The sequence below is a fragment of the Bombus vosnesenskii genome, unplaced genomic scaffold (genome assembly GCF_011952255.1).
Source record: "Bombus vosnesenskii isolate JDL3184/JDL3185 unplaced genomic scaffold, Bvos_JDL3184-5_v1.1 scf7180000013352, whole genome shotgun sequence".
In the NCBI taxonomy this organism is placed as follows: domain Eukaryota; kingdom Metazoa; phylum Arthropoda; class Insecta; order Hymenoptera; family Apidae; genus Bombus; species Bombus vosnesenskii.
Window position 1 is genome coordinate 4,436,815 of NW_022882988.1, and position 136,596 is coordinate 4,573,410.

General features: G+C 38.8%; 5 protein-coding genes and 1 non-coding gene across 14 annotated transcripts; 2 read left to right on the forward strand and 4 right to left on the reverse strand.

Annotated features, from left to right (window-relative positions):
• Window positions 1–7,678: 7,678 nt before the first annotated feature.
• LOC117236781 lies at window positions 7,679–14,044 on the forward strand. 8 transcript variants are annotated; one of them, XM_033500032.1, is made up of 18 exons: window positions 7,680–7,992; window positions 8,110–8,286; window positions 8,780–8,897; window positions 8,972–9,111; window positions 9,220–9,318; window positions 9,409–9,522; window positions 9,706–10,080; window positions 10,157–10,486; window positions 10,552–10,791; window positions 10,871–11,003; window positions 11,068–11,208; window positions 11,285–11,717; window positions 12,546–12,662; window positions 12,740–12,997; window positions 13,087–13,261; window positions 13,339–13,524; window positions 13,597–13,716; window positions 13,801–13,956. In XM_033500032.1, the coding sequence occupies exons 2-18, from the start codon at window positions 8,137–8,139 to the stop codon at window positions 13,954–13,956; spliced, it is 3,285 nt and encodes a 1,094-aa protein (XP_033355923.1). In that variant the 5' UTR covers window positions 7,680–7,992; window positions 8,110–8,136. The 8 variants fall into 8 exon arrangements, with proteins under 8 accessions (XP_033355925.1, XP_033355923.1, XP_033355924.1 ...); XM_033500033.1 differs by having other exon boundaries at window positions 8,134–8,286; XM_033500031.1 differs by having other exon boundaries at window positions 7,680–7,928; window positions 7,993–8,286.
• Window positions 14,045–14,238: 194 nt separating this feature from the next.
• Window positions 14,239–15,948, reverse strand: LOC117236783. 2 transcript variants are annotated; one of them, XM_033500038.1, is made up of 2 exons: window positions 15,326–15,948; window positions 14,239–14,704 (listed from the first exon to the last, which is right to left on the reverse strand). In XM_033500038.1, exons 1-2 carry the CDS (start codon window positions 15,726–15,728, stop codon window positions 14,373–14,375), a joined length of 735 nt encoding a protein of 244 aa, XP_033355929.1. In that variant the 5' UTR covers window positions 15,729–15,948; the 3' UTR covers window positions 14,239–14,372. The 2 variants fall into 2 exon arrangements, 1 of the variants encoding a protein (XP_033355929.1); XR_004493906.1 differs by having other exon boundaries at window positions 14,564–14,704; window positions 14,791–15,697.
• A 16,744-nt stretch (window positions 15,949–32,692) lies between these two features.
• LOC117236870 (GS homeobox 1-like) lies at window positions 32,693–34,175 on the forward strand. Its single transcript, XM_033500236.1, has 2 exons — window positions 32,693–33,143; window positions 33,266–34,175. Exons 1-2 carry the CDS (start codon window positions 32,879–32,881, stop codon window positions 34,030–34,032), a joined length of 1,032 nt encoding a protein of 343 aa, XP_033356127.1. The 5' UTR covers window positions 32,693–32,878; the 3' UTR covers window positions 34,033–34,175.
• A 7,557-nt stretch (window positions 34,176–41,732) lies between these two features.
• On the reverse strand, window positions 41,733–41,804 carry Trnap-ugg. Its single transcript has one exon. It is a non-coding gene; the product is annotated as a tRNA-Pro (tRNA).
• A 36,706-nt stretch (window positions 41,805–78,510) lies between these two features.
• LOC117236784 lies at window positions 78,511–114,033 on the reverse strand. Its single transcript, XM_033500039.1, has 8 exons — window positions 113,714–114,033; window positions 102,394–102,642; window positions 101,043–101,763; window positions 97,416–97,567; window positions 95,348–95,585; window positions 90,044–90,265; window positions 88,616–88,811; window positions 78,511–86,159 (listed from the first exon to the last, which is right to left on the reverse strand). The coding sequence occupies exons 2-8, from the start codon at window positions 102,619–102,621 to the stop codon at window positions 86,150–86,152; spliced, it is 1,767 nt and encodes a 588-aa protein (XP_033355930.1). The 5' UTR covers window positions 102,622–102,642; window positions 113,714–114,033; the 3' UTR covers window positions 78,511–86,149.
• A 15,653-nt stretch (window positions 114,034–129,686) lies between these two features.
• Window positions 129,687–135,884, reverse strand: LOC117236819 (RNA polymerase-associated protein CTR9 homolog). The gene is given in 15 exon segments (XM_033500120.1): window positions 129,687–130,256; window positions 130,350–130,467; window positions 130,470–131,020; window positions 131,506–131,683; window positions 131,770–132,107; window positions 132,180–132,490; window positions 132,577–132,693; window positions 132,769–132,963; window positions 133,041–133,566; window positions 133,639–133,949; window positions 134,039–134,158; window positions 134,233–134,805; window positions 134,883–135,122; window positions 135,215–135,313; window positions 135,776–135,884. Coding segments are annotated over 15 exon segments (3,816 nt in total). The 5' UTR covers window positions 135,818–135,884; the 3' UTR covers window positions 129,687–130,159.
• Window positions 135,885–136,596: the final 712 nt, after the last annotated feature.

The window sequence follows — 136,596 nt, forward strand, 5'->3', positions numbered from 1 at the left end:
GCAGGAAAAGGAATCAACGCGTCGAACGACACACGGTCACTTTATATTTTCGTTCTTTCGTTTTTTCTTTGTTTCTTCTTTTTCTTTTTCTGTAACGAGGAAACGATTGATCTACACTGAAGCGTCCCTTTGCGTGTCGGCGAAAAGAACACCTTGTCAATAACGCGATGTAACGAGCACTGTGTGAAAAATACGTTTGCACTCCGTAAAGTCTCTGCCACGCGAGGTCTCGATATTCTTCCCTGAATGACGATCAATCATATCCACGTGCAAACATCGGCATCAAGTGGATTAGGACGTGTGAAAATTTTTGGCCACGTTAATCAACCATCATACGAAACTACTGATTATCCATGTTTCGGAATTGTTCTCTATGCTCTTTGATACCAAACATTTACGTCAAAAACTGGAGGTAAATAGCGACCAATCAATGAAGCGAAATACCGTAGTTTCGACCGAACGTGAAAGTTACAGCAAAACACTTAATCAAGGTTCCTCGTATTATTATAAGCACAAATCGGCAACGTGTAATAATGACACAGAATAACACAAGAAGCGCAACTACTCGAGCAATTTACGAGGTCTATGTAATCAAGATCAACGCAATCATGCTGCAACGTATCATTTGGTGATATCGGGTGTAAAATGAAATCCACGAACAATCGATAGATATGGTCTGATGATATGGCGAAACCAGGCAAGAAAATCGAAATTTTTCGAAGGACGACCAAACACTGGTGGAAAATATTTTCTTGACGTGGTCGGTTCTCATAAAATTCTCGTTTCAGATAGAAATCTCACCGCCAAGAGGCACCATGGTATTTAGAAAATTTTACGCTGATAAGTTTCACGCAACCTGTCGACTTCGTACACTTTCGCTGCCTGCGGTCTAATATTTTACATGTAAAAATCGTTCGATATTTTATCACGTCGATCTTATGATTTTTTACAGTTGAAATCTCCTCAAGTTGATAACGAGCTCTTGAAAATGAATATAGTCCGATAACTCATTCCGACAACTTGCTCACTATCACGTTTAAGATCTGCGAAATTTTCTCTGCGTACGATAAAGCACTGAACGTAGTATTCTGCACTAGCACAGATGTGTTACAGTATTCGAAAAAGATAAAACTACGTTTTGAAGTGTAATTCCACGACTCGATTAACCGGTGAACACCGCGCGCCAGATAACGGTAATTAATTCGTGATTAGTTTAATAAGCATGTTTTGGACAGGCAATGGCAAGGAACAGTCGAATGGTGTAACGCGCGCCCGACGACACCGTTCATTAACTCTTCCATCTCTCCCGTTATCCCTAAAAACAACACGCGTACACGTGTACTACTTCTTCGTCTCCCTTCTTGGACGCGGGTTTTCATGTCGACGGAAGGACGTATACTATTACCTGACAGACGCGTCGGCTCTCGTCTCTCCCTGATATAAACCGCCTACGATCTTCTGCGCGTGCCACTTGCTCGCTTAGACTTAGTCACCATTCGATCGACAAATTAGGCCATAAAATCGTTCCATAAAATCATCGCCTATTCCAAGAGAGTTTTATCGTTTATCGTTAATTGAAATTATCTAATTATCGAAAGTTTATCGAATTGATTAATGATAACAAACGATTAAATCCAATGGATAGAATCAACGACATATATATATTGTATTATTACGATGTTAGAAAGTAGCCTGATAGTACAAACAGGTTAAGGGAGTGGTTTCCATTACGTGGAGGATCGTGCGGAAGTGAATTAAGCGATCTACGTCAGACTACTATTCCTCGCACGCCTCTTTGTGTTTGAACTACTAGAAGTTGATCATTACCAGTAATTAGATAGAATGGCTGAAATTGATCTCATAATGTCGTAGAGATAGAGTTTAGTAGTATAGGAAAGTTAGAAGCAGTTTTTATATTAAAGCTTCCATAAGAAGAGGACTTAACCGTCGTGTCTGACTACCGTTGCTTATTCTACTTAAGGCGATCAAACTGAGTGGCACTTATATCAAACTATCCATCAATTTATACGTTGCGGATTGCTGAAATTACGTTCTATGAAATGCTGTAATACGGAGGGAATACTATGCCTTCGTACGTGATAGAAAACAGCAAATACAAAAAATGAAGTTACAATGCCGAAATAAACAGGTTGGTAAATAAGAGGCAATAGGGAACGAGATGTATCAAAAGTAATGAGATACGTATACACGTTGTTATTGCGTTATTACCATATGCTACTTATCGTGGCACGTTCGCGTTATTATTGATAAAATGCAAAATCCACGCGTACATTTGGTAAATACATCGACGTTCCACGAAGATTTTCATGGAATAAAACCAAGGTCTTTTAATAAAACCAAAACAAATTGTAGAATAAATTGTATAATAAACGATACGATACCGATATTAAAAAAGGAGAGGAAGAATATACTAATAAGGAATGCGATGGCATTTATAATAGAAACAAATCGATATCTCGATTGAAATAAATTGATCGAAGAGTCGCCGAATAATTGAATTTTATCGATTTCACACAATTACATAGGCATATACTAGTGACCAGGCTCGAGTCATGGGTCACGAGACGTAAAAACATAGTCGATCCCTATCTAAGTCCCGTTATTACCAAGGACCGCCCTTTAGCGGAAGTGGGTTGCCAGGATTTGCAAAGGACGTTACACTTTCGAACAATTCACCGAAATGTTAATCCCCAAGAGTGCTTTTATACGCATCGATTTTCACTCGACTGTACACGTTTTCCACGGATAAGTGTTTCTCATCTTTCGTCCAGCGTATTGCCGTATTATCGTTGGCTTTCTATCTACGCCAATGATGATGCAGCCAGGCATATTGAATTTCGCGGGAAATTCCATTTATAATCGTAAACGTTCTGTCTTCTCGTATATCGAACAAATACATCAAAGAAACCCATATCGATCTGAACGGTTATGAAAGGAGGAAAAAAACATGACAAATGACGAAACAATTTTTCTATTCGATGAAATCTATTTGAAATCAGATACAAACAAGATAAGATGGTGAGTTATAATGAAAAATATCGCATGATCCGTGTAATTGGCTTATGGGTGCAACCGTGTTTTTCGAGACGGAAATAAAAGCGGATAAGTCGGGGGAATGCCATAACAAGGAGGAGCGGCCCTTCCCTTCTCCCACTGATCATCTACTGTATGTGTATACCGAGAGATATATTGGCTCGTCTATTTACGAAGTCAGCTTTTATGTTTGCGATCGGTGACGGCGTTGATTCCGTCGATAGGACACACGTGACGCCACACCCTCAAAATGAGTTCCTATGTCCTTCCTCTATTACGGAATTGGGAAATGAATTAAGAAAGAAAGCAGACAAGCCGCACACAACGTAACCGACAATAGGAACGATATTTCTGATGAATTTATACGAAAGGATCGTGCACAGGTCACTTGCTTCGCGTGCAAATGGAACGATGGAAGCGGAACCCTACTCGTTTTTAATATTTTACGCCGCAATCGAAGGAAGAATCTCATCGAGCGCCGCGACCAGATATCGTGCAACACAAGATCTAATGATATCACAAATAACGGAACTACAGTATAATGATGCTAGCACGGTCAGTCATTTGTCAGAAATCCATCGTTTATATCTTCGACTGTTGTTTCCACCGATGTTGTCTAATGAAAAATCATTATCAGCAGGAAGTTTATGCCTTCGCGTTACGTAAATTGTACATATATCTGTATAAGATGTACTAGAGAAAATTTTCTCAATGCTATATTTACAACAGAAATATGAAAACTAACAGCTTAATTGCAACATCAAAGATATGTATGTATAATATATGTATATGATTATCAAGACACGATATTGCAGCATTTTCACTGCCAGCGTTATGACCAACGAATATAATGTTAGGAACATTCCAACGCTGGTGAACTGCATTTTAATCACGCATGTAGGCAACTATCCAAATCACGTTTGTAATTGGCACTGACTGAACCTTTTAGTTGTCAGCGTGATCAAGTATCTACAAACTGCTTTGAAACAGGTTGTCTTTGGAAACATCTGTTCCGCACACGTGATAGAAACGACGCTTGTTCGATTACGAATACCGAGCTACCTGTTGATATAAATATAAATTCTAAATTTCATGTCGAAAATGAAACCGATATTACCGAATCGACTATGAAGATTAATTTCATATTCGTTAATGATTGTGTTCTCCTGGGTACATTTGTAACGAATATTCGATAATAGCCAAGAATTTCATTATTCCAATTCGAAAGTCGTGAACTTCTTTTTGAACTAGTTGAAATAATGCGATCAATTGGCTAGACCAGATTTAAATACCATCCAACAGGAAATGACTACTCTATCGGGGGTGGAGATTTTTTGCCAAGAGGAATTTTGTCAGACTGACATGTGTTCGTGAAAAGCTATTCTTCTCAGAAATAACTTTGTGAAATCGGGACGAAAACGTAATGAAAATCTGGCTGACGTTCAGCAACATATGCGGTTCACGTGAGAGGAGATTTGTTCCGCGTTTTTCAGCTCAGTTAAACAAAGTGCACGCGTTTCGTTGGTCGATCGTCAAAATCGAACAGTTGCAACAATAATCGGTCTCGAACGATTTTAAAATACATTTTACTTGTAGAAATAAATGAAACTAACTATTAAATACCAAAAGTTGATTTGTTTGAGCGAGGTTCAACACCTAAAAACAGCTACGAAAATCAATTAGAAATGTATTTTAATAATCGAATGAATTCGAGTTCCATATAAAAATCAATGTAGGATTAGAGGATTTAAGTGAAATACATTTCGCAATTTCTTACAATTACGAGGCTTTGCCCTAATCTTTGCCATGCTACAAGAATTCTCTTCTCAATCATGCCGCATCCTTGACAATGAAATTACTAGAATGGTCAAAATAATCATTTTGTAACTTTTTATACAAATTTAAAGTATTAATAAATATTATTTTGTTCCTTGTACTATGTTCTTTTATATATCTTCCAGTCTTCCAGGACTTTCACAGTTCTCTTATCAGAAGGCGGAATGAATTTCCCACTTTATGACCATAACCCTTAGGAATCATATGAATACTCGATAGCCGGATGATTTCCAAACGTAAGCCATCATCCGTCACTTCATCTCAAAAATATCCTTCTCAGTCAAGAGCAAAATAGCGTGGAGCAAATTGCCTTCGTGGTTTATTGCTAATATAAAATTCTAAAAATCGCTCTGCACTGGCTATTAATACTCTAACAAGGACAAATACTGATGATGTGGAATCTTTCAGTATTACGTATCACTGGTAATTTGACCGCTTATATCACTTATCTTACATACACCCACGCGGATTCAGAGGGATCCTCTATCAATGTCTCTTTGGGGACTCAAAAGTGCCAGCGCTACTGCTAGGCCATCAACAAATGATATCATCGAGCCTTCCGTTTAGTATTAACACGCTAACCGTGTTATCGATCATTCGGGGTGAAATTATTACAAGGCCACCAGTCGATATTGTTGAATGAAAGAAACGAAACGTATCGACTTTTCATACATTAGAACATATGTACCGGCTATCGCGCGACAATTCGCATATCGTTGTGCATTGTTTGACGAGTGCCTCACAAGTGCACACTACTGCACACGTGTGAAATGCAAACAAGAGCGAATGCATAAAGACGTTGCACAGTTGAGTTAGGTCACCCAGATCGATGCATTATGCAACAAGTAGTCAAACTGAAGTGCAACGTTCAACCTACTCGCGCGAAAATTCCATAAATGTAGTTTACATATACCTATAACAATCTAAACTTAATATCGTCGATCGCGTCGATGATGTAAAAGCATAAAGCATCGGTAAAATAGCTCTTGTTATTCTTTCGGGCGAACAACAGTTTCGTCCTTGTGTAATCGTTGAATCTAATCAGAAACGATGGGTGTACGCGACATGAACAAATTCTAATTTGGATTAAATGCAATTACGCCTCCAGCTTGAGTCATTCGAGTTGCGTTTCATCCACAGCTGATTCTTCGCAAGTTTCCTATTCCGTAATACGATAGATATGTAATATTTGATATTACATGTTGTGTTAATAATAATATAAAATGTTGTATGCCTATTGTTTGTATGAAGAGAGTGATAGCTTGAAATCTTGATAGCTTGAAAGGATGTTTCTATGAGATTATTCAATGAAAAGTATAACTTTATTTGATTATATATGACTAATATCACATTGTTATTGTATTTAAGAAATCCAATGAATTCTTAATTAGACGAGGCAAGTAATTTATTAGCATTTTCTGTAATACATATTTGCACTACCTAGTCAATGCTTAATAATGAAAAATCAAATTTTAAACGAGACATTTAACATGAATTAAAATGTACATTAAAATGCAATATAGCTAAAATAAAGTGATAATTTATATTCTAATATTACATGTATCAATAATTCTCACAACATTTGTACATAAATATCGGGTATTATACGTTTGTATTGTACTCGCAGTAGATATGTTCTATATGAATATTAAGCGTTGATCGTACACAATATAACCTCTAATATTCTTTATACAACGTATTTGTGTCAATAAGAGAATGAAATGTCTAAGTGAATACTCACAGGTACTAAGCCGTGTGTCCGTATCTATAGTGCCGTACGCATGTTGCCAGCTTCTCAGCATTTCACACCGTTAAAAGATAAATCCAAGCAAACTCCAAGAAAATTACACAGCATACGCTAACACACGAAAAGTAACCACTAATGCACACCCGTTTCACACCCGGGTAAGGTGGTACAAAACAAAACGTAGAGTCCTACACTTAGCCTGAACGAAAACATACGATATCTGAAAATAATCAACCGATCGTCAGCGCCGATATAACGGATTCTGTGTTCTGGTTACTTTCAATCTTTGACTTTCTCTTTCTTTTTGAAACGTTTCAAGGATCTGCACGAATCAGTAGCTCGCACACGATATTTCAAAGAAATGCAAGCCGCGGGTGCGACACTATCGAGATCTACGTCGTCTGTCATAGGCGCTACCTAGATTCTAAAGACTAGATGTAAAACACGTAGAAGTAACGTACATGTGACGGAATCGGTTATTTATTATTAACCCCCAGGCCATACATGCGAAACAGCGTCCCTCTGTAAGTGTCATGGCGCCAAACGCTCTGGGTAATTCTCTTGTTATCGTCAGATGTCACTATATGTCAATGCGAGCGCTATTTATGGAGACTCGTGTAACTAATATGCACCACGCTTTATTTGCGTATCGGTATTACAGAATTTGGTGGAAATATTTTTTAAATTTGAACGATAGATGGTATCAACGTATAAAATATAAAATATTAATACTCTGTAATTTGATAAATTTAATTGTTAAAGAAAGACAAAATATGATATAATTTAACTTTACTGTAACAACAAATATTACTAATAAATAATGTTTTATGTGAAAAAGAAACTATTTGCTTTTTGTTTTTACTACATATTAATTGTATGTATTGGTACCCGTTCTAAAATATAGTATAACAATTAAGAGGGACTTATAAGACAGTTTATATTTACCGTACTCTAATCAGACTAACATAAACAATTATTTTTAAATAAACAGTTTTTAAAATAATAAGATTGAAAGCCCGAGTTTGTAAATGCTGTTCTTGTTTAACCAAACATGTCAAAGAAGCATTTAAAAATGGCCGCAGCCACGAAGTATTAACCAAGAGTGATTTTGAAATTGCAATCGATATATTCTTATAATCATCGTAGTAAATACGTCAATGGCCTACCCTATTTATAGTACCTAATTCTTTTTATTAGTCTGCCAAGTATTTTGACGCAAAAGCTTCGCGAATATCGATTCATACTTTTACACTTCCGCCTTGTTCATGAAATTTATCAAGACGATTTCTGAGTTAGTCGTGTATTACTTATTTGAAATGCATCTTTTCGCACAATCGGCTCTATAATACTTGCAGGTAAATGACACCTTTCTATTCACATAAAATCACGTTCTTTTAAAATCGCATCGCGATAAAAGTTGTGCAACAAGGTTAACTGTGAGAAAACAACAAACAGAAAGGTACTTTTTCAAGATTGTAAGAATATTTTGTGCAAAGAACATGTCGCCCGGTGTTAACGATGGTCCACGCAACACAGGCACACTTCCGAAAAGCAATAGGAGAAATGATAGAAATAGAGAACGGTCAGCTGCTAATCAATTTGCATTCCGTTCTGCTTATCATGGACATACACAGCACTCTAATAATTTGGTAAACTAATAAAAAAATATGAATGATACCTTTTATTTTTAATACTTTATTTTGTATAATACGTTTTTTTTCAAGTCAAAATACTTTCTAGAAAGTAAAGGAATTGAATTTTAATAAATTTTAGTAAATTTGAATAAGTTTAAATAATTCTGCTGTAATTTAATTTACATATTTTCATTTAAAGAATTCCAGAGAATATCATATTGTTAAATAATATCTAATACTATAAATAGGTAAAAATAAGGTATTAAATTTTGTGTAACTTGAACTTTCCAAATGAAAACTTTATACAGCATTCTGTATATAGTAGTTTAAAAGATAATCTATTAATAGATAGCTGAATAGTGGGGAAGTTCTCTCTAAGAATATATATCCAGATACAATCCTACTTTGAGGCAGTAGAGTTTCAGTATTTCAGTCATCATTTCTAGAAAACTTAAACAATTATTTGTGTATTTAATTGATTCTTTATTTTATAAATTATATGTGGTAGCATCAACTGGATTGGAAACCAGTCGGTGAACAAGAGCATTCAAGAATAACAAAGAACAGTAACACAAGATCAGTTTCTTCGGTACAGTCTACATCCTATCAAGACATACCCGAATTTGGTATATATTAATAGGTCTTGTTTTTATATCTTTTTAGTGTATTTATTAATAATTCAAAAATGTTATTATCTTAGTATCATTTGGTAGTCGACGACCATACAATTACAGTGCAGAAGAATTCCCCCCTTTGCAAAAGATGGTTCCTCCAACTGATTCTCAAACTCAATCTCCTCCAAGGCTTCAGGGAACAAAACCTTCTAATGTCGATAAAATGGTAATATACATTTTTTACAATACTAGAGTCTCCTATATTTCTTTCACCTAAAATACAACTCTTTTTTTAATAGTCTTCTACTGATAATTTCTATTTAATATATTGCAGCCTGATAGAAGCCAAGTAGAATCACGTTTAAATCAAATTAGAGATTATATCAGAGTTACATCAACTCTGATGGATTCGCTTAATCAGTCCAGTGATCCAGTAAGTATATATAAGATATTAGTCATAATGTGACGCTACCTTATCTGTTATATTGTTAAGTACTTTCCTCTACATATAATTATACTATAGCGTGCACAAGCTCAAAATGAGAAGTTAAGTAGAATGGTGGAAGATCTTCATGACAGTGAAAGAAAGCTAACTAAACTCTTGGAACAATATCAAACTCATGGGGTATTTTGTGAGGTTACTGAACTTATAGAATTGTTATTTACTAACTGATTAAAGGGTGTACATAACTTTTTGTGCATGCTTTTTTAATTTAAAATCTATAAATTATATTCCATATGTGTTGGTTTATATATAGCTAGTTTTTGTTTTAGTCTATGATAGTCGAATTATAATAGTTTTCAACTATTTCTTTCCTAGAATGGTGAAAATAGTAGAGAGGATGGAGAAGAAAATGGTGATATAAATAGAGAAATGCAACTACGTAAAAAAATGGAAGAATCACAAAGGAAACTCGCACAACTACAAGAACATCAAGCTAGTTTGGTGGGAATGCAATTACGTGTTCGAGAAAGATTAAATGAAGCACGTCAAGCTCAACAAGCTCTTTTACAGCAAGAAAATCAAAATTCAATTGGCTTAGCATTACCATTACCCGCGAACGTTGAGCAACTTGAAAATGAAACAGCTGCATTAAGGGGAAAACTGGCACAACTTCAAACAAAAAAGAAAAATATGGATCATCTTGTGGCAGAATTACAAGCTGCAGAATCTCTGTCTGATAGGGGTAGTTGTGTTAGTACATTGTTTCTTTTATTAATTTAATGTAGTTAGAAATGATGTAGTTACAATTATCTCCTCAATATTGTAGAGTTCTGAAGGAGTTCAAGGAAGACATTCGAGAAGGAGTTCTTCAAGGAATTTTGGAGTAGACAAAGCTGCTGAATTAGAAGCTATGAAAGCACAACTTGCTCACTTGAAGTCATTAATGGAAGAAGCAACGAAAGTACGTGAATGTCTCGATTCCAACTCTGATCCTGAACCTGAAGTAGATGTAAACAGTGAAACTATAGCTAATATGGATGAAAACGAAGATGAAAATGGAACGAATACTTCATTTGAACGTCAAAGCGATATGGATGAAACAGGTCACGAAAAAATCAGAAACACCGGGGAAAGGCCAACTTTCGAAGAAATTCAAGTATAAATTTAAACGCGATTAGAAGCTATGTGTAATATTGTGTCTCTATGAAACTTAATTTGCAGGCAGTCACGCGAGAACTTCGAGAACAATCAGCTTTGTTACAATCTACTAGAGCAGAATTGCAACGAATAAAGCAACCATTATCAGCAATGCATTCTAATTCTACATCTGTGTTCCCGACTTCAACTCCTCCTCCATCGCTTACGTCAATCAGTTCTGAAAAAAAGCAAAGTAACAACAGTAACTGCGAAGTTCAATCGGTCCAAGAAAAGAGACGTCAAATTGATGATATTGTGCGAAAGGTATTTATTTTATATTTCCTTGTACATAACAAAATAGCATTCGATATTTATTCTATTGTTTCATTTTATTGAACAATAGGAATCATCTCAAACATCTAGCATTAATCGCGATATGGGAGGACCAAGTGATTTAAATAGTCACAGAAGTTCTAGTTCACATGTTAGTCATACAGGTACTCCTGCTAATGTTTGGCCTCCTCCAACAACGATAGGTAATCATCATATATATATATTATCTACATTATATTAATTTTAAAATTACATTTTGATGTATAGGTGGATCTAATGATCAAAGCGTAGATGGTGTATCTTCTGAAAATTTAATGGACATCGGGCCTCAAACAGCGGCAATTGAGAATGGATTTGGTGGAAATTGGTGGACTTATCCACCGCCTCCGTTAAATCAAATGCAACATGGTAAGACATATGTATAATAGAAAAATTTTTTAGTCAATATTTATATAATATAGTAACTTTCAAGTATATCTTTTAGGTTCATCAGAGTATTATCGACAATTATTACTAGGTTCTCAAGCTCAACAACTTCAAATGATGGGTACTACGATACAACAATGTTGTCAACTGTTATGGTCTCAGCAGCGTGAATTACAAGCTATGCGTGTAGCTATTAATCAACTACAAGTTCATTTGAGACAAACACAGTTACAACAGCGGAATAATAGCGAGAATAATGATGAATATTCTAATTTAAGTCGTAATATTCATCATCTTGGTGAAACATTAGATTCTGCATTACCACCAAGTTCATCTTTACCGAATCTGGTGTCACTACCAAATTCTTCTCCTGCATTATCCCACGTCGTTGCAACATCTTCTGTTAATTCTCAACATCAACATCAACAACAATTGAATAATCAAGTTCCTCCTGGAAATAGAGCAAACAACTACTGGGACAATTTCAGAAGGTAATAGTATATACATATATACATATGTCAACTGACATGAATCTCATTTGTCCTCGTGCAGTGGAAGTATCACTTTTATTGATACAACAGAATCATACACAATTCAAGATTTTCAATCATGTAATCATATAATAGAAAAGTGTATTTGATAAAATTTCGAAATATAATTTGTTTTATGATTTAAGTAATTCAATTTTACAGATCTTTTCTCAACGTGAAATAATTGATGTTTCTTTTTCTATCGAATATCATTGAAAAAAGAAAATATTTTTTTAATGAATTTAGGTGTTTTATATTCAGTAGAGATCGTGCACATCCATCTCCTATCTTTGTGTAAACCTAATGTATCATTACATAAAGTAATAAACATCACGATCTGTCTCTGCACTTTTTGTCTTGTACTTCTTACTTATTACTACCCTCGTTTAAGCCATATCACACATAAAACCTGAAAAGATTTGATTTTATAGACCAACGTTTAATAAATAAGAATCTAAATGAGGATAGTATATTGGTACGTAAATTATGGGTATGTAATATGTGTTTGGGAATATATATATAAATATATATATATATATATATATTTTTGAAATATTTTGACCTTAACTAACCATAAACACTCAGTCATTAATATCCAAAACTTTTTTCTTTCTGTGATATCTTTGTTGTGTCTTTTCTCCATTTTTATAAACAATATACTTAAAAACATACCATTCTTTATCATCTTAACTACATCACACATTCTGCTTTCTTAAGCATGGTATGAATAGCTTGAATATGATTATATATGTGAATTGATAAATATATGTTTCTTTCCTACATTTGCAGCTATTCCAGACAAAACTTACTCTCAGGAAGTGCAAAAACCGTAACTGATGCTACCTCTGGAGCTATTGCAAATTCAACTTCGGGAAATACTATATCAAGTGTTAATACTTCTCTTATGTATGTAAAAATATAAATTATTTATAATATTTGGAAATGTAATGTATATTTTAACATATTATATATTTTAACCAAAGGAAAGACAAACGCAATCGGGATCAAGCAACCGATAATATACCTTTGCCTTCATTAAGTGGAGTAGAAACACAATATTCTTCAAATTTGCAGTTACAATCTAATTTACAGCAACAAGAACGGGAGAATACCGCTATGCGTAGTAATATTTTAACAAATGAAATGTCTCAACAGCAAGTTGATAATCTTTGGGAGGAAACAAATTCATCATTTCGATTACCATCTGTAATAAATGATGATAACCTGTTTCAAAACTTAAGGTATATTTATCCTATTGAACCATTTTTCAATTATTTTCTTTACGAAAAAATTATACTGAAATAACATTTTTGTTAATTTGGTTATATAGCTTTGAAATGAAAGAAGTATTAAGTTCACTGATCTCCGTGAATAAAAAACGACCAGACTATCTTGTTATTATATTAAGAGAAATTAAGGCAATAAGCGAAGACCACAGATTGCGGCCTCGTTTATGGAGATCGTTGCGTGCTCTACAAGATACACAATCTTTAAGCAATCCATTGGTTTGTGCATTTATAAAATGTATCTGTAATTAAATAATGATTTTTTAATATATTTGTATCTGTTTAACTTTATACAGAATGAAACAACTGATCAGACTGCCAGTGAAAGTTGTCAGTCTAGCGACGAAGATTCTGAGGCAGATGTAATATTAGGTTTAAAACCAGCAAAACATTCTATAGCAGAATTAGTTTCATCATCTCAAGCAGGAATTTCATCATCTCCTACTGCACATGTACCTTTAATAGATCATTTGGACATGCCAGTAAATATTATGAAGCATAGTATACTTTTAAGCTTTTAAAAAAATGTTTTATATTTGTTGTATATTTTATAGGGGACATCTTCAGGTAATTCTACAAGTACTTTGCCTTTAACACCTTCCATCAAACCAGGTTATAATGAAGATCTGGCAGAAGCAGATCAATCTAGACCTGAATCTTCCGATAATCAACAGGTATTTTGAACACATATTTAATAAAGGTTATTTAATTAAATAAAATAAGACATGATTAAATGAAATACAATCCTGTACAATAAGCCTCCTGAAAACGAAGAAGAGACTGAACAAGGTCAAGCTGAAGCAACTGGACAAACTGAATTTGCGCAAGCGAGGTTTGATGGTGAAGGGGATTTGGAAAGTTTAGCTGCTAAAGCTGAAGATGAATGGACTGAAGGCAATGCAATAATATTTTGATATTGAATTACGTTAAAAAGTATCTTTAGTTGTATACACAATAACTGAACATATGTTTTAAGTTTAATATATGTTCTTTTTAACAGAATTTTGATACAATCAAAATCATTATATCATTTAATCCTAGGTGCAATTTTGATTTTTCTGTAAGTACTATTTATTCATTTACACATTAATTGAAGTACTTCTCAATATCAATAACTTGACTACAAGCATAAAAAATGTGACATACAAATTTTTTATCTTTAATGTGTATTGTGTAGATTATAATAAAAGTTGTAATTTAGGAAAATAAGTATTTATTTTTTATTATATGATACAATGTAGTGGCATGTATAAGAGCATAGCGAATGTATGCTTTGTGAACAAATACAAAAAATATAAACATTAAAAATGTTATTGTTTAATTACTCTATTTAAAATTCTGTTTCAATACAGTTGTTATCAATTAATTGCAGTCGATGAAACTGGTATATAGAACATCCATGTGTTTCAAATAAAATCTTTTCATATTCAACAGTGTTTTCAATTAATTTATGCCCACTATTGAATAATTGTATATAATTTGAATTATTTAAAATATCGTGATTACCTGCTGTCCAGCAGCAGTTTTCTTTTGTAATCATAGATTCTTCTATATTATTATCAACAGTATTTATATGTAATACATCTGATTCGTAAGGTCCAGTACTTGATCCATAGTCCTTTGTACTTCCTGTACCACCGTGTACATTGTCCTTACCACCGCCTCTGAAAGGAAACCCATAGCCTTAACCCTTAATTTAACTGGGTATCTCCTATGCCATTTATCTTCTCAGCAAATTGTGTCCTTACCATCAAAAAAAGACCAAACTTACTAAGTGTCATTAGTTTATGAAAAAATATTAGCATCCATGCTTTCCATTGCATACCATTATCCATGGTACAGAAGATGACAGGATGCATTAAGCTTCAAAATAAATTTAATGCCAGCATCGGATGAAAATCTCTGTGGTCACATGTAAATATACAACCCTTTCCCCACAGGAGGGAAAACTGAATATTCATATATTTTAATATTTATTATTAGCGGGTATATCATAGCGACATTAAATAAATCTCACAAGTTTTTAAAACTTCTTGTTATTCAATGTAAATACAATGAATGAATGAATCATAATAAATATTTTCCCGCGCTGGAAAATCTCCCGCTTAAAAGTAAAGAAGGAACAAACAACGACCTCTAACAAGATCTATTTGAAGCATATACAAATATAAATTGACGAAATCGCGGTCTTGTAAAATGTGCTAGCAAATAGAGCGTTGAAATATTCTTATTTATTCTTCACAGAAGAAATGGAAAAAGATAAAATTATGAATCTATTCCTACCTCTCCGAAACTTTTTCAGTTGACTTGTAGGGTTGAGATCGCTGTTGCATCGTTTCCGATTCTTCCGTTGTAGAACATCCGCATCGTAAGCTACCCGTTGTTCAAGTGGTAGTTCATCGTTAGTTCTTAACCGATTTTGTACTGTCGCTTCGAGAATTACGGAATCGTTATTCAAATAGCCTGATGCCATAGAATAATCACTTCCGTCCTCATCAATTTCCATAACCGTATCATAGGAGTAGTAATGGAATGACGATGGTTTTGTAATTCCGATATGCTCGGACATAACATTATGCTGATTTTCTTTTTTACAATGCGGTACGCAACCGTAATATACGTTTGACGACATGAACGATGGAGCGACGGTTCTTGCGTTATACATAGCATCGCTTGTTACAGCCATACTTATTCTTCTTTAGGCACCGATTTTCTATATTATACCGAATGATACGAAAGCACGTTATTATATATCACTTATTGTTAGATATGTATGGTTAATCACGTGGTAGACAAGAAAACATAAAACAAACTAACGGAAACGGATAAAACGTTTACACTTTCCGAGAACAGTAACGAAAATGGTTCGGGTCAGAAGCCGAATTCTCTCGAGCAATGAATCGGCAACGTTCGGCTTTTCTCGCACGATTTAGTTAGTTTCTTTAAATCCCCACCAACTCATTTTCAACAATCGACCCACGCATGAAAAATTTATATCGCTTGTGTCAGAATCTGACTCAAGCTTTTAAAGCTGCTTCTGACTAATAAATTTATTTAAAATTTGATTTTCAAATAATCGAAATAGAATCCCGACGTTTTCATACAATTTATGATTCCTGACGTCATCGTGACCCCATTGGTCAACTTCTTCGTATAATAAACGATTGAAAATATATATTTTGTCTGAAAGAATGGACCGTTTAGGTATATTGATGTTTTTTTGGCATTTAAATAAACACAATTTATAGAAGAAAAAAAAAACAATCCACAGAGACAAAAGATGGATAACCTAGAGTATTAACTAAGTACAAGATAGACCCGACATTATATGGCATATCTGTTCTTTGGTCTCATGTAATGACAGATCCAGAGTCGTTGGTCGGATCTACTCTGTATTTAGTCAATGGCGATAATCTGTGATGATAAGTTCAATCAGTGGTCGGTATAGTAAGGAAACCCGTTCGACAACTGGTAAAGTATGGTATTACCAATGTTTCTTGTTACCGACGAGGTACTTGTCTGCTGTTACGCTATAAATTCTTGTTACCATAAATTGATACAAATATCTATGGTAACTTTCTATTTATCTTCGAAGCAAGTTCACAACAGTTAATAGCAAGACCAAAGGATAACTAACTATCAAATTGCATAGTCAACCGTTGTTAAAACACAGAAGAAATTTTTGTTAAATTCTTGCTTTTGCAAATATCGTAATTGTGGTAATGGTCACTTGCAACTCTGTCGATATGTTAATACCGTATCACTTGTTATATCTATAAAAAGGTTGATATTTCCAAAATGAACGATGACATTTTATTTCTTGTGACTAATTTCAAAGCGATCTATAGAGCAGAATATGTATTTATGTTTGAAATAGAATATAATCCAACTGGTTGATGGTTAAATTTTTCGAGTTCGCGAAATGTCCCTTCAGCCTAGTCATAGAGATCTTTACCTGGGTAAATGACCGTACGTCGATGTCCTTTCTGCCCTTGAAAGGGCCCCTCGCGGATAATTTCGGTATTTATGGGATTAATGTTGATGCTATGAACAATACATATAGAGTGATGGGTTTTCGATAGATCGGCAGGACAGCTGTCGTAGACACACGCCGCTAAGCCGCTTACGTCAATTCATGAAAATTTTTGCTCTTTTTTGGAAAATCGATCTCTAATCCGTTAGGCATTAGAATTATCGGTAATTTCGTCCGAATGAAATGATAATTGATTCGAGGGGTACTTTGTGGAACCCTTCACAGTATGTCACGTGTTAAGATGGCTTATACCTACTTGAAAGAATCTTTATACATGATATTATTATTGATGAAATCAAAAATTCAACGAAACAAAGATTTCTAACACGACTAATCAAATATTTTCTGACATGATTTATTAAAAATGTATCCATCTATTGGACGAAATATTTTCCAAATATATTTCACATCCATTTACGATCGAAGGCCACGGATGAAAATCGTGGTAAATCATATTTCTTGTCTTTTATAGAGGAGCAATTTTAACGTTAAATAATTGCTGTTAATTAATTTCAAATCAAAACTATATTTTCATTTCATTTTCCCATTAAATATAAACTTTTGTCTCAGTTAAAAAATATCAATAACATTAGTGATACAATTTGACACTAATCAAGTTACATTAACATAATAACTAAACCATTGATATTATTCGTTTTTTTACAAAACATCGTGGATTTTCAAAAAAGCTTATATCTTCCAATCTATCAAGTTGTTTCCCTCTTCGATTATTTCATATTAAAATACTTTGTATATGTACGATCAGCAAATGACGTAAAAGTCAGAAAACTAACAAAAATGCTCGTAGCATATTTTCCCCGTGGTTGTCGTAAATACTACCAAAACCATGAGCAACTCGAATTGCTGACATGTTACGGATTTTTAAACAAGGAAGTTATAGTCACGGAGAATCGTTCTCTAACATCTCTATATCCATAATTCTACAAGCTACGAAACAGGCCTAATTCTAAATTATGTGCCTATAAACGTATAGAGGTATACGCACGAGATTACAAGTTACAAATGAGACTCATATATCGCCGGATTATATCCCGTTTGATGCCGGAATTGAAAGAAGAACCGCAGGCCTGAGTAAATAAGGCGGATGGTAGTAGGTCCTGGTACGAGCAGCTTGCCAATAGAGGAAACCTCAGCGCCTGTCACCTTCTCGTGGTTTATACGTGTGAATATGTGGAAATGCTGGCATATGCTCGCGAAAGCAATCGTATAATTCACAGAAATGTCACTTACAACGAGAACGACCGAGAGGAACGAACGTCGGTGATCAGTTTTGCAAGGGGAATTATTCTGTGTTTATAGAAGGAAGGAAAAATATTGTTTTCATAATTCGAATATTCTATTCTGTCGAAGTTGTTGACAAATTAATTAAGAAATTTCCATCGCAGGTTGTTGCGAAACCGTTGTGAAAAATTCAACTCGGTGAAAACGGATAATGATATAATTTAATGATCTGTAATTAATCGGAGACTAATGATTTTTAATTAAGAAATCGTAATTAAGACTTTAAGAACGAAGTAACGCGATCGGATACGTACATATTGATTATACATCTAGAGACTGTTTTGTATGCGTTACGAACGATTGATAAATGGAGCCAGAAGAAATTAATTAGCGGGAAACATCGTTATTAGATCAATAAAAGTAGACACTTGATTTTTACCGTACAATTTCTTATATTAATATATTAAGATATTAAGATAATCAGAAGCACGTACCGAGTTTTATTAGAGAATGAAAATCTCCGTCGACTGAATTATGGTAGAACGATGTTATCGTGGTTAATCGGATTTTATTATCGACTGTATAATATAATCGAGTTATATTACTCGTTGGAAATTACAAAAAAATGTTTAAATTAACCACACGTGATACGAGTCAACGTTTGATGCAGAATGCGCTCGATACAATGTACGTCCAAACGGACTTTTCAACAAAAAAAAAAGACCAATATTACGCCTCACTTTTCTACGGACGGTGTTATTTTAAGCTCGCTTTGACGAATTTATTGACTTTATTCGCAAGGATATTCAAAACGCTTCGAACGTATCGACAAACGAATCGTCGTTCTAACGAATTGGCCAACAGGCAACGTAATATAATCTGAAATCAAGACGATACTTGAAGAAACTCGAACGAATTCTGTTCTTACAGCGAATTAGATCAAGCAGTTCTTGCTACGATATTCTAACGATATCTTGCATGCAACAATTTTATCACGAGATACAGAAACTTATTTATCATCGGTAAAATCGTGAGAACGAATTCGTTCGATCAAATGCTGACTGTCCATCGTTTGTGTTCTCTTCAGCGGAATATAATTTATCGCGAAGTAAGCATTGCGTAACTAACACGGCATAACTAAAGACAAGCCCTACCGCCACTCGACGACACTCAACGCCACTCGAACACAATATCGAAATGCTTTTGCTGAAATGGTGTCTCTCGGCGTGTCGTTCGAGTTTACGTTGGTAAAAGGGGGCTCAAACACTGTCAACGTTATACGACCGATTCGATTCGCGTTTACGACTCTGGGGAGAGACGTTAAATGGCCGAGTTCTCTCTCTCCCTGTGCTCGTACAATCTGCTGTTTTCGTCGAGGAAACGCCACGAAGCGGAATTCAAATAGGAAGAAAATTAAAAGCATCGAAAGTAACGAACGTTATTCGCGAATATTCCGATTTAAACTAATTTAATTTGAAGTAGCTAACTAAATTAACGATCTCCGGTCGGGGTACCTATGGTTTTATCTTTATTTTTTCAACGAATCAAGAAGTTTTTGCTTCGACGGCCGCTATTTAATACCAATATTTCGTTCTGACGTATTTCGTCTCGAGAAGCCATTTAATTTTCCCTCCCTTTGAGAAATGTACTTTTCGCGAGTTACCCCATTAGTCTTCCTCGATGGATCGTTCCCCGATGAATCGTTCTCCGATGGTTTTTAACCGAACGAGATACAGTGGCTATGAAAAGTATTTGTATAGCACTGCATTTATTACAGCATTTACATATCGATTGATTCGGTTCAAGCATATGAAATTTCGTATTATTTCCTAGTATTTTCACGTAACTGTAAAGATTTGCGGTTATTATAAAAAATTAAACGTAGAATCAGATAAAAGGAAGCTTCGTTATTAGACAGCAGTATGTTTAAATGCCTTGTACAGCTATTGTATGTTTTCATCGATGCAGGATATTTAATAAATATCAAATGAACAGAAAATATCAAGAACTTCACGAAACGGTTTTATATATTTGTTTCTAGTAATTAAATGGTACGTAAACTGATGCTTCGGACATGAAACCGTTGAATGAATGGAAAATTGCAGCTTATTGCGTTCGCCGGCAGCGAGTTAGTCGCGAAATTTCGTATTTTTGGATGAAACACGGGACGATATTTCGTTTCGAATTTGTTGTTTCAATCTATATCGACGGTTTTATTATACGATGGATGGAATATTTATCCGTTGGAAAAGGCAAATATAGCAAGCATTATTTCGTTCGCACGAGTAGCTCGACATCTTTTGTTTTATAAAAGTTTCATTTTAATGCGACACGTAGGTTCGTAACTCGTGCACCGATATAAGTTTCGTTTTAGATGCTTGGCATTTCAGTTTCACGATGTTCCCTTCTCTACTAACCAACAAATTTTGTTCTATCGGCAAGTGAAAAAGTCTCTGCGCGACGAGATGAACATAGAGAAAGAGAAACGAAGGGAAAATTAGCCCCAACCGTTGGAAACTTTCTGGTGTTGAGACTTTCGCACGGTAACAGAGCAAATTAAATTTCCGTCTGTGTTTCAGGGAAACGGAAAACCGTGCGAGATGCTTTTGTTATCGATTTTCTCGGCCCTCAGCGATGTTCCGACATCCGAAAATTGGCACGATAAATCGTACGTCGGTTTAGCGATATCCTCGATGCTTTGCCATCTAAAAGTACACCAACGCAACGTTAAAGCGATGAAGCAATATTAGACGTTTAGAGTTTGGTTGCTCGTTGGTTTTGTTCTTCGAAAGAGATAAAGTTCGGAGTAGCGAATGTACCTTTCGTTTATAAATATTAGAACACATGTTGGTTTTCCATGAGATACGATATCAGGCCATGATGATTCAAGTTGTCGAGGAAATGATTGGTCAATGAGAATTTTGCTTTCACGTAGAAATAACTTGAAAACTTTGTAAAAGCTAGTTATCAAAGTTATCGGCGCGATCTTCTAATTCGTGTCTCGTGGAAAAAACTGTAACCGAATTAGATACGACACAAAATAAGAGAAATTTATAGGTATGTTTAGAAGACTCGGACACCTCGAGATTCTTTAGCTTTCGGAAGGTTTCGGAAAAGCACAGAGCCACAGATGTAATAGAAAGATTTATATAAAATCTGAAAATTGAAAATAAACTAACAAATATAATGGAAAAATTAATAACACGAATGACAGAGTTATTTAAATTATTTTAATTCTCAAAGGTTTTAATAATTTCCTCATAATTTCCCAGATTTTCCTTATTTTCTGTCCTAATACCCATGAACGAGAGTACACGTGACGTTAATCTCGAGACTGTTTTCCGAAGCGTCCGAGGTCCCACGGACGTTATAAATTAACGACGTAATTATCGCGCATACACGCGCGGTTCATCATAAACCCGTTTACAGTAGACGGGCTTGATTAATATCGTTTTGTAAATTATATACAATGATCCTAATAACGGAGATCATTCGAGCGTATTGCACACTACGAATCGAGTATGAATCTCAACTATTTAACATACGAATCGCGCGATTAACCGCTTCGCATAAAGCTAGAAATGTCCTCTCCTTCTGTCCAATCTGATCACGAACCATTGATCGTTCAATGGCACGCACGTTTCTTCCATTGAAAACGCCATAGTCGTGTCGTACCTGTATTTGCGAAAACCATAGGAGATTTCCATTGGCCGACTGTTAATCGGGTGGTTAGAGTTGTTGGTTGAAAGACGAACAAGCACGAACGGGGAAAAAAATCGCTGTCTGTCGTAAAAGAGTGACGAGGAGGGGGCGGGGTAAATGGAAGGAAAAGGACGGATATTTCTCCGACACCTGGCAGCACATCGGCCCGTACGCGATGCGATTTCATCGGATCGGAAAATTGCCGTAAAATTGCTACAAAAAGTGATATTTTATTCCTTTCAGAGGCACGATTTACTAACCGCGTTGGGTAGGTTCCTGGGGATATTTATGGGATTTTATGGACTCGTGTCTCCCTTGTTTCGAGGGGGAGGTACGTATAAGAGAAGTTTGTATATCGTAACGTACGTGCCTTGTGCACCTGGTTAGCTGCAGGGTGATACGATATCATGAACGATAAAAATAATTTGCATACGTACATTTTTTATTTTCTTCTTATTTCAGCAGATCCGTTTCGACGTAATCTTGATTCCACGCGTGCTTTTCTATTTCTATTCAACGACAAATATTCTTTCGAAGAGGATAGTTTGGCATCGAATTTATTATAAAAAGAAAAAAAAAAAAGACAGGTAAAAAGAACGGATTACGCTGACAGTAGTATACACAGTAGTATGAATAAGAATCCAACGATTCGATACTCTATCGACGAACGATATTTCTTTTGGCGAGAAACCGTTCTTCGACGAGCAAGTAGAAAATCCAGAGATCGTCAAAAAGGAAGAGTAAGGAACATTGTTTCTGCGTGTCTATGACATTGCCCTTGACCTCGTCGAGATAACGAAGCGAAAGCTTGAGGAACATTATGAGCGAATTTTCCAGATCCTGAACAAGCGATTGCACTCGGAGGATGCAGTTGCGACCTTTCAGCTAGTAAAACTTCATTTTATCGGTACGATCGACGAGTGTACTTCAAGTTCGAATCAATTACGAGAACGGAAGAATAGAACGTCCTGCTCGCTTAAATGTTTCAATTTAATGGTAGCAATTCCATTCATTGGCCGCGTAATCCGGTTCGCACGGCCATTGCTGGTATCGTCCAACCGGTGATTTCGCGTTTTCGAGGCACGTTCGCGATTCTAAAAACGCATGCCGGTCCTGTTGCCTTGTTACGTTTACGTTCGTGCGAGCGTCCAGCCTCACGCTTGCCACTATAATGGGATTAATCACGGGATTGACGCGGGCCGACAATGCGCCAGTTAGCGCGACGACGTGGCTTTCATCAGCCGGTGTCTTCAGGAATTATTATCCTGGCACGCGTTTATTATGCGGCACGTGATCGGAAGCGTGCTCCCGCGGCACGCATCGAAACGAAGTTACATCGCAATCTATCGTTATTGTGCGCCGCAGAAAGCCACCCAATAAAGTTTCCTGGATCATTCGGAAACGGTTTAACCCTGAGAACTTTCGTCACTGTTGCACATCCACCAATCCCCTTAGGGACATTCGGCGAGCTTCATTTTTTGTAACAGAAATGTACGAAGAATTCGTAGTAATTACGGTACTCTATAAAAAATTTAGGCCTCTTAACACGTGGAAGTATTTAATTAATAAAATAATATAATTGTATTTCGCATGCTCGTAATCTTAGCTTAATCCGGTTTTTACATGTAAAAGGTATTTATCGTAATTGTGTAAAAAGTTCTTAATTAATTTGATATAAATCTGATCTCTCGCGTTAAGAATTATTTTGCGGATGTTGTCGCTAACTTTTTAGTAACTTCGTAATATCTGCTCTTTTCATCGTAGTGTTCCAAATAATTTATTTATGTTTCTAATTTCCTTTCTTCTCATACTTCTATGCACATTCCATATTATGCCATGAATGTTTTGTGATATTTGATTCTAATTTATTAAATTCTAATTTATAAAATTCTAAAAGATATATAAACCGGTAAGAACCTCAAAGAAACAGCAACATTGAGAGATTATCTAAAGATTACTTTCTGCTGGTACACCATGTATAAATATTTTCTAAAAAAGATAGGAGCACTATTATAAGAACACTATCACAGATACCCTAAGATCTCTGCGAAGTATCGTACGAATGTTATAATAGAATTGAAGATTCTATGACGTGACATAAGATATTTATAAATAAGGTTGTATAATATGGTGTACGCTTTGTGACGGGCAAGCATAACGAGGGTAGATTTTCGATCATCCTTTCCCCAGACACCCTGATGAATTTATAAAATGGTTCAGGACCGACCAAGTGTGGAGGGAAATTTCGAGCAGGAAGAATAGCTCTCGTATCGCCTTGTCATCGAAAGTTCATTTTTCGCGATTGTTAGCTAAGGGTGAAAGAATACGAAGAAGCTTCACGGAAGAATGTACGATACGTCGAATAAAGTACAACCCTATTTCCCTTTGACAATGAAACGTTGCTCTAACTTTTGCGACCTCCGGCAAGGTTTCGCTTTGATCTGACTCGCTTACGAATTACCTTGGACAAAGGTTTTGCACCGAATCGACGCAATCCGATTGTCGCTCATCGAAATGGATTTTTTAATCCTATATCAGGTCGGCACAAGGTTGTTTCGCGAAATTTCAATAGCTTGACAGAAACTGCCGACAAAGAACGAACGCATTCATGCAAATGTTTATTTCTATATTCTTTTCATATAGAAAATGTATTCTATTCACCGTGGATGATGTTCGTCAATGAGCACACGTTTGCCTTCGGTGAAAACAGCGTCGACATTCTAATCCGCAATTTATCGGAGCACAAAAACGTAATTCCACGGCGAAATAACCAGCTCCGAAAGATATTTGGAGTTTATGGTTTCTGCTAACGTGGTCGTATTTAGTCTCGAAATCTTTTTCTTCCTTTGTAATCCGTTGCTTCGCGCGGATTACGCGTTAAACTTGGCGACCAAACGTTGCGTCGCGTCGGCAAAATTCGTGCTTTATTCTATGCCAAATAGAACCATCGAGAATCAAATAGCCGATATTCGTTCATCTTTTTCCGACCGTACTAATACCAGCATGGTCATATTTCGTCGATGCCATACCAAGTAAATTTCATGGATTCTGCAACGTCGTAAAACGTCGAAAACACGTCGGATCTGTTCAAGACCGTGAGTTTTACGGAAAAGATTACACTTTAAGAAGGCACATTCTTCAAGGGGAGATAACAATGCAAGGCACGAACAACTCGGACATAGCCGTAATTTATACGGACGCGTGACTATACAGGCCCGCTGGTAGAAAGATCTTTCTCATAAATTGTTGCATCCACCAGTTATACGCGTTTCCATGGCTTACGGAGGAAAATGCGCTTAGCCGACCTTTATCCGAGAACCAAAAAGGTACAGTCTCTTAACGTTTGACGGCAGGCTCGGTCATTACGTTCTATGATACTCTCACGTCCGTTGAAAGACGATGAAGCAAACAAGAAGATCGTGGCCGATTCACGGTGTTCAACAAACCGTGCCATATCTATGTACCGCTCAACGAGATCCGTAGCTGACCGTGTTATTCGTGAAAGCTCCTCGGCGCGTGTCAAAACACTAGTACCAAGGCGGAAACAACGGTAAGAACGTTGATGGTTGAGAAAAAGGAGGGTAGATACCAGGACGCAGAAGCAATAACGACGAGGAGAAGGAAAAAGAGAGGAGCACGGAACGTAACTTAGCGAAATTATCGAATAATCCACGCTAGGATGATTATCTCGATTCTAGCATGCTAGTTGCTACCGACAATGGCGACCGAAACAATAGCGCTGCTAACAAAAAGGTCATCGATGCACAGTTATGGTAAATTTGGCTTAAATCCATGGGTTTTCCTGTTATAGCGCTTCATCCTGCGCTAATCTACGAGATTTATCGGGACCATTTAGATTTATCGAGCCACTTAACCACTCCCCTATCCTCTCGATGATTTCGCGTTAGAAATGTGTTCGATTTTCTGGCGAAAAAGCTCGCTGGCTCGAAGAGAGAGAGAGTTTCTCGGTAAAAAACTATAAAGAATGATCCACATCGATGGCCGAGAGTCCACGAGCGAGTTCTTCTTTCTTTTCTTTGGTACCAGTTGGCCCGCTACTCGGTTGTAGCCCATGAACTGGCTTATCGAGTTGCGGACCGTCGAGTTCGACGAAAGTTTCTGGATCGCTATGTATTTAAGCACACACTACATGCTTGAGTCCTTCGTGTATAACCGCCTGGACAGACGGATGCCAAAAGGGATTCGCGGTCCGCCGGATAAACTTTTCCTTCTAAGAACAATGGTCTTGACGAGGAACTCCTACGCGCAGTCTTAGAATGCGACGTTTCAATAAATATTAAATAAAATGTACGTTTTATTGGTTCAAACATAAGCTTATTAATCGGAAAGAAGCGGAGTACGAAGCATCGGTAGTATATAAAAATAGTGCACGAAATGCGGAAAATGGATTCCTTAAATTTAGAATTATCTTAAACGATCGATTATTTCTGCTTAAATCCATCTGCCCACGTCTCGAAAGGATTTCGAGTGATTGCAGAGCTAATAAAAAAGAAAGAGAAGTAGAAATTGTAGCGGGCGATGTCTCATAGAGATATAATTCCACGAGTGGCCAACAATGAAGGGGGTAACAGACGAATAAAAGGATTTTCGCCAAAACTTTGCTTTCCCGACTATAGTCGAATTATTTGGTCTGGATGACAGCAAAAGAAGAGACCCGAAATCGTATTTGCCATTCCCATGATTACTTAGTTGTGCCCGCCACCGTTTCATTCTTCCTTCTTTTTTTTTCTCTTCATCAGGCCCTTTTATAGATGACCAATAGCGTGGGTTGAGTCGAGGTTGAATAGGATGCTCCTTTGGGATCGTGCATTCTGCCTTAAGAATGCACTTTTCTGTTGGGTGAAATGAGCCGAGCTAATTTCAGATCCTTGCCTCGAGATCGAACGCAGACCGGTGGAACAAAATAGCTCCGAAGAATAATGGTTAGAAAAAAGGAGTAAGTTTACCGAACGACGACATCGTCCAAGCAATTCTCTTTCATCTGAGCTGCAATCGGGAAGCCCGATTGATTCACGGACTCCATCGAATCGACTGCAATCGAAACGCGTACCTTCTTTGATGCATGTATCTCTTTGGACGAAGCCGGTGAAGCTTCGTCGGGCACGATCGAGATCCTTCAGCTTGATCCATGTCGTCATTACGTCACGCTTTATCGCGTCCATCTCGAAGGACTTCTTGGTTCAATCTACGATCGATCCCCGTGATTATCCTTGTCGTTTGTTTGTCAGACCAATGTGGACAAATCACAATAACGCGCGTGTCATCGTTTTTCTTTGTGGATTTGGTTTTTTTCTTCCGTTTCGATCGATCTTACGTTCGTATTGGCCGAGAGAACGCGAAGCGGTACCAAGAAAAATCGCATCGATCACGAGTTTTATTGCTGGGCTGGAAAGTTTAAGAAGTTGAAATCAAATCTGTCTCGAATATCGCTAGCGGAAAATCCTGGCATTCTCCCAGCTAGCGCTGTATTTAGTAACTGACGGCCGATGGGGAGAAGTCGACATTTTATCGAAACTATGTTTCTTGATAAGCAGAAATGTTACTTGGTTAGTAGATATGGAAGAAACGTAATTTAACGATAAATAATTCAAACGGAATATTAAAATATAGGTTGGTGCAAGGCCGTTGGATGATTTCCATCCGTGATAGGTTGTTACCATGTTTCAAACTTGTTTCGAGTTTTTCGAGTTTTATAAGATTTCTTTTCAAATGTATTTAAACTTGTTAGCACACGAAGATTTTACGAGAAGTAAAAGCTGATTGATGGTAGTTTCTCGAGTGAGATCTTCATTATTCCAAGCATCTTCCGCGAGGCATTACTACTCTCTTCGTCTTCCGCTATCTGTCTGTAGAAACACGCGGAAATGGATCAAATACTTTACTTTCCTGTTTTATAATTACCTACCTTCCTTATGAACAACTTCCTAGACAGTTCTGAAAGAAAGTTAGTTGTCAAGTTATACGAGTTTAATGTAAATCGAAGCCTCAAAAGAAAAGAACGAAAACGAAGGAACAGATTTGATCACCATGGAAGCCCCTGTTGCTCCCGGATGGAAAGTTGTCTTCCAATTCATGTCTCTTCGCTTAACGCAAACGTCGCTTAAAATATTTGTTCGGTGATCCTCCGGCGTTGTCACGAATAATAGACTGCCTTCTTCGATTTCGGTTCTCGTTGAATTTCGTAGTTTATTTCCAACCCTCTTCCGCGCGAATGAGTTAACATGTATCGTTAAATATTTGGCTCGTCATTGACCCCGAGGCGTTCTTGTTCACGCGCCAAGAAACTTACATCTGGCAACTCTTGATATCGCCGAAGAGGAACTCATTAACATCCGACTTTGATATTTTTCGGCAAATATCCAAGTTTATCTCGGAATTATATTACAAGAGAGAGAGGGAGAGAGAGAGAGGGAGAGAAAGAGGGAGAGACAGAGAGGCGAAATTGGGAGTAAGCTTGCAATTAGAGGACTGCTGCCTTCATAAGCCACTCTGAGATACAAACGTATGTTCAAAATAGCTTGTCGAATTTTGCAACTCGGTTTAATTACTAGGTAATTAGTTATCGATTGAAGATAATTCAACAATTTTAAAACGCGATGAAAAGCAGCTTTGGATCGAAATAGGAGTTTTGAATATACGTATACATATGTGTAGAGGACGATATTGACGGCTATAAATAGGATATTTATCCTATATTAGGGAAATACGTAAGACAGGTAAATTACGTTGGAAGTTTGATGGTAGTACCTCGAAAATACCCGACGAAATTTCAATATTTCACAAAATATGCGGAGAACAGATGACAAAGTGAAGAAAATTGAAAATCTTGAGGCACCTATATAGAATTCTCTTCGAGAACAACGTTCTCGATACTTTGATACTGGGATGCCCTAAGGGACAAAGATTTAGGGGTGACTTTTTCAACCAATAATAGTCAATATAAGATATATCACCAGACTATCGATATTTCGCTTTAGAATTTCGTTCAATTGCACGGATTTGTTTCTACGTTTGAAATCCATTTTCTAATTACTTTCGAGTATCTATGTATGCACCTCGAGACTAATATCTAGATTGGATCTTTGTACAATTTTATATTTCTATGAACATAACTAAAGAAGTGAAATCTACGTGGAGTAAACCATAAGGAATACCCACGCGCAAAAGTTTTAAGGTAGATATTATATTTGCCTTAAAACTGGGAATAGTTAAGTAATGGTTAATGGATACAAAAATATTACTTAACTTGACATTTTATACGGCAAAAAGAATATATTGCTAATGTATTAACTAAAAAATATATAATTAGTTTTATTAAAAAAATGGTTTTTCCAGCGAACAGTCAAGTACTGGAAATTCTTAAATTGAGGATAAAAGGTGTTCTAAAACTGTCGAGATGTATATTGCATATCTCGTACATTCTGAATTCGCAGACTATTAACATTGGTTTCTCAAAAAGGAATCGAAGTATCTGGTCAAAATATATGCTATTCTTCTCTTTCATCAGCCTTCAATGGAATACGAAGCCGTAGCTGGTTGTCCTCGAATTTCTTGGAGATGGGATACGCCCCAAATAAAAAGGCCAGCCAATGGGGTGGTTAAAGGAGGGGTCGTATGTGAAATTAAAATATCCTTCGGTCGTAATGATTCGGGGAACACGAGTAACGATGCACGTGAACGCTATGTACGGGCCCGTCTAACTTTGTTTGCGATATTCGGTGCGCGTACGAAGGGTGGCGCGGTTCCAACCCCTCGCGGAGGGTGCGGCAACCCTTCGAATCAGCCGGATGCGCCGGACATATGCTGGAAGAGAGAGAGATACGCATTGTATTATTCACAAGCCGGTCGCGATATAGCATTACCCCGATTTTTAATAGGAGTTCCGGGGCTCGGTGCACGCTCCTCCTCGCTCTGCCTTGGTAACATCGTAATAGGATTAGTCGCGTTATTAAGGGTTTAAAATTACGGCTACGTCTTCTCTGATCTTTCCTCGAGTGCCCGCTGTAGCATTGCATTCGTTTTTCATAGGATCTCGGGTACTTATGCTCGCGATAAGTGCTTGGTTTAGTGTGAATTTGCTAACGAAGGAAGTACGATTAAATGTCCGAGGATCAGCCACTTGGAATTTTCGATAAATTTCACAAGTCGTTGCCCTGCCCGTGTATGTAACATTTCTGCCACCGTGTCCCGATATGTTACTTCTTCGCGACGCCATCATGAGTTACAACCGATACGATGCGATGGTTCGAAAAGGATACGTGTACATCGTTACAGATATAAATCGGTTTCTGGCTAACGCGTGTAAACGACGCCATCGTTATCGTATATCACACGTATCGTGTAAGAGATACACGTGATGATATGAACCAGAACGTGACAATTCGTACGATCTCGTAGCTGGCTTCTACGTATCAGGTAGCAGGTGCCAAGGGCCGACTCTGCTCGCAACGAAAATATGCCCCGAATGACGAAGTGGAAATAGTGAACGACACCGATACGAGCTATTCGACGTTAAATATTAATTTTCCGGTTTCTGAACATCGAGTGGGTGCCACGTACGACACGGTCGATAAAGCATTCACGGAGTAATCAAGAAATTAACTTCGCGGCTTCGCAATATGAGTGCCTGCTCCTAGGCACGTTTTGTTCCGGGTATATTATTATTACTCGGTTATTTCGGGTAGCATTGTTCGTTTCCTAAATTAATAAACGATCGATTAAAGGTATGGAGTTGCCTGGGGAGATAATAAAACTCGAATTCATCGGCAATTTTCGAATCGTTGTTATTGTTTGCAGAGGTACGCGAATTATGTCGTTAAAAAGATAAGTCTAATACGCTTCAGTTGGTAAAAGTATTTCATCGAGAAATTATTTGCGAGCCGCATATCTGGAGGACGACGACTGAAAGCTGGCACCCATTTTCATCGATCGTGCACGCTTAAGAGTTTGCATAACCGAGATCGTTAAAATTCTCGGCCATAGAATAGCGAAACGCGCAACTGCGAACGTTCGTACGACAATCTGCCGACTCTGTCTCGAAAGAGATTCGAAACTTCGCCATCCTCTAGGCTTCGTTGTATGAAATTTATCTGTTCCTGATTCCCAACGTGAACAAAGTTATTTATGCATCGGAATAATTTACGATGCACAGAATTTGGAGCGGAACTGAATCTCGTCCGGATTAAATCGCAGAAGTGGCTTGTTAAATGTTGCAAACGATCTACGAAGTTAACATTGGAAGTTGGTTCAACATGGGATGATGAAGATGGTCGTTCTGTCTGATGAGGCAACGGATGCGTTTTATTGAAAGCGTAAACGATCGTTGAGCGATTGAGAATTTCCCTGCAATGCAAATCGTATGACTAGAAAGAGAGAAAGAAGCTGCAGCGTCTCAGGTACATTCGAAATTTGATTTGGATCTTCCAAGTTATTGAACGTCGGTGCAGAAATGAAATTACCGTTCGAAAGACTTCGGTACGGAAAATTGTACTCGATATGAAAAATTTAACGAGGCGGATCCTCCATCATTTGGCAATTGCAAAAATATTTTGCAGACGATTGATAGGCTTTTTGATAAGACGTTTCCAACATATAAATTATTATTTATCGATGACATCTGCTTTATCACTTTATGAGAAATATTTTCAATATCTTACTGACGTAAGTTGCGTTCGACGAACTAGTTACTAGAGAATAAAACGTTACCTGGAAAATTCTCTGCTTGTTGGAAGTTCCCGGCTTGTTCCCTTTGATTGGCATAAAACGCCCACAAATTCTTTTTCCGCCAAGACCACTAATGACGCTTTCTTTAAACAAGCTGGATACCTGTGTTAACTACGCTGTCCCCTTCCACCAGATTATCTCGATTGCCTGCAAAGATTCTTTAGCCCGTTCCGTAAGAATCCAAGTGACAACTGGCGGCAAAAGCGAGCGTGAAGCTTCAACGTTTCTTAACTCGTTAAAATGCAGTCTTAAGTTTTTACGTTCTCTTTATTTAAGACTCCAATTTTAGAAGCTCAAACCATTAACAAGAAGAATAGCACGAGCAGTCACACTGAATGCACGTTGTACAAACATATAAACAGAATACTCACGATATTTCAATGAAATCCTACGGTATACGTATCCGCCGGATTCGACGATCGTTTCCGCCAATTTAAAATTATACTTCAAAATCATAGCGAGGAACGAATGTGACCGAGAATAATAAGGAGACGTCGCAGGGGTTTAGAGCCCTAACGTAGGCCAATAATAGTTGAAAGATGGGTACGGAGGTAGTATAAAGTTTCCGGATATATTAGCCACCCGTCGAATTAGCGTTGCGAGAAAATGCCCTACTCGGTGTCGATCCCAGGGGAAGCGAGCCGCTTGGTCCCCGCGCGCGTTTAGGGTGAATCGAAAGGGGGCACCCTCGAGAAAGGGCGGGGCCCCGTACAAAAGGGGCCCTGAAAGAAACCAACCCCTGGGTGGAGTTAACACCCCGTATATATGCTTGAGCGGTGGTCCTTCTGGGTGCAGAGCACGTTATACTATCGAACTGTGAGGATCTCGTCTTGAAAGTCTTTTTCGTACCATTTACCATCCCGGAACATCCACTCTAATCGTTCAAAGGTTCGCACGAAGGAATATCTTAAAGTTAGCAGCGGCCTCGGTGATATTGAATGCAACGATATCGTTCAAACGACCAGGTGAAATCCAGCGAATCGATTGAGAGATTGTGCACAGTAACGCTTCAGTGGCTGGAGGATTATTTAGTGCTTCGAGTCGAGTGTTGTTCATCCTGATCGAAGAGGACCGTACAGACTAAGTTTAACGCCTATAGAAGATACACTAACAGCATGTCGCGAAGTTTCCTCGTGGACTCATTAATCGGAAATAATTCGCCACCTGCGTACCCGTTGCCGTATTACGGTAATCAATTGCCGAGCTATATGTTCAATTTCTTCAACCTGGGTCTGGGTTATCAGCCGATAAGACCTGTACCGAGACCACCGGTCATGCCCGTTCCGGTTCCAATTAGTCCACCCGCTTTGGGAAGCTTGCGACCGGTCCCTGGCCAGAGTCCTCCATCGCCTTTAAATACTTCTACCAGCAAACTTTCGGGTAAATATCTCCCGCTATTCTTTGATATAAAATTCTTCGAAGTAGAATTTCCTTCTTGCAAGAGGAATCCATCGTAAATGTTCTAGGAAAGTTTCAATGCTAATGGGATCGTATTCTTTAAGATGTTTCAGCACCGTGCGAATCACCCTCGCGTAACAGCACCCCGACGCCTCCGCCGAAGTCACCGAACTCCATCAACAACAGCTCCAAGAGGATTCGGACAGCCTTCACGAGTACCCAATTATTGGAACTGGAACGCGAGTTTGCTTCAAACATGTACCTATCGCGACTCAGACGAATCGAGATCGCGACGAATCTAAGGTTATCCGAGAAACAAGTGAAAATTTGGTTTCAAAACCGCAGAGTAAAATACAAGAAAGAGGATCTACCTTCCGGTCAGAGTCAGAAATGTTGCTGTCTGAGAACATGCGGGAAGAAGAAGGAGGGCTGCAGCGACGATGCATCGAGTCGGAAATGCGAGCAGGACGATGAGAAATCGATGAAAAACGAGAAAATGGACGCGGCTGACAAGTCCGCCGATACGATCAGCCACGAGGAATCGTCGAATTCCATAGCCGATCGTTTCGAGCAGTCGGTTCCAACGTTGCCCGTGACAGACAGTGCGCAACGGTTCTTGCAGGAAACGGAGGAAAAATTAAATCTTTCGAGGGTCGGTGTGATGGCCGATTGTTACGAGAGGAACGTTCACAATTTATCTAGAGGTTTGAAGAGGAATATGGGCGATATGGCCGAGGAAGCGGACGATAAAAAGCGACGGATCGATGGCTCGACCTTTTATCAGAATACGATTCAGGACACTGCTGTCGGGCCTGTGTTTAGAGCCATAGGATGCACCAAGCATACCGTAGAAAGAATCGTCAACTCGTAAAGAACAAAATACGGGGTAGGATCGCTGTGCTAAAGGATTTTTTGCGACCACGTTCCGTGTTTTTCCATTACGCTGTCGTTGTAAATACAGTTCTATCTGAGCCTTGTAAATATTGTAGATATATTTTTGTACGAATAATAGGAAGATAGAGAGACAAAGAGAGAGAGAGAGAGAGAGAGAAAGAGAGAGAGAATGTGTGTGAACGCTGTATATTTTTAATCTAATTTTTAAAGAGAATAAAATAGATCATTAAAACTTATCGCCAAGTTTTCACAATGAGTACCTTCGTCCCGAAATATTTTGCGTAGTGTATTGTTATCGTTTTTAACGACGAAAAATTCTACCACGTGACGATATCGTATGGTTCCCGTTTGTTTATTCGTTTCTCGAACGATACAACGTTCCACTGAAATTCATTTCGTAATAATAACTCGATGAATTAAGAATACTAACATAACATTCTTGTCGGTGTATTTGTAGAGAGTTTTAATTAATTCTACAAGCCTATGAAAAATCATATGTTAAACACTGGACAATTGATAAATGTTTCATAACGTAAAACACGATAACTTCGTGTCAGTTTCGCGATACTATTTAACATTCAGTTTCACTGATATACCTAGTGAATCATCGTTACACCTACGACTATTGATCCTTGTGTGTCGTGTAAGTTATTGTCGAAGCTGATAAAAAAAGGCAATATAACGTCGAGTCGTTCTGTTTATTTATCCGTGAAAAGTTGGCTGGAAATAACGTTCTCTTTATCTATCGAGGTCGAAAAATTTATTGCTTGTACAAATCTTGGTGGAAGAAAGCGCCTTTTATTTCTCTTAATATAAAATATTACTTTATTTTGCAACGTCTTCGTTCCTCTGGAAAGTCTTCGTTCGATACGAATAATCGACATATAAACAGGAACAAATTACCAAGTTTCCACGCCGAATTAGAGTCTGGAAATTCGTTGACGAAATTTCACCGGTGGATTCTCATAAATAGGCAGCATACGAGCGTCCAGCAACGTTGATAGCCATTAATTTCTCTCAGCGCGGCATTACAAATGTAAAGGACGCCATTTAACTCATGCGAGTTATCGTACTGTGTCCAGCTTCCGGTAAAACGATTTTCCGACTGTGAAGCCGCAATGAAACGGATTAAGGACGGACGTGGAGCATGCATGGTACGAATATATAGCACGGAGAAGCGAGAACGCGAAGGACAGAAGATCTTGGAAATCAAAAGTCGCGATGACCGGAGAATAGTAGTCATTGTCGATGTGAAATCGGCTGCGATGCTGTAAATCCAAGAAATTTGTCAAGAGGGCCCCCACTTTGGGTTAAATTTAAGGTAAAACGTAGTTAATGGTGTTAAGGAGCGAGACGACAATGGCCGGAGGCACTCTCGTATCCTCGTCGATCTACAATAGGACACTTGTGTCGCCTTCGTGCTCGCAGCGGGCGAGCGAACGTGAAAACCGGCTGTCTTTTTTTTCGGTCCTCGACGTTCTCGGGCCCATTCACTCATTCACGGATCTTCACCGAACTCCTCGGTTTGTGCCTAGATTCATTCATCCGCGAGGAGAATGAATGACCGACTACGGGAAAAAGTCTACGAATCAAAAAATTGTCAACGTCGCGCGTCGATTCTTTGCTTTCTTTGCTTCCTACATTCTAGTCGAGAGAAGGGAAGGTCTCGCGTGAAGCGCAAGGGCGGTCGGTACTTTTGAAGAACACCTTGTCCCGTTATTGAATGTTTAGTGGTGGCTGTGGCGTTAATTCGCTGCGAATTTCGCGCTCTTTTAACTCGCGCGTCACCTTAACCTGGATTTAACTGGAATTTGCATCTTGTCGAGTGAGCCAAATCGATTACGTCTCAAGGTATCGTTGCTATTCACCGGGAGTAGTTTTCGTAACAGTTGAAAAATCGCGAACCTTCAGTTCCCATGAAACGCGGGCACAATGCATGAAAGATTTTGTGGTAAGTACTGAAACGTCGAGCATTGGAATTCAGAAGCGATTGTTCCTATTTTACAAGATATATAATGATGCACTCTGTCCCGCGAGTTACGTTTACTTTCCAGACTAAAAGAAGCTTGTCTTTCCTTGCCCGAAACGAACTGACGAAACGCTAGTACGTTGCAGTCCTGTCGTAATCACGTTGTCGTTTTAGCGTGCAGTGAATTCTTGGGTTTCCATTTGTCTCGCTTCCAAAGTACGGTTTTCCCGAGACCCGGGTAATCAACTTATTTAACGTGCCTTCCACGTCAAGCTCCGACGTCCCGCGAATCGCTCGAATCGATAAAATCAACCACGAGATGTGACATTGTATTAAATTGTATTACATGGAATTCTATTGCGATTTAAAATAAATACGAAAATAGACTTCTTCTTCTTTTGATCGTCGTTTTGATCGTCGAAGTAGCCTGTCGTTCGATTTCTCCTCTAATCGTCGAACAGCAATAGGTTTCCAGGTCGGCCGTTCCAGAGCGGTTCAATTGCTCCATTAAGCCTCCGCTAAATTCTGTATCGGCATAAATGATTCTGCGACTGCATCGCTGCAATGCTGTGATGCCGGCGGCCGAGCTGCAATTCAATTTTCCGGACTCCCGGGTGCACAGTCTCCTCACGCCTCAAATTCGATCCGATCCCGGAACGATGCAACTGATATGCAGATACAGGAAAGCGCGCTCTCTTACAGATTTATTAATATTTGAACCGTTCTAGAGTCAACGAGATGGACAGAGAGTTAGCGAGAGAAACGAAGCGTGGTTAGATGAGTTTTCAGGAACACCTGGAAATAGGGGGATTTCAGCTAACGAAGAGTCAGATTATTGGACAGGTTTCGACTTTGTACCATGGAAACTTTTGGTGAAGCCAATTAGCGAATTAAACTGACCTTGGGAACCGGCTACCCAGCTCACTCGCAACGCTCTAACGTTATTAAATACGTATCTCTCCTTCGTGCCATTTCCTGTGTGCACGCGGCTACCACTGTGAATACGTTTGAATAAACACGATCTCCACACAAACGTATGTGGAAAATCTCGTGAGATCTATGAAACGTTGGTTTAATCGTTTTAAACGCGATAGAACGGTTTATGGTATTTCATTAGCGGTGACGTGACCACGTTGCCGATTATGTCGCCCTGATTGCTATTGGAATTGTAATTACGTGATGATACGGTGATTGCCATTAGCTTTAGCTGTGTCGACGAGGGGAGGGACGATATTGGAATCGATTTGACGAGATGTTTTTGCGCGACCTTGAATAAATCAACCCAAGATAAAAGGTCGGACGCCAGGGCTTAAGCTCGATAAAGCGACGGCGAACTTACCGAAAAGGAAATAAAATGTCTGACAAATTCGCTTTGACGACAACGCTCTGCAGTTCTACGCTGGTAGAGAATGTTGAAACTAATCGTAGCATTGCAACGGGGTTCCCTGAGAGTGATATTAATGAGTTCTAACAGCTCGCGACACTAGAGAAAAATTGTAGTCGCAAAACCTTTTGGGAAGGGAAACCGCAACGGTTCTCGCGTCTGGAAACAAACGACGATACGAAAGGGAACGAGAGAGAGTTAAAACGATCGGGTAAAAGAGAAAGAGAAACGCGATGTAGGGGAAATAAGCGGGAGGGTGAACACCAAGGCTTTCCGGTTCCGGAGCGCTAATTCATTTCATCTTATGCGCACTGAAGAGGCGCTCGATCAAAGTTGAAAAGAGTCAGCGCGACAGCACTCGAGATCCAACCAGAATGGCGGGGGTTGTTTCGTCGAAGGGGAAAGCACTCTGGTGACAAGACGAACAGGGAACCGACACGATGCGACGGTGCGGGCACTCGAAAATTGAAACCGTTTTTTCGTGTTTGCCGTGCAAAGGGACAATGGCGAGGCGCGATTTCAACGTCAACGCCGGGAATCTCTTTTAAAACGTGGAACGCGACCACTGCACAAGCACCATAACGAATTTCTTCTTTACAAAGGCCTGCTTCCTTTCATAATATCGAAACACCATTCGTCGAATAGATGCGATGTTTAACGTTACGTTAAAGTAGAATTTATTCGACCGGAGAACGTGGCTGGATAGAATTTTAAATTCGAATAAAAAATTAATGTACGGCTTAATATATTAATGTCTGTCTCGCAGTTTGCTGTTCCGCTTCAAGGTGCTTTATCATTTTCCAAATGGATGTATATTTATACGTCATAGTTGTTGAACGAGAAAGTGTCTCTTTCAACTTCCAGCAAATCTGTATCGGGATTAAAACATTTACTTTCGTGTCACCTTTGACCTCTTTAATACACATTCGGTTCACGAACTACGTTAAACTCGGTTTGACGTATCATTAATTTATGTTTATTATGGATGCGTACAATACTGTTATCCCGTTTATGAGCCCGGTTAATTTGCATACATTTTTGAATATACCAGGCGTACACATCTGTTCACGACATTGCTGTGAGTGAGTGAAATTTAGTTTAGTTTACCTCTCTGTACGTACATTTTCGTTAACAATTTTTTATATTTTCATAAAAATATCGCAAGACAGTTTTTGAATCCTCATTCCTGGTATACGTTTCTAAACTAAAAATTTATACGAACATGTTTAACCGGTTAACTGCGTTTGACGAGTACACAAGTCGAATAAAAACTTTATTTCGATGCGTTTGACGTGTATACTAGTCGTCACTTGTATTTATTTACGCACTCCATGACCTAACCCTATGAGAGGTTTCTAAAACTAAATTTTGCTAAAAATTTTTCTAAAACTGGTTAAATATTAAAATTTCAAGCTTATTTATACGCTTCTTGGAAAACCAGAAAAATTTCAGAATAACCAAGGGAATTATAATATGTGTAAAATACAGAATGTTTAATTAATGTATCATTCATTTTGAACCGTTTTTCGTATTTGACGATGGAGATTGAAATTCTTATATTCTAGAATTCAATCACTATTGCTGGAGAATTCTGGTGTAACGAAGCGCGTTTCATTTTGTTCGTCTCTTCGGCATTTTGACGCTCGTCGTCTTTCAGCGACGACGCACAAAAACCCGCACGTTTTGGGAAACGCAAAGATCTACGACGGAGGAGCCTTCTCATTGTGAAGCAGACCGCATTGTGAAATCGGCTGCATTTCCAGCGACGTTTAGCCACCGCAGCTACGCGCACTATGTTAGATCAATGACGCGGGAATAATTTCGCTGCACCGCCCACAAACACGGGAATCTTTTACCTGAATTCGATTTAGAATCGCACACACGAGCTGCGATGAAATTCACGAGCACAATGTGGGAGTCATTGACGAGTTGCGAACACGGGAACTTGTCATCGCCAGAAAGCAATACACGTATCGGAAGGGACTTTCGAATTGAGGAGTTGAAATGGAAAACGATACAAATGTCAAAAAAATGAAAAAACGATATTTTTAGTGAGAAAGAGAATATAAATTCTATGTGGAATATAACGAAAAAAGTTAAAACTGCCACAATAATGTTGGCTAAATTGTAGTTGGAAAAGATTAAATCTAACCAATCGGATACATTTTTTACGATTTATATTCGCTCTAAATCCGTAAATGTGGTATGATCTCGAACTTTATAATATTCAAGTGATAAATGATACAAAATACTAAAATTGACAAAAAAGAGATTTTTGTTTCTAATAGAAATCTTTATTCCCGACACTTAGTTAGGTATATCGTTTATCATTTTAACTTTTCAATTGTTAAAAATCACCCTGTCTTCCTTGTTTATAGGTGAAAATTTATCCTTTCAGACTATGGGAAGTACTTTCTTTTTACTTAGTTCTTACTAAATATAATGTTATCGCGATTTTCTATTATATTATTGAGCTCGATCGAAAGAAAAGAATCCAGGAGAAATACCAACTACGAGGGAATTTCTTAAACTCGATAGACGGGTTTCAGTATATCTGGTATAGGAGTAGTAACTTCCGCAAGGTGACCCGGTTTTCTGTGAGTTTCTACGAAGAATATAATAGAGACACAGTTTCGACGAGTCATTAAGCGATCGTTATACATAGCAGGTGCCTACTTTTATCGTTTTCCCTTTATACCATTTGATTTTCTTATTAAACCGTGAACTACACGTGTCTTAAGCATCTGCGTTCGTCTAATTTCGCCTCGCAAGTTTCAGGAAATTACTGTAGGCTCCGTCGAATCGGTTTAACCGAAAAATGTAGCTGAGCGTGACGATCCGGTACTTTGGTAACCCTGGCGTCGAAGAGTTAACAATCGAGAACGAAAAAGAAAACCATTTGAAGGCTATAGGGAAAGCATACGATAAGTTATATTTCCGATAAGTCATATTTCTTACAAAGAACGGCTTTCAATTTCGTATAATGTCAATAAATGTTATATATTACCAAAATTGTCTATAGATTCGATTTTGGAGTTAAATACGTGTCCTTTCACCCTCTTTAATATTTCTAAACTATTCCTCGTCATAATATTATAATACGGAAAATATTAAAATATTGCCCGCCTTAGTTGTATCTTTGATCTGTGTAAAACTTCAACCTATTTTGAAAAGATTAACAGATCGTTTTCATTTTCAATGACGTTATATCAAGATTCTCTCGTTTAATCGTAAAGTGATATTAAAATCAGAGAAACAACATAATAATATCTAGTGATTTCCCTACGGGATTACAACGTTCCGCTTCCTTCACGCTTCAGGCATCATATACATAAATATCACATACGATATAACAAAATCATATACATACATATATGAGTATATCCTAAACGTACATACGATATTATATATACTTTATAAACTGTAAAAAGTATGAATCAACAAAAATATACCTATCGTGTTCTTCTCTTGTAATTTTCATTTGTAATAACGTAAAGTTAGATATCACTTTACATTTATAATTTTGCCTGATTTCCTATCTATGAAATTCAAGCGTCGCCTCATTATGTACGTTACACGATCTGTGTTTCTTACAATACGCTTTGTTCTTTGAGAAGCTCGTATAATTTTATTGTCTAGAATAGAAAATGAGAGATGCACTTTTTTCACTTTAATCATGGGATATGTACGTTAAAGACATTCGTACGCGTGCGTATGTATAATCTAATATTTGCGTGTCTGAGATGATTATCTCGAAACGGCGGGATAATAAAATAGCAAAAAGCTAAAATGCAAATGAGCATCTGCTGCTGTGGCGGAGATTGATTTACGAGTGTGCCGCTCGTAACTGTTCAGCTTCCTCCCGATAGGTACGCGATGATATGCGAAAATCTCGACGCGGATTTTGAATGGTTGACGAATGAAAATTTTGCAAACAATAAATACATCATACGAGATAATAATCACTGATGTGTTGTTTTATACATGAGTTCAGTTTTTGAATACACATACGCGGGAAAAAAACAATTCGAAGAAATAATTGTATCGTAATAAATAATTGTTCATAAAATTAGTTTATATTTTCTTTTTTACAACATTGTTAATTCAATGCCAAACAATTTATTTCAATTTGGTAGATCAATTGTAATAAATTGTAAACGCCAACTAACTGTACGGAAATAGAATGTACGTTGTTTGTATGCATTCCCCGATCGTAAAAATTTGCAGTTTTAATTCGCGAAAAATAAACGTGTTACGTACGATACAAGGGAACTTGATAGCGTCAATATAAATATAACAATTGACGAAAAGAGAAAAAAAAAGTGGGCTCAGCCGGGATTTGAACCCGGGACCTCTCGCACCCAAAGCGAGAATCATACCCCTAGACCACTGAGCCGCTTATGAAAGACACTCACTTACTACGGTATGTGAGCGCTCAGCATAACATACTTTCGCGATTACAGATTGATTACAGATTAATTTGTTCGTCTGGTATGACGTTTCCTATTACGAAACGAACTGTTTGAACGATCGATCTTTCAATCATCTTAATTGAAATCCCACGTTTGATATGTAATTTCAACTTCTCAGTTGAATATATTCTACGATATATATCATATCAAATGTGAATAATTTTATAGTAATTAAATATTTGATCGATGCTACGATAATTAATATTTCTAATCATCGCGTGTTTGATTATCTGCTTGCATGCTTTTAATTATGTATTTCATCAAATATTCGTCTCTTTCGTATATTAACGCTACACTCACACGAGACGTAGCCTGAGTCATCTGAGTGAAAGTACTCACAGAACCATAAATGCGTAATGTTGTGTCTACTTACACATATAGTATAGTGAAGATTTTAAGTTTGGAAAGATATTCTGAAACGGTTGATAATAAATGTGGAAGTAAAAGTGGGAGTAAAAGTAGGTACTTCACTTATAACGTCTTTTATCGCGCATATCGAAGCTGAGTGTCAGATAAACTTAGCAACGCGATTGAATTAGGAATGGAGACGACATACGTCGGTTGCTTGGCTGAAATTGGTTGAAATTCATCAGACGGCCGGATCGAAATTGCGAACCATATAATGAGATATGTAACGTGTGTCCGTGCCATATGCAACCGAATAACTTGATTACAGGGTGCACCTGCCCATTTTTGACCTCTAGTTATACCGCGATCACACCGATCACTATGTTCCATTCGGTTGATTGGACGAGTAAGTGAAATACCGATGGGAATCAATTTTTTAAGAAACTAGGTCGAATCGTCCGGAGCATGTTCAAAAAACGAATCGGTATGTAGTTACGCAGAAAGACGTAGAAAGAAAACAAAGAACAGACCCCGTCGAGATTGATAGCAGATCGTAAAGTCTTCGTCCTATTTGTCATAATTAGCACCATGAAATAGCTACTTAATTTCGATCTCCCCTTTTGTAAAAGGATATTCTATTTGCATCACTCGCGGTGATGTCGCAAAAAAGCGCGTATTGTGTGCGGCCACTTCGATCAAGCAACGCGAGAACACCCTTCGAACAGGCTACGAACCCGACGTGCAACTACAGCTGGTCACGAAGGGTCGGGAGATTTGTAGTCGTTTCATGATTGCACACAAGCCTGGGCGAGGTAAAACCTAATCTAGCAGCGGCTTACTGAATCCGTTGTTTCGATTCCAGTAGGACTCGAGGCAATCGAGGAACCGAGATATAGCCGCGGCAACTATTCGATCGATGACGAACTTTCCGACGGACGAATTTTACCAATGTTCCAAGTTCTATAGATTTCTTCAGTGTCTTTCGTAACGTTACGTGAGCGCAGATCCAGCGACTTTGCGCGATGCTTCTTGTTAACAGAAGTGGAGAGTATTTCTGTGGTTGAAGATTGTTTCCTCGCTGTCGTGCGAGTATTGATTTTACCTAGCACGCTGAGCCAGACGTGAGATACAGGTTAAATCGGTCACCGTGTTTTTGGAACTCGCTTTCTTTATTCTCGAAGAAGTGTAAAAATTGTAGAAGATGTAGGAAAACGCTTCGACTCGACGATCACTCGAGTGACCACGCGCGTTCCTACGTGCCTTTTAACGTCACTTTAACGGGTCCCGATACCGATCTACCGATGTTCCCTCGGCTGGGGGCAGCTATTTTTTTTACGGCGATGCATCGCTCCGAAGAAAATCCGATCGAGTTCACGATTGGTTGGCTCTTGGACGAAGAAGCGAAGCGACAGCTTGCTGATCGGGTCTGTCCTCGAAGATCGGCTATGCCTGTTCCTTAAATCTCGTCGAGTCACCGCGCTAATCCTTATTTAACCCCGGAGTCTATCGGCAAGATCGAACATCGGGATTAACTTAACCGTTTCGGCAACAATGAAGCACACGAGAAGACACCACTTAGCGCGGGCTACACCTTCGTCCGACGGTATCTTGATCGAAGCTACACACAAGGGATTGGGGGATCACCTGTAAAATTGTCAGTCCTCGTGGAGATACGTGTCAGCGCAGGCCATTCTGTAATGGAAATTGAGTAAGGAATGCAATTAGCGGGAACACTGGGCCTACGAAAGCGACAATTAGTGGTGACACGGTTGACAAGCCGCCGGTACTTAGACAATGCGATAATAATGATCGTTGTCAACGGAATATCGGAACAAAGATATCTAGAGCATGCCGATACGCGTTAGTTAATTGCAGTCCTTTGATTTACTGGCGATGAAACGATCAATGGAACTCTTGTGACGCGAACTTCTTCTTTTCGTTAGTTTCCACGTTTCTTTTTAATTTGAAAATAACGATAGTCGCAATTAGCGCTATATCTGGCTATTAGAACTAAGATAAGTTTACGATACCAGTTGACTTGGAGCGAACGCGCGTCGTAATAATTATTTGCAGCGGTGAAAATCGTTAATGTTTCAAGTTTAATTAAACGAGCTGTCCGTGCCTCTAAAATCAATGAACGGTCACGTTACACGCAACGAACATCATCGCGTTTCAAGTGTTGGCCTGTTAATGAGGAATTTGCATAATATTAGCCACCCTTCGACGTCGAATTAATGTCCCTCTTCGACGGTGACATAATAGCGGGACAATGAGCATCAGGTCAGGGGACTGTGCTTTAACCGGTTATAAAAAATCGTGCCCACTTATATCTATGCTAATTTTATTTGCTAGCGAGACCAATCATGCCATTAAATCAGACGGTCGCAAATAAATGTGCTGTCCTCGGAACAAGAGTTAATTGGCAGCGTCAAAATTTAACGTACAAATGTTGGTAATTAGAAGTACATATTTTTTGCCTGTTCGAATAATAGCTCGAAATAAACGAACTTTAATGGAAATTCAATGGATGAAATTAACTGTTGCATATGAAAGTAGTTCTATTCCTATCTTCCACTAAATTCCTAACTGAAGGTTGAAAATAGCATCGTTAATGTAATATGCGTAGAAAACAATCTTTTTTTCGCTCTCATTGTCTGTTGACTTTTACCCTGGAGTGGCTGAAAGTATCGGCCAAAGGCATAATTTTTGTCGTTTATTTGGTCGCTTTTGTTCCTCCCTCTGACGGAAACCAGAGGGGCCATTTAATTAGCTTAGGACCTTCCATTGAATTCATCTTCTTGAAAATAAAACGGCTGCCCGCTTCAACGTAACGAGGGCCATACAATTACGGTTCTCCTTGACTTCGTCTTTCTCTTCCTAGTTTCTATACGGACGCGCCGTTGCCACTGATAAATTCTAGATAACAACGTCTCTCTTAGTTCACAGTCTTTCGGTCGACTCTGCCTTTCTTGGAAAATACCGACGCTTCTTCGAGTTTCGCCCGATACCATCCACAAATGGTTCGGGAAAAGCAAGTTTTCGCGGGCCGCAAGATAAAATTACAGCATGAATTCAGTTTTACAGGAAACTTGAACGTATGACGAATGCCCGGATTTCGAATTTAATTAAACTTTAAATTGAAAATTCGAGTTCCCAAATGCTTTATCCTGTTCGCGCGTTCCACGTTTCGTTTTATCAACGACACGTGTATTCCGCGATATGTGGAGCACAATATGGAATACAGGGAGTTTAAAGAAAGGAACAGGATAAAAAATATCTAAAAGATATGAGAAATTTTCGATTGCGGATTTTTCCACGTTTCATTTACCCTTTTCTCATTAAGGGGTTTTTTCATTAGAAAAGCTAAGCTTGTAATGCGAGTCGCGAAGCTATGATCGTCGCGTTCCAACCTGCATTTAATAGCTTTGCTTTCCCGCGGCATCGTATTTTTTATGGATACTATGTGTGCTTTAACCATTGATAACCCGCAGTGCAAACGTTACCCGGGAACGTTTATTAATCGTATCAGAGACAGTATTATATTGTCGGCTATTTGTTGTCTAGAGGGACAAAGCTGCAAGCATGCATGATTTATAGCCGTATGGAAGTTTCGTGCACTTATTTTGGCAGAAGTTCCAATCGGTGACGATGATTAATTGTTCCGCGATCAATCGACGCTGCCTACCCTGGTAGCCGATACTTATACGTCACAAATCGTATATCGTTAAACTTTATAATTTCCCGGGGGATCCATGCTTGTGATCTTCCTCATTGGACCGGGTAAAAATCGAAGAAAATTCGCGAGACATTGGTAGAACGATGAAGATAGAATCGCAAGTGTTTTCGTTATATAGTCGGATTTAGCTCGGTAGACAATTTTGAAGAAACAAGTTCAGGGAATTCTTCGTGACTTCGTGCGATAGGTTGACCCATTCGTATTCATAGCTGAGTGGTCAATAGTAACTGAGGTGGGATAATGAGCCGATTAGTATGTAATGCAACAGACGATTAGATAGCCTGAGAAATCAATGTCTTTTCGTAAGATGTTACGCTTTGTGTTAATGGTTATCGTTTACGTACTGCATAGATAACTGGTATATAACTGATATTTAAACTTATCAAGTGACAAACATATTATGTAAGTAGGTTTCATATATATATATTGTAGGAATGTACTGATTCTCTTCATTACCTATGATCTCTTGCTTGTATACCTAATAGTTCATGCTCAACAAAAGATAATTTTAATTGGGCACTAAATAAAGTTTCGTACTAGCAATTGGGATAAATAGAGTCCTTTTCTCCCTGTTTTCAAAATCTAGAATGAATGCAATGGATAAAAAATTCTCGAGGTCAATGGAAAATCTTATGCCTCAAGAGTACAATTTTGGGAACATAAAATGATAGGAAGACCGTGCTGAAAATACGTTGTTTACAAGGCAAGCAAAAAGAAAAGTGAAACGATATGGCTGGAAAAAGAGTTTGGTGGCATATCGTGTATCAAAATCTTTTAAAGAATGTAACATATTCAGAAAAATTCAGGAACTTTAAATCTTCTATATATATCATAATTTTCTATAATATGTGCAGTGATAATATGAGGAACTTCAGGAAAGCATAAAATTACTTACCCGTACCATTTCTTTAATATAAAAACTAAGCTAAAGCAAATTAAATTTTCTATAATATAGTTAGATCAGAATGGTACTTGTTGTGTGCAGTGATAATATGAGGAACGTTAGGAAAGCATAAAATTTAATTTGCTTCAGTTTAGTTTTTACATTAAAGAAGTGGTACGGGCTGGTGGGATGAAGACGAAAGAACTATGTCGCGTATGAACTAAATGCAGGAATCGCGGGATCCAACGATTAAAATAACTCCTATAATTACGTGCAGTGGTTTGCGTTCTCAAGAGTTGTCGCCTTTCCAGGAACGTCTAAATGTCCTGGTGTTTCTTAAACGAGAATACTTTCTCGGTATTGTTAATGTCGGCTGTTCCTACGATCTATGTCCCAAGATTCTTCATTTCCCATCAACTTTTAACTTCGTTCCCGAGCTGACCTTTCGATAATCTCATTTCCAAAGAACTATGACGTCTTTCTCGCGAAGATTTAACAATTCCCTTGTCCCTCGTCTTCCAAATCGCTTCTTTTATCGTCGATAAGAGGATATTTGCGCGGTGTCGCTTATATGTACATGTTTCCTCTCCATAGTGCCACTGTTTATCGTAGATTGCTTTGCCTCTGATAGCTTATCGCGTGGCTGAGACGGGACCCGGGTCTACTGGCGAAGCGACGCTCGATCGACCTATTTTCCTTGGTTCGAGGGTTGGAAGGTTGTTTCGCAAGGGCGCACGTTCCGACGCTCTTTGTTCACGAAATTCAGCCTCGGGCTTCGTCTCAAAGACATCGAAGGGGACATGGTATATTTCTCCATATACCTTTCAAGAACATTCGATAGTAACTACCTCGATTTTTGGGACGTAATACTGTTTCGTAACTTATCTATACTTGTACTTGTGTCACTTGAGCAAGAAATTCACTTCGAAGATAATTTCAAGATTATTTTGAAGCAACAGAAAAGCTTTGCATACCAGTAACAATACAGTATTTCCAAGCCTTCTTTTACTATTCAATGCAAGAATATAATCGAGCAACGAAAGAAATGTTATTTGCTCGTGGCACGTTCAATCGTTCTTATTTATGTCACTGATTTACGATAACAAAGACTATGTTTGTATAATGTGCTCTTCCGTTTGAAGTAATCTGAAAAGTGCTCGGTTGCCAATCGATACCAGTCGTATGGTGTTCCGTTCATGAAATGTCTGCGGCAAACCAAGCGGAATTCGCTATCGATACTGAAATTCGGCGAGATTCTTTCGCATCGCGTGAAAGTGGCACTCGTAAATCATACTAAATGCCGACGTGACGGTACGAATTATCGCTAGTAAGGCTCCTTCGAGCTAAGGGGAGAGACTGATTGCCCGATTTTCTTTTCACTCGGTGGTACTCGACCGAAGGAGTGCACTTAATTAATGGTCGCCCCTTCCACCAACCTCCCTCAGGCTTAATAGCATTGTTACGTGGCATATGTTTACGAATTGGGCACACCGCCGCTTGTTCCAGGTTCGATTCGACGATTCGACCTGGCAAGTGAACCGTTAAAGCCACATCAAGTAGCTTTAGTTTCTTTCCCTCTCTCCCTCTCATTGTTTGTCGCAGTTCGCTCTGCAGATTAAACGCGAATATACATCGAACAGTTTAGCTACCTACGAGGTGCACACGAGCATTCTTAATTCTACTTGATGTCGAGACGTTTTTCAAGGAAGCGAAGAATTGCTCGTACAGTCGACGACAACGTACTGAGTTATTCGAGTCGTTTCCACTTGGTGCTGGTTCGCCGATTTCGTAATTCGTTTCGATCGAAACGGCCGACGATACGCTCGATGGTTTTTAGTCTTTAGTGTTGCGAAAGTTGCTGAGTAATATTTAAAAACTCCTTGGTGAATTGATGCGATGGATAAATGAACGCATCGTATGGTGTCATGTAACGTAAGAAATCTAAGAATCAAACATAAAATAATAACATAAAAACATGCGAGTGCTTTTGGAAAAATTAATATTGACTTTTGTTGGGATATACATATAATTATACACAGGCTACCAAGTGTTGTATACAAAGGGAAACATAATTCAGTAAATTAAGTTCACACTTAGGCGCCACCACGTGTCTTCCAAATGACGATTCTTCTTCGCAAATCATTGCTATGTCAATGACGAAATATAGTATAGAAGGACCTTAGGTTATGGACCTAAGCCAATAAAATCCTCGCGACGAGGGTCAACTTTTCCATTCCCCTAAACTCTAAACCAACCATGAGATCTTGTCTAGTTCACGCCCTGTAGATATTTGACGTCGACCCGAGAGATCCTTTCTCGTATTTACATTTCCGCGGTGTGTACAAGGTTATCCGACTGGCCACGTTAAACGGATTAAAAGGGGGTGTACGGCGAACCATCTCGCATTTTGACTCGCACATTACGATCCTTTAAGCGTGTCTGGTCTGCGTGTAAGCAACGTGTGTACATGGGCTTTATGTGTCACAGCGCTTAACGACGTTTCCTCGGGCTATAATGAAACATACTGAGTGTATACGAGATTAAGAACGTCTCTCCTTTCCAAGGAAAGGGATCGAATCGAAGCAGTCTGTAAGAAGATTTAGACTTACAGAAGGCGAAAACGTTGTTGTTGCACGAATGAGATATAACATTTGATTGTGAAGGTTGAATCTAAATCTGGAAAATTTATTAATATCTTACTTTTGTGGAAATATTGGAAAATTGTAAATGTATATTTGTCCGGTATCGACCGCATAATACAACTGTCGCAGATTTTGCGGCGAGTTGAAACGACTGGTCACTTCGGGAGCACAAGTACAGAGACCTTTCCTCTTTTAGAAAAGGGACAGCGGGATTGGCAGCCGGGAAAATTACACGTTCATGGTCAGATCTCGAAAAGATTTATTTCTCATTGGTAGCATGAACTCTTGGTATCGTTTAAAATCCAGAATGATACGCCTGTGGGAACTGCATTGATTAATTTTTTATATCTTGATCGTTACGGTACAGGGTACAATTTTCGTAGCGGACGTCAAATTGAAAAATTCGTTATTAAGAAGCAGTGGAACTATTAGGTAGGAAAAATCGCGGAGGAACACGCGAATATCGTTCTACATTGGAGCGAACTGAAACATTTACGAGGTCTTGTTCTTAATCGTCTGGGGAAATGATAAATCGAGAGAAGTTCTCTGACAAAAGTAGAATTCACGGACGAAACGAAAATACAATATCAGAGTTTTTAATTTCCACCGGGTTTGAACGACCAGACATTTTGAAATATGAAAGTTGCCGTTGCAAATATTGGTAATTTCGACGTATCGTGATGGTTCTACGCAAACGGGTCGTTTAGAGACGTTACACGTCTTTTGAAAAGCCGAAGAACGATCGTTTAATGGCTCGTTAAACGTGCGAGTATTATGCGAACAGCTCATTCGCCTGGTAAACACAGATCGAAGTTATGACGTGCATCATTCCAGGCCGTTGGTTATAATTTTTTCCTTGCCTATAAGGAGTGAAATGATCCTAAGTGCTCCGGACCAGCCTAAGTAAACGATGGAAACGGCCCTGCAACGCTACTGTGCCCGTTGCTTTTTATTATACTGAACTGCCTATTGGAATAGTGTTCTATTTTTTATCATACTTTCATTATATTGTTGGCAGATTGTGCCTTTTGTCATATCCTTATTCATGTCCTTTCTTTATTTACAGTGTTTCATTATATATCTGATCTCGACCGAAGCAAGAAACTTTTATTTAATCAATATCTTGAATATTAGCAAACACCGATTGTTTTCTTAATTTTTATTGCTACACGCGTTCCACGATTTGGCATTTAAATAGCCGTACGAATATTATAAAAATGTTGTATAAACACAAACATACGGTATAAATATTTTGTGCAGAAATTTGTGCAAATCGACGTCGAAAATTTTCCATATTGAACGTATGAAGCCGCAAAAAGAGAGAAGAAAAATAGCATGCGTCCATAGCCAAAAAATTTACTGTAGATAAAAACAAACGAAATATTAAAATCAATACTTCCGACGGCAATATTTCAAGTATCGTTTAACGGCTTTTACAGTCCGATCTAATATTCGTCGCAACCCCGGAGGGCCACGGCCGTAATAATTCGCTGTCCGATAAGCACACAAATAACGCGGATGATCCGTGACCATAGGCATAAAGGATCTCGAGTAAACTGAATGCGAAGACCTAGCCGGTGAAAAGTAGCGGAGTGGATACGGTTACGTGTGTTGTATCGTTGGCAAAAATTCTCGACGCGCGTTTGATCGAGACACGACCTATTATGCGTCGATAAAGCGCGCCAGAATGGTTGGATAGGCCGAATCCATGGGGCCCGTGGGTGCTCCCATTGTTACCATCCACGATGCTACCCTTGGCTGTGTACAGAAGTGCTTAATGCAATAATACACTATAAAGATACCATCGGGAACTCGATGGCCCGTGTTCTTTGCTCGGCACACAGCCTGAACCCGTCCCAACGAGATTTTCTTCCGACGGGAACATGAACTAATAAGCGTCAGCCACACACCATCCTGTGACTTGTCCCACGTTCTCGATTTTTGATCTCGTAATTGCCTAGATTAATACGTCACTCGGTTTTATTGACAATTTCCGACCGTTTCGTTCATAATGTTAAATTATGAACGACGTTGATAGAATCGATTAAAGGTTAGTTTCTCATCTTTTTTCACTTCTTCCCTTCTCCTCGCTTCTTTTTCACTTTCGTGCTCGTTACACTCGGAACGTTTTGAAAATAGGAACTTATCGGTTTTATGTTCGGTCAGATCACGTTTCGAAGACCCGTTTCGTGACCGACAATCTGGCACGTTAGGTATTTGCCGCATCATGTTTAGGATCACGATTTTACAAGCGTACGAATAATTAAGTAGGTCAGACTTGGCTGCCACATCGGCGATGAAAGTCGTAAAACCAAAGAAATCTCTCAAACGTAATTCTCGGTTTACGAGCCTGCGCAGGTGTACAAAGGGATCTTTAGTTTGGCGTAGAAATTATCGAGTTGCGAACGATATTTATCATGAATTATTACGGCTCATGATGGGGCAATAACCTAAATATGCCCCTGCATGACGGCGATATTTATTTAGATTACGAACTTTTGTCTCGCTTTATCTTGCGGTATTTATGAACGTTTCCAAGTGTAAATAATTGATTTTCCATTCGTACCAAATAACTTTCGATCTAATACAGTATTAGATGAAATGACAAGTTTTTCATTTCGTACTACATTTGAAGCTTTTCAAAGGTTCTACAATTAGTCACGCTGATGAGAAGGAGGTAAGAATGAAGTGGGTTAGAATGCATTTAACGGGGGCGACCAGGTAAATTACGTCACACCCCGTGGTATTCAGGTATCCACCAGGTGTCACCAGACACAACCAACAGAACCATTTAACCGTAAGAATTCTTTTGGCTCTTGAAAACGTCGAGCACCCCATACACATCTTGCGTTGGAGTTTGGGGCCATGTTTTGCCACAAGAGCGAAGTCGCTCGTTTCTACGCAGTTCGGCTTTGTCGGTGGCATCATGTCCTGTTGGTTTTCTGACAAATTGAAGAGAAGAGGGTAGTTTGTAACAGAGTGAAAACAAATTTGTCTGCGCACGGTCATTGATAGATCGAGTTTTATACGAATTTCCCAATTTGTCGCTATAAATGTCGTATTCGGCGATCGGTCGTGCCGATCTTTTTTAACGCAATTACAAAGCCTGTACCGTAACAGAGCGGAAACAAATTTGTCTGCGCAGGATCATTGATAGATCGAGTTTCATACGAATTTTCCAATTTGTCGCTAGAAATGTCGTATTCGGCGATCGATCGTGCCGATCTCTTTTAACGCGATTGCGAAACCTATATTTTAATATCTGACTGAGCTGCGCGACACAATGGCCACCATAGTTTGTTCACACGTGAATCTGTATTATTCAAATCTCCAAACTCGAATTCAGATATTTTAATTTACGTTCAAATATTTAAATTCCAGCGTACCAATTTTCATATCCAAGTGGAAAAATTCACATTCGAATTTAGATTGGTTTTACAACGAACATTTTTTATCCTATGTAAGCTCACTTCTTTCAAGTCTTGCCTGTATAGCAACGTCAACTGGAAATCGATTACCAACGAACTACGACGAGAAGAATTTCGCCAACTAAAGATTTTCTTATTTACATGGTACCATGTCTCGACGTGAAAGAAAACTCTCAAGAATCTTTGCTGGTCAAGAGGATTTGCGGCGCGGCAGCTGCGAGATCTCGAAACTCGATGCACGCCGATTTTCTACGTCAGAGCCAAACGATTTGTCGAAAGTACACTGGGCCTCCATTTAGATTTGATACGCCGGATCTTGGAAAGATTCTGCGGCAGGCACCGAAGGATTTCACGCCTCTCGAGGAATACACTGACTCTCAGTTGCTCGCCTCTTCTCCGTTCGATCATAATGGAATCGAGGGGATACGAAGAATACACGTGCGCTCGTACGCGACAGTCTATCTGTGTGAAAAGGGCACGCTACCGGAGGGTTGAAATCGGTGAATGCACTCAAGAGTCTTGCGACATTCCGTCAATTTTGTGGAGAACGCGTGAAACCGAGCGAAATGTACGATAGACCGCAGATGCAAGTAACGCACCCATTCTTTTCTTCCCTTCGACTTTTCGTTTTACTTTGAGAGATTGATTTCCGCGCCTCGATTTCAATTCCCAATGCACTTTAAATCGACGTCGTTTACGATTCTTCACGGCGAAATTCGACACTATGGTATGGACGATAAGATATCGAGGTTTTCTTTTGGGATTTTGGTCCAGCTGCATCTAATACTTTTCTCGAAGATATGAGTAATATGTTGTCTCAGTTCTCAGTAGTTCCATTTCATTAATCTAACTGAATTCTCTCTCTCTTTCTCTCTCCCTTTTCTTTCTGGGGCGCAACTCAGATCCTGTCTTTCATCGTTAGATAACGATTTGTTGGAAATTCGCGAAATAATTTAAATAGAATTTCCAATAACGTCTGCTTTGTTTAACTGTAGTCGCTGCTCGACTTTAGCAACAGATTTTAATACGAGATAGTAATTCGTCGCTGAATCACCTTCTAACGTATTCAAAGGCAACAATTAGCGAACCAACAATTGCGAGATATTTCGTTACAGAATTATGAATATAGAGAAATTTGAAGCGAACTCGACGTAGTCGCGGTACGTGAACCGAAGTAGCAGAGCGTGGAGGGTTAAAGGCACGTTAAAGCGGACAGTACAGGTTCCTCGCTCGTTTCATTTCCTTTCAACTATGTTGGCAATTTCCGCTTTATCGCGACAGCAGTGAAAAATTCTTATCAAAATACTACCATTCTCGAACGCGATGCGCCACGAGATCCAAAGTGCTCTCGAGTCTTTAATAAATCGATCAAATTCCGTTGTTACGATCATTCTGGATTATTCCAGTAGCCTAGCAATTATTTTCAAACGTTCCCAGAATTTATTATTTACTGTAATAATTACACGTTTATTTCACATTCGTTATTTCTTTTTACCAACGTTAGAAATAAAATTACGTCTACCCCAACTGTACCGACTCAACCTCCTTGAATTTCAAAATTTGTCATCTACCTTCAAGCGCTCTACACTAATTAGGTTAACCTTTCATTTCTTTTTAAAAAAAGGATTGCGTGCTAATTGCAATAAACTTCTCGTTTTAAAAGTCTTAAAGGCAACGTGAACGTCGGCAAGAGGAAAAAGTTTCTTTCCTGAGAAGTATTCTTATTGGAAAGTCGTAAAACTCGACGATCCCCAGACAATCACTGTCTCGCTGTGCCGTGTAATGCATTCTGAATAAAGATAGGTCAGTATTAACGGCGAAGCAATCGTGATTTCGCTACGAATCAATTTACCACAAAAGGATTGGAGTCGCCTACGTTTCCATCGACATTTGTCTACTATCTGCCTCTCACGAAAACACCGATAACTTCTTAGCATCGATATTTTTGCAAACAACTCGTTGACAAAAGGATTTGTTTCTCTTTTATAAGATGCGACGTCTAGCAGCGATAATTCACGAAGCCTTCGGGGAAATAGTTGCCTCAGACCATCCCGTCGAACAAAGAACTGGCAAGAATTCGGGTTTCCTATTGGAAATTTTCTGTATTGATAGTTACTATCGAATTAAAACAGTTTTTTTGTTATTGTCCATTTTTAGAACGTTAAAGCAAAATTAAAAGCGAAATATACAGTAGAGAACTCTGTTTGAAATTAATTTTGAATTATAATTAGTGTTCGATCGACACTAGAAGTATTCACTTGCGATTTATACCAAAATTTATGTTATGTAATTATAATGTATAAAAGTGTCAGCATTAATTTTTTTTTAAGTATTCCAGTTTCTTGAAGGGTTTTAAACTCGACTTTGGACTTTTAGATAGTAGATTTGCCTAATTGTGCTCGATGAAATATGAGTCTAAATTATTTTACCAATACACTCGTGCGTTTCAATTCTTTCAATTTGAAATCGCCAAGCAAGGGAATAACGACTCGTAAATCAGCTTTTTTCCGGTCGGGGCGTTAACCGATATTTTAGACGCGATAAATTCCACTTATTTCCGATTCAGATATCGATTCTGGTTTCACGACCCTAATAATTGATCGTACAAATCGATAGCAGTATCGCTGGCAATGTATCAACTCGCAAATCGTTGGGTTTAAGGACCTAAATATAACGAATACGACGTACTATCGATGTGACGATCCTCTTGGAATTGCACGAAAACCTACGCAATGGAATTCAAGCAAAGCAGCGGCAAACCGAGATCAAAAGCTGCTCGCGAACGATGAACGAGTTTTCAGTGTGCATCAAAATATTCCGTCGATGGTGCTTCGTATCCGCTGAACTTTCCCTCCTTCTTTCTCCATGTGCCACGCACAGAAAGGGATGAAAGCGTCGCTGAAGAGTCGTAGATCCAGATAAAGCTTTACTTCAGCTGCGATAAAAAATGATAGGTTCTCTATTGATACGGGCGTACGACAATGGCCAGGCATTAAAACGTAAGCGAGAGACATCCGTTGGTCGAATGACGCAAGTGCATTTTCTCAGAATTTCTCACCTGTGCTGCCGTTAATACGAAATCGATAGGGTGATCAACTTGGAGAGCCTAGAACCAGAGAACGACACTCAAAGTAAAGAAAGAAAGAGGAGAAAAGACCGTCATAGATTCCTTGGCACTCTTTAATAAACGCTACTTTCCATTGAATCCGAGGAACACGTGTCCTTAGCCAGGGTCCAGGTCAAACGATACGGGTATCTTTCGCAAAGTGTCATAAACCACCATAAAGAAAAAGAGAGCGATGCTTGGCCGAGGTCTTTCGGACGCTCAATGATCCCCGAGAGGCTATTATTATCCTCGTAGTAAGTCGAGCTGACCAGATGTTAAGACTGGCCTCCTCGATTTCAGCACCGCTAGTATAGATTTCATTCACTAGATCTTCGGTTAGCTTCTTGAGTCGATCGATCCATTGTGACTTTGAGTACCTGTAACTTAGAAGACCCGGAGGAGTTCGTGTGCGGTGGAGAAACGTAAAATCCAAATTTCTCGCACGGGAGGAGACGACTTGAAAGCCGGGACACTCATTGATAAATTCAGAAGAAGAGAAAAAGGGAGAGAGAGAGAGAGAGAGAGCGAGAGAGAGAGCAAAAATCGTGGGAGGAACGAATACGAAAAAGCAAAGACGAAGGAAGGGATAACCTTACGTCGTTCTCTTGCTAAAAACACGATAGTTGCCTCTGTCGAGAGGGTGTTTTCTTCTCGGCAATCCTCACGCTAAAGCCAATGCCTCCTTTAACTTCATTCAACGTCGTGATGATGAATGGAAACCGAACAGTTCGCTAGTAGGCGGTGAATGAGAACGATGCTATTGCTGAAGTGCCAGGGTCGACGGGGAGTTTCAGTCGCAGTCGAAAAACGCGATCCTGTGACAAAGAGGTGCAACCAAGAGGCTGGCTAAAGGAGTCAATAACGGTTTAAGGCCTCTAGCAACGACTATACCATTCATTCACGGTGACTTCCGTTCATATTAATTGCGCGAATCTTACTGTCGTACAAGAGGCAATCTTCTTCTTTCTCTCGTATTATTGAAAGTAAATGTGGGAGTGTTTGAAAGAAAATTATGGCCAACGTACTACTTAGGCTAGAGGTAAATTAATATTTTCTAAGTGAGGAGAGTTACGTCGGTGGAAAGTCGGGGAGCAACGGAAATAAAAAGGGAAAATGGATTTTAAAGTAATTAATAAGTTTGCGCTTCGTCGACGAAAGGTCGATTTTTCGATTGGAAAAACCCAAGACGAGAGAGGAAATGAGCCGAGGAAATCGATTGAGGAGCACGTTCTTCGCATACCGGTAGTCCAATTCCTTAGGAAGTCTGTTCACCTTCGACCATTTCGAGAAAACCGTATCGCGAACGTCACATTGGGAAACGAAGGACGACGTCAAGTTCAAGCGATAACGTACATAGCACGTGAAACCGCAGGTCGTCGCTTTTACGCCAAGAATCATTTACTTCTTTTCAAAACCGGCTTCCTTTTATGTCGTTTGACTGCGTCGCCACGGCCTCCTTTCGTCCTTCCTTCTTTTTTCCCCCAAAGATTTTCGACGACACGCGCGGAAAAGACGTACGCGACGATAACGACGCGTGATTACTTATCCTACTCGCAAACGACGTACGCATGCGTGGGTACATCATTATTTTGCATCTGTGACATTGCACGCGCGCGTTTCTGTGCCGGAGCCGCTGAAAGGCAAGCGATAATACTTTCTCATCTTCTCATCTTCTCACTTCGCGCCGAGGAAGAGGCGAGATTTATTTTCGTTACGGAGAATAAATGATACACAATCAAAATAAATGCGTCTTTCTTTCTTCTTATTTCGGGAAAAAGATAAATTTATTTCGTAAAATTGCCAGTGATAGCGATAATGTTATTCGCTGTTGCGATAATATTGTAATTTCTGTATTCATTGAGAATAAGCTTAGAGGTTAACGGGGAGGGGCGTCGTTTAGAAAGTGGAACATAATGGAAAATACGATGTCGCTTTATTTCGTTAAACTGTTAATAATACGAACGATAGTGTTTACTGTCTGTGTAATGATTTCTAGTTCAACGAGAACCCGCATAGCGTTTAAAGTTTATCTGGGCCAATGCGTGCAGATTTTGATCAAAGTGGCGTCAAACTATCACCACGCGAACACGACTTCGGGGTCGTTCACAACGTCACCTATTGTAATCAGTCACTTGTTGACCGTATCCACCGGCCGTATATGTCGCTACTTTAAGCGAATTAAGCGCAAATCGAGTCGTCGAATCCGCAAGTGGCGGTCGACGAGCGTTAAGTTTACTTTAGCACTTTATAGGTCAATGGGTCGTAATTGAGATGTCCGAACAGCGGTGAATGTAGTCTGACCTGGTTCGTGGTAATACAGACTGCATAGTTCGCGATAATTTCGTTTCGACTATCCCATTCTGACGACCGTTTTATCGAGAAAGGTGTAACCGAAGTGAATTTGCAAAATTTCGTTCCCGACGTACTTTTGACATTTAAAGGGGAAAAAAATGTTGGAAGAAAGAAATCATACGAAATGGCCGTAATAATTAGCCATTAAATACACGTTTGAAGCAAACAGTTTACGAGATTCTAATTTTATAAGCAATATAACTCGAGGGATTCTCGTCGGAGTGCCGACACGCTCTCTTAGCCGTAAATTTTTATTTGTCAGAGTTTCTTAAGCCCAGTAGGCAGCTTGCTTGCCCCTTCGTATTCTCGAAGCGAAAGGACTTTGCTGGTTGCTCGTAATTTTCCAACGAACTCCGAATATCCCTACCAGGAGTTGCTCTTTTCTTAGAAACTGTTCCTTATTTGTGAATGGTCGTTTTCTATTGAAACACGATCATTTATGTTTATATTCAAGGGAAATTGTAATAATGCGACTTCCCGGAGATTTATCAACACGGATGTCGAGACTTGGAAAGAAATTGCCATTTATTTTGAAATATCACATTCTTTAACGCACTTGTTCTTAAATTATTAATAATATCACCGCTTCAAAAAAAGAGGGGGGGGGGGGTGGAAGATTCCAAAGAAATGTGAAGCGTCGAGAAACACCATGGATTATTTTAGAGCTTTGAAAACCTACCACCTATGACCGTGTGAATGCCGTTTTATCGCATTAACGTTATCCCTCCTATTTTTCAACTTATCCACCCTCTCGCCACGAGAAATCGCAGGAGAAATCTTTTCAGGCCAGTTCGAAACAATTTAGACGGTTCCCTAGTTCTGTTATAAATCTTTATTTGTCAAAGTTCCACGAGACTGTCGAATGTTCTTACGTCGCGACGATGAAACTTGGCGGTGGATGACAGAGAATCGTGTCGAAGTTGTCGTGAAAGCTTCTTATATACTGTTCAATTTGCTTCGAGAAAAAGAAACTTTCCTTTTCTAGAATTAATTCTCACAAGAGCGATAACAGTGTATATTCTAGCTACAATTTATTTAGAAATTTTATCACCGTCAAAATTGCGTTACCGTGGCGTTCGAGTTAAATTATCAAATAATAAAATTCAGCGGGGCTCTTGGAATCTGTGGAATTGATTCACCCTGGCATACGTGTAAGTAGTAAAATAACCTCCCCGCCGATGTCACCGTCCCTTTAAGGGACGAACCGCAACCCTAGCTTCCTCTCAAGAGATGACATTTATTAAATTAGAAACGAAGGGAGCAGTACGGTAGATGCAACTAGCGGATACAACTGGGGCCAGAAGCATGTGGAATACGTGGCGAGGAATCTTTGCTCGGCGTTTTCATCAAGCAGAGCCTCCGCGAGTACGCTTGGAATTCAACGTGTCGCAGCCAGCTACCATCATATTGATCGAACCTCGAAATCGAGCCAGACGAACGCTTTGCGGACGCTGAAGGTATAGATTGTTCGAAAAGTTCGTATCGAAGTTGAATGAAAAATTTACGTAATGTATTTTTATAAAAATTGGCATTTTATTAAATAGTATCTATGTAATTCTTTTTTGTAACTTTTTTTTTATTCCATCGTTTTATGATAATTCTTTTGGAAGATAGCAACGATTTCATTAGGAAGGTTTATGTAGACGCGTAAAATATTTAGCCTGTTGCTGTGGAAAGAGAGGCTTTCGTAGAGACAATAAGTGATAATGGAGATGGTCGTTAAATACTTCGAACTAATTGTAAGATCAAACATTTTTCGGCATATGCATTTCATCGGTATAAAACCTAATATTGTTGTTTCGTTGAAAAATTACATGTTTCCTGTTAATAAACCATCAGAGTTTTCTCTGTACTTGTCGCATTTCATTTTGAACTAAAAGTAGAAATTTTTTACTCGTATTTAGCATTTTATCGTTTAACAGAAGTACAATCCAATATTCGTGCTATCAGTGTATAAAGGAACAGGAACGATAAAGGATAAAAGGAAATGCCTTCAAAAATAAATACGAATATTCATACTCCTGGAAGATATATAGATATCCACTCAACGTTTTCGCGAATGAATCGTTTAAATGCCATTTACACCAGATATTGACGGATTTCGAGTGTAATCAGTCGTGTTGCTCTCCGATTCGAAGCATTAATATCGCATCATCCTAGATTCATTACGTTAAGAACTTGCAGATTCATTGGATGGCGCACCGGTTCACTGCATATTCATCGTGCCTCGAAAACCAATAATTCCACGATCGTTATACGTCCAGGTAGCTATGGGAGGCCCGGTTTGCCATCGCATTAATCTTTCGGTAGAACTTTGCAGTCTTAATAAACGCGTGATATAACAGTTTCGACACCGTGATGCAGATCCATTGTGAAACTTGGTTCGGTGGAGTACCTCGTTATATCGAGCACGTTGTGTGCAGCGTATTTCGTCGACACAACGTGATAGGACGCCGTTGCTGACTGAACGCGGTACACTCCAAAGTGAAACGCCTCGATACCAGACATTTCGAACGATCGTTTAATTGTTCGCGCTTAATTTTCGCGGTGGATCGGTCGAGGTCTCGTCGGAATTATTCGGATGACAATAAGCTTTCATTTATTCTAGTAATAGAGATAATAATAATAAACATCGTGGATAATTCAACAAAGACGCCTAAAAGACGGGTACTCGAGGTTAAAGACGAAATTAAGGTTTCAAGCAGAGACGGGCATCGATGTAGTTGCACTTGGAACAGGTGTATCGTGGAAATGATTAAAAATTTGATTCGATTTAATCTTGTATTGCGAATGTTACCTGCAAATTAATATTCTGCTTAGCTATGTGATATAACTATTTCTCACTTCTTGCTCAATGACAATTGTTACGCTAGTAAGAATTAACTTCCAAAGACTAACTCAAATGCGTTGCTTTCGTTCTACGTATTTTATTTTATGTTTCTAAACTGCACTGTTTCTAAACAAAAATATTTAATATTTTTCTAGAAAGATGACTACAGAATGTATTTAATTGACACTTCAAATAGAGAGAAAATTACTTGTTTTGCAAATCATCGCAGGCGAGCGTTTGGGCATAGCTGTGATAGAACACGTACATTTGAAAAATGTAAAGAAAAACGGTTCCTAATTGCCATCGCAATGTTCACAAGGGAAATGAAACTCTCTAAAATCTTCCAAAAATTTCTTAAATTAGGTACATGTTTTTGTTCCCGGAACACGGTTACTTCGCTTGCCGGCTGGTATAACGACCGTGCCGCATTGCTTCTACTCGCAATACTACCTCTAGAATTTCCATAAAAATGTTCATAAAAATAGTGGATGGCGGTCGCTTCTCTCCAAGTTCCACCATTCTTCACTGTCACCGATCTTGCATGCTCACCAATTCTTAGGTAAACAGAAGACGAAAAAACATGTAATTTCGTTGTAGTTGCATGCAGCTGAAGGCGATCGTCCGCGAAATCGCGCGTGTTTAGCTACCAGTGCATACATCGCTGTGGCCTGTCGGGGTGACGCGCGATATATCATAATTTTGTAACTGGTCTGAAAAAAACTAGTGAAGGGGGAGCCTGTTCAGGGGAAGGGGGTCAAGATTGAATATGTTTCGTGTATTCATAACTCGACAATGGACACTTGAATCTACCTTGTTAGATGGGAGCAGTGAAGCGAGAAACTGGGTGGAGTCTATAGATCGCTATAGGTCGTTTCAGGACCCGTTGAACGTTATTGATGATGATTCTACGTACGAGGGCAATACGGTTTCTCGATCTACGATCAAATCGTTCGACGTTTCGATATATATCGATAACGTTTCGGACGTGTTCCGCGAATTGCAGGAATTTTCAATGATCAAACGTAGACGATAAACTATTTACGATTTAATTTCAAATGAATGTATAATTCCGTATAATGAAATCGATCTGGTATGTTATATCAATCGTTGATTCTGCATGAAGAGCATCCGAAACGTGCATGAACTACAGTAGTTGTACACTGTAAAGGACGGTTCGTATGATATTGTGCCGAATACATTCATTTCCGTTGCACGTAATCCACTATACCCTATTTGATGCAATCAATAATTTAATAAATTTCGATTGATTGGAACGAGATCAATCTAACCGCTGCTATAATTGCGTGGAATAATAATTGAAACTACGATAAATATGAGCGAACGTGTATCACGATTGATAAATATCCATCGAGATAGAAACAAGATATCGTGACACAAATAATAGTAAAACATCGTCGTCAACGATGTCCTCTTTCCGTTTGGCTCGGCGTAATTCCTTCTTACGCTCGTGGAACGCGAAGAATGCAATTATTTGTCGGTGTAATCGCTCGTGAATCCTCGGAAGATTCAACGCAAAGGGCGGATCGATCGAATTGGTTCCGCCATTTGCTGGACACACGACAAACTAAACGGCGACAACGGCCATGTTTCAACGAGAGAAACAGTAGCGCGAAAGCAGTTGGACTTCTCTTTCTTCCTTTCTCACGGTGACGAAATTTAATTCTTAATTAAAGCACGAGAACGATTTGCTACGCGCCATCGAGCTACCCTCTGTCCAAACGCACCTGCACGCCTGCGCCATTCTTCGACACGCCACGTGGAATCCGTAGAACATTAAGCGCATAGCGAGCGAAAACAAATACGCGTCACCCTGGACGAGTCCTCGAAGCGTAGGCAATAATATGTGTCCTCGACCCTAAACTGTCGAGTTGAAAAAGATGAGGCAACGTGTTCAATCCACATAGATCTCTTCAATGATGCAGTGGCGCAGCGATCGAATGGACCTTTCGTTAAAAACTTTGAAATTATCTTTTTGCAAGTCCCCTCCACTCCGTCTGCGGGATAAGCAATTTATTTGACGGAAAATAAATTACTTCGTTAAAAATCTTTTCTTAGAAAACAGACAACAAAGGAAGACAAAACGTTGTAACTAAAATTTACGATTCATAGAGCGTTGTTTGAAATTTCGTCTGAAAGCACGGTTAACTGCAAATGTTGATTCAACCTGTATGAAATTTTCCTAGACGCCCGGTGGTGTTCCGTGTTTGTAAGTTTCGCCCGATCCAATGTAAATTGTATTCACACAGAAACAAAACTTGCTCAATCGTTCTGAGCAGGAGCAGAGGCAAATAACTGCACGGTATAATAGAAGTTTTAACCGATAGTTTCGCGGCATTCGTCTATAGCGGCGCCATTGGAGGCGGAACACTGAAATGCGGGGTAGTTTCGACACCCTCTCTGCTCGACGTACGTTGCACGTGTACGATCCGACAATTCGTCATGCTTCTGGTTTCCAATGCAACCTATGATCACGCGTGTTAATACACGTTAATACGCGTTATATATCCATCCAGTGTTTATATTGCACACCGCTTAGAAGGTATTACGAGCAGGATCGTTTGGTCGTTGCTTAATTTTTGTTGCGTATATTGCGTGAATATTGCGCTCGAGAGCAAATGGAAATGGGTCAGCGAATGCAGCAAAAGCCAAAGAAAAAAGAAGAAAAATAGAATAGTGGCGTACTACAGCGCTACGATATTCGAACGATTCCAGATCATTTGCAGATCCAAAAAACGTTCTCAAAAAAATGTGTTTACGTAGGCTGGTATACAGAGTATAGGATACAAGAAAAAAAATTAATGATCCTCGTAGTCCTTCGTCGATAACCGACCGGCCAAATTGGTCGAAAAGTCGTGATGGGAATGGAATCGTCATCGATCCACAGTGGCCGATGTTACGACAAATTCGTATTAATGACCAGGCAACTTTTCTTTCCATCGGTTTTTGCATACTCATCGCCGGCGCAATATGCGACGTAACAGTTGGTAGCGGATAGATTCGATCCTGAGTTTCTTCTATTGTCGATTTCGAATTGCTCCGCGATCATATGTCGAAAGAAGAAAACCGGCGGGAGAAGGCGTCGTTCGACATTCTGTCATGCAGATCTCGATTATAGCCAGTGGTGACGGTTGATTCTACGAGAGAGTCCGGCTCGGTATAATTAATTTACCAGTGGGATTATTGATTGTAGCGTCATCGGGATGAGAAGGGACTGCAAATTTACATTCTTCTCTCGTGTTGATAAAATAAATAACGTCGGTGAATGGTATTTACCCTCAAATAATTACTTTTATCTACAACCAAGAGTACTAATCATATATAGGGAATCGTTGAGCGTCATTGAGATAGAGTCAAATGTCGTATTTGAGAACATTATGGATTCAGGTGCATCGCAGCTTCGTAATACAAACATCGAATGCGGATGATATAAAAAGTAACTGTTTTCGTTTTTTTAACGTTTTTGGTTGCTTTCTGCTAAAAGATGTAACCTACAGAAATGAAATATGAAGAGCGACGAAACGATATACTCATCCGCAAACTAGACCCAATATTCCCTCGATCCATTATCCCCTTGGAACTGCCCTAACTTCCACTTCTGTTTGCTACTCGTTATCTCGCGAGTTTATAATATTCAACGACACAGGCCTGAGATCGCGGGCCTCATCAAATACGCACGATTTTTGCTCATCGTGTTTGCTTCCCGTGGGATGATATCCAAACACGTATATGTACGCAGACACACGCATTAAACACGCTCTCGGTTCGGCACATGTACACGCGTACGATCGAAAGCAGGAACGGAAGAACACAGTCGGTGCACGCGTCTTCGGCTTTGCTGCACAATCAAGTGTCCCTCGTCATTGTCCGCGGTTATTTGCCTGGCGAAGTAGTCAATGAGAAGTGATTTAGTAAACAAGTAGCATATTGCCGATGGCCGTTCGCTCAGCTGTATGATTTAATGTTTCGTCGGGATACAAGCAACCGGGGAATCGATTCGCCCGACACCGTTGCCCCATTATATCTGCTTATCGGTGGGAAACAGCGAAGCCCGTGTTCATATGTATTCGTACTTTCTGATTTAAGTGAGCGCGTGAATCGACCGCGATTCATTAAACTCCTCGACAGTGAACGAACGCATGTACGTATACGTATACATGGTAGCAAGTTGCATAATTTCAGGACACGTATGTAACGGTGATTATGTCAGTGGAACCGGTTAATTCGGGACAGGTATAATTAACCAGCTGTTTGACTAGTCTACGTTTGATAACGGCATTCCTGTTTCTATGGTTTATTTTAAATATTCATTGATGGGTATTGGTCGCATTAATGGCACGATAGGTCACATAATTTGCTATCCTGTGTAACATAATTGCATTGTAATATGTAAATACGAAATATAAATATTTCGAATAATATGTAATTTCTATAATAAACGAATAACGCGGGAATAATAATTAAAGTTTCTCTGATATATCGTTACATTGTCATTAATTTAAAAGATATAACTACAACAAAATCATCGTTCACGATAAAAGCTCCGCGTCGATGAAACGTAAGCAGTGCTCGCGTACTGTTTAACATCTTCTGTGTGATTCATTACGGTTAATTTAATTTATCAAACGCGGATCAAAGGAACGTTTGGAACGTTTCGTTGCCGTTCAACGTTTTCCAGCAACGAATGCGCCATTGTGGACAGACCTCGCTATTGCCGCGAACAAACGTAACAGTTTCACCCTGTGTAACTATGATCGTAAAGCAACCACGAACTGCAGACCGCATACAAGTGTGTACGTATGGGCATTGCAAAAAGCTGAAGATCGCGTGTCTGGCGACTAAATGGTCCGACGTATAGCCAAGAGTTTAACGACGGGTGGAGAACAAAACACTTTAAGGAGTTCAAAGCGAGACGAGAATTTAGAGGAGGAAAGCCAAGCGAAGATGCACATCCGGAGCGAGCTTGGTTGGTAATATAAGTAATCTGGCAATTTTCTGGGACATTGGTTCTCTACAACGCTAACTTTGCAGAAGTCGCAGGAAGTTGGGTTAGTTTAACACCTATTTGCGAGAACGGCCCGAGAATACTCGGACGACCGGTCCATCTTTCACTGACACTGAAAATTTTTCGTGAAGCCTTGGAGCGGTCACGACCCTTTGCCGTCAGCACGCTCCAAGAACATATGTCGATCTTTTGTGCGAGATCCCGAAGATTTTTCCTTTCGTTGCGGCCCCGAGTTTTTTCGTGTCAATACCCGGGACACCCTCTACGCGCCATTCGACCGGAGCCATTGGCGCGTGGTCGATCTCGTTAATGACCCACGCCCGTGCCAAACTTCTTTTTTTCCCTCCCTTTCTCGTGGAAAGATGGTAGTTTAACGTTTTCTGCTCTGTTGCGCAAAGGTACGTGCACAGGAGGATGGAAACCTTTCGTGTCCATATATCTTCGTTAAACGTCTGTGAAAGGTAAGACAGTGGTAATGTTGTGTCTGTGTGACGTTTGCGGTTTCATCGATTCTTTCAATTATTGTCTTACTGAAATTACGAGTCCCTGCGGAATTACAATAAGATCAAATTACGCTGTTGTAGCGATTCTTCGGAGTTTAAAAATCTATCGATGGAATAGAAGAGATGGCAGACACCTTACACACTTGGCAATTTATTATAATTGTCAGAGAGAAAAACGGTCTTTCGATAAAGGGAATGTTAACGGTTGCGAAAGAAGACGTATCGTTTTTCCTGATACTTTTCTTTGAATTTTTATCCGTCTGCCTTTTCCAATACGCGTTCGTATGAATCGCGTGAATTCAAAGCAAAAATTATCTCTAAGGTACGTTGTTCTATGTTAGTTCTCTGTCATAGTTCTCTGTTCGCTTCTGGTTTCCTGTTTCCATTATTTGACTCGAGCCCGACGCTTCAGTGTCATTGAAATAATATCCGACGAGGAGCCAATTGTTTGCCATTTTCTCTTTTCCTCTAAAAGTGCCACGTTACACGGTTGAACATTTGTTCGTGTCCTTCTTTGAGTACTTCGTGACATGAATTTTCCTACGAGCCATTCTTGAGAAGGACGTTTTTAAGATGGCGGTAGGATTGGAGTGTTCTTTCGTTCTTAAAGATTCGTTTGGTGCCTCTGTAATCGAATAACATTGGGAAATGTAATCTTCCGAGTTCGTAGCTATAAATCAAATTAATTCCCCGCTTCCTGGTAAAGTTAAAAAAACTTTCGCGAGTAGAAAGAGTAACGACATAGTTGGGATTGCATTAACATCGAACGTACGTGAACCTACAGATTGCTTAATTCGCCGATTTAATTTACCAATTTAATTTACCGTATTCCAGAAAGCGACGAAATTAATATTTACGATGATAAGGACGGCGAATAATCGGGTGGATGAGATCGCAAATTACCCGGCATCGCTTCGTTCTTTTTCATTCAAAAGTTTCAACCGATCGAACCCAACGCTATCTCAGTTCTGTTTCAATTACCGACTGTAATGCACTATGTCTGGAACGTGTATTCGCTATAAAAACTAATTAACTTTTGATTAAACGGTATACCCCTGGATTTCTCCGGCTGTTACGTTGGCCGAAGTTAATTCGTCGGCTGCTTGAAAGTTTGCTTTGATACGTAGGTAATCGCAATTAAAGCAATCAGTTTTTCACATAGGGGCAAAAACCATGATCTCGCGTAAGCCTACGCGGTAAATTCTCTGTCCAGGTACGGTTTCCATGATTGTGCTGGCAAATGACGGAAGACTGGCAAATGCAGGACACCAGGAAATTCTGCAGCCACGTGTGACCGGGGCTTCCTGCGCGACGAGCAACGTTAATTGGACAAATAACCTCGGCTCGTATTAGACGGACCGTACGTTTCTTCCCAAAGGATTAGAGACCTGTGCATTCTCTGGGGTAGATCTGCTTTGCTTGTCGCAGTTTGCTCATGCGGCTAATCTACTTTGTTTTAGGTAAAATTGCGTTCTTGACGACATGTGCGTCATCGCTCTTGTTCCACGTTTATGAACAAGGACAAAATGATAGACTTTGTGTTTCGACGAATAATATATACGAGCAAGTTCGAGTGGGTGACGAGTGATATAGAGAACTGATTCAATGTTTAGTTTAACATACTGTTTGCGAGTAAACAATATCGGAATATTTGAAATGCACATAAGGATCGCTATGCGTGACACCATACAGAGATTTGCTTGCACGTGAATCGTTAAGGAGTCGAAAGACGATAATTTTAGAATTCGTAGAATTGGATCGTGTTTGATTCCTATATTACCGTTAATGCATTTTCATTTGCGCGATATTACGTTTAATGAACAAAACGCTGCGTGACATCCAATATCCCTACAACGGTGACAGAGACTTAACGGAAGGACGCAACGTTTAATTTTATGCGAAGATACGCGATAGTCTGTACGCAAATTTGGCTGCTACATGCATCGCTTATTCGAGGTTCGCGTACGAATTATACATATGCATAACGATAACATTCATCAAAACGTTCTATCTTTATTGGGAAACGCAGAAACGAGATTTCTAACCCGGAACGGAAAATGATCGAAGAGAATGCAGAGGATTTGTAAAATTCTTGTATCGCGTAGAATTTGCGTAGCGGCATTCTGTTCGCAGAAGCAAGAGTAACGCGTGCGAAATAGCTTGTTAGTCAGGGAGTTAAGGTTGGCGTACGAATTCGATTAGGTACATCGCACCGTATTCTCGACAGCTCTCGCTGTGAATCGGCTTTATTCCATCCAACGAAACAGACAATGATCCTCGACGTTGAAATAGTTGCATCTTGTCTTAAAAACCGATAGTAGGAACGCACAAATGACGGAATTACACGGATAAACGAATATTCTATTTGCGATCGAAAGAAGTTGGAACTTTGTGCCGGGTTATGCAAATTAAAAATTGAAAATCTTATTCCGTTGAAGAACACTTCCAACAGTGGAAATCGATGGAAAGAGCCTTTTGCGGCTTCGACGGCCAAACAACCGATAGAAAATTTATTTCTCTGTCACGGCATGAACGAGTTCAAAAGCTCTTTTACCGCGGAAGAAAAGCAGCGAATATCGCAGAAATAAAACGTGCCATTTTCCAACGAGGAAGGTGAAAAATATGCAAATATTAGGTGCCACGAAGGGGAGAGAAAGGGTCTCGTGGCGTCTTCGCTATCGTCTGTGCGACGATACGCGGTAAAAGTAAATTCACCAGCTCATCTTCCCTTTATTAGATTTTATTATATTTTCCAACAAAAGCGCCATGTTCTCTGCAGCGATTCTACCTTTAATGCGTCAGAGTATAAATATTTCATATTCGGTCACTCATTATATATATAGTAATAAGGGGTGTTCTTTGAAAAGTTTACGCTTAGAGAGTACAAAAAGCTCCCGCTTCCATGAAACTCCCACGGATCACGATTTCTAGGAAGGACCGTATTTTATAATTTTCCCCGTGGAAAGCGGTAATTTCCTGTGAACTCTGTATACGGTTTACATTGGTCCCGTCTTCAAAGACTCTGCGTGACTGTTGGTAGGAAATGAGCACGCAAATATCCGTGCGAGTTCGAGAAAGGCAATGATGATTTTCTCTTGGAAGTGGGACGAGTTTCGAATGGCTTCCACGCGTAAGAAATCATAATTCGGCTATCGAAGCTGAGATATCAAAAGTCTCCTTGTTCTCTTAACGATCATCCCCCGTCACTTCGTTTCGTTTCAGCCCATTGTCCGGCGATTCTCGCCGATACGAGCTACCGGTGAAGAAGCAAGAGAGCAAATGCTCAATGATAGCCACCCTCCGACTGCGAGAGAACGAAATCAATAAAGCCAGGGCAAGTTTTACCAGCTCTCCTTCTCTCGCTTCTTCCTTTTGTTTACTAGTTCGCCTCTCGCTCTTTTGCGTGTCTTTGCATTATCCTCGTCGTATTTTCCTCAGGCTTCTCATATCTTCTACTTGCTTCGCTGCGTTCGCTCGCTTCCTTCATGCATGGTATATTAAATTTTTTTCTCCGGTCTCTCTTATACTTGTACTTCCCAGCCGCAGAATTCTTGCGTGTTTATAAAGAAAAAAAAAACACAGGCTTTTAGGGTAAAAATTGATTTTACCACGGACTTTGTGTGTTAATATAGAAACTGCGTTATTTAACATATAAACGGACTGATCATACAGAAGTGACCTTTAGTTGGAAGTGAATTTTTTCACTGTCGCTCCTGAATCGGACATGTGAATTTGATAAATAAAAGGATAAGAGCCGTGTGAAAATGTTGCTATCGCAGCGATGGCTAGAACGCGATCGCATGCATGTTACGGAGCCATTCGACATCATAAGGCATCACGAAATATCAAGCATAGATTGAATTATTCTCGGGTGAGGCGGCTGTTTTTCCATGGCCGACGGAGCGTGCGTTTTCCAAGCGTACGTGCTTTGCAAGTATGTGAAAACGGAGAAAACAGAAGTTATATACTGTAACGCGATATTTATATTTTGCCTACTATCAGAACTACCAACGGTTATAAAATAACAAAAAGAAAGGAAAAGCTATAAATTGTATACTTTGATCACTGTGGTATTTTTAGTGCGAATAATATCGTCAATTTTCTGGAAGAGTGATATAGATGTAAAAAATCATCAAGAATGATAGAGTCATAACCACACCTATTAAGATTATAGGTTTGACGGAAATAATGTTACAATTTAGAAATTAAATCGTGTATTTCACAATCTATGGCAAGAAGCAGTAAAAGAAGGTGAGGAAATGAGAACAACGTTTGCGATCGCAACGTGCATCGTATTAAATGAAACGTTAAAGTGAATCTTTGCTCGTGCGACCATAAATCCACGCAAAATGGTTTACGCGAATGTGAATCGCGTTTCCCGTGAGCATGCACGCTCGTTGAGCGTGATAGACAACAAAATTGCATCGGAAACGGTGCGCTATGTGCATGTAGTCACACATGCTATCCAATGCTATTTGAAACTGCAGTGACTGGCGTTGCAGTGGAATTGATAGATTAAATCTAACGCCTCGTTCGTAATGCGGGGAAGCATATGAAAAGTACATCACACAGTTGCTATCCAACAATGCTATGAATACCTAAATGTTTAATGTTTTTTTAATTTATTACGTTACTTTCTCGTAGAAAAGGGAGCGTCAAACACTGTAACATCGTCCATATATTATTTAACTTAGATTTGTAATATATATTATTTTTCTTCAATAATAATTTGGATAGATAATTTTATTACATTTTATGATACAATATTTTACCCTAGATAGATGCCTATTGTTTGAAAACCAGTTTTCAAATTACTAACACAAGTCCACTAACACAAAGGTTTAACGAACATATGAATCCAGAGAAAACTACATTGTTCCGAAAATTATTTGCAAAGATATTCGTATCGGAATTAACTTCCTACTAACCTCTTTGTAAGCGAATAATATAATCCTAGATATCGTCGCTATTGTATATATCGTACGAGATGTAACGATAGCGAAGGGATTGTTGCGGTCTGAAGGCAAAGGCCGCGTGAAAAGTTCCGGTTGACTGGGGATCCGGTTTTCCGGTCGCATCGCGAATCATACGAATGCGTGTGTTGTTCACGGTGGGCGTGCCGCGCCCGACAAATCGTCTTTCGATGTATGCTTGAGCGATTTCGAATAGGAGAAATAAAGCTGGGGCAAGAGAGCGCCTAGGAAACAAGGGGTTGCAACCATAAATATAGTTTTTTCTTGAACGACCGTACGTTGGGTATCGCGCCACCCTGTTGGCAGTTGCCTCGCCTTTGCGACAGGTTTCGTCGAAAGAGAGGGGTTGGTGTGGAAAGATGGACCTGGTTCGGGTTAAAATGTGGGCTGGAAATGTGATAATTTAGTCGTGAGTGGAAATATACGTAGTGTAAAGAAACGTACAACTCATTTTGGCTATTGTACTTCTCTTAATATCGCGTTGGATTTAGATAATTCTTTTACATTTTAGTCGATTTAAATTGTTTATTTGAAATTTGTAAGTTAAATCTGTTCGTTAAAGCGATAATCCTAGTAAGCCTTTAAGAATCCACTGTTTTTTTTCGAATCGCGCAGGATCCGACATCGAAGTGCTGGAAAGTTGGAAACGTGAAACCTCGATGCTGAGATTAATTACCGAGTTTGTTGGTGTCCCTGCTCGCGCCTTTGACAACTGTGTACAGAGAGAAGTGCGATATTCAGTCGAGCGAAAAACTTGTAGCAGCAAATATTCGAGGCGAGAGGCGACGCGACATAGCCATCAGCCACGTGTTTACACGAGTGTCACTGGCAACCAGTCTCCTCTCGTACCTTGAACGTACTTTTCCCTTGAACTTTAAACTTCTTAATTACGCGACCGTGATCATCCTAAGGAACACCTCGAAAAGTTAAGCTAACTTCTGCTCCGCCAGAAATCCCTGTTAATCTCTTTCTCCCTTTTCGTAAACGATCCATTTCCAGTCGTGCCAGTTACGAATGAAACGAATTTTTAACGAATTTCGTTCGATCGATACGTTTGATTCTCAACGTACGGTTCAGTGTGTGCGTTTACTATCTACTGGAAAAAAAAAATAGAAAAAGAGAAGTATACGTCTCGATCAAATTATTCGCTAACAAGCGTGAATACGCCTGTTAGCTAACGGTCAACTAATGGAACTTTCGAGCGAGATTTAGGCAAACTATCTGTCGGATAAACTATGGAAGCCAATTGATCTCGATTCGAGGTCGTCGTTGTCGAGGATGAGTCGATTTATCAACGAGTAAGTCTCATCAATGGGGACAATGAGAAATTCAGGCAGGAACAACCATCATCGGCCGCAATATCCAAACGTTGTACACATTGTCGATGTCTGCGGGGCATTTACCTGTTCCTTACAATGTGTCCTTTCATATAGGATCGATCGAAGGTTTCTTTGAAACAGCATAGATGCCACCCTTCCTTTATCGATGTATCGAAGAGGTTAAACGACGGGATCGGGGAATGCAATCGCGCCGCCCCATCTGCGGAAAGCTCGGGTTCGAAGTTTCGGATGAAAGCGTCGTTGTCCAACATTCACGTCTAAGATTCATCTGAGAGGCTTAATTCGTTTTGACAACGCCGTTTAACCCTCCCTATTGCGCCGATCTGTTCCGCGTCTCTGTTATTTCCTAACTGAATTAGATCCGAGCTGATCGTTGTGCATTTCGGCAGATGTCAGATTTCGCGATAAACTCGAACCAGCGCGGACCGGTTCTCGTTCTGTTCTACAGAGAACCGATGAAACAATTTGCAACGATAACTCGACTTAATTTAGTTTACGATTCTCAGAGAGTCGGTGTTCGAAGCTTACTGTCGCCGCTCCTTTTTTTTTTCTTCGTTTCCGGGTATAACACACGCGAGCGCGAGCGACGGCCTGTACGTGACTCCTGAGAGAGAAAGAATCGCGGAAAATTTCAATTTGCCGACGGTGAGTTTGCGTTTCCAATTTGCACAGCTTTGCGGTTAAACGATAAGAGATTCGAAACGATCGTCGGCGAAATTAACGAAGAATCAAAGACCCAACGCGATTTCTTTTATACAATTTCGTCTCAACGACAGATTGTTCGAACGACTCGTTAATAATATGCAGATCATGCTAAGTTGCTAAACGGTTAACTTTATCTCGCGTAAATCGACTCATGACGACATTCATTGTCCAGGGTATCGATCTCGTAGAACAAGTATAATACATTAAACGAGAGGAAGCAGTTTCACTCGGTAGAAAGTACGGTGCCGGAGTTTCTACCTGGTATAAAGCATCCATTACAGCCAGTTAATGGTCCACTAAGTGACCTGTAATAGAAAAACTTTTTGTACAATGCCGCTTCATGTAGAGTTTAGCACCACGATTGTTGCGTCCAAGCCAGTATGGCTGGTAACGCGACACCGGATTGCGTTACCTCTTTAATCATAAGCTCGAACATACGTATTCGACGTGCTCAACAGGATATTAACTTTTCGCGATAAGATCCAACCGGCTGCCAGCCATAAGTTTTGCCCATTATTGGATTGGGAGATATGGGTAATCATTTGATTTTGATTACATTTGCAGCGGCACATAAACTAAAGGACAATTCGAATCATGTTGTTGTTTTACTTTGGAGTTTACTTAGTAATAAATAAATTCCGGGCAAAACAATGTCGTCGCTATGTGCAATCGTCAAACGAAGACGAATTTGAATTTCTCGGTACTCCATCAACCAGTATAAATACAAGGATCGTAAGGAGTTCAGTTATCAATCAGTATCAGTCGCGCGAAGAAGTATTTATCAATTACCAACCAGTTATCAGCGAATATTTTAGCGATTATACACTGTCTTAGCTAATTTGTTAGTACGAGCGATTATTACCTGTATTGATTTATTCATCATTTTAAATATACTTGACGATTTCAACAACGAGCAATCTCGTTTTATAAATCTCACGATCAACCATCCTCTATAAGCCTCCACACATTTCTCGTATCCACCTTGAATGGCGCGTACTTTGACTCTTCTGTCGCGTTTGCTCGTGTCTGTTTCTCTCGAAAGGTCGTAAGAGACACTCATAAAACTCGGAACAGTCTCGTTTCACGATTTATCGTGAGATCTTCGTGAGATTATTTGTGGCGGATGTGACGGTCACTGAACGCACCCAGAGGCATGGAAGTCGTTATCATGTTGCCAGAGGCTATCCGAGTAGCAAAAGTTATTCGAAGTTGTAATTTCCGATGAACTGCTCACTCTGTAGGTACATATATGATATGATGAAACTTGCTTCGCTTTTAGCTTTCTGACTATCAATGTTCCGCTTCGACGTAAATAGGTCTACAACGACTACGAATTTCATGAATTCCTGCTGCGCTTGAAAACCTTCCTGGTTAGGTACCTCGAAGTTTGGCGATCTTTTATTAACTAAACGAAAAGTTTCGAATCATCATGAATCGATCTTGCAATACAGCGACATTACTTGCGGAAGTCGAACACGGGGAAAGAAGGAATCGGGGCAACTGGCGGTCCAAGCGGCCTTACGCTCGAATTATTTAAAACAGTGCTCGACTTTGACCAACCTTGACCCTATTCGAAACACTGCGCAATAAATTTCCATAATCTGTTCCATCGAGTTGATTCGCCCCTTCCAAAGGACATTAAGGTGGCATCGTTTCGCCCTCCTGACTGGCGCCACCAACGCGTCGTCGTTGTTAAAATAAACGACCAAACGAACACAAAGTAAACGAACTACTTTACAACTTGAAACTGCTATGGCACCCTATTTTCGATGAATATTCGAGTTTTAATGGTCGATGCAGATGCGTGTTCTTCCCTCGCGCGTCGCAACGGTATATAGAAATAAAAGAGCGTCAATTGTGTACACACATATACGTGTATGTAAATATACGCTCGCAATTTCTATTCGTCACGAGCACAGCACCCACTTGTATTTATGTATTTTTCCATATAATGCAACGTACCGTTAAAATACGTGTAAAACGCTGGCGCGTCAAAACTCGCTCCGCTCTACATCGAGCAGACAATTGTACGTCTACTATCGATTATACATACTGTTGATCGAGATTCGTAACAACAGAAATTCCAAAGACCATTTTATCGTTATTAGAAAACCATGAACTACGTTGCAGAGAGGGGAAGTCCTTGCGATAATAAATCGTTATACTAATCGATAAACCCGTGGTCCGTCGCACGATTTCCACGACATAATGACATCACGTGATAAACAACTGCGTAGTAAAATTATTCGATCCGAGCGGTTCCCACAATTTTAATTGGTTGACCGCAACAGCTTTATGCACGACGATTAAATGGCTGTCAGGACGAACGCGACCATTTACACATATACCTATACATACGTCTACGTAGAATTAATGTCACCTCTTTCAGGCATTCTCCTAGCGGTTTCCTTTGTGCGATCCTTTTTTCGTAGGTCATGTGTTACGTGACACGAGTAGAATTGCCGCGTGTACGTGCGTATGGTTCGAATAAAATCGTCGCGTCGTCAAATGTCAACCCCAAAAGCAGCCACTCGAGTTACTCGGAAGGGAAACACGAGTCCAGACTTTTAGTCTGCGGCTCTAAGCCCGACTCTGGGATTTCTGTCGGTTACACAGTTAACATTGGTTTCTCCGACGGAGAAAAATTCGTACGACTGTCTCTGATTTAACTGGATATTCAAATATTCTAATCTAATACTGTTCTGGCCGACAAAGATTTCACGCGATAAATGCGTGATTAATTCGTCAGAATTTTTAGAAGTTGCCTGGTGTATGTGTGTGTATATTTCACTATGCAGTTTCGATTTTCACAGCAGTTTGCACAGTCCCCAGGGAACACGGGAAAATTCAGTGATTTTTGCCACAATCCGAACGAATAAAAATTCAAATTATACAGTAAAATTGGGCGACGAGAATATGGACGAAAATCGACGAGCAAATCGAGAGCTCGTCGCGTAAAAATTACGCAAAAATACGATAACTTTGATGGCTGATCTTCAAAGTTCTGGGAAGAAGTAAAATGATTTTTGCTTGTACTCGAGGCATTCATTCGTTCGTCGTCAAGTCATTTTATTCGATAAGGAAGCGTCTATGTCACAGAGAGCAGGTTTCTAGCGCTATTTTCTGCAAACTATCGGCATCCACACCGGTAATCCTCTTACATTTTCCGGGTAAAACGCTGCGACGATCCTTCGCCAATGGAATTTAAGCGCCTTACGTGAGATCTATCAACTCTGTTTTCTAATTTCTGATGATACATCAGGGAAACGAAAACCAGTGATCGCGATAAATAATTACGTCTTTCTCTTATCGTCAATTCGATCGTTTCTTAACAATGTAAAAATCACATTACTTTTTCATCGTTTACTCACTTAATTGGTATTTGTTCTTTCGGCAGAATGATAAAAGAATGACGACACAGGAATCTGAATTTCGCGAGAAACAAGTAAAACAGCAGTGATAACCGAGAATCTCTTCCATAAGTTATTCGCAATCTTTAACTGTAAAGATGTACCAATAATTTTTCAAGGATCCAGGAGAGAGAGAGAGTTTCGTCAACCAATTTTAACCAAATCCCAAATCACTGAAGAAGTTCGGGATGGAAACTCTAGTTTCGAATTCAGAAGAGATCGTAGAAAATGTTTTCTCGGAATTTTATGATAAAAATTGACAAAACTCGTAAAACAGTCTAATATTTTCTTCGACAATTTTTCAATGTGATTTCGTCGATTATGTTTTTCTAGAGATGTAATAATGCCTGTATGATTTCTTCGTTGAAGGTTAGGAGGAATAGCATGTGGAAGGGCTGTCGGAATAAAAGTTTACGGCAACTTTCGGAAACGGCACACTCGACGGAGTTCATCCTCCGTTGTTTCCGTATCCTCCTTTTCGCGGCCGAACTCGTCCTTTCGGAATACGGCTCGACCTATATTTACATTTAGATTGAATTCCGTATTTGCCTGGAGCAACTACGCAGCGCTGGACTACGCTGATTTGCAGCTCAACGATAAAGGCGCTGCTACTTACTTTTATCCTATTATCCTTTTTTATCTTGCTTATATCTACGTGAACGAATTTAAAAGAACGTACCGTGATTATAGCAATTTTTTAAATTTTCCACGCATAAATTTACTAAACTGCAACAAGCATGAAAAAAGAAGGGAGAGAATAGAAAAATTGTTCTAAAAATTATTCGAGAAATTAAAGAACAGCGTGATTATGCTAATTCTAACTTCACCACTGTCTTGAATCGTGTGCTCTAATGTTCCTTTGCATTAATGCGTTGCATTTATTAGATCATTTTTTCTGTTAGTCGAACACGATTATTCCCTTCGCCTCTTTGTTAAATCAATGATCTTTATATTTATGACGACGTTGGAAACTTCGAATTTTATCAGCTACGTGTCCACGAATCTACGCGAACATTCCGCTTCGTTACTCGTTCTCTCACGCTATCAAAAAGCACTTACTCTAAAACATTCCAGCGGCATCGTTTTATCTTCTCTTTAATTCAATTTTGTACTTTCACGAGAAGCATCAAAGAAAAATATTTTCTGATCGAAAGAGGCCAACGCGTATACCTTTGAAGATTTTCCACTAGCTCCGCCCTTCGTCTTCGTTGCGTTTCATATCACGGTGTTTGATGGTAATAACGAAATGGTCAGAGTATATGATGTGACAAGAAAAGGGAACGCGAAGCCCGAAGATGGACAATGATTTAGGTCAAAGAGGTGGTTTCACGTTCAATGTAGACATCATGCGTACCACGTAGACACTTTTTATTCACAGTACTCGGCGGTTACGTTACAAATGGGTCACAATATGAGTCCACCACATCGTTTACAATTGTTTTACTCGCAAATTGAATGTTAATATCGCAAGTGTACACGTACAGAATTAAACGAATTTCTTCTTACATACTCGATTCATTCTTGATTCTACAGCGATAGATACGATAGATAGATAACGTGCACGCGTATGTTTGCTCGCGGATCCAAGGATATGCGTGCACTGGCACTGCTCCATCGTTTGATTGCACGTTTTTCCCTCGACAGTAGAGGGAACGCGTTCCGACATTCTTCTCGGTCTCTTTCCCTCTTCTCGCCTTTTTCATTTCCTTTTTTCTTTTCCCTTTGACCCCTCCTTATTTGAATGTTATTATCGCGAGCACGGAAATATTGCTCGTATCACGTAATTGGGATACGCGCGATAGATTGTATCATAGGCGTGCTTGATTAGCAGCAACTGCGCAATGGGTGTCGGCGTTGTAAGCTATGGAGAGGAAGAGGCAAATTCGCCGGTTTCGAGGGTAATTTAATTTAACGAAACATGTCGAGGCGATAAGCTCCGGTACTGTATGGTGTCGAGCCAAGTCTCGTCGCCTGCTACATGCAGATAATACGTCGCAATTCGAGGTTCAATTTACTTTAAATAGCCGCAACGTTTATTGACGGAACGCCTCCTCTGAAAGTTACATTTACTGCGGATCATGTCGTTATTAAGTATTCTCTGTGAATTTATTCGCTGTTCCTTGGTCGCGGCAATGAAATATAGCCTCGTAACTTATAGTTATAACACGAAGTAGTCATAAACAGACTGACAGGGATATAAGAACAAAAAGCGACGCGCATCCCATATATGAGCCGTGCAACTGTGCGTTCACAAAAGATGTACAACCTCCTGGGACACGTTCCAAGAGATCGTTATACACGCTCGAATCGTGTCATATCGTCACGCTACCGCTTTGTGTAAGGACGTTACAACGATTAAGTATAATACGCACGGAAGCGTAATCGACGTGTATCTATCGTCGAAACGAGGTGTAAACGTTATACCAGCTATTGTTCACCTGGCAACACGATAAATCAGCGGAATTGATAAAACAACGAATAATTACCAGTACAGACATTCTCTGTCGACCGAAAGTACGAGTACGTATCGTCGTTTCGAAGACATTGCTCTAACAATAAGGTACAGGTTCACGATTGGTCGCGGTGTAAAGTCACTCGAAACACGGCGCTTTTAAAAAAATAATTTTCGATGTGCTCCCTTTCGGACGTTCTGCCAGTCCTGCGACAAGGTCTATTTCGCATTCGAATCGACGATACCCGATGATTGGCCGATATTTCGCTGCCAGGTTCGCGTGAATACGATCTCTTGCTTGTTGGCTTGAGCGTGGGCCTTGGGAAACGGTGTGTTCGCGCCAGGTAAGGAAAAATGTCACCAGTGACGCGATCGATGGTAATTCGACAGCTATGACTGCTTGACGTGCAATTCCGCTTCGTGTGGCTGTTCGACGAAACGAGCTGCCTTCGGTAGAAGCGGAGGTGTGTAGATGTTACACGCTTTTATGAATCGAGCTGAGGCGTTAATTTCTCGGGCAAATGAGAACACGTTAAATGGCCATATTAACGGGAGAGACTAGACAAACAAACGTTCGCGCCGTACTCGTTCGAATGGCTTCGCGAAAGAATATCAAGACGAAACTACTTCGGCCTCGACGCGAGTACAAGGGGTTGCCGACTCTCGCGACAAAATAGGGACGTTTTATTTATTCAATACGAATCCCATTTTCATTCACTTCTCACTTTCCTGTTCGTATGCTTGATATTCGATTCTGAAAGAAGCCATTCGTTACACATAGCAGTTCATATTTTAATCGCGATCGTAACGATAGCAAAAAAGGAAAAAGACGTAGCGTTCTTCTTGCCATCCTCTATAAACCGTGGAAAATCAATAGCAGCACGGCGCTATCTAGTAATCGCGGAGTACTTTGGTGGACATGTTGCAACGTGCACTGTTTATTAGCATCTATATCGTTTCATTTCTGCCGTTGTTCCTTTTTTTTTTTAAACGTTATTTCACGCTCGTATTAATCGGTCGACCTAATTAACGGCCGCGTCGAAACTAATGGTCGAACAAGAATACGCGTGTACGAGCTGGCGCCCAGTTATGGCGCCTCGCCCTCAGAGGTACTGCTTTCGATGTTAATTTCGCGCACGATGCGATCTCCCAACTCGTATTCTCTACGCACGGACGATTAATGAGGTATATTTATATCGAAAGAACACGAGTCGTAGCATGCTCGTTGGTATAGTGCAAATGGTGTAGAAAAATGTAATCGATGTATATGCGATACATAGTTGGTTCGGCCCCGTAAATAGCGCTGGCAATTTTTCTGTTTCTTGAACGAAGGCGTAATAATATCGATGATGAAGCACGGGACAGGAAATTAGTTTGTAGCATCGCTGGAAAGGGTGACCGCGCGATACGGATATAGATATAGAAGTTACAATGGTACTGGGGTATTGTTCAAGGTCGCAAAATGAAAGTTCGATTGATCTGGTAACATTTGGATGGTTTCCATCGCTATTTTCGGGTATCAAGGAAGGAAACACTGGAACGTGTTAACGACGTGAATTCTACGTTAAAGCCTGGACCACATTCGCGATGTTAGTGCGTGCAAATAATTCTAACCACTACTTAAATAGTTTACGACACGACTAAACGCACCTCACGCATTTCTAAAATGTTCTCACTGAAAAACGTTATATTTGTCACATAATTACAAGATATGTATTACGTTTATGTATTATTACGTACACGTATGATATTTATTTTAATTAATACGACGATCTGTTAATCAACGACAAAATCAACCGACGCGAGTCACGCGTATAGCGAAATCTGAATAAACGAAGAAATCTCGCGATAATAATAAATAGCATCTCTTCGCTGCTTGCGCGTTGTTTAATTAAATATATAGGACGCTATCAAACCATCCAGTATAAAAATAAATAAGCTCTCTATTCTATATAAATCCAACGACACGTTTATATTAAATATATCAACACAATTGTTAATTCTTACGTGCTACGGATTAGAGGAGATCGCCAAAGAGGAACCTTGTGTCCTATTGTAGCTCGGTTCCGTACAGAGTAACAGGATTTCTCTTTCACGACTCACGTACAGAGACAGATATACATGTATATACTATATATGTATAGATCTATATTACATCCACTTTACAGGGCATCGGGATTCGTGGAAATGTTAAATCAAATCGTGAAATCATTTTGTTGATTAATTTCATATTTGTCGTCGCGCACCGTTTTAATTGAAATTTCAGAGTACCTTAGGCCGGCATCACTGGTTTCGCGTCTGCGAAAAAATATTTCCGCGAATATTGTCACCCTCGGAAGAATATCGAAACGGTGGGTTTATTTGCGCCTGTCGATTTCAGTTGACTATCGAAATGGCGAGTTACCGGCACCGATTAAAATCGTCGTCGCATTCGGTCGAACCGTTTGTTCCACTCCACTTTTATTTCGCCAATTCGAAAATCAAACTATGTAACTTTTTCCACAGAAAGAGGGACGCGAGGCAAATACAGATTTACGTTTTCACGATTTCCCGATAATCTTCATTGTAAAATTGTAGCAAGCGTTACAACGCATTCACTCGTGTCATTCACTCGTTCACACTTACTCGTACGGCCGTGAACGGCGCTAACGAAAATCTGCAATGATTAATAGTATGCGATAAATTGTCGTGAAACAACTAATGAGCAAACAGTTTCGCTGCTATTCAGCTAATCAATGTAACCACGTCATGGGAATACTTCGTTTCGTTGATTCCTTAATACGATTGTGAACCAAGTTTTATCGATACGAGCTACCGCGTAAACAGTGACTGCGAAACATTCGATGGTGAACGCACTTACGTCTGTGATTTTTGCTATGACGCGATAGTCAATGTTTTAAGCGAATGGAATGATCGAAGATAAGTACATATTTGTTTCCGGCAAGCAGTGCAGATGGAAGTTGAGCGTTCTCGTTTCTCGGTAATCCTATTCGTTCGTAGTGTCGTAGATCCCACGAGACTTCTGTAAAACATCGTTTCGAGTAGATTCGACGAAACTCGTTAGAAAATCCCTCGAAACGTTGGCGCGTGTTACGCGTTAAATTTCAGACGTAACTACATATTCAAGTCCTTTTTTCACTTCGTGTGCCTCTAATTTTATACGCCTCCGAGTTGAATTCTATCATGTACGCGATGCGTGTGAATTTCTGCTAAATTTTTTGGCTGATTCCTTCTTTTTCTTTGTACTTCGTTGTGCACATGGACGAGGTTCGTGCCTGGCGCCTGCAGCCTCTATGTGCTTACCCGTTTCGATCTTATCGTTATGCGAGCATATAGGATGATCTGTTGATTTTGTTAATGATTCTGGATTCTCCAAATAATATCTTTTTTTTCGTTTGATTCAGTCGTAGTGCGTTTTCCTGTCGAGCCAAATTGTCAGTAGACGATGGTAAAGAATTTTGCATCTCATAAATCACAACACGGTACACGTACACGTTTGACAGCTCGGAAATGAAATTTTCAGTTGATTTCAGTTCGCCAGGCACGGTTTTCGCGAAAATTGGGCAACGATTCCGCTGATTTTCCCGTCGGCAATTTAATAGACGATCTGCGTTCTCAACGAAGTGTCATAAACTCGTCGACACAGTCACTGGTAAACATATATCAATTTAATAGAGCAAGTAAACATCTTCGCATTATTCGTCTACTGTTTTCTTTTGTTCTTTGTTCGACTGAAAATTGTACGTTGATTTTGTACGTTAAATTGTACGTTGAAACGATTCATTCGCCATCTTGGCTGAAACTCAGAAGAACGATCGCGAACGCGATTAACGAATACAGTTGTTTAACTAAGATGGTTCACATACATTTTTTTTTTTTTTACATCGACAAAGTGTACACGATTACAGATTAGTAACATTTACTCGTACGGACGACTATAAGTATGGACCCGTTTTCGAATCGCCACGCAATCATGGACGTCGTACGTAGAATTGAAGATGAGCCTTTCTCTATACGTTTATACTCTCATTTAGATGACACGCGTGCCGAACGAGAAACACACGCTTTCAATGAACGTGTCTCGTTCGTGTCGTGTCCCTAAAAATACCTATAGAGCTCTTCTTCATCTTGTTTTGGTCGATTCTTCAATAACGACTATTTAATAGCGTAAGAGCGTACGTGTATAGGTATTTATTGTATATATGTAGATATATAGACAGAATATATATATACGTGTATGTATACATCAAAGTGTCATCGACCGTTAGTGTTCCACGGCGATGGAATGAAATTTCCGATGCGTTGATTTAATTGACACTTATTCATTTTGTCCTCTTTCCAATCGGATTTCGCTTCTTTTTTATTCCCATAGTCGACAGTCATTGGTATGTACTTGCCACACACCGAGCTAAGAGAATTTTCAGCGGAAGTCACGCGGATCGTCCTGATCGCGTTACCTCGTGAAAAGGAACGAAAATACATCGAACGATACATCATCCTTAAAATAGTTTACAGACAACATATCCTTTGTTAGGCTTTATCATTGTATCAGGTTAGTGATATATTCGAGCCTTCGCGATTAGTAACAGACACGAACGAAATACACATAATTTTTTTTTTCTTTTCTTGACACTGTTCAACATCGTGACGACGATTTCCGTCACCTCGAGTTGAAGATGATGGACATAAATCGATGAAACATTAAACATCGCGATTTTCTGTTGTATTCTGGTAACCTTGTGACATCGTATTAATTGGATTTTAACTGTTAACCGCAGACCCACGTTGTTCGCGAGAAAGAAGATCTACGAGGGTTTGTTTCAACAGAATGCGTACGTTTTGTTATAACATTGAACGCGGTGTATAAACGAAAGAATATAGTGGTTAAAATAAACGATTACGATTAAATAAGAAAAAAACCGAGAAACGAATGAAGGTAAAGAGAAACATTGGTTAGTGTGACAGACCAGTTAACAGTTAAATGGATTTCAGTGTTAGCTACACAGATACGTTTGTACCGACCTCGTAGTTCGAATAACATGCAACATGAATGGAACCCCATAACCGCCGATAAAAACACTTATAAAAAGTATTATGTACAACAAAACTCCTTTGTACGGATTTTCACGTGACAATAAAACGTGTTAGCCAGTCGATATATATGCGGAAAGCTCTTCGAATGGACCTGGATAAAAGTATCGACAAAAAGTACATCCACCTTTGTAAATATTACACGTCACGACGTAATTGTTATTGATTGACAAGATTTACACCTATTTGATACAAGCTCCATCAAGCGCGAACTTTCGAGATCGTCGAAAGTATCCAAAGAAAAGGAACAATAAAAGCGTCGCTTACCTTCGGTTTTCTTAATAAACATTACCGTCAGGAATCGATGAACGATTACAAAGCTTTTTTCTTCGTCGCTGTTTTTCTGATTTTAGTGAAATCCTCGTGAAAGATTTAAGATCTCCTTCGATGAGCCGGATATTTTTCATAATTCTTAAAATATAGGCAGAAATTGTCGGGAATTTTCTGATGTATCTTTCTTTGCTGTTCGCTTCGTGTACGGTTTGTGGCCCTCCTTTTCTTTACGTTCCGGAAACGCTGCTCGTCGGAGAGAGCTGCGTCGTTGAATTTGATTTGCTGATTAGATCCCAGCTTTAAATCGAATAACAGCTTATTACGTATATACGCCTACGCGTGTCTCGTGACAATAAACATCCAGTATTCTTTATCGTCTGTTCCTTCTCGTGAATTGTTCCAACGGTTTCTTTATCTTCCATGATTTTTTACTTGGAAAGAATCTTCTGGTATTTTCCTCTTCGCTTCTTCTCATCCAGATTATTCGAATTTTACGATGCAGGCAGGGTTTCTCACAAAATCCCAAGCGATAAACTTCTCTTGAATAGATTCCAGTAACGTAAGTTTACCACCTACATACAATTTCCGTAGCTGCACGTGTATTCTGATTATTTTCCTTCTTTCTTGGAAGAGATGTTTTCGTTTTGGCAAAGGAAGTTCAATCTTCGCGAAATCGATTCTTCCTCGTCAAAGTTACTGCTTAGTGCGTGAATATAGTCGGTAGATAAGAATCTTCTTTGAAAGTCGTTTGTTTCCTTGGGGTTTGATGGTAATTTGCCAGATTCTACGGTGTTCGATCGACACGATCATGCTTTCGGCTATCTTCGCATAATTCCAATTCTCCTGGAGTTTGTTAGGTTACGAATTGTCGATTTCCATAATTTACCTTCGATTCAACGTCGCAGCCGATGTTAAACTGTAAATGCAATTTCTTCTTTTCGTCGCAACTCGAGGGTCCAAGTTTCTGAGCCGTCGGTAATAGTTTGTAATAGTGATAGTGGTTGTAGGTTCGGTTGCAGGTTTGATCATTGGAAATGCTGTCATGCTTGACGCAATCGTCATTCCGCTTTACGACAGATTTCAAAATGTGCCCTTGGACGATGTTCTGGCCATATTCTACTTGCACGCGTCGTTTCTGTGATACCGCTTCATTTACGTAATTAAATCGTTGTTGTTATCTGTATCTGGAAGAAAGAAGTCAATACGAATCGATGTAAATCGCGAAGTATTTACTTTAGCTTAGTAATAAACGCGAAGCCATGAAAACACGAGTAAAAAATTATTCGAAATATTTCGACGAATGACGGATGGCTTTTGGAACTTGAAATTTTGTAGAAAATGTTACGCATCGATTTCAATGAAAAATTCTTTCTCGTAGGTACCAAATGCACAGTCGAAATGTTGGCACCATGTGTTTAATATAATATCTTCTGTCATAGTGTTAACTCGGCAGTTTATATTCGCGAAATATCGCGAACGTTTAGAGAAATGGAAAATATTTGAATTTTGAAATATTACTAAAATAAAATAAAAGTAGTAAAATAATATAATATTAGTCAAATATTACCAATATACTATTTTACTGCCATTTGTTTAGCAGTGGTGGCATAAAGAACGATGTTTCGTAAAAGTCGATGTGTAATATTTCGTACAATTTCCAAGATTCATTTCTCGATGGATGGACGATCTTGTTACAGTAGGTTTGTGTCGTAAGTATCCGTGCTGTAGATCACGCGACGTCGACCTTTTAGAACACTATCCGGCATCTATAAGACGGATTACTTCAAGCAGTCTCGATCGAACGATCCTACTATCGTCTACTATTGTCACAAATGTTCCATTGTTCCCACTTCTGCTTATATTCTAGAAAATTTCTACATAAATATTTCTCCATCTACCGAAGTGTTAAGATTCGTTACGTCTGCGAGAAATTCCATTTACTGGAACGAAATTTGAACTAATATTAAATTAAATCGAGCTGATCGAATTTGTTTATCTATGTGAATGCGAATCTATGCGACTGTGAATTTCTATTATATGAAAGAAATCATAATTCTGTTATACGTATGAACTCCACTAGAGTCGTATATAATGTAAATCATCGATTAATTTGTAGCGAATTTTGAGAAAAATTTGAAGGTAGAATTTCTTGTATTTATCCCACTTAATAATAACAAGTAGTACAACGCATCATATATGAAACTACGCGTCTCTTGTATCTTCCTCAATTTCAGAAATTTCTAGTTTCGTACTTCGAAAATCCAATAAAATTACCAACCTCTAAAATATGTATCAACCCAAAAAAAAAAAGAACCGGTTATATCACGATTATAACTGAGTAAAATAAATCTACTGACAAAAATACTAACTTTTCATGGAACTGGATATCTGTCTGCCGACGGATTCGAATAGATGGAGTTCTACTGTAACCTTGAATCACCAGCGAGTTTTCCTGGTGCTCAGGCTGGAAAACTGAAGCATAACACTGCCTGAACAATCTGAATATATCGTCGCGCGTCGAGATCGATCCGGGAGGAAACGCGGCGACCCGGTCAACTGGCGCACAATGCTCGGTATGCGTGTCGTGTAATTCTTTCTCTGTCGATGTCTGTGGTCACGCGAACCTCCGTTTAACACTAAGACAGGAGGAAACAAGAAGAGCAAAAAACCGGCGGTTTTCCGCTGCACGCAAAACGGGAAACGGTTGGTTCATCGACGCGTTGCAACGACACCGTTCGTTTCTGGTTTCGCGGCCTCCTCGGGTATTTATGAGGTTGCCGCGCTGACACGCGACCAAATTCGTTGACCTACTATTTTGCACGTACATCTAGTTAGCGTGTAAGTGTACGTATACGTACAGAGGCTGATTGCTTTCCGGGTATAGAATATTTGACTTTCGCGTCGCATGCGGAACACCCGCGCTCGACTCACGCTGACCCGATACCCTAGAATACCTTGCGCTACATGAGGGGCAAGAAGTTCGTCGACGTCTTGCCAGGCTGTCTGCAACGATCCAGATTATTCGAACGGTGCTGTCTAAAGTTTGGCTCAAGAGCTCCGTGCTCTGGGATAATGGAGAAGGGATAGGAGAATCGCGTGGATGTAGATACGTTCTGGTTCTGTCTAATTTGAATAAAACTTTCGGTTAACCAGAAGGTAAATCGATAGGGACTGTGGTATCGGTCTCTGTTTACGCTTAATTCGATTATACATTTCAATGGGCCGTGCTTGTAAGAAACGATCACTTTCTATGACAAAGAGCGTGCTGGAGTATCGATATCGGTGAAGCGATACTACTTTATAACCCTTGAACTTTCGTTCCAGGGAATAGTTGGAACCAAACGAACCATAAAGAAAACAGAGGGAGGAACCGGTATTACTATCTATCTCGCCACCTTCGAATAGATTTCCTTTCTTTTTTTCGCTTCGTATACGCAAATTCGCAGCAAGGAATGTACAACATGGTGATTTAACGCATGATCAAATAGCAATCTCATCGACCGAATTCTACAATGTGGTAATTCCACGTTTAGACCAGCGTGTACGGCAGATCGGGTCGCGATTGAGGAGGAATTAGCGGGCGGCGTATCGAACGCTTCGATTCGATCGATTTGGCGATTTACGATTGACCAAGGCTTACCTTTCTAGCAACGGACACGCTAGGATTCTGAAAGACGCCAGTACGGTTATCACGAGCAGTATGATTCCGAAAGTGATATATATCACGCCCAGATGTGCCAAGGAAAACAGATAAAGAGTTCTGTGACAGTGATCATTCGGAGTGTGTATAATGTACGTGTACGGTGGCCACATGATGTGAAGTATCCAGTAATTTCCTGTAACACAAAGAAGATCAAGCAGCTCGTAGGGGGAAGAGTCGTTTGAAAATGCATGTTAGAAAATGTCTAACTGGATCATAAATAGAATTTAAAAATCTGCTTCATGGCGAGCAAGTTTTTACAAAATTAAACTGCAAGTTTGTTCGTGGAAGTAAGGTTCGAACCACGATTTGCGAAAACTTTCACAACGGTAAAAAGTTTCGTGTAAGCGGTAACGAGCGAGCTCGTGTTACGCTTGAAGCAACAGCAACGACCTGGTCGCGAACACGAGAGAACAGAAGGGGTGTAAAACTTTGAACTCGTTACTGTTTTTAAACGGACGCAATTGCGTCTGTAAACGTACAGCATGCTTTATAACGCGATCACGAAACGAAAATTAGGTTGCATCGGTGCAGTTTACCACCGACGTCTAGCAATTACCCGGCGGCAGAACGCAATCGATCGCTTTTGTTCGCATTGTTTCGAGCCGTTCAAAAACACGTTCTGTGCGATGCGAGTATTCGGGGATCGAGTACCTCGACACTTAAATTCTTTATAATTTACAGCGTTCTTTTTCGTCATTCAAAATTAAGTCGCCCACGAAGGATAGAAATTTTATTTCGAACACGAATCATAGGTTTCGAACGCGTAGTTTACTAAAATATCTATTTCAATACGTTAATTCGTAATTAAACGCAATTAAACGTAACGTATTCCTGCATTTTCGTCCATTCAAGGCTTCATATGCATTCGAAACCTAATAACATCGTCTCCCGTTGAATATTACGTGAGCACTGATACAGTAGTAATATTTGAATGTTATTTGTACTGCCATACCATTATTCGTATTATCTCGTTCATTCTCTCATTGTAACGTTACATTTTTCCGTTACCGACTAAAATAACGAGATATAATAAAAATCCTGTAATCCTCGAGGAAAATAAGAAAACAAATATTTTACATGTATTCTAACAAAAACTCGTGAAACCTGTTGTTATGTATCCAGAATGACAGAGATTATGCTCATATTGTATCCAGAACTGTGGCATTTGGAGGATTAAAGCTTGCGACTCGACGCTCGTGACAAAAGCATTAACATACGAGAACAATTAAACCGAGTCACGTGAACGATGTATTTCTCGCAAGAAACAAACTCTCACGGGATAACTGTTACCTGGATGGCAGTAATAAAGAACTTTCGTATTTCTCGCTCTTGCATTATAGAATCTCGAATTTTCCTTCGACTTACCCATCACGAACCACCCCAGTAAGAAGCATGATAAGACGATGATGATCAATTTCCTGAAAGAAATTTGCGATCTGGTCGACGGAACCGAGAGCATTTCTGGCCTCCTTGAACGTATCTGCGAGTAGATAAGCAACGGCATAAGCATGCTTCCGAATGTTCCACCAATCACCATGTATATGGGTATCCTTCGCTCTCTGGGACATTCTTTCGAGAAACTCAAACCTGAAACAAAATCAGGACGAGTTGTACGAAAGAGGAACGAATTTCCGACGTTTCCTTTCTAGCGGCACGCACGCTCCAGTATAATCGTTTTTGTTTTCGTGTTCATTTACAGTCGAACGAGCAAATATATCGCTTGGATCGATATCAAAAAGTTTTCGCGCTGACTGCGTTGAATAATGTAATGGTAATGACGTTGCCTGACTTCTGCTCACTGTGTCGCGTCCTATTTCGATACTTAACTAAGGATAACTTGGCATGCGACTCTTACACGCCTGATTATTACTCCCTTGCCCCTTCGCGACCTACGATTATTTATCACTAATCTTCAAAGAACCTCGGAACAACGTGTCAACCATTTACAAGGCAAATTCTACGTTTTCCGAAATAATTTCCTCGTAATTTTAATATCAGAATACATCAGAAGAAGATCGAGGTTTAGGATTTTCTGAATTTTTTGGAAATCATGCGGTTAAACCTGATAGAACCGATCAACTTTTTCTTGTATTCTTGCCTGAATTTGGATTCTTTGCATCGAGTCAGACAAATCGATCATTTGATATTATCAACACGTCGATGTCGAATATTGCGAAGATTCTCGGCGACTGACACTAGAGCGGACAATAATTTCGTTGATGGTCAATAGTAATATAAATAGTAAATAATATAATAGTAAAAATATATATAAATTAATGAAACGATCATATTCGTAAAATTTGTAATGTTTTGAATATTACAATAAAATATTACACGCATCATGAGGCTAATTTTAGAACAACAAAAAATATACCTCGCTATACCAAGCATAAATATTTAGAATCAAAGTGATATGATAAAAACAAACAAGTGTATATAATCATATTTTAAGTCCTAATTAAGTTCACGATAAGAGTCATTAGTTTTTCCCGAAGCACATGCATGTTTTTAGTAATTACAAAAACAAACACTCTGATCCGTTTATTTTGGTTTGGTAGCTCTGGCATTAAACAATATTGTTCCTCCACTGTAACTGCATTTAACAATACGCCATACTGAGATAAGTACCCTGATGCAGCGGGCAAAACACGTAAAATTGCCTTGTATTCAACGCGTCAACTGGACGAAGAAACAGCTCTTTTCTCAACCTTGTGTAATATCCGCAGAGTAAAATTTCCTTAGTTATTCAGTAACAGTTATACTACTGCAGAGTCTAATACTAACTGATTAGCGACGAGTGTTATTCATAGATACAAGTGAAATAAGTAAACACCGTAGATTTCATTTATCCCGCTGCGCTGTTAAATTTTCTGGAATTCACGCGGTTGGAAGGTTCATCGATGTTGGTAATTCCCGTTTCTCCGACCGCGTACTCTTTATCGATTCGAAGAACGTTCTATAACTCGAAGAAGAGGTGAACGCGCTGTCCTGGGCGACTCGCGCGAATTCATAGTCCGCGAGGGAAACTCGCTGGCGGTGTTGTTTCGCATGTCATAAGTAGCGCGCGAGCTTGCGTGTCGTAAACCAGGCAGGGTCAATTAGCTTGGAACCGATGCCCGCGTTTCACCGAGTCTCGGCTCAGGACCTCGAGAACGTGCTTCGATCCGTAAAATGCTGTTTCGTGACGGTGCGACGCGGCGGCGCGGCGGCGCGGCAAGAGCCGTCAGTATCTGCATCTTTACCCACGTTTCGCTGCAGATTTGAATCTAACCGGCCGAGTTTCTATTATTCACCTTCGAGGCTGGTATATCTGATATTCGCGTTCCTCTTACTTGAGAAGCCAGGACTTTTTCAACGGCCTGTTAATTAATTTTAATATCTGAACTGTGGATATAATAGTAAGTTGTAATGACTTGTAGGTAGGTAAATGTAAATGTTAGAAGATAGTTTAACGAGATAGTTAACGATCGACGAACTGAAATGTTTCGATGTTTTCTAAGATTTGTCGAGTCTCGTTCTTTATCGTGTCGCATCGTTTGGAGTAGATTGGGTCGTGCTATACCGGTAAATTATACGGAATCGCGTTAATACGATAATCGCGACCTATCAGAGAAATAAGATTAACGAGCTGCTTCGACATCACCGGTACATTTCCTGCATCGTATTAACGTCCAATCGTATGCAAATTGAAACGTGTGTTTTACGCATTGTTGCATATATTTTGATATGATCGGCTTAGGAATCGAGAGGCTTTTAGAAAAGAGGAAAACCCTTCGTGCATGTCAACGGATCGTAACGTGAGATATACTTTCGATATGAAAACTGAAAGTACTAAACTTAAATAAAACTTCGCAGGGATATTACTGACAGACTAAATCGTTTTTCTTAATTTATATTGCGGCTGTCGTAAAATGAAGTTGCTACTATTTGTTAATTACGAAGCTTCACCTCGATACGAACAACAAAGATAATCTCGTGGGATTTTTACCGTACTATGGACAAGTTAGTTGTCAAGTTAACTCTTTTCAAACTAATGGATGTGGAAACCAGGATTGGTGATAACGTTACAAGTAACGACAGCTCTCCGAGTTTCGCAACTAATTTATTGATAAGCCGAGTATTGATTCGACGTGAACACGAAGCGGTCTGTTAGGTGTTCGTAGATTGATGCTTTGTACATGGTACTACTATCTCGTGCTATTTCTTACAACTTCGTAGCAAACTATTTGTTGACAATTCATAAGAAAAGTAATGCAAATATTATACAGTTCGAAATATTATTTTGTCATCCAACTAACAGTATAAATATATGTATAGTACTAGATCAACATTGACATATTCATAACTACCGGCCATTCGATAACGCGACACCAAAACAACAACGTTCGTTCAGTTGTCCACGCATCGATGTTATTTATTGTGTACTTAATAATTAACACGTTCGCCACCAGCATCATACATGTACACGATGTTAATTTAGATATAATTTTGAAGTGGGGAAATAACTAAAGAGGAGGAAAAAGATAATTCTCGAACATTCATTGTTTAGAATAAACATTGACACACTCTTTAAAACAGAATAATTTTTTAAAAATTGGATCAAACGAGTTGACTATTTTTGAGAAGTTAGAAGGATTTAATTTATTACATAACGCGTAACAAAAATTTTGGGAAAATTGCAGTTGACCGGTATCGCGAAAAAGATAGTAAAGGTCACTTTTTACAACCTTTTCATCTGATCCTGTAATGAAAATTTATAAACAACACGTTTCCTGGATATGTCAGTCATAAGCATGCTGAGAATTTCATCGAAAACGATTAACCTTGTTATCAGCTGCAAACAGTTAACACTGATGAAAATCTCAATTTTCTATGACTTTCGACCTATAACTCGTTCTTCGATACCTGTAACTTGTTTTTTTATCAACCGATTTCGATGAAAATTTTCACGTATATAATTAATACCAACATAGAATTAACGTCTACAAAGCGTACTATTTAAATTTTCATTATAGGTTCGGATAAAAAAGTTGAAAGTGACCTTTGCTACTTTTTTCGCGATTCCGACCAACTGCTATTTTTTATTTATTTTTTATTTTATTAAACATTTTTTATTGCACGTCATCTAATAAATTAATATCCCTTAGATTTCTAAAAGAAGTTCGAGTCGCTTGGGCCAACTTTAAAAAGACTATTCTGTTTTAAAGAGCGTGACAATACTCGTGTTCCTAACTATGTATAAATAAAATACGATTTAAGGTAGACGTTTTGTTCCAATCTACCGTGGCAACGAATACGTTAAGAAAACACGAATGTAAATTTCATATATTATGATGAGCATTATGGTGACACTAACGCTGAACAAAAATCAATATTTTCAAAGTAACTTTATCAACCAGTTGTCCATCGTGTACGTTATATCGTTATCGACGCGTTACCAGTGATAAATGCCTCGTTATCAATATACGAGGCACATACAAACGCTATTCGATCGTCATCTGATTAGTAAAACGTTCACGCTGCTATTGACACGGTACAGAAGAGTATCCATGCTATGCTATTACCGTCAAGTGGATTTACTTCTATTAAAACACATCTAATCATGTGAATATTTCGACGAGAAATTAATGTCATTCAGAAATTAAATGAACGATGACGTTTTAAAATATCTGAAGCACTCTAATATCTGGAAATCGAATTAAAGTTTCCCCCGGTTAAAAGTATATTGCAATTACAGACCACGGATGAAAAACGTGATAAATCAGATTTCCTGTATTTTACAAAACAGAATTTTTTAATTCGATAGGTTGTCAGCCAATTGTACATTAAAATTAACTTTGCGTTTGAGACTAAATATGTATTTCTGACAGAATATTAATAATATTACGGTAATTATTTACAAAGCGGACAACATCATCGATTTTCGTCGTCCTGGCGTTAGTTTCCGTGATATTCGTAAAAGTTTCCATTTCGACGATAGCATGATTTTGATGATCGAATAATCGCTTTTTCCAATATCTTGGAAATGAAGGCTGAAGTGCTTTCAATTTCGAATAACAACAACACAATATAAAGCTTAATACAAATTGCATCTGTTTTATTATTTAATTCCTTAGCTTATTTCACAGCAGCAAATAATTATCTATAGCAAACCTAACAAATTGATTTTTCTTTCCTGTATGAGTTGAAAATGATTATCGTAAATGGATTAGATTGGATTATATAAAAGTACGGGTGCCGTGAGATGTAGCCAGAATGAGGGCTAATCGTAACAAAAATCGAACTGAAGCTCTTTGAATATATTTCAAGATCATTGAAATTGGTGACATCGTCCGCGTCGTAAATAATTATCAACATTAGCAAATTAATATGAATAAACTTACACTAACCCAATAACTGAACTAATGTGATTTGTTTCTTACGAAACACAATGGATCTATTACCTATTCTTAAAAGGTGAACATTTTCGAATCTCTCAGGTTAATTGCTTTTTCAACCATTTCACGTTGAAATATTCCAATTTAACCACCGAGCGACATATAAGACAGAAAATCGACAAAAATTTTATTATATCTTCTCCTGTGGTCTTTACTTGCAAAATACATACATACGAAGTAGAAGTCCGATTGCGAATGCGGTAAAAGCGACCATTCAATTCCCTTCACTTACCGTAAATAAACATAAGAACCGGGACAGGGGACAAGCACATCAGGCAAACAGTAACCACCCTGGTTCTGCAGACAACCTTCAGCCCTCGAAACACAAAGTCGCAGATGTTGTTCGCTTCGAGATTCGCGTCCTTCAATTGAAACACCACGGAACCGTAGGTGAGGTTCCTGTTCTCCATTGTGTTCTCCGGCACTTTGGCGCTGCTGGTGAAAAGCCGTCGCGACTCATCGCCTGAAAACTGAACATCAACAGAAACATTCACGTTAATTGCCTTCTAATTACCGTACTAGTTATCGTATACGTCGTTAACTAATTATATTAAGAGCTACTCCACGAGAAGCTATTTAACATGAATATCGAAGTTTGGCGAGTTATTAAGTTTCGAAGCTCGTCAAATGGAAAAGAATCGAAATGATTTGCGATGATTTCAGGTCGCAAAACGCAAACTCGAGCGTAGGACGATAGATAAGCCACAAGCTTCTAACTTGAAGCTGGAGGAAGTCAATGTCTGTGATCGTCGAATTATAGTAGAATTGATACACATATGTATATGTGGCGAATATCTAGAGGCTCTCTAGTTTACGCAGTTATTAGACTGATTCTAATTAATAGTCATTGTTCCATGATGAATGATATACATGTATAGAATATTTTATATACGGCAGTTTCAGCGTGTCGTTTGAATAATTAATCTGTGAAAAATATAGCTACAATGCTGACGAAACATTGAGGTAATGTTTCTATTGGACACGGCCTACGTTCGACAGCTTTGTGTAGTAATAATTGCGTGTGAATGGTAAATATCGACCACTATATATATCCTGTTCGATACATAATTATTCCATATATATCCTGTTGCCTTTCTTCTCGGTTAAACAATTACACATTTACAATTGTAAATGATACAATTTGTAAATGTGACTCTTCCGACGAATAATCAAAATTCATGTGCCTCGTCTTCGTGATTATACGAGCTGAACCGAGACTATCGATGCATTTTTGTTTGGAAAGAAGATATAAATGATAATCGCCATTGCCGTCGAAAAGGCCAAGTGGAAAGGTGATTTTAAAATATGAACACCGACCATTTCAACTTTGGTATGTCGTTCTCGTACACTTTGAAAAATAAACAGAGACACCAAGGTATGGCTCGTGGTTTCAAATATCCAGAGGTCAGAAAATATCTGTAGGGTCACCTTCTCGTTTCAGTTTACTCGAATGAGTCTGAATCTTAGGATGATCGCGCGAATTCGTGGCTGTAAAGCGGTCGTTTCGATCCAACCGGATAGACCGTCTGGAACTTGGCTGCTTTTTACGATCCAGCCATTTCTTTGATCCTCCCGGGAGGGGGATTGTTTCTACACATGACCACAGGGCAGTTCGTTATATCATAAAGATTTTAAGCCGACACGATGGTGGATGCAAGGTCGCAGACTACGCGACGAGATGAAAAACACGCGACCGTATTTCATGATGAAATTGTCAAACGTATCAAACGTGTCATCGCTGGGCGTCAAACTCTGACCATATACATCGTCCTCGCTAACAAAATTCGATAACAGCGTTGACGACGCGTCGAAAAAAAAAAGTTTTAGACAATTGTGAACTAATCATCGCGTGGAGTATTTTATTCGAGTATACAGGCTCGGTCGATACTTTGTTCGACGAATACACCTCGAAAAAATAGAGGGAAATAATCCTAGAGCGTGTGAAAAATTCTGCGTTCGCGTAACGATGTTTCACCATGGTAAAACCTGGATGAAAAAATGTAAAATTTCGCTGAAAAAGTTTGTTTTGTTAGGATATGAGATACGAATAAAAATACCCTTCGGAAATGAATCCGTAGGATGCTTTCAAGGAATTGTAGTGTTGGCTTGTACTTTGCCTAACGAAATTTTCTTAAGAGGATACAAGAGGTTTTAAGGCTTTCAAGAACGAGGGTACTGGCTTATAGTGTACAAGGGGAAAACTTTTTGGTGGCGTCCCCTTTTGTTTTTGTTATCGAATATCCCGGATAATAAATGTTGAACTCTGCCTCTGTGTCAAAGGTGAATGAAAAATATCGTACCTGCGATACAGAGCTGCTGGCTCGTCTAGAGTCTTCGAAGGTATTTGGGCCATATCCTAGAGAGATCTGAACCGTACTTCCGCGAGATTTGGCGCTGCCCGAGTTTGCCTCCTTTTGCCGAGATGGAGATGAATTTCGATTCTCGTATACACCTGCGGAAACGTAAAAAACAAAATTTTTGTCACTGATACCACAAGTTTCTTTTAGATAAGAATTAAGTAACGGTCAAAGAAGCGTCATTGATATGTACATATACTTTCAAAATATTGTCTTAATATCTAGCGTATTGATATTAGGCTAGTCCATAAATTTATGGCTTTCACGAATGCAAGATTTTCAGTTTTTTCACAATCGTTTGATACGATTTAACGAACCATGTATTTTCTATCATTATTTGCAACCTTTTCCCCTAACATTGTGAAGGTTTCTGTATTCTTTGCTTCAGCGATTCCGTTGGTTTTAACGCAAATGAATTTTTGAGTAGATTTCGCAATTTTACAATGTTGTGGGAGGAAGCTCCAGCTAAAGCATTTCGAGGAGAACGAGGAAGATGGTAATTCATCGAAGTAAAGTCCGATGAGTAAGGCGGATACTACAACAGAGCTTTCCATCCAGGATCTGGGAGAGCCATTTTTGTTAAATTTACGGCGTGACCTTTGGCGTTATTGCGATGAAATAATGTCTGTTGTCCAATAAATCTTTATATTTTATATTAACAACAAGAACATTTTTATATGCAACCGGAAAGTCGTGAGCTATTGTACGATCCATGATACATAGGAGATAGGCAAATATTATAATTTACGTTCAATACGAAGTGAAACGCGAATGAATTTATGGGCCATAGAATGATATGGTTGATTCTACAGAAGTGGGAATTATTTGGTAATAATTTCGTCCACATACTTTTTCATTTCCTCTGCGAATCGTAACAAGTTTCCGGTATGGCAGAGCACATACTGGTGTTGCTACAAAAGTTACCAGACAAATAAGTAACAAATAAAACATGTATGAGATTTTACTGGCATTTTTAAAATAATTATCTGCAGGGAACCGAGATTTCAATAAAAGTCTCGTATAATTAACTGTGTTTAAAACTTTTTACTTGAAAAAAAACCAATGTTTTTTTCACGTTTTTACCGGAAAGAATTAGTGAAAAGATAGTTAGTTTTCTCAAGGATTATTTATAAAGTTTAAGCATCCAACATTTTACATCAATAGTAATTTGTGATCATGTAGATTTTTAGTGAACTAACTACCAGTCTTGACAACTGTTAAGTTAAACTTGAAAGTTAAAAGAGAAATAATTAGAACTAGCTTTCAATCTTTGCAATTGTCAGTTAAACGTAAATTCGAAGATCATTGCATTTTTAAAACCAATGAATAGTTATTCCTTAGATAAACAAACTAACGATCAATCTTATGTTCTTTATTGTAAACAGTGTATTTACAGAAACTATGGAGTAATCGGTATAAATCGGGTTCAGACAGAACAGTTTAAAAAACACGAACAATTTCGTTTTAAACGGTTCAACTCCTTTTATCCTCGACATTGGTCGCACGACAGAAACCAGTTATTAATTTTCTTTGTGAGCTTGTTCTTTCCATGCCAATAAATCGTACACGTTTTTATTTTACGATTGGCCAGAATTTATGGAAGTAGAGTTCCACGTAGTGTCTCAGAGATAATCAATAATAGCGCGTAATCTTTAACGCATCGATAATTCGCTGTTTCCTAAGGTTATTTCAAAGCAAATTACTTTTGTTCGATACATTATTTATTGCGTCGCCGGCAAGTGCCATAGCTTTTTCTTATAAAGTTTTTCTCTCTAGCAAGGACGATAGAACGATTCAACGTAAGAGTTCCATTTCTTTTTTAATAACGAGCAATACGCATGAACGATACATATTTTGCCAAGGAGCCTGAAAACCAAGACTATAAAGGAAAGAAATGTATCGTTGCTAAATAATGGAAAAATTTATTTTCTTTAATTAGTTTGTTCTTTTAACCGACAGTATACGTATGTTTACCGAAAATAATACGCGATCGTAAACTTTTTAACAGCACCGATTCATAATGCCACATGATCAACAAAAATTAGGTCACTACGTTATTTCGTATTATTATTCCGTGTAACTATTTTCAGTGCTCATATCAAACTACACAAATCGTATCATAGTATTCATAGACCAACCATCTCAACGATGACTTTGTCTTCAGTTTCACACGATGCCTATTCGGTTCTAAACCGTGTTCCGTTGTCCTGGTGTGTTACGTACACATTTACAAGATTTGCTCAGCTAGATTAATGCGGTTGCGTGAAAAGCGACGAAGTGTCACGATGTTAACTCGCTCCTATCATTATCCATACTACACTCGGCTATAATAACTCCGACGATCAGATAGGATTATTAGCTTATCAAGAGATCCTATTTTTAGAGGAATGATCGTCCTGAGTGTTGCTCATCCTCGTCTTGATCCTCGATGTTAAATTTGTAATATCACTTGCATCAGTTTATATACTTGAAAATTTGATATCAATCCCTGTTAATCAACGTGTGATCAGATTCGCTTGTCTGTACTTCGATTACGACGCGGCGGAATCAACGATCTATGAAACTGCTCGGCAAAACGAATAAAATTTACGGCCCTCTTGAGATGTCGCGTCAAATTAGTGGGTAACGAGCATCGAATTGCCATAAGACTCCGGATACGGCGAGAACGTAATTCAATCACGTTTGCTGGAAAGCGTCATACGTCGATCTACAGCGAGAGAACTCGGCATCGAGAGGATTAACGTGATTAATTATTTCATCGAATGTAACGCCATATCGATGACGCCGTTGAAGCGTTATAACGGTTTTCGTTTCCATGGAGTGGTAAATATCGTGAATGAAACTGAATCCTATAACACTTGTTCTTGTTCGTAAATACAAGCAAAGCACATGCCGTATAGCTTTAGTATGGCCGTATTCGCGTACATTAAAAACGCAGCTGCGATGCTAACGATATTATGGTCGAGCATTTAGAAGATTACAAAATCTCGTCGCTTTTATATGCTATTAAATTTTATTGGACTTTGTTTGTTCACATTTATTCGCGGAAGTTTTTGCACATTCTATAGAAGCTCTATATCCGTTGAAATAAATTATATCTTTATCAACATACGCGACAATAGCTATTTTGTAGGAAACTGTGTTGCTTCGCAAAAATATTCAAACTGAGACAAGAAGAGAGAAAATACAATTTCTATAGGCTTATTATTTCAAACCGTACATATCGTTATTTTGTGAGAAGCTTGTTTTATTGTAGCTCTAAAGTAACTCTCAATTAGTCTTGACACAAAATATACTAACTTCGTGATAAAATTTTATTTCAATAAAAATAGTTTTATTATAAACTATACGAAGACTTCCGTCACTGATCTAACACTATCAACTTCAAAATTACGTAGAAATTATCATTGGATAGAGAAACCTAGTTATAAATAATTAGTTTTCACTTCCTATTTTAAGAGAGACAGAGAAAATTTCGTGTCCGATTTTCGGTATCCCATCGCCAATCGGATCAGCATTCTCTTTTAGCATTAGCATTCTAGCATTCTCTTAGAACAAACAAACTCTTACCTTGATCGGCAGAGGCCCTTCTCGGATCGTGCGCCACCATGCCCGCCTTTGCGGCTCTTCTGTCCTGCAAACCACTGAGGCTACCCCTCGGAGTTCTGTCGATCGTGTCAGAATCGATACCTCGCCGTGTGCTTCTCGTCTCTTCCTCATTAGCACCGATCGATCCTCTGGGCGCGTCGTTCATGCCAATGCTCCCTCGCGAGGATCTGTTCACCTCATATGGAATGATCGAGTTTCTTGGACTCTGATTCAAGCACTCCGACGCTATGGAACCTCGCGGGCTTCTCTGCGGGCTACGATCGACCAGTTCCATGTTGGTCATGCTTCCACGGGGGCTTCTCGAAGAATTGGGTATCAAAGAGTGTCGAGGACTGCGAGAAGGAGGATTTCCATTTTCAGACATCAGGGACGTCCTTGAAGCGTTCAGAGGAATCAGACTGTTCCTCGGGCTTCTATTGTGAGTAACGTCCGGTACCAAGGAATTTCTGGGACTCAAAGGAGCTTCCGGGACCAAAGAATGTCGCGAACTGTATAACATGTCAGGTGCCAAGTTGGTATCTGGAACCAAACTGTTCCGAGGACTTCGAACTCCGTTACGGGAACTTCTGTAATAATCGTCCGGAACCAGGGAATTTCGCGGGCTGCGACTGATCTTCTGAGTGAACATGTTCCGCGTGTCGCCATATTGATCCCGCTCCAGCAGGGGCTTGTGGTGGATGGGCTGAAAGGTCAAGGGTATATCCTCGAAATTGATGAAAGCAAAAGGAAATCGTAAGAATATAATCAGCGTGGCGAATCTCTATGGGGGAATTTCGCTGATGCCAAGAAGTTCTAGGAGATTCGAGTGGAACACACACTACGATATAACCATGTTCTATTTTTCACCTCAATTTCGTTCACCTCAACCACGTTTTTAAACCAATTAATCATTGCAAGGCGGGGGACAAGTGTGACGTAGAACAAGATAGGTCGTTTGACAATTATTTCCAAAGATGGTTCGAGTATTGGCACACGTCGAGCTCGCTAAGAATAAATTTTTTCCACAACAAGTTTTGCGGATTTCTCGAAAGTTTCGAAGCCATGCTCCGTCACATTTAAGTGTCGATACGCGTTACTCGTCGTGTGCCGGTATCGATTTAGATTTTCTACTTTCTCGTCTCCAATTCACCTATGCGAGGTACGTGAAATATTTACAGATCACTTCGTGTTTGAAGCTTCCGTATTGTGCGATACATCAGCTTGTCTTATCATTAGCACGCTCGTACGACTCGTACGAGTCTAATTGTTCACGCAAATTCACAGGATGCGAGGGGATAAATCTAAATAGATAGAATTGTCAATTATGAACAACCTCGATGTCGTTTCCCATTGATAAAGCAATATCGGGCACGATACTGCCCCGTGGAGAGCGTTGACGTTCCATAGTTCCTCGTAGACTCGTCGGTGGCAAATCGACAGGTTTATCGGTTGCCACGCTAGCGCGTCGTCCTCTTGGTCCGGCGATCGGCGACGTATGACCAAAATTCGTCATATTGCGCGATGCTCTAGAGCGTCGCGATGATGTGCTTCGATGCAACATCACAGAGGCATTTTCTCATCCCTGAAAAACGAAGGTAAAAAAATCTTTTTAATTCGATGACATTTAATTAAAGTAGTTTCTACTGATTCAATTTTTACTGATTGTTTTTCCAGCGACTGATTATAATTTCATTATTCCAGATTTGCAGGAATTATCTGTGTTGGAATTAAAAAGTTCTCAGAAAAGAGTCGTTATAATTTCTTCGTTTACAATTTCTCCGAATATTTTTCAACAAACTTTTTCAACTTTAATGCGATCGATAATTGACGATGTGACAAAATTTAATAGATGATATTGACGTGCGAAATTTAAACTTAGGAGAAACGACGGTTTACATAGCACGCTGTAACGCATATCGAGTCAAATATATTTCTTTTACTTCTTCACATCGATCTTAATAAATATTTTCTGTATTGCTTATTCGCCAAGTCACGTTCGCTTTATTAAATTTTTCGATTAAACTTTACGAAGAAGTTTCATGTAAACAGAGAACTTCGTGTCTTTTTCGACTGATAGGCATAGTAAAGACCCATAATGTACTGGTAAACGAGACCATTTGACGAAATGTCGAGAAACGGAAAGCTAATCAACGTACTTTACTTCTTTTATCGAATATTTTTACTCGGTCAGCATGCGAAGTGTCCACGAACACGAAACGTACGATCCTCGGTATACGCTTAGCCTGGAAAAGATAATCAACAGTATGGAATCAATTTCCCGCAAGCTACAGAACACGCCAGGTACGTAATAAACCGGCTTTTATAAAGATGACCCAGATACGTACGCGTCGCGTTGCATCGCTCATCGGTTTCGATTCGCTGGCTCGTGATCGCGACGAATATTTCCATGAAATAGCGCGAGCAATAGGTAAGCGAGCAGTGATCCATTCGAACGATTAATCATAAACGTGACCGATCAACAGGAGGAAATAGGTCCTTTATCTAATAAAAGCTATCCTTCAACCATCAAACGAACTGTAATTGAATTTTCACGTTATTGAGTTCGTTGAATCACTTCCGTTTTACCAAACGTAGTCAATGATACGATAATGTACGGTTTGTAATTGGAAATTTAACACAATCGAGAATCGAGATATTGAAACGATAAATGAAACAGACGGTGGGAAAATAAAAAAATAATCTTCCTGTAGAAAAGTATGTAAATTTGATGTATACGATGAAACGCTAGAACAGCGTCCACCCTATACAAAGCGTATCATTGTAAATCCATAAAATTTCCATAAAAGATCGTGAATTAATTATTTTGACAACATTGGTGGTTAAATCTGATCAGATAAATTCAACTATTTCGATGCATTTTTTAAAGGTGGCAAACGCTAAAAGCTCTTTCAACCGATAAATATCAAAATTAATAAAAACACGATTTTCGTTTCTATTGAAAATCTTCCCTTGTTTATCTTTTCGACCCCTTAATTAATAAATCCCTGGTCCCTATAATATTATGTGAATTATAATTACGTATTCTAACTATCGAAAATAATATATTTTAAAAGTTCTTCGTGGACTCATAAACACGTCGGATCCTATAAATGTATTTCTTGAGACTAAATCTACTCAAAGTTACAAAGATATAAACATAAAGCGCTTTTTATTCGTTTTGCTTCTTCAGATTGGTATACTTGTTCACTTCGACAGATCTTACGAAGTCGTAATAAAGCGATACACCCGAGAGCGAAGCTTTTTATCCGAGAAAATTGCATTCCGTGCCAGTCATCGGATATTTAATAATCCGCCGCTGCTAGCATTAAGCTCGACAGAGGATACGTGGTCATTGGTAATTAATGTTCTCGACGCTTTTTTTCGAAGGGGAAACGGCAATAATTTATGTAAATCGAATGAATATTGCGTGCGGCCATTGCGTAATCGTCTAACTTTTCTTAAATATAATCGAAATGGCATCGTATCGCGAATATGAGAAAAGAAATGTGGAACAGCAATCCATTCGACAGCACGTGATTTACCGTAGAACTGCTTGAACGCGAATCGAAATACATAGAAAGCTTGTGGATTGAAGACAATTAAAAGACCTAAATGTTATTACGATATTTTCCGATTTTTAAGTGGAAGGATTGAACCTACTTTTAAGTGATTTGAAATTCTTTAAAAAAAATCTGAAGTAATCTTTCAAACTGTAAAATTTAATTCAAGTACTGTATCTACACATAAAATATTATAATCGTTTCGGGTCCAGGTGTCGAATAGTTATCTCTTGGCTGATTTCGATAGCCTTGAAATACGGTGTCAAGATCACCATTCCCATGAACTTTTTCTTATTTTTCGTATTGGAAAAAGTTATTCAGAATGCTGACCTTGACAAAATATTTCAAGAGTATCGAAATTTTACAAATTACAAGTTAGTTGATCATCTTATTTAGCGTAAAATTGTAAAACTGTAAAGTTGTACAAAGGAAGTCTATAAGCACCGATTCGTAACTTACAAACTCTGTAATATTACGAGTTGATCAATAATTTCTCAAGGAGCGACAAACAAGGGAGAAAAATAGTACGTTTCTGTATGGACTGAAGCAACGTGTTTTTCACTTCGTTTCATACTGACCATCGTCGTTAACACATGAACGTGACTGGATTCACCGAATCGTTAGAACATCGTTCGTTTTATTGGCTGCTGCGAGCGGAACAAATTCTCGAGCAATTTTTTGAGCCTGTTAACTAAGAATGAGGTATAGAATTAAGCGACTTCTTCGATCAATTAGCATTTTGCGATGGTGAAACTGTTTACCTGGGGTAAATAGAAAGAAAACTCTACTGAAATGTTTCTACGAAAACATGAAACTTTGAGTTCTGTTAGATTTTGATCAAACTTTTCGATGTAAAATTAATAAGCTTGGATCGAAGATAAATGGCTGAGGTTAATACGAAATCACGTCGGCAACGTTGTTTCGTTACGCTGCAAATGATATACGCCAGACTTGGAAATATATTAATCGATTAAACACGATCGATTACTTTATCACTATATACACACATGTACGTTTTCCATATTCTTACATTCGTTCGCTCTACCGTCCTACTTCGTTAACGAAATACTGTGTCCGCAGGTAATAGTTTTACAAAGGTAACGATGATCACGATAAGAGGAAATAATGCACTTTTGCTGCTTTTCGTGTTCAACGTTGAGATTATTAAGAACATTCTGCGATATTAATCGTAAAATGGACGCTTGAAGTACTACCGAGGAATAAAGTATACAAAGAATGAAATATTGCCGGCAATAATAATTCAACTACTAAATGAAACAATGTAGGAATATTGTACACAGAAAGTATTACGGTTGAATGACGTGAACTGTTACCTGTTAATTGCAGCCGGGGCAGGAATGAAATTCATGCCGCTCGTGGTCGATACAATTACATTTTTGTGCAAGCCGTTCCCTAGTCGGAAATGAATTAACCAAACGCCACCAGTGTATTCCAATTGTTAATCGTTCCGATAACTCGTTATTATACCGAACCACATCGATTATCTCGATATATCATCATAATGAGTTTTCCAACGCGTCCCACGCCCAATGATAATCGAATCGCGCGATCGTGTCTTAGCCTGTGGAAATCTTAAAATTTCAATGACTTTTCGTTCCATTTCAATTTAATTAGCGATAGTTCCCTTTAACGGATCGAAAGTAATACGATATCTTGAAAAACATCTCATATCTCGGCAGTGACTTGGGATTTAGAAGGCGATATGTAATCCGCCGATTGATTACTTTGCCTTTTTATTACGTTGAAATCGGCAGGCCGAGAATTCGCTGGATTTCTTTAGAAGAATTTATAGCTTTATTACGTCGTATCAGAACACCCCTTTTTACTCATGAAGGGATATTAAGATGAAAATATATCAACAGGACTCTACCTATCGGCTTTTCCTCCTGCAATCTTCATATATTATCGTACAAAAAAATATTTTGAATTTTTCCAGAAATGCCCATTACAATTACTCGACGAGAGGAAGCACAATCATCCTTCATCTTCTCGTCTATCCTACGCTCATCCCACGGAATTTCTTCCATCGTTTCCCCGAAATCCATTTGTCTCCACCGGTGGCGGGGGGCTGACGAGGGAAACGGGCCGATGAGTTTAACGGCACGGAATCGGGGCCAATTTCAGCGAGCTCTGGCTGCGCGTGCATGGTGCCACGGTTCGGCTCAATTTCTATTGCGACTGGATTACTCTGAAGACGGATTTTTCCAACTGGTTTCGACCGTCACGAAGGCGAAGATAAGTGCGTTTCAGACGAACGGAAATGAAAAATTCAGCGTGACGAACGCGTGAAACGATCGTTCGATCTTCGTTAGAAACAAAGCTGGAGAAGACGACGAATTTGCGGGAAGATCGATGCGTTCCATTATCGCAAAAGTTGGTAATTTAATCCTTTCGGACGAGGATTTTTCCCGAGCAACGAATACGATAACGTAATAATATAAACTACAATACGCTGGAGTTTGAGAAAATGAAGAATGTGAGGAGAGAGCATATTACGAGCCATATTTTCCACTCTTCACAGGGACGAGGATTTAAAATCCAGTTCTAAAATTCTTCCTATTTGGTTTTGAAGGCAAATATACCCTTTTACTCTTCATATTCTTCGTAATTTCAGAAATGTTGCTTGGCGGAATATTAGAACACTGTTAGGGACTTTAGCGACTGTTGAGGACGGTCTGGTCATCCGCTACGAGGAAATTGCTTGAGAAATGGAAGTCGAACAAGGTGGATGTGTGAAGGCTGACTACTTCTATCTAGTAGGAAATTTATTTCAATGGCATGGTGGAAATGAACGTCTTCGACGTGGCGGAGATTTTAAATTCTCGGCGAGATAGGTTCAATCGAATACTCGTTCTGGTGCAACGATTAAAAATTTATATTGAAATCAGCCGCGTTTCCCCGCTAGTACGACGTTATTAATGGTAACGAAGTCCTCGTGCGGAGTTCGGAAACTATTTTCTTTTCGAAGAATGGGAGGTAATTGAAATTATCGACGTCTATTCTTTGCAGCGAAATTTCCAACGGCCAGACAAAAAGAAAAAGAGGTACCAATGATATCGAGCGATATTTTAACGCTAATTGTCTTAACGAGCGATGTAACGATCGATCGGCTAGATATTATGTTCTCGATATAGTAAAAACGAGATTTCAGACGTGAAATAATGAAATAAACAATCGGAATCGATAATATTTTAATACAGTCCTTTTTCCTAGAAATAAGCTGCTTTCGATAAACTTGTATAAAATAGAAGAATAAAAGGAATACCATAAAGATAGACTCTCATTGTCTAATGTTTATCCTACCAGCGTATTTTTCATACAGAACATCGTTTCCGAACTTCATGCATTTTGAAGATAAGGGAAGAACAGCATTGTTAAAGGCAGAAAAAAGGGGATGAAAAAGAGTAGAATAACGTTCTGGCATATCCGTGTTGTCGGATATTTATCTGGGAAAAGGGGAATAGTGACAATCGGGTAAAGTTGCACGCGCGAGCGAAGGCCACAGGCAATCGACCGAAACTTCGAGCGCTTCATCTGTTAAACGTCTAAATGCCACTCTCTCTCTTTAAACGGTTGGCCGGCTGGCGGAGGTTTTCATTTAGAAAAAGTCACCGGAACGCATTCATTTAGTTTTACGCGAGCAATTTTAATCCGGTCGAAAAGATGAAAGATGCTTATCACGACGTAAGCTCCATTTATTTCTTCTTATCCGTTCTAGGAAGCTGAGTATCGCTGGATAGCTAAAGTACTAGCCAGCGCTTGAAAAATTATTGGACGCCGATTCGAATCGTTTCGCAGGTGAACGCGTTAAAGAAATTCACGTCTTTATCTATTTAAGATTTTCATCTCTGTAAATCGAACATTGTCGTATGATAGATGAAGGATTTCAATGGATCGGATCTTCCTGCACGTAATCAGTAAATGGAGCGAGACGGAATCTCCGTTCCCGAAACGAGAATCTTAATCCCCGTCCTCTTTAGTCTCTCTTTTATTTCGCGTTCTTTGACGTTCCCGTTGGAATGAAAAGTTGGCGGAACAGCGTAGAAACTGCGTTCGAATCGCATTAGTCCCGCCGAGTCGAAAGTCAAGTACTACAACAAATGTAACTCGGGCCATTAGCTATTCAACCTCGAGTAGCGCTGGGAATTTATACGAATGACCTGAGCTGAGTTGCGTTAATCCACGTGGCGTACTTTCCGCTTTTAACGTAGGTTTACAAATAATTCCAACGATGGCTGTTTAATCTAATGCGTTGTATGGCGCGGACATTCTAAACGTTACGAAAATGGTGGCCGTTTGTGAAACAGCGGGAAACAATGTGCTGTTGAAGATGTAATCTTCCGTTAAAAATTGTGATTTAAACGGATTATTTAAAGTATTTCGTAGAAAGAACGTGCCGAATAACAACAGATAAGGATTCCGATAATGCATCGACACGCAACTATTTTAATAATGTCTGAACGGAATTGAATGGATAATGTAATTATATGAGCTGAAATTCGATCATATCCCAGGAAGTTTGCATAATGCAAACGTGGTGTACATAGGACCGTGAGTTCCTCGGCGTTTGAGTAATCCGAAGATGCGCACCGGAATACGGTTTCGCGACGGTCGCTAGATGAACCTGGATTCCAGCGAGTCACCGACAAACAACGTTCAATCTACCGGAAAGTAAACTGGTATTAAAATTACAATGGAAGTTAATGAATTCACTACCGTTAATTCGCTGATTCTTTGTTCGCATTAACAATACAGCATTGACTTTCGTAAAATACGATAGATAACGTATCCCACGCTTTGCTATATCAGATTATCCCATTTTTTGTAAATATAAGCAAAGCATCGAAATGATAAAAGTCGTAAGTGTCAAAAAAGGAAAAAAGAAAAACAGAAATCGATTTGTTTATGATAATATAAGTTGTGCATGGGATAGGACGAAGAGATTATAAGGGCTGTGGTAATTAAAATGGAACCAATATCGTGATGGAAAATAAATTTTGTATCGTATCTCTGAATCTGTAAAGTTATGGCAAACGCTGAAACAATCGATACTGTCCTAGTGAAAAAGAACGTAAGCGTCAAAATGAATCGAAATGTGTAGTTTATTCCTATTGGAAATCTCCACTTCTGGGTTACTCAAAATGACATTAAAATATCAACGCGTTCAGCGTATGGCGATCACGATGTGACACTGAATATATTAGAGGCAATATTTATATTTAGAGAGAAGTATAATACACCGTGCTTTCATGTATGACTCACTTTTCACCAAGGAACGATAAACCGAGTATATTTAGAATCATGCAATGCTGCACCAAAGTGTATAATCGGTCGCATAATTACGGTGAATACTGAAGAGCTCTCGCGGCTTGAATCGGATTCGTCGGGTTTGTCGAGCAAGAAGTTCTTGCTACCTACGCCTTCAATTAGCTCTGTTTTTATCTATGAACGGCATTTCTGAATTTGTTTTCGGTCAAAGAAAGGAACCCGAGCCAGGTGGAACTACAGTCACGATTAAGAACAAAGCGAAAATATTTCGCCTACTGTTTCACCTTGTCGTATAAAAACGATAAAGCGTGTAAGAACACGAGCACTTCTGAAGGTTGTATTGCTTGCTCGTGTGTCAAAGTTTCTGAGATGCTGAATAAAAGCTGATGCGTCTGCAACAATCATTTGTCTGCCTCTAATTGCGCGGAGAATGCGAGTCAAGTTTGCTCTTATACGCAAGATTACGTCGCTCAGGGGCACATTTCCTCTTTGACGTGGAATATTCCAATACCTGTTAACGATGGTAATTAATTCGGTTACTCAAATTATTCACATTCACGAACACGATTATATTGACGCAATACTTTACCCAATTTAGTCTCTCTATTACTTCCAAACGCTATCATTTCACAAGAAAGGAAAAATACGGAACGTCGTACTTGTTCGTGGTATGTGAATTGGGAAATTGTCAATCGAGAGCATTAAACGTTTCAATTCCATTAGTGATACGAAACATTGTACAATGTTACGCGTGGATTAAATTTTAAGCTATTTAACTGGAAAACGAGTAGATTTGTAAAGCATTGATGAACTGATTGCGCGTTTACGTTTCCTCCCTGTAAATGTAACACGTAACTGACTCTATACGACTTGGCGTACTGACGATTCGCGATCGATATTGTGCAAACAAAAATAGAACGTAATGCACTTATTTTCTATCAAGCCGATTGGTCGTGGTCGGACGCGATAGAGCGTCCCAAAAAATCGTGTTGTCGGTACAGTAGTATCAGTCTTTCACGTGTCAGCCGGTATATTGTGGAAGGCGTATCCAGCGCGAACCAACGAGTTGGTGACTAACATTTTAGATTTAGATGAGCTCGTGTGAATAGACCTGCTGTCTACCTTACGGCCACTTTAGTCACAGATATACACGCACCTGCCACTTGCTATAAGAACATATGCTTTCTTTAAACGGACGACCGAGTGAAAAGTTCTCGGTATATAAATGAAAAATTTCGCGTCGCAACGCGGGTGTCCCGCATCACGACCGCTCATCCATAAAACAGCAGATCGTATGCTGAGATCGTGGAATGGATAATTAACGTTTATTATACGAGAATCTTAATGAATAGTCAAGCGTGTTCGCATATGAAGTATATTCTTCGTACCGAAATCGTATTGCTATTTTCTCACCTTTTTTTTTTTTTTTTTTTTGGCAACGTGTCGAGAATCTATGCGATCGAACGAGATAACATCGAAGTTCGAGCGCGTTTGCAGAGAAGCTAAATAGTAAAAAATACGATTCCAGTGATAAAGGGGTCGTAAGTTTCGATATTAATTGAACATACGCGGTACTAGAACTTTGAGAGTTAAGTACACCGTGTATTTCTGAAATTAGTCGATTAGTTTCACGATCCGCGTTTGCGATTCCACGAACCGAAGAATCGAGGATGAATACTTTGAAGAAACGATTGCATACAGAGAGGGTGATTTCGAAATACGCTTCAGAAAGCAAGAGACGGTGCAACGTTGCAAAGCTTGCTATGGAAAATCTTAGGAAATCGCGAGAATCTTTTAGTGTAATTTGTTGCCGGGGCATGGGCACACATTTCACGGTATTACGTATTCACGGATGTAGAATGTTAATAGCGAAGGTCTTCTGCTTCGCGTTTCGTTCTCAAGACGAGATGAAAAACAAAAAATGATATTAATAGGCTTTCTCTAAAAAGCTTGTGATTAAACGAAGAAAAGGACTGGGTCCCTTTGACCGTGTCTTCTTCGTCGTGATTTATTTTAATGAATTTTTATTAAGTAGCGTAAAAAATGTTGAAGAGATAGGATTAAAAATTTGATTCCCTTGATATATCCATGAAAATATTAAATCTTTTCGAGAGGTCGATTTGTTTGATCTCGAGTTAAACTATATGCACGATGTACACGGTATATAGTTTATATTTTTGTAAAGGAATATTTGTTAATACCATTGATGAAAATAACTTTACATCACTATTAACGATGTCGCTTGAAATAACGAACGAGGCCAGACGTTTAATTTTATCTGGAAAATTTAGTCAGAGAAGAAATTTTTGTGCCGGAATTCATTAAGAGAATCTTGATCGGATTTTGAACGAGAAACGCATAATGTTATAAAGGCCACGAGCAGAAAAAAATATTCTGTTATCTTTCCAAAACGAATTCATGTTGAACCATCTGCGTAGAGCTCGATCAAAGGATTGCGATGTGAGAGAAAAATTTTCGTGAAAAAGAAGAGGAAAATTAATACGATATAGCGATTCTCTCTCAATAGAAGCATGCAATGTATTTTGTATATAGGACCGAATTTTGTAAGTACCGCTCTTCATTGTCAAAAGGAAGTAAGTATACAGATAAATGTTAATTATGAATATGGCATGATTATTCTTAAAAATCCATTGAAATTTCTTTCATGAGGATATCGTTACAGGGATATGTTCTAGAAACACAATTTTATTTGACGCTCCATTCCCCGCGTACGCTTAGCAATTAAATCCAATCAATCGTTGTAGCGGTAAAATTAGAAGGAATGCGAATGTCCCTGTAATTTCAATTCACTATCGCGAACGAAGAATTTCGCAGAATCAATGCTGCAGTTCGATGAATTAAGCTCGAATTAGTCTGTACTAATTTCTTTAAACATTATTTTCTGCTATTTCTCCCTTTACACTGCGATGAAATCCTCGCCTGGCTTCCGTGTCCTTACTCGCTCTACACTCTGACCACCCTAAAGCCACGAGATATCTACGTTCTTGACCCACTTGTACGTTGAATCTTTTATTGCAAAAAATTTTCCGTTTTACCAGCGAAACTTAAGCAGCGAAAATTCGCGATGAAAGGAAATTAACATAATTAGGACAAGACTTTAAGCGCATCAAGAACAGGGTCAACGCCCAAACACATTCCCTCTGTTTACAAACGCCTTTAAAAGAGAGGCCTGCTGCACGAGGCATAATTATATGTCAGGCATTTGGCTTTTTCCATTGAACAACTATAGCGTACGGCTCTTCCCCGAATTCTTTCATGGACCATCAAAAAAACGAGCGGTTTAATCACGTCGGTGAGAGTCGCTGTGCTTTAGAGGTTGCTCAACCAGCTCGTTTGAGTTATTTACTCCTTTCCGTTTCCGTTCTCGTGTCAATAACATCCCCGCGAAAAGTCAACACTAAGTGTCGCTATTGTCACAATCGATCTTCCGTTCTATGTCACTAAGCCATCCATTCGACGTGAAACGTAGTTAGGCCATTTGAAAAGCTGTTTCACCTCGAACCAAATTCTGTGTTTTGCCCTTGCGAAACGGAGTAACGTTCTATGAGGTCAGCTGATGTTCGTAGCAATACAACAGTTAAACGTAATTGAAAGAATCAAACGTAGTTTCCTTTAGAGAACACCGAGAGACTAAAATTCCGGAAAAATTAACAAATAATGAGCACGAAAAGAGTTCGAGGCGATTATTATTTGAACGACTCTTCTGTTGTAAAATCAATTACACCGAGAGGCATGCACTCTATGACAAGCAGCTCGAAGACGAAACTTTCCAAGTCGACTTACCTCCGTGTACGAAAACGGTGGTAACGTGTTCATGTCCACCAAGGAGTACGATCGCGAGGTATCACGTTCTCCCGTTGGTATCATATGTTAAAATAGTTTTAGCTCGCGGATTGGCAAAAGATTGCAAACGGAGGCGTACTCGATTCTTGTCGAAAGGTTGCCCGACAAACAAATCTAGTTACTCGATGTTGATAGAAGATACAATTTTGACTTTCTATTCGATTCTGACGACAAGGTATCCCGGGGGTTGGTTTGTTTTCGTCGCGGCAGCCGGTCGCAGCGCAGGTTATCGCAGTCGCGGCTTGGAGCAGACTGAACGCGCCCCGCAGCTCAGTCCAGCGAATAGCATGACGCGCAGAACGGAGACGCTCTCACTGATACGCCCCGTGATTGTGGGCTCAACCTTAGACGCGATTCTACGACGATTGTACGTCTCATCGATCCTTTCGTGATTGATCTTAATTTATTAAAATCGTTTGGAAGTATGGTAGAACTTTTAGAAAAATCGTGGATGAAGTGGCTATCGATTATGCCGTAAGATGAGAACTTGTGAGTTTTATTTAAATTTGTGGAAGGAACTAACTTACCGAAGGAAAGGAATATAATTGGTATTATTTGTATAAAGTGGAATATCCGGCAGACGTTGTTTAAGAACATTCCATGTGCATAATTTATTTTGTTTTTGGAGTTTTGCATTCCCGAAACAACGTCGTACGAAGATCTTGAAAAATCACAAAACATTCACGATATTAGCACAGTATTGATATTAATCGGATGTACATTATAAACATACCAAATGAATTATTTGTCTTGAAAAGTTATATTATCTAGCGGCGAATTTCCTTCCGTTTTGTTTAAGCAATGCGATAGCGTTACAGCAGCACGACTCACACCTTAAACAAAGTTGATGGTAGGTTAATTGATTTATCCTCATTTTGCATCTTCTCGGTTGACGATCGCTTTATCCGCGCTAGAGTTTCCAGGCACCAGCGGAATGAAACTTCGCCTGTCCTAAAGAGTTTTGGAATGTTTAATAGCTCTTTTGTCTTTAAGGGAGCAGATTTTTTCGTACTGCATGAATTTATCATCTATTATGAATCTTCTACACCGTAACTTGGCACAGTTTTTAATTTCTCTGGTAAGCACTCTGAATTCTTACGAAATGATTGCGTAAGAAAATAAATACATGATCGTTGTTTGTTTATCTCATCTTTTCCTTAGCTAATTGATTTTCAGTCTGCATGGACCTACGAGAGAATCGAATCTTTCGTTAAAAATACATCGCAGCACGTTACAAAGAAACGGAAACCAGGAAGGGAAGTAGCATTTTAAAGTAGGTATTGCAATAAAGGGATTATTTTTATGCGACCCAAAGGTCGATTCCTCTGCTTCGAAAGGAATACAGTTTGACCAGCATGATCGATGGACTTCTGTAATATATCAAAGAAAATTACCGTGGCATCGGTTATGCATGAAAAACGGAAGCAACGAAATCGAGCGATCGTTACGATCTTAATAAGTAGGATCTAAATTCTCGTTGAAATTTTAACGTATGTACACCCGCTGCATTTTTATTGGCGAACGCTTCATGCTTCGATAAAATTAGACGCGTGGTTATTTTTTTACCCTGGCTATACCGTTATGTTACGAAAACACGACACGACAAACAGGAAATCCCGTAGGAGCAAGGGTTAATCGTCTATTTTTTCTCGATAATGCGATCAAATCGTCCTTTTGTTGTACATTTTTCATATAATTATTCTCACGTTTCGTGATTTTATCGGTGGAAAATCCTCGATGCCCGCGGGACTTTTAACGACTAAATAGTTGAACAGACGTTCTTTGTACGTCGCGACTACAGCCTGATCAAACGGTTCGAACAAAAAACGCGTTCTTCTTTGTCTTTCTACATGTTGTCGACCGTGTACACTTTGTGTACATGCCGTTGGTTATTATTGTCACATTTCTGTTTAGTGTACTTATTTCCTTCTTATAATTACGTATAATTGCGTATAATTAGATGAAACGTTTAGTTTATTCTCCGACAGACAGAATAAAAAGAAAAGGAAGAAAATTCCGTGTACCATAGCGTTTAATATTAAAATGCAACGAATTTTTCACGATACCTTTAACACGGATATTGTGACATTCGTGTGACATTCGAATCCTCTCCCATCGTAAAAAGTACGCATAACGCACTCGTGGCTCATTTAATACCAAAGACGAAGAAGAAATGTTTATTTCGTTGATGCAGCATAAACAGAGTTTATTTACTGAGATATTTCTATCGGTATTTTTACCGCCTGGAGGCAACAATCGGATACACGTGGTTACTCGGAACTTCGCAGACATTGGAAATTTAAATTCTTTCTTTCGTATCGCGAAACATACATAAATATTCACTGTACGTTGTTTACAATCCATTTTCATTGAATTGATTAAATATCCATCTGCCTGTTGCAATCGTTCATAGGAGACGATCTTGAGGAAATTTTATAATTTAAACGTAGCCATTTTTTCAGGTTTTTCATCGTCATAGCATCGTGTTGGTTTCTGACTCTTCGCACTTCCCCACCACCAGTTTCCCATCAGTTCTCATTACAAACGTGAACCTTTTCAACTCGTCTGCACAGAATTCTCGAGAAAAAAGGAAAAAAAGGATAAAGGAAGAATACCGCTAAATGTCAAACTTTTTGACAGAGGAATTCATCTCGAAACTGATGTTTTGGTTTATCATTGGTTACGTGCTGCGAAAGCATTTTTCAGCCGCGTAATATGAACTTCAACCTTAAACGAAGGAGCGATAGGACGGTAATAGGATAAAAAAAGTTTCGTATCAAATTTCTTTCAGCATTATTTCCTTCGATGCTAGTCAATCTCCTGTAACCTGTATGGCATCCTCAATTATTTCCCTCTGCGATGTACAAGCAAGGACGTTGTCGACAAGAAAGGAGATTTCATCGCGAATACTAAATGATTTAAAATACGAGGAACACCTGCAATCTCATACTACGGTCGCCTATTTTTAAAATCTGTCTAGTATCGACGTTGCCCAATTAAATCGTTATTCACGCTATAGAAGGTGGAAATTATCTGACCCTATTCGAACTTCGAACAAGGGCACTTGCACAATTCCAAACATGAAGTTAATTTGAAGTTAGACTTGTCGTTTGCAAAGGTTCGTTGTCAACTCTCTATCGTCGGCATTGGATTTCACGAAACCAATTCCACTTGTAGGAAAGGCGTAGCAATTCCTGCTCGACGGTAATCTTAATGATTTTTCGATTTGTTAATCGAAACGGAGCGAAATAGTTGGAATCGTTTACAGTGTTTATAGTGTTTCCAGCGAGGTGCATCGGGTTGAGGTTGAAATAAAAATAACGATTTTCAGCGATGCGTTAAATGGAATTAAAAGCGGCTGACTATGTGTGATTTTTGACACCAATAACTTCGACCAAAAGATTAACGAACCAGAGAAAAGAGCGTGCTTCTATAATTTTGCAAGCGTGACTCGTCAATTTCCGATAATGAACAGCTTAATAAAGCGCGCTTTTAGCTAGATCAATTCTGTCCCTGACAGTTGTAATTTGATGCTGTTAAAAAGGTCGATGGTGCCCGTGTTCAAAGTGCCAAGTTTAGTGCAACGTACAGTCGCACAGATGGAGATATCTAGTAGTGCGTCTAATTGCTTAGAGATTAGATCAATTTCCCTTTTGAAATATTTAATTCCACCTTAACGCGATGTTTAAATTAAGTAATTTATTTCAAGATAGCGGTACATACACCGTGTGTCGTGTTGCGTGCATTGTCGTGCAACATTTTTTACTTATCCACGACATTTTACTGGGGCGTCACAACACGACTCGTTGAATATTCCTCTTCGTAGATACCTGCAGCATGTTACACGTCATCCTAACTTGACCATACGGCTAACTTTAACTTTATCATACGGCTTGTCCAAATAATCAAAACCTTGTCGACCTTTATTATTTTCGTAGAGAATTTAACGATTGCTTCGCTCTACGCTAATTAAAAGCAGCGTTAAGATGCGCTGGAAGAGTTGAAAAGCGATGAGTTAATCCGGTTATAACCAGCTAACGAGAAACTAAATTTCTCTTTGCAGATCCCGTAGCAAAAGTACGTCCCACTGACTGTCATTGTGCTTTCGAATATTATTCGAAAATTATTCGATATCATTGGAATGTTTCAATCAAGATCATATAAGGTCATTTAAAAGACATGCAAAATCACAAAATTCCAAGATCATTTTAAGATATCCTTAAGACTATATAATATCGTTTAAAGCTTGCTCCTGCCTTGAAGATCATGCAAACTAACTCAATAGTCTAATTTCATAAATTTATCGTCTTCCCTTTCCATTCCATTATTTTGTATTGATCTTTAAGTTAAAATCTATTCCGCAAATAAATGATAGACAAGACTGGAATTGTTCACCGAAGAAAAGGAAACTGGACGATAATACCGAATCGTATGTATGTCTTCCAATTTATGAACTCGTTGGAAATCATATTGGAACAGCTAGCAGATGATTTTATTTCTCAACTACGCTGCTTATGTATAGTTCTATCAGAATTGCACGATCGCCAAGGATCGTATCCAATAGCTATGAGTATGTACCTGAAGTTGAAACAAGGAGTAATTTTCTCGAGATTGTTATTGTACGTTCTTGGAACGTCTTCCGAGCACCGAGTACGTGGAACGCGATGAAACTCTTCCGCGGCGAGCACGACCGTGCAATTCGTCAGAATAAAATTAATTAAACTACGCGTACAGTTGTCAGCTTAAACTTACGACTTAGGATTGCAAGTGTAAGAGCCGATATCCGTTTCGTTGATAATTTAATTCTTCTCTTTGTCATGTAAGCTTTGGAGTTTGGCTTTGAAACAAAGCCAGCTGACCCAACTATCATAAATGCTCCAGCAGGTTGAAACATTGTTTGTAGTATCATAATGCTGTTTGCGGGATCGCCAGTTAGCTTTTGGCACGCCCCCCACTTCGTTTGTAAACACACGATCGTTGTTTGAGATAGAGATTAGGTTCGAGATAATTGTAAACACTTCTTAAGGATTCAACGAGAAAGTAACAGTGGCTGCACTGTTACTGGCCCACTAGGTATAATACTTGCCGCATAAAATTCGAGAATTTATAAGAAAGTCTACTTAAAATTTTATCTTGGGAAATTCTGTCGTCAAGTGTCCATAAAATTAAAGGAAACTTTTACTAGCACATATTGGGAGAATTTCGAAATTTGCTTTGATTATCCACTTATGCTAGAAAGTCTTAGAATATTTGCTGTTTTTTTTAAATAAATACTTTGGTATTTGTCGTAGATTGTGGATTTTAAATTATTAGGTTGTCCGAAAAGTTTCTTTCGTTTTATGAGGAAATAATAGACGCATACCGTTTTTTGTTTTATATTACTTTATCGAATTACGTACGATCCATTTTGTTCTGTTGAGATAAACACCGCGACATTTCACGGACTTGGTTTTACGTTTGTATGAAGGTGCACAGTTGTAAAAAACACGTCTGCGAAAGAAAGACACTTTTCGTCTAAACCTAATACATTCATTTTTCAACGAAATCATTAAGACATTAGTAGCGCGTACTTTCTTTATCGTGTAAATCTCAAAATACCTTGAGACTGTCCCAAGATACTTGAACAGACGTATAAGTATAATCTTATTGTTAGATAGATAGCGCATGATTCTTTTATGTATGGAACGAAATTCAGATTTTTTCAAGGTTATCATCATCGTTCCAGAATTCGTAAAACGATGGTGAGAAGTTTGGAATCAGTGATTGAACGATTTACCACGTCGAACGGAGTCTGATCGGGATCCTTTTTGTAAATATTTCCCGTTACCGAAGATTGCAAATATATTCCCTTGGATCGACTGACAATCACGTTTGTCAAAGTCTCTTTAGATTTAAATTACTATATTGCAGTTAATGGAATGGGATGTGCGAAGGATGACGTAAAAGAATGAATCGTTTATTACGCCACTAAACAAGTTTCATTCTCTTCGGAATCGAATTTCGATTTCAATCAAAACAGTACTGCCTGCCGGCAAGATATTTGCCATGAAAATGAGCTTTGGAATTAAATTCCACCCAACACGGACAGACAATCAACTTACAAACTGTATTAATGAACTTCTTAGAAGAATCGATTCGATCCCGTTCGACAAGTTGTCGTTGTCGTTATTTTTATCGTCAATCGTTCCCCTTTTTAAAGAATAAATATCATCTAGCCTATTAACGGCAGATAAATCAAATTTCCTGCGCCCTTCATTAACCCTTTTAATAGCTCCGTGCTTATCTTTATAAAAAAAAAAGCCACTTCCTCGGTGGTACACTACATTCTTTGTATTATTACCCCTTGAAAGGTATGCGCTTCTCCATAGATGTCGAATCGAGGATACTATTAGTATCGTTTTTTTCCATTCTCTTAAAATGCTTCTTCCATTAGCGGTCACTTTGTTATACCTTCCATTCAACCTTGATGCAAAGGCTGTCCATTCGTCTCTCATCATCTTCGAATCTACTCTTTTCTGTTTCACTTTGATTAAGTCTCGGTACACCGCAATAGGATTAAAGGATGACGTTTTTGAAAAAGCACCTATGAAAATGAAGATTTGAATGTATTTGTTCCGGTTATTTGCCTTGCAAATGCGTACAATAGCAAGCTAATTCCGTGTAAATGAATAATATCGCGCGCGAATACGTCGCGTGATAATTTTTCAATTTATTTTTGCTCACTGATAGATATAATAAACTGAGCAATTATCGAAAAAATATACAAAGGATTCGGAATTATTCACCTGATAAATTTCGACCGTTACCCCGTCACGAGTAACCAACAAGGAAACACGATTGTTTCTAAGAAACGAGATGTCAAGAACGAGCGGACCGATCTCGAAATGTCGTGAATATTTGAAAGAAGGTGACTCGCGAACTACTGTGACGACCATCTTATCATGGGGCCAACACACTTGACGCCCCTTAGAGAATAAAAGATATTCCTCCGACCTATTTTCCACGCATTCTTTCGGTCGGTCGTGAAACCGATTCTGCTGACATCGCACAGATCGCTTCCACTTCGCTTTTCGATGCAAATGTTATTTGGAAAGTTTATTCAAAAATTCCAAGCTGTCATCCCTTGGGAATCGATGGAAAATTCTATGCAGACCTGTCGTGCCTTTATTTCGAACATTTTGATCGAAAAAATGTTAACGACGATTATATGAATAATTTTCCGCCGTTACTTCGTTTTCCAAGAAGAACCTTTTACTTGCACGTTCCTGGATTCACGAATTAATTTAACCGAAATGTGAAATATGCAGTTTCTTTCTGTCTTCCGGTACATGATCGTTCTCCGACGGATATGTCGGACATGATCCCATTTAAGCTGTTTGTCGGAGCAGGAAATTCAGGCGACGTTATACGCTCGAATTACCCTCGCACGTAGGGAATGTATGCTACGAAAATTGTAGAAATATCTGTTTCGAGATAGAGGAGCGCTCTCACCTTCGGGACATCCCATTCTTACATATACCATCGTATGGTGTATAGAAGATAAGAACGAGAACGCGAGTGTATTGGATTTAAAGGGGAGAGCATAGTTTCAGGCAGAATGAATTTGCCCCTTCAATTGTTTTCAAACTTGATGACTACCTTGACTCTGCACGTGCATACCTTATGAATATACTTACTTTGTAGATGGGTACAGAAACGCATAAAGCGTATAAAGTAATATTTCCATAATATCGCTCGCGTTTCCTCGACGTCGCTCTGATAAATACATATGTATCCTGGAGAACACGGAGATAAGCCGAGGGAGAAGATTTTTCATTTTTAGCAGTGATATGAAATCGCTGGGCGACTGCGGAAATAAAGTTACAAGATTCCGGATAGTCGTAAGATTGGGACGTAAAAATCAGTGTTACCGCAGTGTTTAAATTATTCATTAATACCAGGAACAGTGAAAAGAATAAAGTGGAAAATGGAATTCTCGTGTACTGACAGCCAGATTTTTTTTCTTTTATTCTTTTGGTACAGCCAGCAATCTGTCTGCGGTCAGCTTCCGTTCTCAGTCCAAAGCGAAAGGACAGAATTCTGATCGATCGTACAGGGTCGACGACGTAGGCACTATCTTTTAATTCGTTTCTTTATTCCTCGCTCTACTGCTCCAAGAAGAGATTAGCCGCCACTTCGAATCTGTAGAAGCATTTTATCTATCTTACTCTTTAAAAACGTATTATTTTAGGACGAATTAAGTTCCAAATCGAATGGAAAAAGTGCAGCGTACACTCTCGAAGTTAGTTTAATGACGAACAGACGTTCCGAAATAGTTAAAAAATTAAACAGGCTTGCTTAATTTAAAGCTGCGCAATACCAATTTCCTGGATATGTATTGGTTGTTAATTAATGTGCAATTCCCTTGTTGATTTCTCTCTCTCTCTCTCTCTCTTTTTCGTTTAATCGTTGTTCATCCGTAACAGCAGTTAGCCGTAAACGAAAATATAAAAATCGACGAGTTCTATTTGTTTGCAACGCGAATGAGCATTTCTTTCGAAACGTTGCGCGTCGCGTTGGAAACGCACGTACTGGCAACTGCAAACATCGATCGAATAACGTTAATTCCTTGATAACGTTTTCCACCTGAAAGGACTTTATTCGTAATAGGACCACGAGATGTTAAACTTTCTGCCTCAAATTTAACTCGCAAAAATACATGTGGGAGAAGAGTCAGGAACAGGGTTGTGGGCGTTTGATAGACCTCCCTTGGAGTTGGCCATCGTTGTGTGATAACGAAGATACGGCCTGATGCTACGAGTATGGACACTATCGATTCGACAATCAACAGTGGTGGTTGGGCACTTGCGATGTTAGTGACGTTGGTCTTAGGTTCGATGACGAATCCATTGTCAACGGGATGAAAAATATACTTGCTCTAACTCAAACTCACTGATCGTCAGGCGCTGCTCCCTTCGTCGGTGGGATCTCAAGAAAGAACGAATTTTCGTCCCAATGATGCCACAGAGGAAAACTATGATGGGGTGTATCTAAGGCCACGAGATCATCGGATCCGTCGGGTATAGCCCTCGTTCCCAAAGTAAGGGAAATTGACGTCGCTGTCAATTGGTCAGTTTGGAACAAAGACTGTCTGTCCCTTTGGAAAATCTTAATTGCCGGAACAACCCAGGTTTTATAGCGGGTCCTCGGGCTAACTGGACTTGTGCTGTGCACGTGCCTCAACATCAGGTATTCATTGTCCGAAGGAACCGTTGGAATGTTTTACTGTCAAATACCTCTATTGGTATTTCTTTTAATGAGGGTCATACTATAATTCCACACCTTTGTTAGGCGAAGCGCCCGCCCCTTTGACCGCGGCTACGTTCGGCGACTGATGGTCGCCTTGAGCCCAAGTTTATTATCACAAACCGCAAACAAATACAATTGGACAGGATGACGGCAAATTGTTTAATTACGACTGTAAGCTTTAATTACAATTTTACGGATTTTCCCAAAGTTCCAGAGGGAAGGCTCCGGTGTCCTTTCATCTCCGACATACATTATTCTTATAAATAAACGAGCGACTTAATGATAATTTTTCACCTTCGTTATAAGCAAAATATTCAACGACTAACGCTATATAAATTCAAAATCGGGTTATTTCAAATTGAACAATTACTTCTCGGAGGGAACAGCTCTACCAATAGATTTTCTGTTCGATGAAATTACATCGACTCTAGCAGGTATACATCTGAGCATACTGATTTTTCATACATCAACTTTATTATACTTAAAGTACGAAAAAATCTGCAATACGTAAATAGCAGATGATTTACGAAAATTTACTACGCGGCAATTTTTTCAGGGAAAGTTTGGATACGTCTTTCAGCTTCATAAATTTAGTTAACCGAAGGAAAACTTTCATAAAGCAACTTAGGCGCCGGATAGGATAATCCTTCCTTCCGCGCTTGAAGGCACCATATTACTCGAAATTTTAATCAAGCCCGTTTAACCGTCGATATTCTTTCCCTTTCGTTAAAATAACCACCACGAATGTTGAAATGGTTGGTAGAAAGAATTCAGAAAAATTTCTTCATTATATGGTATGGCCTTAACCGAAGTATTTTATGAGAAAACATCGATTCATCGAACGGTGAACGCGATTCCCGTTGAGTCCTTTCATCAAGTCTTATGCCTGCAGTTATTTTCTCGATCCACCTAACAACGATATTGTAACTGGAGTAATGACTTTTTTACCTATCCGTTAGTAAAATGGTAAGATCAAATTGGGTCAGAATGATAGTCAGATACGTTCGCTGTTGTGAGGCAAAAGAAGAAATTTAGGCAGTTCCTTCTCTCGCTCGTTTCTAAATCGAACGAATATTTGCGGTAACCTTAAACCTTTCGATGAGTACATACAAGGGTCACTGACCCTTAAGATCTTCAGATGAAATCGCCGCTCCGACTCCATCGATCATTAGGTTAGAACTTCCGGTCCATGACCTTTCTTGTTTTTACGGGTGGTGAATTTCTGTCGACGATCCTTGTATTTTATGGATCACTGCATTTGGAGCGGCAATTAATTTCAAATGACTTAAAATTAGAGTTTGGCAGAATTCGAAGGAAGTTGAAAATTTTATACGAAGTAAAATAAAAATTTTCCGAACATGAAACGGTTATACTTTTTAACGTTGGAAACGATCGAAACCTGTCAATTGCATTGCATGCACGAGAATGTAAAACAGTATGTACTTAACAGTTAAGAGAATTGGTCGAATGCCAAATTTCGTCTATTGAAATAACGACACGTGTCAATGTTTGATCCCAGACACAATTCAACAGTAATTAAGATTAGTATTCATAGTTGCACGTTGCCCTGTATTCAACTGGAACTGTAAGGTATTTTGCGTGTATTAATACAGAAACGTCAATAGCTTACGATTGATCTAGCGACCCAATAATATTTCACCGACAATCGAGTATCCCATGTAGGACATGTAATAGAACGTTTCACTTTGTCCGACGAATAATGGCCTTTATCATTACGAACGATAACGCTATTCTATGTTCTAATACACTTGCTCTGATACCAGCCTGGTGGCAATGTGAACGCCTATGTCGCCATCGACGAATGAAAATAGCGGTTCGTACGTCATTTTATTGCAACTTTTATCCAGAGCCAAATGCATCGTGTTTGACATAACGTAGCAGCTACTGCTGTTCTACAATAGTATTTGATATTACGAGGATTCAAAGAGAATATTCTTGGAAGCAATGTGAATTCCGCTAATACAATGAAAATCTTTCCAGGAACCTTACACCGATGTTCAGGAATGAAAAATTGAAATAATAAAGGAAGAATGTTGGGCATGTAATGTCATAACTGCTGTGCTTCAGTTATTCTAAAAAATGTTATGTTCAGTTATTCTACAGAATAATTTAAATTAAGTTTGTTATTAGCTCGGTTCGAATTGGCTGAAAAACAATTCGTGTAAAATATTAAAATTGAATTAAGCGGTCCTACAGCTTCTCTTCAACGCCGTCTGATCAATAATGGGCTGTGCTACTGTGAGCGACGCCTAGAACCATGTGTTCGCTGCTTATAATGCTTTTTATTTCACATCTTTGGAAACTATAATCTTTTAAAGGAAATCTTTATTTTCCAAATACTTCGAAATATCTTGTCCTTTCCAAGTCATATTCGGAACCTTATTCGTGGAAGAAGCAGGCAAATTTCCAGTAAATGAACAGCTATGTATTATAATCGGAATTATTTTCAAGTAAATGGTACCAATTACGTAAAGCTTACTGTTTCGCCATCGGGATTTCTGTATATGTCTCCATTGAATACACGCTCGACAGCATGGATTATGCGAACAAGACAGCCAACTGGTTTGTATACGAACTTGTAATTGCAGCCTTGTACGATGCGATGAGTATAGCAGCATTCTTGTGGTTGACACATAGCTGGCAAATTCATCCATTCCTCTTATGGATAATATTATATCTTTTACGAACGAAATATGTGATCGTTACATAGTGCAAGGATACACGTCTACGAAATAAATCCAGTCCTTTGATTTGGCACTATTATTTTTATATCGCTTTAAGCGGATGAAATTCGTTAATACCTCTCATCAGGTTAATTTGATCGTTTTTAAAAAGTTGGAAATTAGCTAGACATTATTAGAGGCAGATTACGAGAGTGAGCTTTAAGTCGTGTAAATTTCTAGGAAACATTTTAGCGATATAAACTGAACAGAGGGATTCATTTGACAAATTGAAGTGGAGGATGGCAAATAAGATGTTCGCTTAGATGGCAATTAAATGTTTCGCTTATCGCAGTTCGTTAAGTAACATCAGACGAGCGGTAGTTCAAGGTTCGAAGTGAGCAAAGTTATGGAATAAGTAGATATCAGTAATTAGACGTTTACCGAAGAACGACGTCGAAAAATGAATTCAAGGTTAGCATAGAAGCTAGCAAAGTTAGTACGATGAGAGAATAACGTTATAATTAATTTCGAATTGTCACAGTCGGAAGCGAGGAAAGAATCTTGTGTCTCGGTCCGTCTCTGAATGTTGGAGAACGTCGCAATAAAACGTGTTCTATGGCCTTCCGGATAAACAGAATCTCAATTGTTCGTGTACTTGGAGCTGCAATTTAAGTCTTATTATTTTCACGATTTCATTTCCAATTCTACGTACGTTTGATTCTTGTTGAATTAAATTCGTATTGCGCGCAACTTCGACCTGGCTCTCAAGCGAAAAGGAAATCACCGACCGCTTTTGATCTCAAACTTTTCTACAGCCACTTCTGGAAAGAAATTCTTCTCAGTCTTCGAAATCTTCCTTTTCAACAGAAACATGCTGAATATCAGTTTGCTCCATGACCTTCGTATGTTTCCTCTGTACGTTGCCACAATTCGATCTAAGAATTATATACACTTTGCCACAGTGGGGTTTTCATATTCTATTCGTACGTAACGTGGAACATCAATCGCGTTCTCGGAACCTTTATGATTTATAGCAAAGAACGATTTAATAATGGTTGTGCGTATTAATTCCTGTCTCAAGGCCAGAAACCGCTAATACAGGATACAAACATAAAAAATGGCTATTCAACTTTCGAGACAATGACACACAAACGAGGCTTTCAAGCCGCCTATGCATGTGTTTAGTCTCACGGATTTAGTTTATGGAACTAATTAAACTCACGGCATTGGAAACCTCTACGCTTGGCTCTTATAAACGTCACCATAAAATTTTCAAGAGTGTTCATATTTAGTCCACGAATCTTTTTGCAGGTATTTTATCGCGAAAAAGAAAAAAGAATGGGAAGGTTATAAAGTGCATGTTGATTTATTCTGACACGAGAAGCAATACCGATACGGTGGATCATCGAGGAAGATGCACATATTTCAAGATTTTTTGATTTATAAGTGGGTCACTGGTACCGCCATAGCACTCAATTTTTCTCGGACTGAAGAAATATTGCACTCTGCATCTTTTTAAGGCGAGAAAGCCGACTTGAAACATGCGGAAGGTTCCTTAGATTTTGTGAATTCATTGTTATCATAAGGATATAATGAGGTGATTCGTGAATAATGGACGAAACTAATTGCACTGACAAAAATGTTTCAGTTATTTTTCCTATCCTGTGAAAGATTTAAAATAAAAAAAATTTAATTACATTTTCGGAAGGGGAAAAAAGGATTAAAAGGACGCAGCGACAACGTGGCAAGAATTACCGATAATCTCTGCCCAAGTATTTGATAAATTGTCGGGATGTGATTGATGGAAAAGATTTATGCAATCCAGATTGGAGGTAATTTGTTGCGAGACTAAACCTAGCCATCGATGAAAAATTTGCATTGATGCCAACATGTGTATCTGATGGATAAAAGAAACTAGTATCGTTAATTTTAAAATTATACCTAGTTCTTGATTTCCAGACAATATTATACTGTTTGTTGATGGATGACGAACCCCTATCTTTTTGCGTCTGTTGTTCAATTGGTAGCATACTTTCGAAACGTCAAGGAGGAAGAAAAAATGTAATGCTGTAGAGTCAGGTTAATTTGTTGTTATATATATAAACCATGCACTTGTTGCAGAAAATAGTTATCTTTATTGTTTGGTCCTATTTCGTATAAATAAAAATTAGAAAGATCGCTCAACTTATAACTCGAGAAACTGAATTTATTTTAAGCCGAAAATAGTCGGTCAGAGAACATATTGCGTTTGTAGGAGTTTTACATAAAAACGCTATTAACAAGTAGAACGACGAATATGCAAATAGGAGGTTAATCAAAACTCAGTCGCGAAACTATTCTATTAAACCAGCTTCGAGGAACTCGGGGGATTGTAAATAATTTCGGAAGTTCGCAACTCGCCAAGGAGGCAAGTAATTCTCGAATATCCGCTATACCTTCTAAGTAGCTGTGTGAAAATTCACGAAGGCTAATTAAAACTTACGTTTATTGCAATGTATTAGAAACAACTTCACGAAGAATAAAAATTACACGTGGACTTCTTTTCTATGCTTTTATATGAAAATGTGGATCGAGAAATGCGACGATAGAGAAGGATTTGATAATCAAACAGGAAGAGCAGTTAGATATATGCACACTCTAAGGAGTTGAATCGAAAAAGTAAACGCTTCCAGCACTCAGAATCTTCGTAACTCGGATAAAACCGATATCTCTATCCTTCTATCAGCGTAGTTTCCTTTGCTATTTACTCTTTTGCTTTTTACGCAAACTGGCTCAGGATTTTTCTTATTCATATAATATATGTGTACAAGGTGTATTTTATGATTTATGTATACTTAAAGGCTTAAATATAGTAGTAGCATACTAAATATACTAGGACGATACGCTCTAGCGATATTGAAGGTGGTATTTCATAACATACCAATTTTTCAAGTATGATAGTTTTCCCGGAACGTTTCTTGTACGGCAGTGTTCGAAGAATTAAACAGTAGAACAGAGCAATTCAATGGTACTTTATCATTAAAGTGATACGAATCGATCGATGACTAATCGTACGAATATTCGCATCAAACCTGCGATGATTGATTCGATCGGTGTTTGCTTATTTCTTGATCTCGCCGTTGAATGCGAATGGTATTAATCCTAAACAATTTTAAACCATTGCGGTAATATCTATGTTCAAACGTTATTCTTATCCTCTCACCCGAAGGTTTACTTATACCTTGTCGTAATTTTTTGCTTGTTCTGTAGCTATAGATTACAAATCGATAACGCTCGTGTGGGAGTGATAAACATTTGTGTTCATCCTCATGTAATGACATACTCTTAATATAGTTTGAAAAAAAAAGCAATAACGTTGCAACATACATACTTGATGAAAATAGTTGAAAAGAATCGATGGAAAAATTGTATTACAGTGGAAAAAATTGACCTTCACGAAAAGGGCGCCAAGAGTGTAAAAGAATAAAAAAAAGTGCGACTTCGTAAAGAAAGAAAATTCTTTTCTAAAACATTTAAGAATAAAAAATATTACATATAATGCTCTATCAGACGATCTAAATGAACGTCTAATAGAAAAAATTGAATTAAAAAGCATTATAAATACGTTGTTAAGTTGATTAACTGTTGAACATAATATGTAATGACAACGTAATGACATATGAAATGGCACCAATGTTATTAACCTCTACAAAACTTTAATCGTTCATATATAAAATACTTTAATCGTGTAATACATTTCAGGGAAACATACTGAAAACGTCACTTTGTTTTTATAATATTTTATTTATAATTTTTTATATAAAACAATATGTTGGTTATTAACACAACCCTAATATATCTTCTTTTATATTAGACAATGTGAGTGTACAATACAACTAAAACTATTTGTTTATCATAAAAAGTATCAACAGATAACTAATCAGAAAGCAAAACACATTGCTAAACGCATGGTTTATACATTGAACTAGATGAAATACGAAATCGTTTTACATAAAATTACCTTGCATCGTAAAGTAATACTTCGTTAATATAATGTGAAGAACATAAACACACGGTTTCGACTGAAACTACGGAGTGTTTTTATAACCCGCTAACATAAAACAAATATTCAATTGTTCGAAATATTACGTCCGAAACACTGAAGTCGCTCCATCTAGAGATCGTTTAGTTATCTCGAAACTGTGCTTCGATAAACGATAAATCGAAGTTACTCGTAAGCTCGAACGATTGCCAGTTGCCGCGCTCCATCTTAGCGTAACAATTCTGTTTCAATTCGAACGGTTCTTTCAAACGCGTATTAATATACGCGAAAGTTATATATATTTCATTTATATAAATTTGGCTCTTACAAAAAGTACATAATCCAAGGTTGGATTTTCTGCGCGCTAGTGATGTTATTATATGCGTGTTGAGTTTATTCGCTTTCGCTGCCACCTCCTCGATCTGTACTCGAATGGCGGGAACCAACGTCACTGCCCGAAACTGATTTTCTCGACTCTGGAGTGGCAGATCTGGAATAAAATAATCGCAATATGTGGCCATTACGGTATCATGGAAGCTGTATTTCGTTTCGGTAAGTGCATTTTGATGTTTTTGTTATTTACCTTGCCGATCCACTAGGGCTGCGACTTCGAGAGCCACTCTTCGACCGTGAGCCGGAACGCGATCTAGATCTTGACACAGATTTAGATTTTGATCGGCTTCTGCTGTGATGCATTCTCGACTGCCACTCCTTGGTCTGATCGCCGATGCCCGGCATGATGCGCGAGCGCGCCTGGAACCACTAGGGGACCTTGATCTCGATCGTGCACTAGCTGCAGATCCCGATCTCGAACGTGCACTACGTGCAGAGCCTGATCTCGATCGTGCGCTAGCTGCAGAACCCGATCTTGATCGTGCACTAGCTGCAGAACCCGATCTTGATCTTGGCTGCGATCCACTTTTCCTCGAACCACTACGCGATCTTGATCGCGATTGACTTTTCCGCGACCCTGATCTTGATCTCGAGCGTGAACCACTTTTTGCTGAAACGGATCTCGACGGACTTTTCGACCGCGATTGACTTCTCGACTTAGAACCTGAACGAGATCTAGACTGTGAACGAGATACGGATCGAGATTGAAATCCTGATTGTGATCGTGATCGTGAACTACTTCTAGAACGGCTTTTAGATTTCGATGTGGAATGAGACCTAGAACTCGATGCACGGGATCCTCCTGAGTCAGACACAATTCGTCTATTTCCGCGTCCGCGACCTTCGTTGCCGCTTTCACCACTGAAAAACAAATTAACGACACCATTAATTTATTTATTTATTACACACCTCAGTATATTATATTTTTGTAACGGCACATGAGTCAACGTTGTTTTGATTGGCTAGTTTCAAAGGTAAGTGAACTCCAGACAAAATATTATCGTCGTTATTTGTAATCGTTAACCAGAGTTACAATTAAACTTTTTGTAATATTACCGATCGATACAAATAGACAAACATGCTCTCTAGGACGATTAGTATAACGAACCAGTATAGCGAATCAGTATAGCGAATTATTATAGCGAGTCATATAGAGTCGAATAACGAGCGTCGAGTTGAACAGTAGCATTGAGTGAGCGACGATAACGATCGGCATACACTATCTCTGTACTTGTACTTAAGGTGATTTTAATATACTCTAACTATTACAATTTTATCACTCACATAATAAACCAACCAACCCGTATAATAAACCACCTTATTCTCATAAAATGAATGATCCTTACCCGCTTGCAATTTTAAGACCTCCTGAATCGCTATCAGATTCGCTCGTCGATATAGTTTCCTTTGATAAAGGCATCTTTCCTTTTGCAGTCTCAGCTGTACTTTTCCGAAATGCTCTGTCTTTCTTAATAATCCCTTTTCTTCGACGTTTTCCACGCTTGAGTCGATCACTTTCTGAACCTGAATATTGCGAAATAAAATATATATTTTTTGAAAAACGCAGATTAATGACACGTATAATCGAAGATCATGAAATATTATCTTACCACTTTCTCCACTCCGCATTTCTCTCTTGCGCTTTCCTCTACCCTTGCCCCTTTTTTCTTTACGTTCACCACTTGCTTTTTTTCTGCGTTTCCTTTCTCTAGGTGCTTCCTCCCGACCTTCCTCTCCTCCAGAACCACCACTGTCACTAACGTATTGATCAGTGCGTACTCTTTTTCCTTTCCTTCCAGGTTTTTCTGAAGGCATTTCGCCGAATACCAAAGCGTTCTTTGTCTTTTCAACGTACTCTTGACGTTTCTGTAACATTTCCTCTTCTTTTTGTCGTCGCATTTCCTCAAGTTTCCGTTGTTCTTCCGTTTGTCGCATTTTAAATGCTTGTCTATACATTAATACAAGATCATTATTATGGTGTTTGATGTATTACATATGCTAATTATGTTCATATAATTACCTTTCTTCTTCTTGTTTTCTTCTAAGCATTTTTTCTTCTTCGTCCAATCGTCTAGCTCTGGCAACATGATATTGTGCTTGCGATAAAAGGTCTTGACACCTCCTTGTTTCTGCTTCTGCAAGTTGCCCCATTTTATCTCCATGCGTTGATAGATATTGGAAGTATTTATGTGAGAGTCCCAATTCGTGAACTGCCTGGAGTACTGTCGTTAAGGTGGACTTCTCATCCTTCAAAATTTGTGTTGCTAGACGTTGAAGGACAAGTGCAATATTGTATAACAAAACAGTGTCCTGTGGAGCTACTCTTCTTGCCTAAATTGATATAATGAAATTGATTAGTTATTCTTCTTTAATCAATATTAACGATATCAGAGCATAACACAATGTTTCTGGCTCACCTTTAATAATGTCAATTTTGCTTCCCTTAATTTACCAGCTTTAAAGTAAGCTCTTCCAAGATATTGCAAAACTTCGACATGATGATATTTATAGAACTTTCGAAGGCAGTTTTCATACTGTAAAAAGATATATTTTATAAAATAGTTGCCGAAACATTATCATATCGTATTACATACAAAACGGAAAGTTACCATTTGGATAGCGCTAACGAATTGTTTTTGCTCTACATAAATGTGCGCAATATTCAACCATACATCGCAAAATTCTGCTGTTGCTTCTCGAACTTGAGCAAAAATATCTCTAGCTTCATTTACACAACCTTTATGCGCTAGTACAGCTCCTATTCCATTTGCAGCCCAAATATTTTTAGGATCGTTTCGCAAAACCTATGAAATTCAATATGTATATATGTATATGTATATATGTATATACGAATAAGATTTATTATTTTTTAGTATCATACCTGTTTATACATAGCCAATGCTCTGTCTTGATGTCGCTTCTCTCGATCTTTATCTTTTCCACTTTGATGCAATGTTTGCAACCAAATGTTACCCAAAGCGATCAAAGAATAGGCATCGGTACTTGTGGCTGGATTTTTTAAAATTCTTTCGAATTTCTTCTGGCCAGGACCCCATTGCATTTTAACCAAATGTAAGTTACCCAAAAGAGACCATGCATCTGGGTGCTCGTTATTTATGCTTAAAGCATCCTTAAACCAATCAGACGCTTCATAAATTTGTCCTTTATCTCGAGCCATACAGCCAAGTCGTAAATAACAATCTACATAGTTTGGATGTTTCTTTAAAATGGCTTTGTATAATTTTTCCGCTTTATCAAATATACATAAAGCTTCGTTCAAACGAGCCAAATTATATGTTGTCGTAACTGCAATTGAGTTATAGTATACAGAATCGTGTAAGGCATCAGCTTTAGAACGCGCTAAAGATTCCTCCAAATTTTTTCTAGCTTCTTCCAAGTTTCCAAGTCTATGATAAAGTAATAAGTTTTAGTCTTAATAGCAGATAAAATAAATTAAAATAAGGAAATATGAAACATACCTATAATGTAGAGCACCAACATTATTTAGAATTTCTGGTGGTATATCTGCCTGGACTTTCTCTTTTAAAATTCTGGTTGCTGTACCATATGCATTTAAGGCTGCATTAAGGTCACTTTGCTCCAATATTTGAGCCAATTCAATCCATGCTTCAACATCATCCGGAAATTGTTCAGTTACTTTACGAAGATGGTTTTTAGCAATATCGCGTTTCGATTGAGAACTTGAGTTTGCGTACAGAGATCCAAGAATTTTCATTGTTTCATAATTACCTGGCTGAGCTTTCAACACTTTTTCGAAACATTGTGCTGCCTGTGATTTAAAAACAGTGTATGTAAAATTTATTAGTTTTACCCTATCATATATAGTATATAATAATATATATAACATGTTATGCTTACATTTTCTGCATCACCACGATAAACATACATTTGACCTAAGCCAAAGTGCGGTAATACAAAAACTGCAGGTGCAAATTGTGTTGCCTGATAGTAATATTGGAACGCTTGGTCATAGTCACCCTGAAATAGTTATTAATTATTTTCCAAAATTTTGAGTATGTATATATGTAGACTTACTTATATCGTACACTTACTTGAACATGAAATGCTCTGGCTAATTGATAGCAACTCTCTGCACGCATAGCCTCGTTCTCTGTATTGTGAAATGCATGGAGGGCTAAGTGCTGTACTTTGTTATAGTCCTTTTTAAAGAAAAAATGATTTGCCAAATGATTCAACACCATGGGATTAGTCGAATCAATGGTATAAGCTTTAGATAACATTTGAACACCAGTTCTGATACTATCAGGCTGTTGTTGATTCAGTTTCAATACTGAAAGCCCAACTAATGCTCCAACACATTGGCCATCTAACTGTAAAGCTCTTTCAAATGCTAAACGTGCTTTTTCCTGGTTATTTAATTTCATAAAACAATGCCCCATCCCCAATCTCACAGCAGCTGGACAATTTGGATTCGTTCTCAATGCTTTTTTATAAAAGGCAAGCGCACCTCTATAATCTTTTTTGTTAAATGCTATGCATGCCTTTCCTAGTAGGGAAGGAATATTATTTGGAGACTGATTTAGTACAAAATTAAATTGGGCATCAGCCTGATCCATCTTATCCCCTTCCAGGAGGCAGAAATAAGCTCTGCCAAGTAAATGATTCTGTAACACAAAGAAGTATTATATAAATAAGACAAATATTTCCAAGCATCAAATTAGATACTAGAAATGATATACACCTGGTCATACATAATAATCTTATCTGCAGTTGTATATAATAGGGTAGCTTTTGTAAATAAATCTCTCTTTTTGTCTTTATTCTTTTCTCTGTTGGCTTCCTGCACATAATATGCAGCCAACATATCCAACGCACGCATTTGATCTTTTTCATAGTCACGGTAATCAATATTAGCATCAATCCGAGAAGATTCAAGTATTTTAATGAAATCCTCGATTTTATGTTGTTTGTAATATTCAAGCTACAATGAAATACAATATGTTTAATGTCTTGTAGCTTTTCTATTATATCTATTACACAGAGTTTTAATTATAAGTAAGTAAGTTGACTTACAGCTAAATTGACCCAAATATTAAGTTGTGCATGTTCTTGACGTAAAATACCAAGAACCTCGTCTCCTTCTGGTAATTGATCTAGGTATAGCTCAATTACCTAATAGAATGTAATTTAATATATTAAAAAAATTAATGAGAGAGATATGGTGAGAGATTTAAGTAGACAAAAAGTGGATAAAAGATTCAATTTCAATTAGCAAATGTCTAATGTTTAACATTTTACTGTACATGACACAAATGGAAAAACATATTGGAAACAATATGAACAAAATAAGATCAAAAAATTAGTCCAAAATTATGCGATCAAAACAAATATGAAACAATAGTAATTTATATTTCATATCGAGGACAAATTTCAAGATATTTAAGAGCGATTGTTTGTACGATGTATATATTCCGCAAACAACGCTTGCAGGGATTAACTACACAAACGCGTCTACATATCACGGGTTTTTAAAGAATTTTGAATTACATGTCAATGATGTATAACAGGGATGGTTTAGCTTACTTTCAATACTTTGCAAATGATAAAATTCAATGTTAAAGCAAAAACATTTACCTCATCTGTATCACGAAGTGGAATCTCTATGGAACCCGCCATTACGTTCAGTATCCAACCACTAAATTCACTATCCAACCACTAAGTTCACTACCCAACCTCTAAGTTCAGTGTCCAGCCACTAACTGCAGCGGAGTACAGTCGGAGTATGAACGTACAGTCGATAGATGTCGCGCCGGACAAAGATTCGCCGCCATTTTAAAGTAGAACATTAATATTAGAATATATAATATTAATTTTTTGTTTATTTATTAATTTAATTTATTAATTTAATTTATTAATTTAATTTATTAATTTAATTTATTAATTTATTTAAAAAAAAATGTACACAACAACAAAGATTAACATTAATATTAGATAATAAGTATGAAGAATACAGGAGGGGGAAGAAAAAAGCGGAAGTAAAGGGGGAAAGAAAAGGGGAAGAAAGAATTTTTTGTTTATTTATTACTTTAATTTATTAATTTAATTTATTAATTTATTTAAAAAAAATATACACAACAACAAAGATTAACATTAATATTAGATAATAAGTATGAAGAATACAGGAGGGGGAAGAAAAGGGCGGAAGTAAAGGGGGAAAGAAAAGGGGAAGAAAGAATTTTTTGTTTATTTATTACTTTAATTTATTAATTTAATTTATTAATTTATTTAAAAAAAATATACACAACAACAAAGATTAACATTAATATTAGATAATAAGTATGAAGAATACAGGAGGGGGAAGAAAAGGGCGGAAGTAAAGGGGGAAAGAAAAGGGGAAGAAAGAATTTTTTGTTTATTTATTACTTTAATTTATTAATTTAATTTATTAATTTATT

Excerpts from the sequence above, each read along its gene's own strand:
- LOC117236870 (XM_033500236.1), top strand. The coding sequence starts at position 32,879 with ATGTCGCGAAGTTTCCTCGTGGACTCATTAATCGGAAATAATTCGCCA. Across the intron at positions 33,144-33,265 it reads TTCTACCAGCAAACTTTCGG|ATGTTTCAGCACCGTGCGAA; the intron begins GTAAATATCTCC and ends GTATTCTTTAAG.
- LOC117236781 (XM_033500032.1), top strand. The coding sequence starts at position 8,137 with ATGTCGCCCGGTGTTAACGATGGTCCACGCAACACAGGCACACTTCCG. Across the intron at positions 11,718-12,545 it reads TACTGGGACAATTTCAGAAG|CTATTCCAGACAAAACTTAC; the intron begins GTAATAGTATAT and ends CTACATTTGCAG. Across the intron at positions 13,717-13,800 it reads AATCTTCCGATAATCAACAG|CCTCCTGAAAACGAAGAAGA; the intron begins GTATTTTGAACA and ends CTGTACAATAAG.
- LOC117236783 (XM_033500038.1), bottom strand. The coding sequence starts at position 15,728 with ATGGCTGTAACAAGCGATGCTATGTATAACGCAAGAACCGTCGCTCCA. Across the intron at positions 14,705-15,325 it reads ACTGAAAAAGTTTCGGAGAG|GCGGTGGTAAGGACAATGTA; the intron begins GTAGGAATAGAT and ends TTCCTTTCAGAG.
- LOC117236784 (XM_033500039.1), bottom strand. The coding sequence starts at position 102,621 with ATGTTGCATCGAAGCACATCATCGCGACGCTCTAGAGCATCGCGCAAT. Across the intron at positions 101,764-102,393 it reads CAATGGGAAACGACATCGAG|CCCATCCACCACAAGCCCCT; the intron begins GTTGTTCATAAT and ends TTGACCTTTCAG. Across the intron at positions 95,586-97,415 it reads CCAGCAGCTCTGTATCGCAG|TTTTCAGGCGATGAGTCGCG; the intron begins GTACGATATTTT and ends GTTGATGTTCAG.